Genomic DNA, 143,592 nt, shown 5'->3' on the forward strand with positions numbered 1-143,592 from the left:
TGAAGGGCATGTACCTTGGTTGCGGGCACATCCCCAGTAGGAGGCATGCAGGAGGCAACTGATTGATGTTTCTCTCTCATCAATGTTTCTAACTCTCTATCCCTCTCCCTTCCTCTCTGTAAAAAAACAATAAAATATATTTTTTTTAAAAAAGAAAGAAACATCAATGATGAGAGAGAATCATTGATTGGCTGCCTCCTACACACCCTGTACTGGGGATCAAGCCCACAACCTGGGCATGTGGCCTGACCTAGAATCAAACTGTGACTTCCTGGTTCATAGGTTGATGCTAAACCACTGAGTCATACTGGCCGGGCTCAATTCTAATTTATAAATTCATTCCGAGGACATATACAGCTTTAAAAGCTTTGGAAGTAGTTTCAAAAAAACTAGCTTTTAAGTAACAAGAAAACAGTTATAGAAGAAAGTTTAAATTAAAAGAAAAAATTGTTTTGATTTATTCAAGAGTGGGAACATCCTCCATGAAAATGTGTACCTTGACTGTGGATGGCCGGGTGGCCTTATCACACCTTAGGAATTCAAATGCTTTTTACAATGAAAAGAAAGAGAGTTTCATATCATTTCTCTCCCAGGGTAGATGTCTGTCAATAGAAGATGGACATCAATAAAAGGAGGGGCCTGCACAATCAATCCAGAAAGTCAGCAATCTATGAGTAATCCAGAACCGAGTATTTATTTCCTCTGCCTCACACCCTCCCTCCCAGCCAGTGAGCAAGATAATTACTCTCAAGTCAAGCTAAGTGCCCCCCAGTCACAGTGGCCCAATGCCAACATACAAAGCATACAAATAATTCCTACTCTGGCATAAAAGTGACAACTTCTCTTGGAAGAAAAGCAGATACTGTAAATTTCTCAAAGTCTTCCTGAAACATTTTTTAAAGTAATTTTTACTTCTTTAGAAAAAATGCCATGGGAAACCATCTGTAATAAAATGCCCATTCTATAAAATAATTCATCTATACTAATAAAAGGGTAATACGCTAATTAGACTGGGAGACCTTCTAGGTGCTCTTTTGGACAAAGCCCTGGTGGCAGGGCCGAGGTAGAGGCAGTTAGAGGCCAAGAGGGGAGGGCTGTTGTGGGTGATCAGGCTGGTGGGGGGTGAGGCCGTTGGGGGTAAGCATACCAGCAGGGGGGCCAGTTGGGGGCAAGCAGGCCATCAGTGGGGGTCAGTTGGAGGTGATCAGGACAGCCGGGGGGGGGGGCAGTTTGGAGTGAGCAGGCCAGCAGGGGGACATTTGGGGATGAGCAAGCCAGTGGGGAGGACAGGTAGGGGCGAACAGGCCAGCAGGGGGGGCAGTTTGGGGTGATCGTGCTGGCGGGGAGGCATTTGGGAGCAAGCAGACAGGCAGGCAGAGTGGTTAGAGGCAATCAGGCAGGCAGGCAGGCAGGTGAGTGGTTAGGAGCCAGCAGTCCTGGATTGCGAGAGGGATGTCCGACTGCTGGTTTAGACCTGATCCCTGTAAACTGGCAGTAGGACATCCTTTGAGGGGTCCCAAATTGGAGAGGGTGCCGGCCAGGCTGAGGAACATACCCTCCCCTGTGCACGAATTTCGTGCACCGGGCCACTGGTAGTTAAATAAAACCTCAAAAAAAGTTGGTTGAATATATCAGTACTTAATGTGTTATCAATTTATTGCCTCTCAGCCTTGAATGCCACCTTTAATATATTTGCTGTGATTAACAGAATTCCTTTAAGCCCTGTGTGCCCCAGAGGGAGGGTCTGCACACCTAGGTTCCTGTCAGCCAGGCCAGATGACCTTTTTGCAGGTGCTGCTCATCTGCCTGCACTCTCCCAAGTGGACTGTTGCTCATCCAGCAACTCCAGACCAGTTCCAACTTGAACAAACCAGCACATGTCTCTGCCATCTGTGGGCTGAGCCACACCTGCCCCAACAGTTCTGAACCCTCTGCCCTTCCATGTGTACTGTCCTTCAGCCCAAGGGAACCTGATAGAGGTGCCTTGTATCTTATAATCATTTTTTTTCATAGCTAATAATTCTTTATATTAAACTTCTGTTTAACCTATTGTGTGCTTCCTGTCTCCTGATTAGACCTAGATTGCTACATATCATGATGTGAATAAGGCTTTATGATAGACAACCCAGATGGTTAAGAGCTTCCATGAATTAGTGTGCTTCATATTTTACACAGCAAAATAAAATTTTTCTAACTCTGTCTTTCTGAAGATAGCTGGGTTCATATCCCCAGATACAATCTGGGGAACTTATTCACCACTTACAATTTTTTAAATCATAGATATGATCATAGAGCTTCATTTTCTTCTACTATTTTTATTTTTCTTCCAAAATAATTTTTTTCTAACAAGACAATTTATGAAGAAAATGCTCATTACATTTAATACTTTTTATACATTCTTGAGAATTTATCCTCAAAAAGTACTTTTAAAATTACCAAGTTAGCCCTAACCGGTTTGGCTCAGTGAATAGGCAGGGGTGGGCAAACTTTTTGACTCGAGGGCCACAATGGGTTCTTAAACTGGACCCGAGGGCCGGAACAAAAGCATGGATGGAGTGTTTGTGTGAACTAATATAAATTTAAAGTAAACATCATTACATAAAAGGGTATGGTCTTTTTTTTTTCAGTTTTATTCATTTCAAACAGGCCGGATCCGGCCCGCGGGCCGTAGTTTGCCCACGGCTGGAGTAGAGCATCTGCCTGCAGACTGAAGGGTCCCAGGTTCGATTCCGGTCAAGGGCATGTACCTTGGTTGCGGGCACATCCCCAGCGGGGGGTGTGCAGGAGACAGCTGATCGGTGTTTCTCTCTCATTGATGTTTCTAACTCTCTATTCCTCTCCCTTCCTCTCCGTAAAAAATCAATAAAAATATATTTTTAAAAAATTACCAAGTTATATATTATTTTTAAATGAAGGAAAAAAATCCCAAATATGGGTTGATTAAGCAAATTAATTTATTTCACTTGATGTAACAGCATAAACCTAGTAGAAAAAAAGTAAGTGTGGTGTTATGCACAATTTATGAAACCTGATCATGAAAACCCTTGCATGTAAGAAATAGTAATTGCCAACAACTCAGCAGATGCTAAAGTTTTACCCTATTTACAAGCTATCAAGCAGGCCCGTTAGATCCTGTTTCGGGGATGCTGGTAGAAGGCAGAGACTTCTGATCAGAGACACCAAAGAGTATGATGCACTCTAGCTACTGTGGAAGCTAGAGTGCATCATACTCTTTTGTGTTGGTTCCTCAAGGCCCCCGGGTTCCATGAAGGCAATGTGAAGGCAATGCAAAGCACAGGATGGATACCCTCACATAGAGGGTTACAGAAGAGGAACTTCGAGCTTGGGGACTCGCTGCTTTTACAGACAGCAGAGGCAAGCCTGCTCTCTGCTGGGGAGACATGTTAACGCATCCCTTGAGGTTGACCACTTCAAGCCCTGAGAAGTAGCCCAGGTAGTGAGCACTCAAACATCCTTGGCATGCTGAGTAAGAAACTACAGCGAACTCAGTGGCCATAGTGGATGCCTTTCCCAACAAGGTAAAAACTAGGCATCAAGCCCTAGCTGGTTTGGCTCAGTGGATAGAGCATTGGCCTGCGGACTAAAGGGTCCCAAGTTCGATTCTGGTCAAGGGCACATGCCAGGGTTGCAGGCTCGATCCCCAGTAGGGGGCATGCAGAAGAAATAAAACCTTCTTCTCCAATCAATAACATTGTGGTCCTAAGGGGTTGGAACAAAACCCTGCTGCTTTCTGCCCTCCCTTCTCTTGGCTCCAGATGTGAGTGCACTTGTAAAAGCACGTGACAGAGCGGGGCAGTTAAAGCCCAGCTTTCTGTCTGGAGCCTGGAAATAGAAATCCCATCGAAGCAGGAAGTGCTGGGGAGATTATACAAAGGGAGAAAGAAAAGTGCAGGAAACCTGCATTATAACGTTAGGTGTGACTCCTGGACCACAGACATGTAGATCTGGGCCCAGTCAGCCTACCAAACACTCTGAGAACTGAGCTAAAAGATAAACTTTTGCTCAGGTCACAGACGGGCCATTGTTGTCATACACGGAGGACAGGTCCAAGCAGCACTGCAAAGTCTTTGAGAACTGAACTGACATGGAAACTACCACTCACTGAAAATGTGTTAGAATTTATGACCTGATCTTAATTAACAAGGGGATTCCTTCATAAAACAGAAATAACAACATTTTCCGTGGAATTTAAATAAGACCCAGAGTTTCATAACATAATATTCAAACTAGCCAGAAAACAATCCAAAATTACCTGGTATTCAAGAACCAAATCTCAACTTGCATGGGGGGAAAAAGAGGTTGCTAACACCAAAAGATGCTAACACCAAGATGACATAGACGTTGGAATGAATTGACAAGGACAAATTCTGTAATAACCAATCACAAATACTCTAGAAACCAATGGAAAAGCAAAAAAAAATCTCAGTAAATAAATGGAAGATATTAAAAAGAAACAAATGGCCGAAACCGGTTTGGCTCAGTGGATAGAGCGTCGGCCTGCGGACTGAAGGGTCCCGGGTTCGATTCCGGTCAAGGGCATGTACCTGGGTTGCGGGCACATCCCCAGTAGGAGATGTGCAGGAGGCAGCTGATCGATGTTTCTCTCTCATCGATGTTTCCAACTCTCTATCTCTCTCCCTTCCTCTCTGTAAAAAATCAATAAAATATATATAAAAAAAAAAACTTTAAAAAAAATAAAAAGAAACAAATGAAAAATTTAGGACTGCAAATACAATAACCAAAATATGATCTCAGTAACAGAATGAAGAACACAGGTCGCTGCCAACTGCCCTCCCCTGCTGACCCTAACCCTGACCCAGCCCGTAATGCAGACGGGGGATGTCCATCCTGTGCAAATGCCCTTTGCTGTGCTTGACAGACTTGGCCATCAGGCTCCAGGTGTCAAATGTGTCCACTGAGGCTGCCAGGAATGGTCGACCGCCGGTGGCCATGAGACTGGGAATACTGCAGGGCGCTGCTCCGCCCTCGGTCGCTGAACACCGACAGCTCCCAGTATGGCCTCGGGAGGTCTCCAGGAGGTCGTGGGTGTGGTGAGCTGGAAGAGGAAGCGGTTGCAGCTCAGGATGAGGACGAAGGACCACCTGCCCGCCTGGCTGCCCTCCGTCTCACGGGACACCGAGCACACACATCTTCACCCTCATCACTATGGAAGGCGATGCTGGCCCTGTTCCTGCTGTTCGCCGCTGGATCTCGAGGTTTGAGTCCCCGAAGGTGAGAGGCCGTCACAGGGGAACACCGACAGGGCCACACGGGTCCTGCGACACCTGCCCGCCCCCCACACCACCACCACCACTGTCATCTTAGATCCAGCTCCAGGCCCCAGCACCGCCCCAAGAATTATTAATATGATTACTAAAGAGGGAATGTCATAACAGACCCACGGACATTCAGAAACTAGTAAGACTTTACAGAGTATTCCCCCTGATATTTCTAGTACCCACATGGCACCATACATGGTTATTACAGTATTAATGACTATATTCCCTATGCTGTACTTTACATCCTCTGGCTATTTTGTAACTGTCAATTTGTACTTCTCTATCCCTTCACCCTTTTCACTCACTCTCCCAACCTCTCCCTTCTGACAACCATCAGTCTGTTCTCTGTATCTATGAGTCTGTTTCTGTTTTGTTTTTTCTATTTATAATGTTCTTTTGATTCCACATATCAGTGAAATTATATGGCAATTGTCTTTCTCTGAATGATTTATTTCACTTAGCATAATACCTTCTAGGTCCATCCATGCTATTGCAAGTGGTAAGATATTGTGTGTGTGTGTGTGTGGGGGGGGGTTATAGCGGAGTAATATTCCACAACTTTTTTATCCACTCCTCTATTGGTGGACACTTGGGTTGTTTCCATAGTTTTGCTATTGTAAATAATGCTGTAGTGAGCATAGGGGTATATTCTTTCAAATTAATGTTTTAGATTTCTTCAGCTATATATCCAGAAGTGAAATTGCTAGGTCACAAGTCAGAATTATTTTTAATTTTTTTGAGGCACTTCCATACTGTTTTCCACAGTGGCTGCACCAATTTGCATTCCCACCAACAGTTCACAAGAGTTCCCCTTTTTCCACATCCTAGCCAACACAACTCTATCGATCCCAAATCTATTTGTTTTAGTTAAATTTCGTGAGCATGGATTAAAATATCTGCCTCAAAAAAAAAAAAAAACACAAACAAACAAAAACAACAACAGAAAAACCCACAAATAAGACAATAAAACAATACTATAAACAACTCTATACACACCAACTTTAAATGAAATCAACCAACTCCTTGAAAACTGCAAACTACTAAAATGTGCCAGGTTGCAATAGATAATTTGAATAGTCCTGTGACTATTGAAGAAATTGAATTTATATTTAAAAGCCTTTCAAACAAGAAATCTCTAGGCCTATATGGTTTTATTGGTAAGTTCTACCAACTATTTAAATGAGAAAACAATCTCTTCCAGAAAATAAAAGAGGGAACTCATTTTATGAGGCTCACAGTATCATGATAGCAAAAACAAAGACAGTGAAAAAACGAAATTTTAGACCATTATACTTATAGAACACTATAGCTATACCTTTTTTTGGGGGGGGGGGGGGAGAGACAGAGAGAAACATTGATATGAGAGAAATACATCAATTGGTTGCCTCCCACACTGCAACCCAGGTATGTGCCCTTGACTGGAATCGAACCCTGTACCCTTCAGCCTGAGCCAAACCAGCTAGGGCTTACCTCTATACTTTTTAACATAAATGTAGAAATACTCAACAAAAAAATTAGCAAACAGATCCAGCAATGTATAAACAGAATGACAAAGTGGGGTTTATCCCAGGCAAGCAAGTCTGGTACAATATTTGAACATTAATCAATGTAATCAATAATATGTTAAGGAAGAAAAGCTACATGATTATAGTCATTGATGCAAAAGAAAACATTTGACAAAATATCTGTACTAGTATAAACAATAAAAATATACTTAAGAAATATTCAAAGTGATGAATAGCAAGAACCTACAACCAAGATTACTTTATCCAGCAAAGCTATCATTCAGAATTGAAGGTCAGATAAAGAGATTCACAGATAAGGAAAAGCTAAAGGAGTTCATCACCACCAAACCAGTATTATATGAAATGCTGAAGGTATCCTTTAAGAAGAGGAAGAAGAAAAAGGTAAAGATAAAAATTATGAACAGCAAATACATATCTATCAACAAGTGAATCTAAAAATCAAGTGAATAAAAAATCTGATGAACAGAGTAAACTGGTGAATATAATAGAACCAGAGGCATAGAAAAGGAGAGGACTGACAATTCTTGGGGGGAAAGGGGTGTGGGGGTGCAGGAAGAGACTGGACAAAAATCGTACACCTATGGAGGAGGACAGTGGGAGGGGTAAGGGCAGTGGGTGGGGTGGGAACTGGGTGGAGGAGAGCTATGGGGGGAAAAAAGAGGAACAACTCTAATAATCTGAACAATAAAGATTTAATTAAAAAAAAAAAAAGATGAGAGGTGGGGACCTAAAAAACTTACAAGGGTTCTGTACTGAATGCTTCACTGAACTCTGATTTCTCCCTCTTCAGGGAAACTGGAAATTGTAGAGGATGTATTACGGGTGAACGTTATGCAAGAAAAATAGCATAGAACTCGCCAGCCAAAAAGGTCCTGTTGGCCCTAAATCAAAAGTTCGGTGGCTCTGAAAATATTGTTCACAGCAAATGATTGTGGGCTTGGACGTGAGGGAAGTCACAATAAAAGTCATAATGCCCAAAAAATAAAAAATATATATATATACTTAAAAAAACTTTAAAGCTGTAAGGAGCTTTGAATATTCTCTTAAAGTTTTTAATTTCTAGGAATACAGCAGAAGTAACATTGTTATTTGTAAGACTATGAGGAGTTTCACTGAATTGTGAAATATAGTGTAATTAAGATGGATTAAAGAGGCAGAAACCAAAGTCATATGGTTTTGTTTTTCAACATAATGATATCAGCTGAACAAAATAAGTTATTGAGAGCTTTATTGTATACATTTTTACCAAGCTCTCATTTGGTACATTATAAAATAGCATATTCCAAAATCATTATATGCAGAGAGCATTCCTTTCCTAATCCTTTATGTCCACATATTCCCACTGCTTTGAGCTCAGTCAAGGTATGGCATGATTTTAATGTGAATCCTCTATTGTCCTGTAAGGTCATAACATAACTGATTTTATGTAGACTAGATAGTTCTTGTTTCTAGTTGCTTGGCTCTTTTTCTTCCATTTTGAGTACAGTATCCACAGTTATTCCTATGTCCTGAAATGACTGGCCACCCTACACTTCCATAGGCCTCTAGGAAAGGAAGTAGAAAGGCTTTATAGGGATGTGTGGTACCCAATTTTCATCATCCAGTCAAATAGAACCTGTGAACTTGAGGATTTTAAAAACCTCCTCCTTGCCTGGACGACATCGCTCAGTGATTGTGCAGCGACCTATGAACCAGAAGGTCATGGTTCAATTCCCAGTCAGGGCACATGCCTGGGTTGTGGGGTCATTCCCCACTGTGGGGTGTGTAGGAGGCAGCCAATCAATGATTCTCTCTCATTATTGATGTTTCTATCTTTCTCTCCCTCTCCCTTCCTCTCTGAAATAAATAAATAAATAAATAAATAAATAAATAAATAAATAAATAAATAATAGCTATAAACCGCCTCCCCAGGACATTCCCACCTGGACACCGGACAGCAGCAGTAACTACTTCTTGAGCTGCTTCAGGAGGCTCTTCAGGTAAATCTGGGACCTCTCTGTGTGGCCTGTTCAGCAGGTGGTAAAACTTTGGTTGAAGGCTTAGGCAAGTTCCATCTCTTTGCTGCTTTTCTATTTTATGCTTCACAAGATGTCTAACTCTCATTTTCAAGCACCAAATCTTCATCACCCTAGGTCTGAGATCTCACGCCAGATGTCCAGACAAGAGAGGGAGCACGGAAGGGAGAAAAATGCCAATGACCCCAGGGATGCCATGGTGGCAGAAGCTTGAGGACATTTCTTGATATTCTTAGTTTCTGAATGTTTTCACCATGAATTAGTGCTGAATTTTGTCAAATGTTTTTTCTGTGCCTATTGAGATCATTATGTGATGCGTTTTTCTCCCTTTATTTTATTAATGTGGTGTGTTCCATTGATTGTTTTAGACATATTGAACTACCCTTTTATTCCTGGGTGAGTACCACTTGATTCTGACATACAATCCTTTAGATATCCTGTTTGATTAGGTTTGCAAATTTTTGGTTAAGGATTTTTGCATCAATATGCACAATGATATTGGTATGTAGTTTTCTTGTGATGTCTTTATCTGGCTTTGGTATCAGGGTACTGATGGCTTCATAGAATGAATTAGAAAATGTTCTGTTTTCTGGAATTATTAAATGTTTGGCAAAATTCGCCCTTACAGCCTACAACTGACAGATATATAGAGAACACTCCACTCAACAACAAAAGAATGTACACCTCTCAAGTGCATGTTGAACATTCTTCACAAAAAACCCTTTTTAGAGCAAACAACTCTCAATAAATGAAAGAAAATTGAAGTAATACACAGTATCTTTTCAGATTACAGTGGAATGAAACTTCTAATCAATGATAATTGATGTAAACAATAATAGAAATAAAACTGAAAAACTCAGATATAAATGGAAATTAAACAATACACTATTAAAAAATAAACAGGCCAAAGAAGAAATTATAAGAGAAATTAGAAAATACTTAGAAATGAATGAAAATTAAAACAAAGCATACCAAAACTGTGGGATTCAGTGAAGACAGTGCTCAAAAGGAAAATTATAGATTTAAATGCCTACATTAAATAAGAAGAAAGATCTCAGGTTTATAATATAACTTTGTACCTTTAGGAACTAGAACAAAAAGAGTAAACTAAGCTGAAAGCTAGCAGGAGGAAAATAATAAATGTTAGAGCAGATGTAAATAAAATGAAAAATAGAAAATAAAGAATCAATGAAACCAAAAGTTGATTCTTTGAAAAGATCAACAAAAGTCTTCTATTTTCTTACTAATCTTCTGCCTAGCTCTATCCAGTATTGAAAGTGGAATATGAAAGTGTTCAACTATTAACGTAAAACACACTATTTCCTTTTAATTGTGTTAATATTTGCTTTATATATTGTGGGGATTTGTTGTTTTGTGCATATATGTTCATAATTAAATCATAAGGAATTGACTCTTTTATTAACATATAATGTTCTTTTTGTCTCTTTTAACAATTTTGGTGTTAAAGTCTGATATTACTATAGCCACCGTAATTTTATTTTGGTTACCATTTAAATGGAAATCTTTTTCTATCACTTCACTTTCAGTCTATTAGTTTTTTTTAAATCTAAAGTAAGTCTCTTGTAGATAGCATATACTTTGATTATATATCTTTTCAAAAAATATTTTTAATTATTGACTTCAGAGAGGAAGGGAGAGGGAGAGAAAGATAGAAACATCAATGATAAGAGAGAATCATTGATAGGCTGCCTCCTCCTGCAACCCGGGCATGTGCCCTGACCAGGAATTGAACCTGTGACCTCCTGGTTCATAGATCAATGCTCAACCACTGAGCCACGCTGGTTGGGCACTCATATATCTTTTTTAATCCTCACCTGAGGATATGCTTTTCATTGATTTCAGAGAGAGAAGAAGAGGGATGGAGGGAGACATAGAGAAACATCAATGTGAGAGAGGATCATTGATTGGCTGCCCCAGACACGTACCTGACCAGAGATCAACCCACAACCTGGGCATGTGGCCTGATGGGGAATTGAACCCATGGCTTTTCAGTGCATAGAACAACACTCTAACCACTGAGAATACCAGACAGGGCTAGGTCATTTTTAATTTAAATTCTTTATTGTTTAAAGTATTACATATGTCTCCTTTTCCCCCCATTGACATCTTCCCAGCCACTCCCACCCCCCAGCACATGTCCTCATCCCCCTACTGTCTGTGTCCATTGGTTTTGTTTATATGCATGCATACAAGTATTTTGGTTTATCTCTTACACCACCACCCCCACCCTCCTCTGCCTTCCCTCTGAGGTGTGACAGTCTGCTCGATGCTTCTATGTCTCTGGATCTATTTTCGTTCATTATATTCCACAAATGAGTGAGATCGTGTGATATTTCTCTGACTGGCTTATTTCGCTTAGCATAATGCTCTCCAGGTCCATCCATGCTGTTGCAAATTGTAAGAGTTCTTTCTTTTTCACAGCAGCGTAGTATTCCATTGTGTAGATGTACCACAGTTTTCTAATCTACTCATCTGCAGATGGGCACTTAGGCTGTTTCCAAATCCTAGCTATTGTAAATTGTGATGCTATGAACATAGGGGTGCATATATCCTTTCTGATTGGTGTTTCTGATTTCTTGAGATATATTCCTAGAAATGATGTTACTGGGTCAAATGGGAGTTCCATCCTTAATTTTTTGAGGAAACTCCATACTGTTTTCCACAGTGGCTAGCCCAGTCTGCATTCCCACAGGCAGAGCACAAGGGTTCCTTTTTCTCCACATCCTCACCAGCACTTGTTATTTGTTGATTTGTTGGTGATAGCCATTCTGACAGGTGTGAGATGGTACCACTAGGTCATATTTTTAATCCATTCTGCCAACCTTTTCTATTAAAGTTTAATCTATTTACATTTAAAGTAATTTAGGAGAGGCTTATTTCTGCCATCTAGCTATTTGTTTTCTGTATGTCTCATGGCTTTTCATGTTCCTCATTTTCTCCATTATTGGTTCTGTTAGGTTTAGTCATATTTTTTTAGTGAATCATTTTAATTCCCTTTTCGTTTCCTTTTTTGTATAGTCTTTCAGGTATGTTTTGTGATTACCATGGGGGATTATATTTAACGTATTAAATTTAAATTAAGCTATCTTGAATTGATGTATACTTCACTTAAAAGAATATAAAAACCTGCTCCTATATATCTCCATTCTCTCTCATTTATGTTGTCACAAATTATGTCTTTATACATCATGTGCCCAATAACTTAGATTTTAAATTGATTTTATGCATTCATCTTTTTAATCATGTAAGAAGTAAAAAGTGGGATTACAAATCAAAAATACAATAACACTTGCTTTATATTTGCCTATGTATATGGCTTTATTAGAGAACTTTATTTCTTATACTACTTTGAGTTACTGTTGGTTGTCCTTTATTTTAACCTGAAAAACTCCCTTTAATATTTCTTGAAGTTCTGGTCAAATGGTAAAGAGTTCAGATTTTGTTTATCTGATAGTCTTAACTTCTTCATCACGTTTGAAGGACAGCTTTTCCAGACATAAAATTATCAGTTGACATGTTTTTCTTTCAGTACTTTAAATATGTCATCCTGCTTTTTTCTTTCTTTCTTTTTCTTATTTTTTTTTAACCTCCATGGCTTCTGATGAAATATCAACTGTTAATCTTATTGAGGATCCCCTGTATATGATCCCTTCTCTCATTGCTTTAAAGATCTTCTTTGTATTTGTCTTCCAATAGTTGAATTATAATGTGAGTCTCTTTGAGGTTATCCTACTTGGAGTTATTGAGCTTCTTGGATTTTTAGATTCATGAGTTTCATAAAATTTGGTCAGTATTGAGCAATTCTTTTTTCAAATATTCTTTCTACCTCTTTCAATCTTTCTTAATCTGTGAGTCCCATAATGTGTATGTTGATACAATTCATGGTGTCCCACAAGTTCCTTAGGGTCTGTTCACATTTTTCTCTTTTTTTCTTTCTGTTCCTCAGGCTTGATTATTTCAATTGTCTTATCTTCAAGTTCATTGATTCTCCTTCCTGCTTAAATCTGATGTTTAACTAGTCTAGTACATTTTTATATCAGTTATTGTACTTTTGGCTCCAAAGTATCTGTTAGGTTCCTTTTTATAATTTCTCTCTCTTTATTAATATTCTCATTTTGTCCATACATAATTTCTCTGATTTCCTTTGGTCATTGTCCATATTTTTCTCTGTCTTTCTGAATATATATTTTTTAACATATTCTTTTATTGATTTCAGAGAGAAAGGGAGAGGGAGAAAAACATCAATGATGAGAATCATTGATCGGCTGCCTCCTGCATGTCCCCACTGGGGATAGAGCCCACAATCTGGGCATGTGCCCTGACTGGGAATCGAACCATGACCTCCTGGTTCATAGATTGATGCTCAACAACAAAGCCATGCTGGCTGGGCTAAGACAGTTATTTTTAAGTCTTTGATAGTAAGTTCTATACCTCAACTTACTAAGGGATAGTTTGTGTTAATTCATTTTGTTCCTCTGTTTGATCCACACTTTTCTGTGTCTGCTTATGCATTGTGGGGGGTTTTGTTGTTGTTGTCGTTGTTGCTGAAAGCTGATCATTTGACTATTATAATGTAGTAACTCTAGAAATTAGATTCTTCTCTGGGTGCCCATCAATAGATGAATGGATAAAAAAGCTGTCATGTATATGTATATGTATATGTATATGTATATGTATATGTATATGTATATGTATATTACTTGGCCATAAAAAAAGAATGAAATCTTACTGTTTGTAAAGCATGGATGACCTAGAGCAGCGGTTCTCAACCTGTGGGTCGCGACCCTTTGGCGGTTGAACGACCCTTTCACAGGGGTCGCCTAAGACCATCCTGCATATCAGATATTTACATTATGATTCATAACAGTAGCAACATTACAGTTATGAAGTAGCAACAAAAATAATGTTATGGTTGGGTCACAACATGAGGAACTGTATTTAAAGGGCCAGAAGGTTGAGAACCACTGACCTAGAGATTATGCTGAGTGAAATGTCAAACAGAGGAAAACAAATGCCATATGATTTTACTTATGTGTTGAATCTAAAGAGCAAAATAAGCAAACAAAATAAATACAGACTCATAGGTACAGAAATCAGATTGATGGCTGTCAGAGAAAGGGGGATCAGGGGCTGGGTGAAGAATGTAAAGGGATTAAGAAGTATAAATTGGTAGTCATAAAAAAGTCATGGTATGTAAAATACAGCATAGGAACATAGTCAATAATGTTGTAATAATTATGTATGGTGCCAGGTAGGTACTTGAAATACTGAGGACTACTTTGTAAAGTGTATGGTTATCTAACCACTATGCTGTATACCTAAACTAATACAAAATATTGAGTGTAAACCGTAATTGAAAAATTAAAAAGAAACTTCTAGAAGAAAATATAGGAATAAACTTCATGACCTGGGCTGACACAAAGAGTTTTTAGACATGGCATCAAAAGCACTAGCCAAAAAAGAAAAAGAAAAAACTGATTTGAGGAGAATTAACATTGAGTCTTCCAATCTAGAGAGAAATCCCTTTATTTATTTAGGTGTTTTGTCATGTCTCTTGGTAATATTCTATAGTTTTTTCTTAGTGGTCCTACATATTTTTTACTGTGTGAGTCCCAATGTTACTGCTGTTGTAAATGCTGTGGCTCTTGTATCTTTATCTTTTATTTGCTTTTTGCTAGATACAGAAATAGAAATGCTTTTTAATATTTGTTTTGAATCCAATGATCTTAACTAAAGTCACTTATTAATTTTGTTTTAGATCCTTTTGAATAGTCTACATACATAATCATGTCATCTGAAATAATAACTTTATTTCTTCTGCTTTACTATTTTATGTTTTTGTTTGTTTAATATATTTTTATTGATTTCAGAGAGGAAGGGAGAGGGAGAGAGAGATAGAAACATTAATGATGAGAGAGAATCATTGATCGGCTGCCTCCTGCATGACCCCTACTGGGAATTACAATCGGGCAAGTGCCCTGACTGGGAATCAAACCATGACCTCCTGGTTCATAGGTTGACGCTCAACCACTGAGCCACATCAGCCATGCTGTTTTTATGTTTTAACTCTCTTTCCCTTCCTTATTGCACTGGTGATAGACTCCAGCACAATTATGAAGAGAAGTGATGATAGTAGGCCTTCTTGTCTTGCTCCTGATTGCAAAAGAAATTCTTTAATATTTCATGATTAAGTATGATGTTATCTGTACATTGGTGTAAATATCCTTTATCCAATTAGGAAAATTCTCTTTTATTCTTATTTTTTGAAAGTTTTTATTATAAATAAGTCTTGAATTTTTATCCATCCTTCTTTAGCATCTTTTGAGTAGATCATATGATATTTTTCTTCTGTAATGTGGTGAATTGCTTTGATTTTTTAATGTTAAACTAATATTTCATTTATGGAATAAAACCTAGTTGGTCATGATGTGTTATTCTGTAGACATGTCACTAAATTCAATTTGACAATATCTAACTTAGAATTGTTTGCATTTATGTTAATGAGATATATTGGGCTGTAATTTTCTTTTCTGGTGCTGTTTTTGTCAAGTTTAGCTGCCAAGGTTGAGTTAGTCTTATTAAAATGTTTGGAAAGAGTCCTCTTTTCCTATTTGCTAGAAAAGTTTATGTATAATTTTTATTATCTCATCTTTAAATGGTTCAGAAAAAATTACCAATGAAGTCATTTGGGTGTGGACTTTTGTTTGATTTTATTTTATTTTTTTAATATATTTTTATTGATTTTTTACAGAGAGGAAGGGGAAGGGATAGAGCAGGGGTCCTCAAACTTTTTAAACAGGGGGCCAGTTCACTGTCCCTCAGACCGTTGGAGGGTCGGACTATAGTTTTAAAAAAAAACTATGAACAAATTCCTATGCACACTGCACATATCTTATTTTGAAGTAAAAAAAACAAAACGGGAACAAATACAATATTTGTATTTGCATGTGGCCCACAGGCCGTAGTTTGAGGACCCCTGGGATAGAGAGTCAGAAACATTGATGAGAGAGAAACATCGATCAGCTGCCTCCTGCACACCCCCTACTGGGGATGTGCCCACAACCAAGGTACATGCCCTTGACTGGAATCGAACCTGGGACCTTTCAGTCCGCAGGCCAACGCTCTATCCAATGAGCCAAACCGGTTAGGGCTTTTGTTTGATTTAAATGATTTATTCAATATCTTCAAAAGACACAGGAATATTCCAATATTCTATTTCTTCTTGGGTCAGTTTTGGCAAGTTATGTTTTTCAAGAAACTTCTCTATTTCATCTACATTATTATATTAATAACATAAAAATGTTAATAATAATCATCTCTTATTTTTAATCCTTTTAAATTTTGTATTGATGTCCTGTTTTTCATTCCTGATATCATTGGGCCTTTTCTTTTTATTATATTTTAAAATATATTTTTATTGATTTCAGAAAGGGAGAGAGAAACATCAATGATGAAAGAGAATCATTGATTGGATGCCTCCTGCATGCCCACACTGGGAATTGAACCTGGAACCCAGTCATGTGACCTCCTGATTCATAGGTTGACACTCAACCACTGAGCCACGCCAGCTGGGTAGGCTCTCTCTTTTTAAACAGGGCCACTGCTATCCTACCTGTCTTTGTTCCTTTATTTTCTCTTCGTTGCATGATTTTGGATTATTAAAATGCTTTATATTATTATATTTCCCTGTATAAGCTTTTTATGTATACATTTTATATTAATCTTATAGAAATTATACCATTTATTTTGAGATAGGTAGTCCACAAATTAATATTTTTACCATTTCACAAACAATGCTAGAAACTAAAGATAGTTTAATTTCATTTGCTTACATCTTGCACAATTACCATAAATTTCATTTGTACAATTATCATATATTTCATTTCTATATGTTTTAAAGCTCACAAGGCATCATCATGATTATTGTTTTAAACATTCAACATTTCTTTATGTTACTAGAGGTCCAGTGCACAAAATTCGTGCACTTGGCGGGGGGGGGGGGAGTCCCTTAGCCCAGATTGTGAGAGGGCGCAGGCCAGGCCAAGGGACCCCACCAGTGCATGATTGGGGCTGTGGAAGGATGTGGGAGGTTGGCCAGCTGGGAGGGACTGCAGGAGGGCTCCAGGGCATGTCCGGCCCACTCAATCCTGATCAGCTGGACCCCAGCAGCAAGCTAACCTACCAATCAGAGCTTCTGCCCCCTGGTGGTCAGTGCACATCATAGCAAGTGGTTGAGCAGCCTTAACATATCATTAGCATATTACACTTTGATTGGTTGAACGGATGACTAGATGACCAAACACTTAGCATATTAGACTTTTATTATATAGGATTCCACATTTCTCCCTTTTTCAGTATGTTTTTTATTTTCCTTCCTGTCATTCTGTGTTCTCTCTGAGATTATTTGCCTTCAGCCAATAGAACTCTCTAGTATTTTTTTGTAATGCAGCTCTTCTGGCAATAAATCCTTGAAGCTTTTGTTTGGGGAGGGTGGCAGGGAGTTTATTTTGCTTTCATTTTTTGAAGGATATTTTATCTAGTTATAAAACTTTAGGTTGGAAGATATAGATATATATTTCCCCTATCAACACATTAAAGGTGACGATTTGTTTTCAACTTCTGTTAAAAAAAAGGTCAGCCATCCGTATTGCTGTTACCATCTTGAAGATAGTAGGTCTTTTCTCTCCAGTTGTTTTTAAGATTTTCTTTTTGCTTTTTTTTTCAGCTGACTATTCTGTGTCTAGGTGTAATTTTCTTTGTATTTATCCTGTATGGGTTTGTAAAGTTTCTTTAACGTGTTGTTTAATTATTCCATTAAATTTTAAAAAACTTTGGCCAGTAATTTTTCATATGTCTCCTTTCCAATTCTCTCCCTCTGGTATTTCAGCACAAGTATTTGACCTTTTCATTATGTTCCATGTGATTCTTGCCCTCTTTTTTCCTTTCTATTTCCATCTGTTTTTCTCTCTGTTCTTCACTCTGGCTATTTTTTACTAGTCTATCTTTCAGTTCACTAATCCTGTTAGTAAAATCTGCTTTTTAAACCCATCCACTTGCTTTCTTAACTTTAAATATATTTCAGGTTCTAGAATCTCTATTTGACTTTCTTTAAACAGCTTCCAGATTTCTAGTGAGACTTTTTTATTTCATCTATTTTGTTAAAAAATGTTATCAATTATTTTAAGTCCCTGTCTGATTAATATCTGTATTTTCATTGGTACTATTTCGCTTGTCTTTTCTTGTTTTTAAAAAAGCAATTTCTGCTATATTTAGCCTGTTTCATTCTTGTTTTACTGGATGCCAGACACTATGAGAAAATGTAGAGGTACAGATGATGTTGCCTTTGTTCAAAAGGGGTTGTTTCCTCTGGCAAGCAGAAAGTGTACTAGCAAATTACTGTGGTCCTGTTTGAGATGGGTTAGAGCCAGGCTTTGTTAGAGCTGTGCTACTTTGCCCGTATTCTTGAGTCACATTCTTACTTTGAGGACATTGCCATGGGCTAAATTGTGCCCCCCACCCCAAATTCTTATTTTTATGCCTTAACACTCCAGTGTGCTGACATTTATAGACGGGCTCTTTAGCAGGTAATTAGGTTTACATGAGGTCATGAGGATGGAACCCTCACATGGGACATGTGCTCTTATTAAAAGACACACCATAGAACTTTCTCTCCACACATGCACAGAGAAAAGGTCATGTGAGCTGGTGGCCACCTACAAGCCAGGAAGAGAGGCCTAACTGGAAACTGAGCATGCCGGCGTCCTGACCTCAGACATCCAGCCACAGGTTGAGAGGTCGCGACCCTTTGGCGATTGAACGACCCTTTCACAGGGGTCACCTAAGACGGTCCCGCATATCAGATATTTACATTACAATTCATAACAGTAGCAACATTACAGTTATGAAGTAGCAACGAAAATAATGTTATGGTGGGGTCACAACATGAGGAACTGTATTTAAAGGGCCAGAAGGTTGAGAACCACTGCTCTAGAACAATGAGAAAATAAATGTGAGTTGTTTCAGCTACCCAGTCTATAGTATTTTGTTATGGCAGCCTGGGCAGATTAAAACAAGCATGGTCTTGATACGGCCTGCCCCTTCTCTGATATGTTGATAGAAAGATTAGAGTCTTCCTCAGAGCCTCTCCAGCTTAGCAGGGCTTGAACTCCAACGTCTAGGTTGCTAGTACTATGGAGCTCCTGAAAACAGGGCTCAGGTTTCTAGCCTTGGATTTGCTCGTGCCTGCTTGGTTTCCTGGAGTCTGTCCCTACAAATGTGCATTTAGTTATCAGCCAATCATCGCAGTATAATTTCAATGGACAATTTTGGAGTCGTTTCTCTTTAGTACCCTCCTAAGATTTTGCTGCTTAGGTTCCAGATTCTGACCTACTCAACCAGTGGGATGGCTACTTTCTGCTTGGGCTCTACTACCCTTTACACAGAATTAGAAATGCCCTGAGAGAAAATGCTGTGTGAATGAATATGGAGCTCACTTCATATGCTTTCTTTCTCAAGGACAGTAGCCTCTTTAGTCCTCCCTGTGTTAGCTGCTCTCCAATGCCTTCAAGCAGTCATTTTAAATGTTTTGTCCATGTTGCATTATTGTGTTTTTTTGGGGGTTTTTTTTGCATTATTGTTTTCAATGGAAGGATTCATTCTGTATGTTCTATCAAGACCAGAATACTCATATTTGTGAAGTCTTTCCTGATTTTCTTCCTCTTGAGAATTATTATCCTGATAAGTAGAACCTTTTCCTGTTGTCATAACACCTGGCACATACCTTTACCATTCCCCTTATTAAATAACATTTGTATGGGAAAAAAAATGTCTCTCCAAAAGACTGTGAAGTGTTTTAGAATAAATATGAGATCTTAATAAATTTTTTTACACCATTTTCACCTCTATTGTACTATTCATCTCATTCCCTTTTCTGAAAAATTCCACTTTAAGACCTAAGTATACTCAGTCTCTCTCCCCATGTCCTCAAACATTTTCTTGAATCTACTCCCACCATACTACTAAAACTTCCATTATTGTGGTCTTTGACAATTTCCATGTTATCAAATGCAATGGTAAATTCTCAGTCCATCTTTCCTGACATATTAGCAGCATTTGGCACAACTAATAATTCTCTTAAGGATCACACACACACACCTAGTTTCCTCCTATTCTGGTGGCTGCTCTTCCATCTCATCAATTCATAAATATTGTAGGACCTCAGGCCTCATTCCTCAGATCTCTTTTCTATCTACATTCTTTCCCTTGGTATCTTGACTCACAGCTTTAGATGCCATCTATGTGTTCATGGCATTCTGATTTACATTTTCAACCTGGACCCTTCCTTGAGCTCCATATTCAGATACCCACCTGCCTACTTGACATCTCCACCTGGATGTTTAATAGACATCTCAAATTAACATGTTCAAACAGAGATCTATTTTCACAAACTTGCTGTTTGCACTGTTCAACTCTGTCCTTCAAGTTATGCTCAGGGGAAAAAACTTTCCAGTTATTTTATTTCCCACAGTTTCTGATCGCTAAGCTAATCCTGTCACTTCCACATTCATATTTTATCCAGAATCTGACAATTTCTTGTTACTTCTATTGCTATCACTCTCATTCAAGCCATCCTCACCCGTCTGCATTACTGCAATAACCTCCTGCCTTGCTCTTGTTCTTTTGCAGTCTATTTTCAACTGAGCAGCCAGAGCAATCCTATCTAATAAAAGAGAAACATGGTAATTAGCGTACGACTGCTACCCTTCCCATTGGCTAATCAGGGCAATATGGAAATTAACTGCCAGCCAAGATGGTGGCCGGCAGCCAGGCAGCTTCAAGCGAAAATGGGGCTTGCTTGCTTCAGTGACGGAGGACTCCAACGTTCCCTGCCTGCCTTGCCGGCCTCTGAGCTTGCAGTTTGAAACATTGTAACAAATATAGAAGCTAAACAAAACCCCAGAAACCTGCTTTCAGCCCGCAGGGATCTCAGAGCTGGAGTTATACATTGTTTCGATTATAGAACCCAAACAAACCAGATACCTGCTTTCAGCAGCAGAGGCCTCAGAGCTGGAGCCAGAGCTAAAGCTGGCCCAGAATAAAAAGAAAAAAGAAAAAAAGGAGCAGTTGGGAACTTCAGTCACCCGCCAACCTGAAAACAGCCCTCAGCCCCTCACCCAGACTGGCCAGGCACCCCAGTGGGGATGCCCACCCTGAAGGGTGTGTGACCAGCTGCAAACAGCCATCATCCCCTCACCCAGGCTGGCCAGGCACCCCAGTGGGGATCCCCACCCTGATCCAGGACACCCTTCAGGGCAAACCAGCCAGCCCCACCCATGCACCAGGTCTCTATCCTATATAGTAAAAGGGTAATATGCCTCCCGGCACCGGGATCAGCGTGACAGGGGGCAGCGCCCAAACCCCCTGATCGCCCTGCGGCTCTGTGTGTGACAGGGGGCGGGTCCACAACGTCCCTATCCGCCTGCTCTGTTCATGAAAGGGGAAGGCGCCCCAACCCCCTGATCGCACTGCGGCTCTGTGTGTGACAGGGTGCGGCGCCCCAACCCCCGCCCCCCGTCCCCCGCCCCACAGGCCCTGCTCTATGTGTGACAGGGTAGAGCCATAATCTTCCCATCGGCCCTGCCCTGAGTGTGACAGTGGCGGCGCCACAACCCCCTGATTGGCCCTGCTCTGTGGGTGATAGAGGGCAGCACCCCAACTCCCTGACCCGCCCTGCTCTGTGTGTGACATGGGGCGGTGCCCCAACTCCCTTATCGGCCCTACTCTGTGAGTGACAGGGGGGAGCTCCTCAACCCCCTGATGGACCCTGCTCTGTGCGTGACAGGGGGGCGCTCCCCAACCCCCTGATCGACCCTGCTCTGTGCGTGACAGGGTACGGAGCCCCAAGCAGCAACCTCCCCATCGACCCTGCCTTGAGTGTGACAGCGGGCGGTGCCCCAACCCCCCAATTGGCCCTACCCTGAGCGTGACTGAGGGTGGCATCACAACCCCCCCGATCCGCCCTGCTCTGTGCATGACAGGGGGCGGTGCCCCAACTCCCCAATCTGCCCTGCTCTGAGCCCGACCAGGGGCTGCATGCACCTAGGGATTGGGTCTGCCCTCTGTCACCCGGGAGCAGGCCTAAGCCAGCAGGTCGTTATCTCCCGAGGGGTCCCAGACTGCGAGAGGGCACAGGCCGGGCTGAGGGACCCCACTCCCTCCGAGTGCACAAATTTTTGTGCACCGGGCCTCTAGTCCTATTATAATTTTGAGTATGCTGCTTCTCTGCACAAAACCCTCCAATGACTCTACTCATTCAGAATAAGAAGCAATCTTCTTAAAATCTCCCATAAGCCCTAGCTGGTTTGGTTCAGTGGCTAGAGCAGCCATGGGCAAACTACGGCCTGCGGGCCGGATCCAGCCTGTTTGAAATGAATAAAACTAAAAAAAGAAAAGACCGTACCCTTTTACGTAATGATGTTTACTTTGAATTTATATTAGTTCACACAAACACTCCATCCATGCTTTTGTTCCGGCTCTCCGGTCCAGTTTAAGAATCCATTGTGGCCCTCGAGTCAAAAAGTTTGCCCAACCCTGGGCTAGAGTGTCAGCTTGCAGACTGAAGGGTCTCAGGTTCGATTCAGGTCAAGGGCACATGCCCAGGTTGCGGGCTTGATCCCCAATAGGGGACATGCAGGAGGCAGCCAATCAAAGATTCTCCTCATCATTGATGTTTCTCTTTCCTCTCCCTTCCTCTCTGAAATTGATATATGTTTTTGGGGTTTTTTTTTAAATCATCCATTAAGTCCTCAGTTTTCCCTGTTAATTGACCTTATCCTCTATTGTTACGTTCTGTCTTGTTTATTTCACATGTGCCTCCTCCCTCTGCTCCCATCTCTGAGTCTCTGCCCTTGGTCTCTTTCTCTGCTCTGTATGCTTATCCCCAAGATATCCTCATGGCTTCCTCCCTGACTTCCTTGAGTTGTTTACTCAAACATCACCTTTACAGTGAGATTTTCCTTGGCCACGCCATCTAAAATTGTGATATACTACCCACACGTATATGAACATCTATCCAACTTTGGTGCTTTTTCTCTCTTAATACTTCCTAACAACATACTACATAGTTTATTCGTTCATTCATCTTCCCCATTAGAATGTAAGCTCCATTAAGGGTAGAGATATTTCATTTATTAACAACCAAGTCTTTAGTGCCTACAACAGGTAATCTGAATGAATGCCTTTTTATATCATTTGTATCTACCATCAGATATTCTTGTATCTAGTACATATTTGTTATACACTATTTAGAAATGTTTGTTAAATGAATAGGTAACCCTTTCATCATATATGTAGCTTTTCTTTTTACAGCTTTTTTTTTTTTTTTTTTTTTTACACAATTTTAGTTTCACAGCAAAAGTGAGTGATCATGTAGTGTGGGTGGACCACAGGTGGTTTTTGTTGTTGTTGTTTTTTGCACATTCACCTATTGAAGGACAATCTTGGTTGCCTTTAAGTTTTGGCAATTAATATAGGTGCTATAAACATTTATGTGCAGGCTTTTGTATAGACATACGCTTTCATATCATTTGGGTTAATACCAAGCCAGGTGGTTGCTGAGTCATTCCCACATTTTCTACCCCCACACACAGTCCCCCAAAACACAAAGCCTCTCCCATCATCTTGCAGTGTGGTACATTCATTATTGAGTAAAGTCCAACAATTAACCAACACTGACACATCATTATTAAGAAAAGTCCATACTTTACATTTGGTTTCACTGTTGTACATTTTGGGTTTTGACAAATGTATAATGTACCCACCAATGTAGTATCATACATAATTTCATGGCCCTAAGATCCTGTGCTCCACCTATTGACCCATCCTTCCACACAAACCTGACAACCATGGATTTTTTTTGTCTCCACAATTTTGCCTTCTCCAGAATGTTATAGTTGGAATCACATATTATGAACTTTTTCAAATTGTCTTCTTTCACTTAGAAATAAACATTTAAGGTTCAGCCATGTCTTTTGGGGTCTTGATAGCACATTTCTTTTTTGGAGCTGAGTAATATTCAATTCATTTGGGTTAATACCAAGACATGTGGTTGCTGAGTCATATGGTAAGGCAGTTTTTGCTTTAAAAAAAAAAAAACAACACACACACAAAAAAAAAAACTGTCAAATTTTCTTCCAAAGTGGCTTTACCAATTTGATTCACACAAACAATGAATGAAAATTCCTGTTGTTCCACATCCTCACCAACATTTGGTATTGTCAGTATTCTGGATTTTAGTCATTCTAGTACATATGTAAGAGTGGTATCCCGGTGTTTATTCAAATTTGCAATTCCCTATAATGGTGAGCATCTTTTCACATTCTTACTTGCCATCTGTATCTTCAGATGTTTATTCAGGTATTTTGTCTATTTCCTAATTAGGTTACTCCTTTTCTTAATTGTTGAGTGTTTTTAGTTGACCCTTAAACAAGAGGTGGGGTGTTGGGGAACCCACCACCCAAGCTGTCGTAAATGTGGGTATAACTTAAGCTGCCCTCCAACATAGAAATACACTTGACCCTTTAACAAGGTGGGTTTGAACTGCGTGGGTCCACTTAAAAACAGCTTTTTAAATCCCATATTAGTAGTCCCACAAAGTACAAAGCCAAGTTAAGGGTCAAATGTATTTTGGATAACAGTTATTAGACATATCTTTTTCAAATATTTTCTTTCAGTTTGTAGCTTCTCATTCACGTGACTATCTTTTTACAATATGTGATCATGCAGTATGTATAATTGACTTTTTAATACAGCACTATAGCAAGCATTTTCCATTTTGCTTGAGACTTCCCCATCACCATTTTAAAAGGCTACAAAATAAATAATTACATTTCTCCCTCCACAGCCCGAGATTTTATTAGTCTCAACTTACAAGTGAAGAAAGAAGAGGGTAATTTGCCTGAGGGTCTAGGTCTGCTATACGAAGAGCTCAGAATCCTACCCTCTGGTTAACCCATCCCCTAGCCTAGGACCTCAGTTAACCCACCCCCTGGGGTACCCCCCCCCCGTAACCCACCCCCCGGGTAACCCCTCCCCCCCCGATTAACCCCCCGGCGCTGTCCACTCCGCCGAGCGGCCTCTCCCGGCGGCAGAGGTTTCCAGGACCAGGTAACATTTCCTTTTTCCTGGCCTCCCAGTCCGCTTCAGAGTGAGGCTGGGATGCTAACACATCTCGGGGAACGGAGCGCCACAGCGCAGGGCGGGCGCTCGCCCCGTCTTCCTCCACCAGGGGGTGGAGGCAGAGCGAGCAGTCCACGCCCCGCCGCCCGCCCGGAGTTTCGCTCACTTGAGGCGCGGGCAGCGCGGACACCGGACCCGGACCCCTGGGCGGCTCCGCAGCGCGGACACCGGACCCGGACCCCTGGGCGGCTCCACAGCGCGGCGGTCCCGGCCCACACCGCCAGGTGCCGAGCGAGCTGCCCACTGGGCGAGGGAGCGCGGCCCACCGAGCCGGGTGCGGTGAGCGCGGAGCGGCCGGCCGCTGCGGGCCAGTCTCCCCGAGCCTGCCGAGCTGTCCCTGCGGACTCCGTCAGGCTCCGGCGTCCTTCCCGGGTGCGACCCTGCGAGGCGGCGCGAAAACAGAGTAACCGGATTCCATCACTGTTTTCTTCGGCCTCGAGCTTGGAGAGATTTGCCGCGAAAACGAAAGTACATAACTATCTGGTACGTCTGCGCGGAGGCAACAGCGGCAACGGGCAAGTTCCGCGAACTGGGATGCGGGAATGGGTGGGGCCTGAGATGGGCGGGGCTCCAGGTGAGCTGGGGGCGGGGCCCCGAAGTCGAGCGGCGAATGGCCCATCGGGTGGTGGGTGGGACCCGCGACGTTCCCGGAAGTCGTTGTGAGTGAGCCGGGATTCCCGGAAGTCGGTCGAGTTCCCCTTCCCCGCTCTTTCCTGCCCCGGAGGATTAGGTCGGCGGGCTCCCCGAGATCTTCCGGCCAAAGGATCCCAGCTTGACTCTTCAAGCGAGTTGGGCGGACACAGGAAAGGAAATGTTACCTAGGCCTAGAAACAGACGCCCGCGCTCCCGGAATTCGGGCGCAAGGCCGACTGTCCAAGGCTCAGCCGCTTGCTCCTCGGAGCTTTTGGCGAAAAGCCGTACGAGGGCGGAGACCTCCCCTCTGGCCACGAAAGCTGTGTGACGTTGGACAGGACCTTGGGTTTTATTATTTTGGTGGGAATGATGAGCTTTCATTGCGGTTTCAGTAAGTTACAGTCGCCTTTGCTGTTTCCATAATAGGGTTAGTAGGCGTGTCTGCCTGTGACTTCTTACCGACCTTTGAAAGGACCTTTTTGTTGCACTTGGGGACACAGCGGGTTGCAAGCACAATCAAAAGCATTTCCGCATAATTTTAGACGTGAACTAGCAAATGGGAAAGAAGAGTCAACATCCCCATTGCCCACAGCGGCTGATGTCATAACCCTAGGAGACCTCTTCGGTGGTCAGTGCCATTTGCTTTTATGAAGAAGATTAGTTCCATCCTCAAAAGCATTGGACAAAAACCCGCAGGGAGTGTTTGTGTGTGTCGGGGTGAGTAGGGGGTGACGCTCCACTTTGTGTCCTGCTGATGGTTTGTCTCTTCCTTGCTCAGAACTTTTATTTCTGATAAAGCCTGAGGCTGTTATAATCAACCAGCTTTGCAGAAGTCCCTTTCTTCCCTGGTTTACACTTGAAGAAATCAAGGCTCTGAGTCAACTTTGGAATGTAGAGTGACTGTACTTGATTTGCAGTTTGTAACCACCTGGTTAGTGCTAGGTTAAGGAAGAAATGGCAGTCAATTAGAAATGTGGAAAACCGAAGCTCTTCTAAACACAAAAAGTGGAGACTATGCCTGTTCAAAATTTAGGGTGTATTGTCATCGTTATTATTACTAATAAAATAGCAATGACAATTATTTAATTTTCATTTTCCTCAATCTGCCCTATATTGACCACTAGAGATACATTCCACTTTCAGGATTGTGAATATTATTAATAAAAGCTAATAAAAGTCTTAAAATACCAATTTCCAAAATGGCAAACTATTATTTGGTGCTTATTAATCCATAACATGTTAATACCATTAATATGATCTGGGAATTTGAAAAATATACCTTCGTATGCTTTGGTTGGATATTATACTCTGGCAAAAGTGATTGTATTAACCTGTAGAATATTTATTTTGAACCATATATTTTCACGTTTTTAAAATTTAGTCTATATTCCTCATATTTGTGATTTTAGGATACTGATCTAGTTTAGGTGAGCAGGATTACAAGATTGGGTACTTGCATCTGATTTTTAACAAGGACAGATTATAGTTTGCTGTCTAGATGAAGTAGCATGTTGTTAGTGAATTAACAGTGGAAGTTTGAGTGAAGAGTCAAAGGCTCTGCCACTTCAGGTGACTCATTCAACTCCAAATTTTAGTTTCTTTGTTTATAAATTGGATTAATGAGACTAAAACTTATTTCACGGTGTCACAGTGTGCTAATGGACATGGTAATGCGGTTAAACTTCTTCAGTCTTGTCTCTTGTTCATCATTTGGCTCTTCCTTGCTCAGAGTTCTCATTCATCTGGGGAAAGCATCAAGCTATATAATCATAAAACTTTAGAGAAGTCCAAGTTAGATACATGAGTAAAGTCAGAGTCCTATTAGCAGGGAAAGGGCAGTGGGTGGGTGGGGGCAATAATAGGTAAGCAACCAACATTTTTTTGTCAGACTCATTATGGTCATTGAATTGAAAAACTCATCCTCTACCCCTGAAAGGTTAAATATGTTTTCTAAAGTCTTTAAAAAACTTTTATTTATTTTTTGTTAATCCTCTCCTGAGGATATTTTTTCATTGATTTTTAGAGTGGAAGGGAAGGGGAAAGACCAAGAGAGAAACATCGTTGTGAAAGACACATCGATTGGTTGCCTCCACATGTGCCCCAACTGGGGCGGGTATCAAGCCTGTAATTGAGGTATGTGCCCTTGACCAGAATTGAACTTGGCCCTTCAACCACTGAGCCAAACTGGCCAGGACTAAAAAACTTCTTTATTGATGTATAACATGTAAGGAAAGATGTACAAATCATAATTGTACAGCTGTATGTAGAATCACAAAGTGAACATTACTCAAATTAAGAAAATAGAGCATTGCTATCCCTCCTGAAACCCCCCTATACCTCCTCTCATTCACTATCTCCTGTCTCCCACCTGTTAATACCATAAATTCTGCCTGTTTTGGGGGTATTAATTATTTTTCATTTATATTTTTCCCTGGTTTTATTGAGATATAATTGACAAACATTAATTGAATATAGGTCTGAATAATTTAATATACAGACTCAACTGCCTTATAGATAGATACTTCATGAAATTTCTTGGAATTTTTAATCAGTATCAGTGGAAAACTTTTGCTTCTCTGAGTCCCTGAATCAATATCCATTTATCCCACTACAGTGGACACAATTAGTTGTCATAACATGAGATAACAGGCCAGTGTGCTTTCCTTAATTGCTGTGTAACGTGGCTTTATAAGGTGGTTTATACCTGCCTACAGGCAGTGTTTCTGTGACTCATGGGTATGTAAACCACTGACAGGGCCTTCCTAAGATATTCAGTGCTTATAAAGTCGAATTGTTAATGGAAGAAAAGGGAGTAAGGAGTAAAAATTAGAAATCATTGGAAACAATGGAAAAGTTAATAGATTAAGAAAGATCAGACTAAACCAGCAAACTGCCAGACTTATAAGGAGAATTGACTTGGGATGGGAACCAACCTCACAGAGTGCAGTGGACTCACCTGGAGGCCTTCACGAGAGCACCATGCTCACAGGAGACACTTCAAGTCTTAGTTGTCTTGGCAGATTTGGGGAGGTAAGACCTGAGCTGAAGGAGAGATCCAAATAGAACTCAGAAAACTGAAGTTTTATACCCCAATAGGTGTATTTCAGGACATGTTTCCTTAATCTGAGTTTTTCTTAAATGTTTTTAAATATTCACATATAAAATCATTTCTGAAGCCTGCTAGATGTATTTCAGAGTGTGAATGGGCCATAACTTATTCTTTCCTCTGTATATGTAAATTGTTCTATATGTTTTTTTTTCTCTGTAAGGTTACTGGGAACATCCTTGTATGTACATAATTTTTATCAGCATCTCTGATTTGATTCCTCAGAATAAAGAACTTTTGAGTTCCTTTAAAAATTGTCATTATTAAAGTAATTTGTGTTTATTATAGAAAATTTGTGAAATCTAATAAAAGTGTAAAGAAGAAAATAAAAACCATCCTGCCATCCAAATATATGCCTTGCTAACATTTCAGTATCTTTCATTACATATGTATATCTAACTTACAGCTTACAATTTTGAATGGCTAAATAATATTCCATTTTATGAATGTGCCATAATTATACTGTTTATTTTGGAACAATTAAAGAATTCTTTAAAAAAATAATTGTCCATTCAATGATCAACTGCCACATATCAGGTTCTGTGCTAGGCACTGGAGACAGTAACTGTGTCCTACCTTCTGTGAGGTTTGTTTTTTTTTAATTTCTTTATTGATTAAGGTATCACATATGTGTCTTTATCCCCCCACTACCTCCCCATTATCCCCCCAAACCCCAGCACTAATGCCCTCACCTCTGTGAGGTTTCTTAGAAATCTCAAATTACAGCTGTCTTAACTCTTTCAAGGGAGAAATATAGGGTTCTGTGGAAATGTCTAATGGGAAGACTCAGGCTGGCTTCCCTGAGGTATGATAAAGTCTGAGACCTGAAGGATGAGTAGCATGTAGCTAGGAAAAGACTGTACCTAAAGGGGTTGTAATGGAAGAGTGGGGTAAAATACCCTCCTAAGATGGTTTCTGTGTGCTGCAGAGGATCTATAGAAATGGAAAAGGAGGCCTAAAACAAATGCTGAAATATGTTTTATTTCTTACACCAATTCACAAGGATTGGTCAGTGGAGAACTGCTGAGCAAAGTGATGTCAGCTGCCTGTTGCCATTTGCAAAGCCTAGAAAATGGGATGAATGTGGATGAATGTGGGCAGCTGGGCCAACCAGAGCCAGAGCCATAAAACAGGCGACAAATGTGTTTTCAAATGTTTGTTCTTATATAATCCTTATTGGTCCTGTGACGCCGTCATTATTTCCTTTTGAAAATGAAAAAAGTGAGGCTTATGTGAAGTACCCAAGGCACAGAGCTAATAAATTGCAGAACTAGATTTCAATCAAGAGAAAGGAAGGCCTGTGCTTTTCCCCCCATCATGATGGCCTCCATTCCCTCACCTTCAATGCCTGCTTGACCCTGTGTCCTCTCAGTCTTCATGAGTGAACAGCCTCCCTCCTTCCCCACCTCTGACCCACAGATGGGCTACTTTTTCAAGGGTGCTTCCTCTTGTTTGGTGATGACTCATATTACAGGTGATGACTCACATTACAGGAAGGTGCCATGGTGTCCTCTACTGTTCTGATATGTGCACGTGGTTGGGTGGCAGGGCCCACCCACAGCCTTTGTACAAGGTGTAGAGGCTGGTGACCTGAGCCCAACTGCAGCTGGCCACCGCACAAGACCACTGTCAGCCCAGGCATTTTCAGAAACCCTTTCAGGTACTTTTATTTTTTAAAATTTCCCCACTCCTCAACATCTACACAAATAAAAGAGAAAGATGAAAATTGACCGTACCTTCACGCCCACCAGCCAATCAGGGGAGAGTATGCAAATTAGCCCAACAAAGATGGTGGGTTAATTTGCATATGCAGGTGCTGAGTGCCAAGAGCGGGGTGGGACGCTTGCATTCTGCACCTCCCCAGCCGCTCTTGGCCTCTGGGCAGCGTGGGAAGGCGGAAAGGCGGCTCTGGGCGGAACGAAGGCAGAAAGGCTGCTCCAGGCCAGAGCGAAGGTGGTGCCAGCAGCCAGGGGAAAGAAGGCTCATTCTTGCACGAATCTTCATGCATCGGGCCTCTAGTTTTATTATAAAAACTTCAAAGTTAAAAAGTTTTTACAGTGAACTCACACATATCCACCATTAACATAATTTTACTCTGCTTGCTTTAGTGCATAGGCATCCATCACTTTTCCCTTTCTCTATCCACCAGTCTGTCTGCAAAGTAAGTCAGAGATATCAGTATACTTCCCCCTAAGTATTTCAGCATGCACACCACTTGCCAGAGTTCAATATGTTTACACATTTTTCTTTTGATGTAAAGTGTACCTGCAGTTCCCAAGAGTATTACCTGCTGATTATTGGCCAATGCTTATGCCTGTATAACCCTAACTCCCCACTGAGATGCTAAAACATTACCTTCACCCCAGAAAGTCTCCCATGCCTCATCCTACTCAATCCTTACTCTGGCCCCGGCAACCAGTGTTTCTTTAACAACACAGATTAATTTGACTGTTCTAGAACTTTATATAAATGGAATTATGTAGTATACATTCTTGTGTAAAAGGCTTTACTCAGCACAATGTATTTGTGATTCACTCACATTGTTGTGTGTATTGGTAGTTTGTTTCTTTTTATTGCTGGCTAGTATTCCATTGTATGAATATACCACAGGGGCTTTTTGCCCATTCTCTTATTGATAAATAGCTGTTTCCAGTTTGGGGCTATTACCAATAAAGCTGCTATGAACACTGCACAAATCTTTTGGGACATATATTTTCATTTCTCTTGGCTTGGAATTGCTGGGTCATAGTGTAGGTATATGTTTAGTTTTTTAAGAAACTGCCAGACCTTTTCCCAAAGTGATTGTACAATTTTATACTCCTACCAACACAATGGGAATTCCAGTTGCTTCATATTTTCGCCATTATTTGAATATTCTGGTGAGTGTGAGTAGTGTCTTGTCCTGCCCCATGGATTTTTATTCTTCATTTCAATTTAGGGAAACTGAATGAATACAGTGAATGGAAGAAGAGTAGAAGGATGAAGCAGATAGTTGTTCTTTGAAATTGTATGCATTGTATACTTCATAGCATTGATGTACAGATTCTCCAAATCCTCATTTTTTTCACATCTTCCTGTTCTTTTTAGATAGTGCATCGTTCTTTTGATACTCTTCAAATTCCTTCTTATGTTCATAATTATCTTAGAGCTATTCAGCAATTTAATTACCTATAATGCCTAATATTCAGCTGAGTCTGGTTCATGATGAACTTTTTCTTTGTGTTTTATAATTTTGGAAAGGGAGCCTACATTAACTTAGTTCTTTATTTCTGGGAATCTTGTCTGGCCTGGCTGGATTGTGTTGTGTTTGCTTTAGGATTATAATCCAGGGATGCCATCAGTGTGTGACTACTTTCTATGTAAAAGTTCTTGGTTTGGGGAGTCATGGCTATAAGAATCCTGGCTACATTCAAAGCTCAAGTCTATTTGAGGACAGCCCCCAAGGTAATGAATTCACAGACATTTTTTATACCCCAGGCCCAGTGTAAGATGAGTTCCTTTGCTAATGGGCTGCTTTTTTTCTAGTCCATCCTTTCATGGAAGAGTAGGGGAGCACACCGAGGAGTGCCGCGTTAAGGGAGATCTTTCTTTCAACCCTCTTCTTGCATTTCCTGACCTCAGCTCTTGTCCCATCTGGGTTTTGGTCCCTGGCTTATGGATAGCGAGTTAGTTGTGCCCAGGGGGCCACTGTCTTCGTCATTTCGCTGCTAGGACAGATTTCAGACTGGGTGTCTTAAACAGAGGACATTTATTTTTCACAGTCCTAGGGCCTGAGAAGTCCACCATCAAGGTGCCAGCAGACCTGTGTGTGGCGAGGGCTCCCTTACTGGCCATCTTCTCGTGCCCTCACGTGGTGGAGAGAGAGAGAAGGAAACTAATCTCCACCTTCCTGACCGAATTACCTTCCAAAGGCCCCACCTTCTAATACTACTTATTGGACTTCAATGTGTGAATTTGGGGGTGTCCCGAATATTCAGTCCACAGCAGCTACTGTGTGGGCCACGGCTTGTGGCCAGTGCCCTGTGTGTGTTCAGTCCCTGGGGTTTCCTTCCTGCTGACCTAGCTGTGCATGGGAGTGCGTGTTTGTATTGTGTTACCCGACATATATGGGTCCTTTGTAGCAGGAGGGTTTTCAAACTTTTCTAGTCCTGTGTGTTGCCAGAAATGAAAATCTAAGGAATCAAAATTGTGGTCTTCTGTGATTCTTAGAAATATGGGGAAACGTTCATTATAAGTCTATCCTCAAAAAATCGTCCACCAACACATGGTTTTAGCATAATGAGTTTTCAGCACTGAGGTGGTTTCTTGTTTTCTTTACAGGGCACAGCTCTGAGGTGAAGAAAAGGTGGTGTGTTTTTGAGCATTCTGAGCATCGGAAGGAAACCAGACATGTCCTTGGATGACATTAAGATGAAATCCAGTGACTTCCTGGAGAAGGAGCACCTAGACAGCGGGGGCTTCGGGAAAGTGTCTTTGTGTTTCCACAGGTCCCACGGGCTCGTCATACTGAAGAAGGTGTACACGGGACCTAAGCGGACAGAGTGAGCGGGGAGCTGGGCGGGCGACCCTGCCATGGGCTGGCCCCAGGGGTGGGGGCTGTGGAGGTGCAGGGCTGCGGTGGGGAAGGCTGGCACTGGCTTTAGAATGAGACAGCCCATGGTGTAAGTGTCAGTATACGGGCTCATGTCCAACAGCTCTACAAGGTGGTTACTGTCCCTGTATAGCTGACAAGGATTTTGAGGCTGGTTGATGAAAAGGTTACAGCTGGTAAATAATGGACAAGAAATGAAGGGAAGAAAGTAGACAAAGCCCAGGATGGTGTGGCTCAGTGGTTCAGCATCGACCTATGAACCAGGAGATCACAGTTCAGTTCCCAGTCAGGTCACGTGCTTGGGTTATGGGTTCGATCCCCAGTGTGGGGCGTGCAGGAGGCAGCTGATCAACGATTCTCTCTCATCATTGATGTTTCTCTCTCTCTCTCTCTCTCTCTCTCTCTCTCTCTCTCTCTCTCCCTCTCCCTCTCCCTCTCCCTCTCTCTCCCTTCATTTCTCAAATCAATAATATATATGTATATATATATATACATATATATATACACATATATATATATTTTTTAAAGTAGAGAAAGGGAAGGAGATCAGGGTGATGAGGAAGGTGGTGAAAAGGAAATGGGAGAGATCAGTGAAAATAGACTTGCTCCACATGTTTGGTGAGGACTAGCCCTAAGTTTGGAAAAGAAAAGAAAGTGCTTCATTAACTAGCGGTTCCAGGAACCCTCTCTTTAAAACAGTTGGTAGTGCTGTTTCACTTCCCCTTCTTGCCACAGTGGCTATGAGCGAGGCTGCGTTTTCCTTACACTGTCCAGCACAGTCCTTTTCTCGGACCATGTGTTGCTGCTGCTCCTTACGTTACTGTTCTCTCATTCGCTCAGCAGGGTGGCATTTCTTAAGGGCTCCCTGCCAGCCGCTGGGAAGGAGAAACCACTCTGCCTTCTACAGCTTGTAGTCAGTGCCTGGCGGAGACCAGTACAACAAATAGTGACAAAAGCACGTGCGCCGGGATGCCCGGGAGACGTGGGCTGCACTGGCGGGCGCACGAAGGGAAGAGGGGCTAACTGCCCATCCTCACAGCACCCTTCCCTCCCACAGGTACAACGCGTCCCTCCTGGAGGAGGGCAAGATGATGCACAGGCTGAGACACGAGCGGGTGGTGAAGCTGCTGGGCATCATCATAGAGGAGGGGAACTACTCCCTGGTGATGGAGTACATGGAGAGGGGCAACCTGATGCACGTGCTGAAGGCCGAGGTATGCTCCCCCCAGAGCGCATGGCGACTCCGTGCCCTTGTCTGAGATGGTTGTGCTTCGTGTTCTTCTGTAGATGTTGGCGAAAAATAATCCTTTCGCAAATTGTTAGATATTTTGGATTTTCTGGTCAGTCCTTCATTAAATCCTCCATGACTCTCCCTGCTCAGAGAGGGGCTGGGCCCTTCTCTCCTCCCTGCAGACAGTCTCCTCCCTGCTGTCAGCCACTCTGAGATCCACAGTTCAGAGACAGACCCTGTCTGCATGAAGCACAGGGTCTGATGAGGGGTATATGCACAATGGATATCAATCACATATTAATTGATTGATTAAAGAGTGTATTCTATCAAGGCCTGTATGAGAAGGAGTATTAATGATTGCACACTGATACCATTTAAGAAACTTACAGCTTAAATGTATAGCATTAGAGGCAACAACACTGGAGAAGTAAGACTTAAAACAGGAAAATAACAAGTTTACCAAAACCAAATAAGTCTAAAGCACTTCTAAAAGTTTAGATATCTGTTAAGAGGAAGGCCTTGTGCTAATTGCTCAGGAAGCAGTAGCAAATAAGACATAGACAAGTAAAGGGGGCAAATAGTGTGTGATGTTTTGATAGACCACTTCATTGAGTGCTATGGGAACACGGAGGAGAGAACACGCTCTAGCATGGGGCAGGTAGGAAAGGATTCCAGAAGGAGGATGCTTGAGCCAAAATCTGAAGGAAAAGTAGAGGGTTTGAAGCAGAGAATTAGGGGTAAGTGTTGCAGGCAGAGAGAATGGCATGTGCCAAGGAACAAGAGTATGCCAAATTTGGGAAACTGCAAATAGTTTGGCAAAGCATAGATTGCCTGTGGGGGTGGTGGGATATGATTGTCTCTATGGCAAATATCCTCCACTTTTCCATTTTCTTCCCTGGCCTCACAGCTCCCGAAGCTATGCCAATTCTTCTAAGTCACAGACATCTCTCACGAATACCATGGGAAGATACAAGATACAAGATAATCACTTGTACACATTGTATTATCGCTTGATCAGATTGTTCTTCTCTCCAAAACTAGTTAAGATCAGGTGCATGAAGGAAGCAGGCAAAGATAAGGTGCACTAATAGGCTCAACAAGAAAATCAGGAGGACGGAGGGAGAGAAACAGAAAGAAGGATGTGAAGGGGATCTACAGTGCTTGTCAGAATTTTTTCCTAACTGCAAAGGTACACCGTGGAAGAAGGGAGGATCTCTGGCCATTTTGGTATGGTGGTGATGAGGCTATAAATACTGTAGTTCAGCTGCGGAATGACACAGATATGGTTTGGGGGCTTCACTTGGGAGTCTAACTTCCAGCATTTGAATGTGCCAATAGGCACATACATTTTTAGGAAGCAGCCTGTTTGTAAACTAGGGACTGTGCACTCGCACACAGAGTTTGTTTCACGATGTTAAGCAAATATAATGTTTAACTACTATAAGTAAAAACTGGAATTCTCTATATTAACATAGATGTTCATGTAACTAGAATATAATTATAAGAATGACCTGAGAGTCTACAAAACCTGAAGTGCCTGATAAAGTCATAAAATAGATATTACATTCATTTCAGCATTAAGGACCTTATATTATTTCATTGATTAATCTTTCCATGTTTCTAATCAGTATGAGCCCATTCCCTTGTATTTTTTCTTTTAACATTATTTCATGCACACATTTCCATGACATTTTTCATATATTTAATACATAGTAGAACATCATATTAGTATACCATAGAGAATGTTTTGTTTTGTTTTTTTGTCTATTTACCCATTCATTCACCAAACATTACAGGATGCTAGGTAGTAAGCATGTATCCTAAACAATAATAATCCTATATAATAAAGAGGTAATATGCAAATTGACCCTCATGCCCTTACAAGATGGCCGCCTATGACTAGGCCGGCAGGGGGGTTAGTGAGGGACGACCAAATGACTGAACAGCAGGTTGCGTGGGGTGACCAGGCTGGCGGGGGTGGGGGGGGCAATTGGGGGCGACCAGGCTGGCAGAGGGGGGCAGTTGGAGGCGACCAGGCAGGCAGGGGGGGTAGTAAGAGGCGACCAGGCCAGCGGGGGGTGGGCAGTTAGGGGTGAACAGGCTTGGTGGGAGGGTTCAGTTGGTGGTGACTAGGCTGGCGGGGGGGGGGGGGCAGTTGGGGGCGACCAGGCCAGCAGAGGGGGGCAGTTGGAGGCGACCAGGCAGGCAGGGGGGGTAGTATGAGGCAACCAGGCCAGTGGGGGGTGGGCAGTTAGGGGTGAACAGGCTTGGTGGGAGGGTTCAGTTGGTGGTGACTAGGCTGGCAGGGGGGGCAGATGGGGGCAATTAGGCTGGCAGGGGTGGCAGTGAGGGTCAACTAGGCTGGTGGGGGGACAGTGAGGGATGATCAGGCCGGCAGAGCAGGGCAGTTTGGGTTGATCAGGCCGGCAGACAGGTGAGCAATTAGGAGCCAGCGGTCCAGGATTGTGAGAGGGATGTCCGACTGCCGGTTTAGGCCCAATCCCTGGGATCGAGCCTAAACCAGCAGTCGGACATCCCCCAAGGGGTCCTGGATTGAAAAGGGTACACGCTGAGCTGAGGGGACCCCCTCTCTCCCCCTGTGCATGAATTTTGTGCACTGGGCCTCTAGTAGTAATCCTATCTAATAAAAGAGAAACATGGTAATTGGCGTACGACCGCTACCCTTCCCATTGGCTAATCAGGGTGATATGCAAATTAACTGCCAGCCAAGATGGCGGCCGGCAGCCAGGCAGCTTAAACTGAACATGAGGCTTGCTTGCTTCAGTGACGGAGGACAGCAACGTTCCCTGCCTTCCTTGCTGGCCTCTGAGCTTGCAGTTTAAAAAACATTGTAACAAATATAGAAGCTAAACAAAACCCCAGAAACCAGCTTTCAGAGAGCTGGGATCTCAGAGCTGGAGTTGATACAGAGTTTCGATTATAGAACCCAAACAAACCAGATACCTGCTTTCAGCAGCAGAGGCCTCAGAGCTGGAGCCAAGCCTCGGAGCTAAAGCTGGCCCAGAATTAAAAAAAAGAAAACAGAAAAGGAGCAGTTGGGAGCTTCAGTCCCAGCCTGAAAACAGCCCTCAGCCCCTCACCCAGACTGGCCAGGCACCCCAGTGGGGACCCCCACCCTGAAGGGTGTGTGACCAGCTGCAAACAGCCATCATCCCCTCACCCAGGCTGGCCAGACACCCCAGTGGGGACCCCCACCCTGAAGGGTGTGTGACCAGCTGCAAACAGCCATCATCCCCTCATCCAGGCTGGCCAGGCACCCCAGTGGTGACCCCCACCCTGAAGGGTGTGTGACCAGCTGCAAACAGCCATCATCCCCTCACCCAGGCTGGCCAGGCACCCCAGTGGGGATCCCCACCCTGATCCAGGACACCCTTCAGGGCAAACCAGCCAACCCCACCCATGCACCAGGCCTCTACCCTATATAGTAAAAGGGTAATATGCGTCCCAGCACCGGAATCAGCGGAGCCGAGAGGCCTCCTGGCACCGGGATCAGCGTGACAGGGGGCAGCGCCCAAACCCCCTGATCGCCCTGTGGCTCTGTGTGTGACAGGGGGCGGGGCCACAACCTCCCTATCCGAACTGCTCTGTTTGTGACAGGGGAAGGTGCCCCAACCCCCTGATCGGCCCTGCTCTGTGTGTGATGGGGTAGAGCCATAACCTCCCCATCTGCCCTACCCTGAGTGTGAGAGTGGCGGCGCCCCAACCCCCTGATCCGCCCTGCCCTGAGTGTGACAGGGGGCGGTGCCCCAACTCCCCTATCGGCCCTACTCTGTGAGTGACAGGGAGGAGCTCCTCAACCCCCTGATCGGCCCTGCTCTGTGCATGACGGGGGGGAGCTCCCCAACCCCCTGATTGACCCTGCTCTGTGCATGACAGGGTACGGAGCCCCAACCCCCCTGATGGGCCCTGCTCTGTGTGTGACAGGGGGCAGCACCCTAACCCCCTGATTGGCCCTGCTCTGTGCATGACAGGGTACGGAGCCCCAACCCCCCTGATGGGCCCTGCTCTGTGCGTGACGGGGTGGCGTCACAACCTCCCCATCGACCCTGCCTTGAGTGTGACAGGGGGCGGTGCCCCAACCCCCCAATCGGCCCTGCTCTGAGCCCGACCAAGGGCTGCACCTAGGGATTGGGCCTGCCCTCTGCCACCCGGGAGCAGGCCTAAGCCAGCAGGTCGTTATCTCCCGAGGGGTCCCAGACTGCGAGAGGGCACAGACCAGGCTGAGGGACCCCCCTCCCCCCCGAGTGCACAAATTTTTTGCACCGGGCCTCTAGTAATAATAATAATAATGATAATCTACTTATATACAAACCATGGGTGGTGTTCGTCACATACAGACGAACATCAGCCGAGCAGAAGGAAGTCAGTCCTATGGGGGTTGTCCTGGCATCAGCTGCGCCCTCCCCTAAGCTCTTTCCTGGTGCTGTTTCCTGTAAGGGCGGAGTTTGAGGCAGGAACCCGCCCTGGGAGCGTGGAGGCAGATCTTTCTAAAGTGTGCCGCACCAGCATGGGGTGAACCTGAGTGGGGCGGCTGAAAGGCTTAGAATAGACAGACAAGAAAATGAAAGCCTGGTCTCGGAGGGATGCTGCTTCTCTGAGAGACAGCGACCATGCCCACAGCCATGCCTTTATTTTATAGCAGATGCTACGAGGCAAAGTAAGGGCGTGACCAGGATGTTTACAAACATTCTCCTGGGTTTCAATCCTACTCAACTACATGCACCTGAACTCTATCAAGCCCAGATCACTCAGGCACGTGGGGCCACGTGTTCCGACCATAGGTTCAAGCTTACAACTACAGCTGTTGGCTATAATTGTGCTGGGAGGGCCCTGCCCTCCAAGCTGGGACTTGCACGTGGCAATGAGAGGACTGTGCCCTCTCATCAGTCCAAGGCTTGAACCTTTCCAAAACACTGTAGCGGCTTCCCACAATAAAGTTTTAATTCTGTTTCTTTGTTACTAATGTTGTGGCCCCACCCGATAACAAGGAAACAAAGGAAAATTTCCCCATCGAATTTCTGAATAGTATTACTCCTTCGGGAATGCCGTGTCATAAATTAAAATTGAAAGTGGGTGCAATCATCATGCTATTGAGAAATCTCAATAGTAAATGGGGTCTTTGTAATGGTACCAGGTTTATTATCAAAAGATTACGACCTAACATTATCAAAGCTAAAGTATTAACAGGATCTGCAGAGGGAGAGGCTGTTCTGATTCCAAGAATTAATTTGTCCCCATCTGACACTGGCCTCCGATTTAAATTGATTCGATGACAGTTTCCCGTGATGCCAGCATTTGCGATGACTATTAATAAATCACAAGGACAAACTTTAGACAGAGTAGGCATATTCCTACCTGAACCCGTTTTTGCACATGGTCAGTTATATGTTGCTTTCTCTCGAGTTTGAAGAACATGTGATGTTACCGTTAAAGTTCTAAGTACTTCATCACAAGGGAAGTTAGTCAAGCACTCTGAAAGTGTTCTCACTCTTAATGTGGTGTGCAGGGAGATATTAGAATAAGTTTAATCACTTTATCAGTCATTGTTTGCATCACTGTTGTTTTTAATATCATGTTTTTGTTGTTTTCATATCATGTTTTTGTTGTTTTTATATCATGCCTCTGTTGTTGTTATATCAATTTGTTACTGTTTATTTATTAATAAATTTATATATTATTTTCATATACATTTTACTAATTTCCTTTCATCTCTCACATTTCTATTATAGAGAAAGGGCAAATAGCAATGTTAAAATATCTCTGCTAATTCATTCCCTTTTAAAAATATATATATTTTATTAAATTTTTACAGAGAGGAAGGGAGAGGGATAGAGAGTTAGAAACATCGATCAGTTGCCTCCTGCACACACCCCACTGGGGATATGCCCGCAACCAAGGTACAAGCCCTTGACCGGAATCCAACCCAGGACCCTTGAGTCCGCAGGCCAATGCTCTATCCACTGAGCCAAACCAGTTAGGGCAATTAATTCCCTTCTAATGTGCACGAATTTCATGCACCGGGCTACTAGTAATAATAATAATAATAATGTTTTATTCTCAAGGAGCTTAATTGGATATCATTTTTATATATTAGCATATTGTCATGGAAGTTTTAGTTTTATACTGAAAAGCACGCCATTAATACCCTCAGCACCTATGACGAACTCTTTCTTCAAAAGGGGGCCTGTTTTGCAATGTCCACAGCGCTACAGAGCGGAGAGGAGTCAGGTAACTGCATCCTCAGGTGCAGCCCCCACTACTCCTGAGTGAAACAGTTGCTTTGGCGTGTTTGATTGCCTTTCCATTTCATACACTTAATGTTATTTGTTTTAGATCAGCATCCCTCTTTCTGTAAAAGGAAGGATAATTATGGAGATCATTGAAGGAATGTGCTATTTACATGGAAAAGGTGTAATACACAAGGACCTAAAGCCTGAAAATATCCTCGTTGATGACAACTTTCACATTAAGGTAAGCCGTAATCCAAAGGCTGTAGAAGCTTGGGTGATTTTAGTTGTAACTCTTCACTGTGAATCCATGTTTGTACATGGTGACTCTAAAGGAAGACCTGCCTCGGTTTCTCATGGTGACGGTGGTGCCAAGGACTGAAAAGAAAGACACAGACTTGATGGAGTTTATATTTTTTATGGATTTATGTACTTTCATCTGCATTTTTTATGTTTCCTTTTGAAAACTCCAACTCTTTTCATCGCAGGAAAGGAAACGAGAAAGGGATTTTGTTGTCGTTCACTTTATATTTAAGTAGGTGGGGTCAGCATAGCTAATTGGCTCTGGCAGCAGGGATCCAAGTGCAAAAATCTGAAAAGGGAAGAGGCCTAGGGGCAAGGACTGTGGGACTGCTTTCACAGACGTTCCTCTTTGCTAGAGGGTTCTTCTAACACTTCATCCTCGTCTTTGATGGGTTTTTATTCCTGTCTTAAGAGGAAAGTTCCTTCTTTACATTACTAACATATCTATTATGTTAGAATCTGTGGGTTTTACATAACCACATGCCAGAATTCATCTGCAGATGCTGGATTCCTAGAGGCAGAAGTGAAACTGACACCTTTGATTTCTCAGTCACTGTCTTGTTCTGTCGTTTTGCCCCGCCACTTCTCTCTGTTTTTGTGTCTGATGTTGGTGTTTTTCTCTCTGCTTTTTGTCAGTTTTTCTCCTCCTTCCCCTCCCATCTTCTCTTAGGTTCAGTTGAGGCTACCAACTCAAAGCCAGTAGCAGCACAGCCCTCAGTGTCTTTGGGACCCTTGGAGACTAGCATCCATGGGCTTTCGGACACCATTTTGGAAAATGGAAGGTGCTATACCTCATCACTGTCTGCTAAGTAAGCATGCTCAGAAGAAATTATTGTTTTTCCTCCAGAAATAGTTGGAAAACAATTGCACAGTCAATGAAAAATTAGGACAAATGTGTTTTGTTGTTCATGTCAGAAATGTCTTCTGTTTCACCACCTTTCCTCCCCTCCCACCAACTGCTCCAGTAGATTTCCTGTTTTTTCCAGTTACATAAGAATTGAGATACCAGAACTTCTCATGGACATTTCTTAAGGAAGCTTTTCTAAATGACTGAGAAAATACAAAGTTTCTGAGTCTGTTCAGAAGTAGCTATTTTAACACTATCCTCTGCAACCATTTCTGGAAAGTTCACTGTACTTCCAGTCCATTGGGTGAGTCCTGAATTTCAAGACAAATCTGATCTGCTTGCCATCTTCATAGAACAATCCCGTTGGTTTGATTACTTGCAGATAGCTGACCTTGGCGTTGCGTCCTTTAAGACGTGGAGTAAGCTGACTAAAGAGGAACACAATGAGCAGAGGAAAGCGGACAGTCTCTCTAAGAAAAACGGTGGCACCCTCTACTACATGGCGCCCGAGCACCTGAATGACGTCAACGCCAGGCCCTCGGAGAAGTCGGACGTGTACAGCTTTGCCATAGTACTGTGGGCAATATTTGCGAACAAGGAGCCATATGAAAGTAAGACATTTATACAGGAGTGGGATTTGGGTATTCATCAAAATCATTAAATGAGATAATGGCCTTCAATGAAGTGAATTAAAATTTATAATGGTTTGCTCATTTAATGTCTGTCTTACCCACTAGACTTTAAGGTCTGCAAGGGCTGGGACCACATCTGATTTATTCTCTTCCATTTCCCAAGTATCTGCACACACAGTGCCAGAAACATAGTAGGTGCTCAGTAAATTATTATTGACTGAATGAATAATCTCAGTTTAGGAATCAGGGGCCACAGGACAAACAGGAGCCGTGATAATGCAAATAAGCTCAGGAGGTGCTATGAAATTCCAGGACTCTTCCTGGACAAGAAAGCTTGCTGGCTTCTGCATGTGAGGACTTACCCTTTTGTCCTATAAGGCATGCATGTCAGATGACTTGCATCCATTCCTCCTTCATTCAAGAGTTATTTCATTTCAGAACCTCTGTGGGCATTTTAACCAGAATTGAGAATGTAAAGATGAGATAGACATGGTTCATGTAGAATAGATACATAAGTAGTCATTCTTCAGTATGTTAAGTGCCTAAACTAACAGACATTTTTCTACCCATTCTTCTTTGGGTGATTATGAGGACCCCTGGTTCAATGATCACCTCTTTGCCCATGCCTCTCAAATCTCTTATCTCTAGCCCTGGCCTAGATATCCACTTGTCTGTTAGAACTATTCCATGTACCAGAGGAACCACAAAGCAACATTCCCCCATGCAAATTCATCTACCTGCTCTCCTGTAGCCCACTCAGCTTTGCAGCTCTTGTTATGTTCAGCGATGGCATCACCATCCATCTGCTGAGTCGCCCAACCAGAAACCTTAGTCATTCAGCCTTGTTCCTCATCTCCCACATACAATCAGACATCCAAACTTACGAAGTCAAAGTATATATATGATTCAAGATACACCTTCAGTCCAACCACTTCTTTCTATCACCACTGAACTCTATTTAGTCAAACCCTTCATATTTCTGCAGTAGGCTCCTCATAGGCCTCCATCACTCACACTGCAGCCCAACTGGTCATCCCAAAAGAAAATATGATCGTCTCACTGATCTGTTTAAAAAAAAATCTTACAAGAGACTCTGGGGCCTTAAAGATAAAGTTCAAATTCCTCAGTATGCAATACTAGGCCCTTTCTGATTTGGCTTTTGCTTCTTTCTCTAGCTTTACTCCTCTTTCCTTAGGCAATATGCTCAGTCATACTGAACTACTCATGATTCTGGGATACATAATTTATGGAACCTCCAATCTATTTATATCCTACTTCCCTAGCCCATAGTCATCCTCTCTGAATCCTCCTTCCCCATTCCTTACCTAGATAACTCCTATTTTTCTGTACTCTACAAAGCTTTCTCTGGTCATCTGGTGAAGGTTGTGTTCTCAGAACCTTGTACTTCCTGAGTAGCAATTATCACTCTACATTTTAAGTCACTCATTAATATTCCACCTGTTCTACCAGGAGGCAGCTTTCTTGTGAATTCTGTCTTTCATCTGCAGAAATTAAAATGTTGTGTGGCTCCTAGCCACAGGGCTCTTCTGCCCCTGTTGGAGGAGCAGCTTTACTAAAAGTATGTCCCAGGCAGAGAGAGATTAGTGGCTGGTCCAAGTTCTGTCACCTCTCTGCCCAAGAAGAGCAGGACCTAAAAGAAAGTCTAACTGAGGCTCCTCTTTGCTTTACAGATGCTATCAATGAGCAGCAGCTGCTCATATGTATTAAATCCGGGAATAGGCCAAATGTGAATGAAATCATTGAGTACTGCCCAAAGGAGATTATCAGCCTCATGAAGCAGTGCTGGGATGCGGACCCAGCAGTGCGGCCAACATTTCCTGGTAAGGGCATCTTTTAGGACTGTGTACACTCACCGATGTGGTGGTTTTCCTAGTAAGATGTTGTCAGGAAGTTGCTTTGAGTCTTCAAAAAACTGAGTTCCACTTGTGATTTCAAACTGATTTTCTAGATTTCAAACATTTTTTCTTCAATGAAAAGATGCTATCCCTCCCAAAATTTAATTTTTTTATAATTAACTTTTTATAAATTGTGTTAAAATATATATATCACATTAGTTAGCATTTTAACCATTTTTAAATGTATAGTTCAGTGGCATTAAGTACATTCACAATGTTGTGCAACCATCACTACCTCCATCCACAGAACTTTTCCATCTTCCCAAATTGAAACTCTGTCCCCATTAAACACTAATTCTCCTATCCCAGCCCTTGACAATTACCATTTTACTTTCTGTCTCTATGAATTTGACTACTCTGGGTTCCTCATTATAAGAGGAATCCTACAGTATTTCTCCTTTTGTGATTGGCTTATTTCACTGAGAATAATGTCCTCAAGGTTCATCCATGTTGTGGCAGATGTCAGAATTTTCTTTTTATTGTTGAGTGGTATTCACTGTATGCATATGCCACATTTTGTTTATCCATTCATCTGTTGATGGACACAACTTGGGTTGCTTGCACAGCCTTTCTTGTTTCTTAGCTTCTTTTATTTCTTTCCTTTCCCTTGTGTAGCTGGCATCTTTGGAGATGTATTTTGTCATTTCGATCAGGCCTATAGTGGAGGGAGAAGGAAAAGGCATGGGTATGTCCCATTCCTCTGTGTTACTTATGATCTCGCTAAGATCCTAGAGGCAGAGGAAAGAAGAAAATTGGGTGAAGAAAAAATAAATAGTAGGAAATCACGTAGGAGCCTTTAAAGCATTTGCCCTCCTGTGTCTGCTCTGAGAAAACAGAAATGATCCCCACCTACCACTTACCACCAGATGATTAGAAGGGTCCTTTGATTTAGTGCCTATTTTCTTATTTGCTCAGTCAGCCTAAATCTTCTCCTGGCTTGATTTCTTTCCTCTCATGCCTTTTTCACTTTTTAAAAACTGAAGTTCTTATTTTGAAATAATTGTAGATTTATATGTAGCAGCTGAGACAGAGAGATAGCCCATGTTCCTTTTACCTAGCTTCCCCCAATGAAACATCTGGCCAAACTATAGTACAGTGTTACAACTGGGATATTGAGAATGATACAGTCAGATACAGAGCATTTCCATCACAAGAGTCCCTCAGGTTGTCCTTTTATAGCTGCACCCACCTCCCTCCCTTATCCCACTCCTTCCCCACTCTGGAAACCATTAAACTGTTCTCCATTTCTATAATTTTGTTATTTCATGAATGTTACATAAATGGAATCATAAAATACCTTTTGGTAATCTGTGGGATTGGCTTTTTGCCACTCAACATCATTCTTTAGAGATTCATCCAGGTGTGTGCATCAGTGATACATTGCTTTTTATTGTTGAGTACTATTCCATGGTATGGATGTACCACAGCTGGTTTATTTACTCCTTGAAGAATATCTGGTTTGTTCCCAGTTTTGGGCTATTAGGACTGAAGCTGCTGTAAATATTCATGTTACTGGGTTTTCTGTGAATAGAAGTCTTCATTTCTCTGGAATAAATACCCAGCAGTGAAATAGCTAGGTTATGTGGTAGTTTTATGTTTGTTTGTTTGTTTTTAAGAAACTGCCAAACTGTTTTCTAGAGTAGTTCTACTATTTTATATATTCCCATCAGCAATGTGTGAGTGATCTAGTTTCTCTCCATCCTTGTCCACATTTATTGTCGTATTTTTATTTTAGTCATTCTCGTAGATGTGATGTAATATCTCATTGTGGTTTAAATTTGCATTTCTCTAATGGCCAATGATGTTGAATATCTTTTCATGTACTTATTTTCCATCTGTTTATTTTCTTTGGTGAAATACTGCTGTTAGGTCTGATAGAATAATTGAATCGATGCTCCCTCCCCTGGGAACTGATCTTTAGGCCACTTCACAATGGACATTCTGTCGAGTAAGACTCCCTCCACGTCCCGCGTGGAGTAGGGTTCGGTATCTGAAAGAGGAGCCACACAACAAATGAGAGAAAAAGACACGAGATAATTTTGCAATATTGGGGGACCAGGCGGCAAGTCCCGAAATACTTCCTCTGTGCTCAGGCCGCTCCAATCTTTTATTGATCTGGAGTAGCCCTTAGGGTAAGGAGGTTTCAATGACACACAGATCAGCAGACAATTTCCAGGAATAGACAAAGTATCTGATTAACTCATCAATAGATTTCCGGGAGTATCTGATTAACAATAATCAACAAGGATCTACATATAAGTATCTAAGGAATTAAGGGAACTAAGGTGGGGATGCTTCAACTATTATTACCTAAATTAACTGAGTGGTTCCTAGATTAACTGGGTGGTGCACAGCCCTGACCTTTGCTAGGACTTTCAAGCCCTGACCTTTACTAGGACTTTCAAGGAATACCAGCTTTTAGGGGGTCTCTGTCTAAACTCAGCTAGTGAAGACAATGAATGGACTCCGGCATCTCCCCCTTATTTTTTCTTTAAAAAATAATCAAGTCCCAATTTCAGTGTCCAAAAGTTCTGAGTCCATGTTTCAATGTCCAAAAGTTCATGTGTACATGCCAGCAATGAAATGCTGGTTCTGGATGGTGGACAAATGCAGGACCGGTCCTCTCTGGTTTGGTCCTGGGCACCCTGCAGCACCGCACAGCTGCTGACTGCTAGCATGGCAAGGCGTCTTCACCATCTCCATCTCTGAACTGTCCCTCCTGTCTTTGTGGCTGGAGCAGTCTGGTCAGTTTCTCTCCGGGATCCCTTGTTGCAGGAATCCACATGGTCTTGGAGTTGTTCTCTGAAAGTATACAAACATATTCTTGACCAAGGGTTAAAGGAAAAAACCTTACTTGGGGTCTTTTCTTTAAAATGATCTTCCCTGGCTTACCCTGGCATAATGTGTGTTTTTTCTGGGTGTCTCGCTAATGAAAAAATTTTAATTTAGTTATAAGATCTATTTTCTTACATGGCATTTTTCCACTATATTTTTCCACTATCCCCCCTTTTTTTTTATTTAATTAGAAGGCTTCTTAGAAATTTTATAATGCAGTCTAGATAGCTATAAATATTAATTTTTTGCACAAAAATATGACTGCTTTAGGTTCATAGCATGATAAGCAATTTTACCACGAAATGAAAATTTTTGTTAATACTTTTTGAACAATTACTTATTTCAAATTAGCCAAATTTAATTAATTTGAAAACTTGACTTTAATTAATTTGAAAACTATTTTGCTGTCAAATTTAATATTTTAACAATAATCTTAATTTACACTGTAAATATTAATGAAAAGGATCACTTTACATCCTTGTGAAGGCTCTGAGCATTCCTGTTGTTAGGCTAGATTTAGACATAGGGTCTGTTGGCCAAGCCTCCGTTTATCTGGGTACTGATTTCAGCTGGACCAAATCTCTTTTGTTATTTGGTTCCTGATCTGGGCTGGGCATGGGAAGCAAGAAGCAGCCATGGGGACAGGAGACCTTCCTCAGAAGGGGCGAGTGTTCAAGCCCGTGCACCATTGGGGGGGGCGTCTGTGCCCCACCTTTGTTGCACCCCAAGTTTTCTCCTACTGGCCCCCAGCTGTGCCTGTCTTAGGTCACCCCACCCTGTGGGGTCTTACCCGTCGTTGACTACCAGCTATCTCTGGGCCAAGTAGGATGATGTGAGGTTCAGTTTTGTCTCCTTGATAACCTATGTCCCTCTGGCCTCCATGCCCAGCAACTGCCTTTGGATCCTCTCGCCTGCTGGCGGGGCCCCAGCATTGATCATAGGGAACCCAGGTTTCTTCTCCAGAGAGGGCCCAGCTTACGCCATTGGGCAAGAGACAGATCCATGGTACCAGCTTTTCATGATCCCAGTTTGAACGGAGAGCCTAGATAACAGCTGTAGACAATTGGAATCCTTTTGGCAAAAAAAAAAAAATGTCAAGAGAGGTCAATACAGAATGCTTAAGTGCCTTCCCCAGGAGGCCCTCCACACAGTGGAAAGGAATAAATCCCTTCATGTAAAACATTCAAATTCATTTGTAAATTTTTTTGAGATAAATGCACAATATACTGTTGTAAAGCATCAAAAATTATTAATGAAACTTGTAGAATAATACCATGTAAGAATATTCTTTGTTCTAGGTCATGACAACTTAAATTTTAAACTCAAGGTTTGGAATGAGGAACCTAGTTTAAAAAAAGAAGAAGAAATTTACAGAAGCAGAGACAGTATGCTATCTAAATTACAGTTCTGGGTCTCCAGAGCACTGAGTTGACAAGTTATCTGGAGCCCTCTGACTTTGGGATAGCTATGCTGTCCTTCCCAGGTAAAGGAAAAATGTGCCTTCTAAGACCAGTATGAAACTATAGTTTTTACCTGAAAGGATTGTTACCATACTTCACTTTACCATGCCCCAGGTGGTCTCTGGGCTGTTGGTTGTCTGGTTTGTCTTCTTCCTGTTGGATTATACTTACAGAATTTTAACTTAAACATTTATGGTGACTGTACTTATTTTCAGATTTGGTATTTTAACAGCAAATCATTAGATTATCCTGTAAATATTAGTGGAAGATATTTCAAAACATTAAAATTTCTCCTTTTTATTAAATTTTAAATAATATTTTTAAACAGCATTCCCTTTCGGCTTATTTGCATATACAGAGGGATCATGGGAAGCCTTCAGTAACTTTTTAGAAGAATTTTACTTTACTAGGATTCAATTGCTTACAAAGATTAGTAAATTTAGTAACGTTTTATGTCTGATACACGAGGTGCAAACGCTGCTTCACCTCCAGCCTAATTTAAAATGCAGTGGCATGGTGCTTTTGTTAGTTTAAATACAGACATTGCTATTAATAAATCAAATTTTTCTTTTATTTGGCAGAAATTCCTTATGCAACCAAGCATATTATATTTTAAAATATTGCACTCGGGAAAAATTTTCAAATACATATCTAATTAAAAAAAATTTTAACACTTAAAAACAGTTCTCAACATAATAGGATCTAGTCTTGACCATGGAATCAATTACTCTTAATTTGTTTATGATATATGTATAATCGTGGTTCTACTGAGAATTTAAGATTTCTTTTTAAAAATGTCTCTATCTACAAGCCTTTTAAGAAATACGAGCTCTGTTGTCGGCCCTTATAAAGCCAACTACTTAAAACATTGGTCTATCATACCACTGAAATTATATTAAGACCATGATTGCTAATTTATTAAGCATTAAAAATATCTTCTTAAAAATAGTATTAAATAAATCTGCGAGGCAAGCACACTTTTTGCCCTAGCTGCATTTCCCTAGTAAACTCTGTCTTAAAACTCCACCCCTGAAATTCTATCCTCCTTTAGTAAGCAGACATTCCTTTTGTGATTGGCTAAGTCAGAGGGCGGGGCCTTTGCTGTTTCAAGATGGCGGCCCCCAGGGGAGCGGCAGGCCATGCGGCCAACACGGCGGCTGCCAAGTCACGCAGTCCAACATTGTGGCTGTCTACACTGTTCTCTGACAGAAAAGATGATTTCCTTATTCTCACAATAAACAAGGGAAGAGCAAACCAAAATCCCTAAAAGATAGATGGCCAACATTATATTGTAGACAAACAGAAATCTCATTAGCTGTTTATACCCTTTATAATTATCTTAATATCAATTACATTTAAACTGGTTTTTGTATTAAAAATTTTCAGTTGAGATCTTAAAAATTAATCCTCTTTTTAAAATCAGACCAAGAAGTAACATATTTTGAATTCCTAATCATTTAAGAGAAAACACATTTTATTTTTTCAAAAACAAGTTATACATTAGATATTTAATTTTCTCCCGATTCAGTTTGCACCTTAAACTTTCAGAGCTTTAAATCTTAGGTAGCAAATTAAATACTTAGCATTTTTTTTTTTTTTTGCATTTTTCAAATCAATACTTTTGCATTTAAGGATACATTTCAAGTAAAATATAAGGCATTTTCAATTAATAGATTAACTTCTATTTTCTAGACTTCATACTAGGCATACTCAGATCAACATTTCAGTATTGTAAATCTCAATACTTTAGGATGATTTGAACTTAAAAGTTTTAAGTTTCCAGCCAATAAGCCTGGTATAGCTGCTTAATTTCAAAATGGTCACAATTTTCCTGCTGGGGAAGTCAAGAAGCAAAACCATAGCTATTCACATGTAAACTTGACTATCAACTTCCTGGTGGTACTTGCCTCAGGGTGGGAAATTTCAAAAGAGCTACTTTAAATCGCCTTGGGAAACCTGTCTGCATTTCTTTCTCAGGTTCATCTTCACCATTTTTAAGGCCAAAACAGTCTCGGGTTTTTATTCTGTACACAGCAAAAGGTCAAGTTCAGCTCAAAACTATGCGCACTCGTTTTTAAACTGGCCTTTTCCCTTTACATGTGCACAGAAATCCTGGATGCATTTATAAATTTGTAAAAGCTTTTCAATTACTAGAAGGACTTTAATTTTAGAATACTTGGGGAGGGGGCGTCCACACTGGATCGCCACGTGCTCCTTCTTCCCTTTCCCCACATCCTGCTTTTGGGGGAAGTTTCAGCAAATGACTCAGATGGCGTATTTTTCCCAAAGTCATGCTTAATTGAAAAAGACATTTTAAGTTTTTCCCTATTTCGCTTTCTAAAGTCATGGCTAGCACCCAAGGTTATCTTAGCCAAAGTTTGGTTGTCATAAGATGTTCTCCGGTAATTTTTAAACAAAACATTAAGTAATCTCATTGTGGGAGAGCTTATAGCTCTGCCCTTTCCTGCCACCTTTGAATCTCTCCACACCAGAGGCGAACTCGGCAGCAGGGTTTCATTTCTTATTACAGATTTTAGATTCCAAATACAAATTAAGATTTTAATTTGGATAAGAAACCACATTAAGATGACCATGGCTCTCTTTTTTCAGCCTGATTTTAAGGAGTACCTTTTAATATTCCAATTTCTTTATAAGTTGGCCTTTTTGCACAGGTGATTCTATTCATGGAGAATTAAACATTTAAGGATTAGGACATGGAGGTGGAGGGAGCCATGAAGGCCATTCCTCCCATTTTTTTTCTTTCTGCTCCTCTTAAGGAGCGGAGGGTGCAAGGGGAGGAGATTTATCCTCCTTGACCTCTCCTAAAGCCTCTAGGAAATGAAATGCCGTGTTCCACGAGGGGAAACAATTTTTGGCAAGTTCTGATTAACTTTTTGGCAAACTTTTAAGATCTAATGTACCTTTTTTCAAGAAACCAAGGGTTATGTTCTATTATAACATGCAAAAACTAAAAGATTACCTTCTAAAATTTTAACACTTTAAACATGCAAATCAAAAGCACATAATACAGTTTCTTAGTTTTTAAAAGCCAAATATGCCTTTTTAAAGCTGAATCTACTTTCTTAAAGCCAAATCCTGCCCCGTTTGTTAGCCTGGTTAAGAAAATGTTCCCAGTGTACTCACAGACCCGGGCTTCTGTAGTTGATCCTGGGCATTGCATGTGGTAGACTTCCCCTCACCTTTTTTCGGTGAGTTTTCCACACCTTTTCGGTGAAAACTTCCTTTTCTCGCTCCAGCGAGATCTGCACTTCCATATTACCCATCGGGCGCCAGATGTCGAGTAAGACTCCCTCCACGTTCTGCGTGGAGTAGTGGTCGGTATCTGAAAGAGGAGCCGCACAACAAATGAGAGAAAAAGACACGAGATAATTTTGCAATATTGGGGGACCAGGCGGCAAGTCCCGAAATACTTCCTCTGTGCTCAGGCCGCTCCAATCTTTTATTGATCTGGAGTAGCCCTTAGGGTAAGGAGGTTTCAATGACACACAGATCAGCAGACAATTTCCAGGAATAGACAAAGTATCTGATTAACTCATCAATAGATTTCCGGGAGTATCTGATTAACAATAATCAACAAGGATCTACATATAAGTATCTAAGGAATTAAGGGAACTAAGGTGGGGATGCTTCAACTATTATTACCTAAATTAACTGAGTGGTTCCTAGATTAACTGGGTGGTGCACAGCCCTGACCTTTGCTAGGACTTTCAAGCCCTGACCTTTACTAGGACTTTCAAGGAATACCAGCTTTGGGGGGGTCTCTGTCTAAACTCAGCTAGTGAAGACAATGAATGGACTCCGGCAACATTCCACTTGCTTAGACCACATTCCACCTGCTATTATCTCTCCCCTCAGAGTTTCCCAGAATCCCGAACTGCACAGAGAATTCTCCTCCCAGAAAAAGCCCACCTAGACTCCTTTAAAAACCTCTGACTCCCAAGTCCCTGGGGGTCTAGTAAGATATATGGAGCCATTTGGGGGCTGAGCCCATCTGGTATCCAGAAAAATCTAATAAATTCATAATTCTTCACCCCTTTTGGCCTCATGGATTGCTTATTTTTTTACTATTGAATTGTGAGTGTTCTTTATATATTTTGTATAGTATTCTTTTGTTGGATATGTGGTTTGTACATATTTTCTCCCAATCTACAGCTTGTTTTTTCATTCTCTTAGCAGGGTCTTTCAGAGTAAAAGTTTTTTTTTTATTTCAATGAAGTCTAATTTATGAATTTTTTTGTTTACGGATTGCACTTTTAATGTCAAGTCTAAGAACTGTCAGGGTTAGGTCCCAAAGATTTTCTTCTATGTTTTGTTCTAAAATTCTTACAATTTTACATTTAGGTCTGTGTTGTTAATTTTTTTCCTATGATTGTCAAGAAAAATTCTTCATTGCTAAGAACAAGAGCACAGAACTAAATATTTGATTGTCTTTCTTGCCAGTTACTCCTTTTATATCTTACTAGAGGCCCAGTGCATAAAATTTATACACGGGGGAGTGGGGGGGTCTCTCAGCCCAGCCTGCACCCTTTCGCAATTCTGGACCCTTCAGGGGATGTCCAACTGCCAGTTTAGGCCCGATTGCCCCTAACCACTCTGCCTGCCTGCCTGATCACCCCTAACTGCTCACCTGCCTGCCTGATCGCCCCTAACTGCCTCTGCCTCTGCCCCCGCCATGGTGGCTTCATCCGGAAGGATGTCCAGAATGACGTCCGGAAGGTTGTTCAGCTGTCCAGTCTAATTAGCATATTATGCTTTTATTATTATAGATTGGAAAACATGATCCATTTGGAGTTAATTTTTGTGTGTCTCTGTTGTTTGGTGCATATCTATTTAGGATTGCTATGTCTTGATGGATTGATCCTTTATCATTATATAAATGTCCCTTTCAGTCTGTAGTAATTACTTTTGCTCTGAAGTTTACTTTATTAGGTATTAATATAGTACCCTAATTTCTATGATATATCTTTTCTCATTTTCTTAGGTTAAGCTGCCTATAATCATATATGAAGTGAGTTTCTTATGAGAGCATATAGTTGGGTTATGATTTTTTAAAAAATATTCTGTCAATCTCTGTCTTTCATTTGGTGTTTTTGGACTATTTACAGTTAATGTAATTACTGGTATGTTAGGGTTCACATCTGCCTTTTTGAGTTTTTTTTCTTTCTTTTTTCCTGCCTTCCTATGGGTTCTTAAATATTTTTTAGAATTCTATTTTGACTTATCTATAATATCTTTAAATATAGTGTTTCTCTTGGATGCTATAGGTATTACATAATCTATACATAATTGATCAGAGTCTACTAATATTATTTTACCAGTTTAAGAGAAGTATAAAAACTTTACTTCTCTTTACCTTCCCCTTTATATAATTGCCTTAAATATTTCCTCTATGTGCATTTTGAACACATGACAGTGTTACAGTTATGCCTCAACTGCCAAATATAGTTTAGAAAATGCAAGAGGAGAAAGAAAGTCTGTTGTATTTACCCATATTTTTTATTGCTGTGTTGTGTCTTTTTCGTTTAAAAATATTTTTATTGGTTTTTAGAGAGGAAGAGTGAGAGAGAGAAACATCGATGTGAGAGTGAAACATGGGTCAGCTGCTTGCTGCACAGCCCCCCATCAGGGATTGAGCCCACAACCTGGCCTGTGCCCTGACTGGGAATCGAACTGGCAACCTTTTGGTGTATGGGATGATGCCCAACCTACTGAGCCACACTGGCCAGGATGTGGTGCCCTTTTTCTAATACTGCTTCTGGCACCAAATGTTTCACTGTGTGTCCTAGACTTCAACTAAATTCTAACACTATCTACCCAAAATTATTGTCAGACTCCATAGGTTTAAGGGGTTAGTCCGGCTGCAAAATTATCTCCATTTCAAAGATCAAATACAAATAGGCAACCCACACTTTTTCCCAGCTGGAATACAAATTCGGGAGTCCTCATAACACTCCCTCGATATGATAATTCTCTAGGACAGTGGTCGGCAAACTCATTAGTTAACAGAGCCAAATATCAACAGTACAACGATTGAAATTTCTTTTGAGAGCCAAATTTTTTAAACTTAAACTATATAGGTAGGTAGGTACATTGTTACTAACTTAATTAGGGTACTCCTAAGCTGGCCTTTGCTAAAAACGTCCTCAATCTGAGGGGTCGACCTCAGCGATGTACCCCCACTTCTTCTAATGCCACTTCTTCAAAATAGACTTACCCAGGCCAAAAACCGACTGCTGCACGTGGGCCACGAAGTTTCAATCTCACTGTATGTGCACTCCCGCACGTGGTATTTTGTGGAAGAGCCACACTCACGGGGCCAAAGAGCCGAATGTGGCTCGTGAGCCACAGTTTGCCGACCACTGCACTAGGACAACTCAAAGAACTCAGAAAAACATTTTACTTACATTTACTGGCTTATTATAAAGGATACAACTCAGGAACAGCCAATGGAAGGCATAAAGCGAGGCATCTGGGGAGTGGAGAGGGAGTGGAGGTACCACAGAGCTCCCATGCCCCCTCTGGACATGCCACTTTCAGAAACTCAATGAAGTCACTGACCTGAAAGCTCTCTAAACTCCATTGTTTAGAGATTTACATGGAGGCTTCACTAGGTAGGCATGATTGATTAAATCATTAGTGATTGGACTCCATGGAGGTGTGGTAATGAAAGTTTCTTTTCAAAATTTTTTTATTTAATATATTTTTATTGATTTCAGAGAGGAAGGAAAAGGGAGAGAGATATAGAAACATCAATTGGCTGCCCCCTGCACGCCCCACAGTAGGGATCGAGACTGGAACCTGGGCATGTGCCCTGACTGGGAATCGAACCGTGACCTCCTTGTTCATAAGTCAACGCTCAATCACTAAGCCATGCCAGCTGGGTGGTACTCAAAGTTTCAACCCTATAATCATGGCAAGGCATTTCTGATGACCAGCTCCCAACCTGAAGCTATGGAATAACCCCCCAACCCCACTTCTACAGCCTGGAGCCATTTCGTTAGCATATAAAAGACCTTATCATTTAAGAGATTCCAGAGATTTGGAGAGCTCAATGCCCAGAGCCAACCAAACTTGGGAAAAAAACCAAATATATATATATTTTTAAATAATATCACACATTTTCTTTCTTCCTCCTTTCCTAGGTAGCTTCTTTTATCATTTTCTTTTTGTTTGGAGAACTTCCTTTACTCAGTCTTTTATGGCAGCGGTTCTCAACCTGTGCATCGCGACCCCTTTGGCGGTCGAACGACCCTTTCACAGGGGTCGCCTAAGACCGTTGGAAAACACATATATAATTACATACTGTTTTTGTGATTAATCACTATGCTTTAATTATGTTCAAATTGCAACAATGAAAATACATCCTGCATATCAGATATTTACATTACGATTCATAACAGTAGCAAAATTACAGTTATGAAGTAGCAACAAAAATAATTTTATGGTTGGGGGTCACCACAACATGAGGAACTGTATTAAAGGATCTTGGCTTTAGGAAGGTTGAGAACCACTGTTCTATGGTGTATCTGCTGGGGACAAATTCTCTTAGGCAAATACCTACCCCCCTGAGGATTCTGGGTTGATAGTTCTTTTTTCAGAACTTAAAAAAGTATTGTGCCATATCCTGTGGTCTCCATGGTTTCAGTTGAGAAATCCTCTGTCATTCCAATTGGGGTTTTTTTCTTATAGGTATTAGTTTTCTCTGACTGCTTTCAAGATATTTTTCTTTGCCTTTATTTTTCAGAGGTTTAATTATTATTTGTCCTGTTATGGATTTCTTTGGGTTTATTCTGTTTGAGTTTTGCTCAGATTTTTAAGCCTGTAGGTTTTTGTCCCTTGCCAAATTTGGAAAACTTTCAATCATTATTTCTTAGGGTACTTTTTGAGCCCTACTCTCTTTTTGCCTTTCCTTCTAAGATTCTGATGACAGAAATACTAGATCTTTTGTTACAGTCCATATGTCCCTGAAACCCTGTACATCTTTTTCTAAGTTTATCTCTCTCTTGATCAAGATTGGGTCATTTTTTTATACTCCATCTTCCAATTCACAGACTTTTCTTTGTTCCCCCTTTCTGCTTTTGAGCTCATCCACTGAGCTTTTAATTTTGGTCTATTGTATTTTTCAGTTCTAAAATTTCATTGAAATTTTTTTTAAATCTTCTACTTGTTTATTGAGACCTTCTATTATTATTATTATTTTTCTTTTTTTAGTTGTTTCAGTCTTGTTTGTATTTGATTATTGAAGCATTTTATTGTGGCTGTTTAAAAATCTTTGATAGGTAGATGGAAACCATCTCCAGACTGGTAGAAAGGGTGATGTTGCTAAAGACACTGGCGGAACTTTCAGGAGCTACAGGGCAAGAATGAGGAAGGTTACCCCAGAGAGGAGAGAGGCCGGGTCCCCAGGCAAGGCACCCAGCTGAGACAGCTAGAGCCCACAACAGCCAGTGGTAGACCTTGTCACAGCCAGAGCTGAGCTGCCTCACAACAGCCACAAAGGGCTGGCACACAGTATTTTCATTCCCAGACACTCACCATAGATTTCAGTGGAAGAAGAGCAGTGTGAACTGGAGTCACATGAGGAGAGACAGCGATAGAGGCAGCTGGGAGGACAGCTGTCAGGATACCTGTGCTGCGTTCTCACCACCCCTAATATTGCAGCAGCCATATCTCCTGAGAGACACAAGCCCCTCCCCGTGGCTAAAGCCTGGTAAAAGGCAAATACCCGGCCCCTAGGATAAAGCTTGCCCTACTTTAAGTAATCTCACTTCCTCCACCCTCTATAAACCAGTTTGCTCCACCCTGTACCAAAAACCCAGCTGAGGAGGCAGCAGCCTCAGGGAGCAGCTGTCTCAGGAATGTCAGTGGCTGGCTGTGGGGAGGAGACATCCCCCCACATTCCTGAGAACATGGCTGGTGCTTTCTTCTCAGGTCAGAGCTGATAGAAATTCCTGGCTTCAAGCAGACCTAGCTAGCCTGCACAAAAGGGACTCTACCCAGCCAAGGACAGGGAAATACTCCAGATGCACACCCTCCACCTGCTTTAGGGCCCCTTGCTGCTAAAAAGTCGATTTAGGCCCTAGCTGGTTTGGCTCAGTGGATAGAGCATGGCCTGTGCACTAAAGGGTCCCAGGTTCGATTTTAGCCAAGGACACATGCCTGGGTTTTGGGCTCAAGCCCCCCCCCCCCCCCCAGCCGTAGGGAGTGGGCAGGAGGCTGCCAATAAATGATTCTCCCTCATCATTGATGTTTTTATCTCACTATCCCTCTCCCTTTCTCTCTCAAATCAATAAAAAATTTTTTTTTTTAAAAAAGTCAACTTAGTTGCTTAATTTGGCCCCTCCTGTGGGCAGACAAGCCAGGTGAAAGCAGCCACAAGCTGTGGATCACTTAAAGCTTCAAACAAGATGTGGAGAACCAAACTTGGATAGCTTCTGACATTAGCTGGCACAAAACTACCTTCCCTGAGGCCAAAATCAGCATACAAAACACCCTGCGACAACCTAACAGCAGGATCCGAAGGGAAATCCTATTAGGCACTAAAATAGGCTGATACTAACTTTGCTTGGTGGGTGTGTGTGTTTTGTTGGGGGGGGGGTAGGGGGGTTTCAATATTTTTTCTTTTTTTATTGCTTTGGTTTTATTATTGTTATTTTTTCTCTTTCCCCCCTTTTTTTCATATCTCTTATTTGCCTTCTTCCTTTTCTTACTCTATTTTTATTCTTTCTATTCCTTTCACTTTATCTTTCTTTTTTTCACCTTTTCATAATTTTTTTCTTTCTCTTCTCTTTTACTGTTTTCCTTTTCCTATTCTTTTTTTTTTTTTCAAAGAAGGGCGGCAGGAGCAGAACCCATCAAGGGTGGAGCCTGCCTAAGGAGAGGAGGCTAAAGTGTGTTACAGCAGTTATTTCAGAAGAAACATGATAAGGGAAGAAGGTGCGAGAGGGGGAAAGGCCTGAGGAAGGAGGCGGGACGCTGAGACTCATCAGGGCGGCGCGTGCGGGTAGGAAGCGGGCACAAAGCTCCAGCCTCCACTTCCACCCGGGAAGGCGGGCCGTCCCGGTTATTGCCAGCCCCCAGCTGTGCCCCGGCAGCTCGGGCGCAGACCTTCCCACGGGATAAACGCCCACCTGCACCCCCTCACCGCCCCGCAAAACAGGGCTATCCCCCTGCTCTTCCCCGGAATCCGAAAGACAGCAGGCGCAGCGCCGAGCCGGTGCCGGGAGCGCTGTCGGAGCCGGCGGCTTCAACCGGGCACTGTGCCCCGATCGGCGCTGCCGTACGTGGCCTCCGGTGGCGGCGTCCAGTGCCACTAACAGCGCGGGGAAGGCAGCCTCTTCGGGAACCCCGGCCCCTTCTCCTCTGCACACTCAAGGGGCTAAAGAGCCGCATGTGGCTCGCGAGCCGCAGTTTGCCAGCCACTGACCTATGGCAAGAGAAACAAAGGAAAAAATAAACAAATGAGACCACATCAAAATAAAAAGTTTCTGCACAGCAAAAGAAACCATCCTCAAAATGAAGAGAGCCCACTGTATGGGAGAACATATCTGCCAATGAGACATCTGATAAGGGGTTAAATTCTAAAACATATAAAGAACTCATACAGTTTGACAAAATGAAATCAAACAGTCCAATTTAAAAATGGGCAAAAGACCTGACTAGACACGTCTCCAAAGAGGACATAGAGATGGCTGAGACATATGAAAAAATATTCAATGTTACTAATCATCAGTGAGATTCAAATTAAAACTACAATGAGGTATCACTTTACACCTGCCAGAATGGCTACCATTAATAAATCAACAAATATCAAGTGCAGTGCGATTGAAATTTCGTGGCCCATGCGCAGAAGTCAGTATTTTGTGGAAGAGCCACACTCAAGGGGCCAAAGAGCCGCATGTGGCTTGCGAGCCGAAGTTTACCGACCACTGCCCTAGGTGATGTATCTGCGAAAATTCTGCTAAGTGAGACATCAGAGATTTTACTGCCTGTGGTTTCTTCTAGGATTTTTATGGTTTTATGACTTAAATTTAAGGCTTTTATCCATTTCGAGTTTATTCTTGTGTATGGCATAAGTTGGCGATCTAGTTTCTTTTTTTTGCATGTACTAGTATCTGCTCAATGTTCCCAAAACCATTTACTCCATTGTATGTTCTTGTCTCCTTTGTCAAATATTAATTGAGTATAATGGCTTGGGTTGATTTCTGAGGTCTCTGTTCTGTTCCATTGATCTATGTGTCTGTTCTTGCACCAGTACTAGGCTGTTTTGATTACAATAGCTTTGTAGTATAACTTGAAATCAGCAGCGCTAGTACACTGCTGGTAAGAATGCAGACTGGTGCAACCATTGTGAAACAGTATTGAAATAATTAAAAATGGGCCCCAGCCCATGTTGCTCAGTGGTTAGATTGTCAGTCCATGCACCAAATTGTCATGGATTTGATTCCCAGTCAAGGGCACATATCTGGGTGGCAGGTTTGATCATTGGCCCCAGTCAATTGATTGCATCTCACCTCTCTCCCTCCTTCCCTCCCTCTCTCTCCCCCTCTGTTCCTTCCTTCATCCCTCCCTACCCCTTCCCCACTTCCATGCTTTCTAAAAATCAATGGAAGGCCAGCTGGTGTAGCTCAGTGGTTGAGCATCCACCTATGACCCACATGGTTTGATTTCCAGTCTGAGCACATGCCTGGGTTGCAGGCTCTGTTCCCAGTGGGGAGCATGCAGGAGGCTGCCAATCAATTACTCTCTCATCATTGATGTTTCTGTCTCTCTTTTTTCCTCTCTAAAATTATATATATATATATATATATATATATATATATATATATATATATATCCTATCTAATAAAGCAGAAATATGCTAATTGACCCTCACACCATCGCAAAAGATGGCGGCGCCCACAGCCAATAAGGAGGAAATATGCTAATTGACTGCCACACCCTAAAAGATGGCAGCTCCCACAGCCACAAGATGGCAGCATCCAGTCCCCTCAGCCCCATCAGGCCTGCCTTGCAGCACACCTGCCTCTGGAATCCCCCAACTGCCCAGGGCTGGCCCGAGGCACAGGCAAGCCTCGGATGGTGGTTTCCCAGCTGCCCAGCTGCCCAAGGCCACCTGAGGCTCAGGTAACCAAGGCCGGCCAAGGCTTGCGCTGCCAGCAGTGGCAGCAGCAGAGGTGTGATGAGGCGTTTGCTTCTCCTGATCACCGGTTTGCCTCTCGCTCCTGAGGGCTCCTGGAATGTGAGAGGGGGCAGGCCGGGCTGAGGGTTTCCCCCCCAACTCCAGTGCATGAATTTTCATGCACCGGCCTCTAGTATTTAATAAAATAAAAACCAATGGAAAAAATATCCACTGGTAAGGATTAACCTGCACATAAAAAATAAAAATGAACTGTTTCATCCAGCAATCCCACTTCTGGGACTATATCCTAACAATCCTGAAACATCAATCAGAAAGAATATATGCACTCCTATGTTCATAGCAGTGTTATTTATAATAGTCAAGATCTGGAAACAGTCCAAGTGCCTATTAGTAGATGAGTGGTAAAAAATGCTGTGGTACATTTACACAGTGGAATACTATGCAGCTGTAGAAAAAAAGAAGGATCTCTTACTCTTAGAAACAGCATGGAGGGATCTGGAGATTATTATGCTAACTAAATAATAGAAGTCAGTCAGAGAAAGACAGATATCACATGATCTCAATTATATGTGGAATCTAATGAACAGAATAAACTAACGAACAAAATAGGTCCAGAGACATGGAAGCATGGAACAGACTGACAGATCTTACAGGGAATGGTGGGGTGGTGCGGGGGAGTGGGGGGAGGAGAACTTACATGCATATATGCATAGCCCATGGGCACAGATAACAGTGTAGTGAAGGCCTGGGATAGGACAGGAGCCAGGAGGAGTGGGGCAAAGGGGTCAGGCAGGGAATGGGATGCATCTGTAATACCCTCAACAATGAAAATAAAGTTTAAAAAATCTTTGAGAGGTAATTCTAATATCTGTCATCTCACTGTTGGCATCTATTGATTATTGATTGTCTCTTTTTTATTCAGCTTGAGATCGTCCTGGTTCTCAGTATGAGAGTGATTTTCCCAATAAAACTTACGTTGGGCTTTTTTTTCTTAATGTGTTAGGAGATCTGGGTCTTCTTTAAGCTTTCAGTTATAGGTGGCTTTCTCTGGCATGGTGTTGTCTGTGGGATGGTTTTGCCACCTTGTTAGTACCAGGTTGAGGGGAGTCCAGATTCCCCACTTAGCCCTGCTGACATGTGAAGTAGAGGGGGCTCCTTCTTTACTGGTCAGGGGTGGAAGTTCCTGCAGCATCCACATGGTCTCCATGGACACTGCATTGGAAGTGACAGTTCTAACTCCCCAATTTGCTTCCTTCTATACTTCCCCATCGGGACAGAGGAAGGGCATTTTGTTACTTCAAGGTGAAGTTGCAAGTCCAGTCTGCCTTTTAGTCTACTGACCCTACAGGGTGGAGGGGCTCCTTACCATCCGGCAGAAGGGAAAGTCTCGGCCTCCTATGTGGACCTCTCTGACATCATCTTTGTTGGAGTGTTGAGCACCCTGTTACTGTCTCATGAGGTTGGATGTATCCATTCACACTCAGCCTTTGCTGGTAGGGATGGAGATGGAGCTACAGTTTTTCTGTGTAATTTGGTCCCAGTGTGGAAATTGACTGAAGGTTTTCTGTCCTTCTAGGTTGCCCCTTAGCAATTTTATGCAGATAACAACTTGGCATTCTAGACCATTCCTCCTTCAAGACTAATGAAATAAGAGAAACTATACACATGTAAGATGGTTTCATGTAATATGAAAAGAGCAGCACAATTTCCTCTGGAATAGAATAGGAAGTATTTTATTGGTTGGGGTTTGTTTGGGCTTTTGTTGTTGGGTTGCTAGCTTTTTCGGATGCAAGTTTGGAATCTGTGAGGCAAAAGGAAAACCCAGTGAACTCATTGTCATGTCTTTTCTCAGATCCCAGAGTCCCTATCTGGTCTGCCTTTGTCTCTCCTCCGCTCAGAGTCTTCTTATATTTGTTCTGTATATAATGTCTAGGGGTCCCCATTGTGCTTAGCAGGAGAAATAAGGAAAAGTACATCTACTGCCTCGTCCAGAGTGTGGCAGTTGCTTTTTTCTTTCAAGGCCAGCAGTTGTAACTCTTTATACCAAATCCTCATTCTGAGTATTGCATCCTATGTAAATCTGATGCCACAGGGGCAGAAACAGTGCACCCATCCTGGCTCACTTGGAGGTTAGCTCACAGTGGATAGGGCTCTGTGCCGTATAGCCAGAGAAACCACATGCTGTTAGGCAGGAGCTCTTGGTCTCCAGTGTTACACTGTCCCTTATTCTGTCTCCCTAGTTATTAATCTTGTTAGTCTTTTCCTGAAAGTCAGTGACTTGGTATTTACATTTTTATTTTACTGTTTTCCCACAGATAAGGTTAGTAATTCAAAGATAATAGATTACTAACATTTCAATTTTATTGTACAAAATACTAAAGAAATTTAAAGTACTGTTTTCCTTATCTAGGCATTGAAGAACAATTTAGGCTTTTTTATTTACATAATTTAGAAGAAGATATAGAAGAGGACGTGCAGAGTTTAAAGGTAAGTAATAGAGCAGATGCTAAAAATGTTAATATATCAGAGCATATATATTTTTAGTCATGAAAACCAAAGCAATATAATGTGTTACTGAGATTGGAGGTAAGCTAGCTTGGTAGCCACATAAAAGAAAATTATCAATTTTATGACGATACCAACTTGGCATTCGCATTCTGGACCCATTCCCTCTTCGAGACTAATGAAATAAGAGAAACTGTACACAGCAATGTGAAAACAGAAGCACAATTTCTCTTGAATAGAATAGGAATTTCCCTAGGTGCATCAGTCAATTGGAAGAGGTCTTGAAAAATAGAAAGCCAACAGAATTACATTTGCTGAAATATGTAACAGAAAAGGCAAAGCTAACCCAGAACACAATGCTGAAGAAGTACCAGAGGAACAAGTCTTGAGTCAATATAGAGAAGAAACAGCGTGGCACCTAAGACATTGGCAAGGAGATTACTTGGGGTCCACAGTTGTATCAGTCATACAAGTTGGCTCCTCCCCCTAATTGCCTTGTGCTGAGCAACAAATGGAAGCAGCAGCTGCTTTGGGCTGAAGCGGTAAGTCTGAAGCCTGGAGTCAGAGAGGTGTGTCAAAGACAGTACCAACTAACCAACACGGGAGCAGAGACCTGCTCTTCCTACACACTCGGGAAAGGAGCTACTGTCATTAGTCTTCCAGCAATATACTGCTGGAATCATGAAAAGGAGACTACAGTGAATAAAACGGGCAGGCAAATAGCAATTTTAAAATACAAAAAAGGAAAAACATTTCGACAGTTAAGAATTGCCAGACTTTCACACTTTAAAAGAGAGCCATCTACTGCAAGCCAAGAAAGCCATCAAAGGGGGATCATGAAAGATAGGCACTAAGGCAGAAAAGCATTAGCACAGTAATCAGTAATAGTTCATATGATAAAAGGTTCGATTCACGAGGTTGATAATAATAGCTTTAAATGTGTACATGCTCATGAAAACATGGCCTCAAATTATGGAAAGCAAAAATTGGCAGAACTCAAAGAAGAAATAGACAAATCCACAATCATAGTTGGAGATTTTAATACAAATTTCCTTCTAATTAGTAGAACAAACAAACAAAATTTGTCAGTAAGGATATAGAAACTTTGAAGAACATAATTAACACATTTGACCTAATGGAAATATCTAAAACAGTGTGTCTGATAACTGCAGAATACTTATCTTTAAAAGCTTTTCTGAACATACAGAACATTTTCACAAATTGACCTTGTACTGGAATATAAAACGAGTCTCAATCAGTTTGAAGAATTGTGATCACATAAAGAGTGATTGCATTCTCTGGCTGCATTTCAGTTATGCTAGAAATTAATGAGAAGATAATTAGAAAATTCCATTGGTTAGAAGTTAACAAATATACTTTTAAATACCCTTTGGGTAAAAAGAAATAATAATGGAATTTAGAAAATATTTGGAGCTAACAAGATGCTACATATTAAAATGTACATAATTTGCAAAGGAGTACTTAATAGTAAAATATAGTCATTGATTTATATATATATCAAAGTCTGAAAATGAATTAGCCAAACATTCATCTAGAGAAGATAGCAAAATAAATCTAGAGAAAATAGAAAGCAAGAAGAAGAGAAGAGCATAAATTAGTGACAAAAAAAGCAGCTAATAGAGGATCAAAAAATTTAAATGTTGGTTCTTTGAAAAGGCTAATAAAATCAACTAGTTAAGACCAGGGAAAATAGAAAACTGAAATAATGAGTTAAAGAGGCATCACTATAGCTCCTGTAGACATCAATGTGGTATTAAGAGGATATTGTGAACAGCTGTTTGCTAATTAATTTTAGAACTTAGATAAAATGGGCAAATATCTAGAAATAAAGTATAACTTAGCAAAACTGACTCAAATAGAGTTAAAAACCTGCTATTCCTGTAACCACTAAAAAAGATAGAATCAGTGATGGAAAATTCTTCCCATTAAGAAAATTCCACAGCCAGGTAGCTTCATCAATGATTTCTACCAAATATTCAATGAATACATTATTTCAATCTTATAAATTTGTCCAGATAATAGAGCAGAGAACTCTCCCAGACTCATTTTATGAGACTAGCATATCCTTTTTCCCCAGACTTGAAAAAGGAGATACAAGAAAGGAAAATTACAGGCCAATCCCACTTAATATAGAAAGATGGTCCTGAATAAAATATGGCCAAATGAGTCCATCAATGGACAATAGAAAAGATATGTGGTCTCATTAATAGAGAAAAACAGAATGAATTGATTATAATTTTTCATCACTAAGATCAACATTTTTATTTTTATTTTTTTACAGAGAGGAAGGGAGAGGGATAGTTAGAAACATCTATGAGAGAGAAACATTGATCAGCTGCCTCCTGTGCACCCTCTACTGGGGATGTGCCCGCAACCAAGGTACATGCCTTTGACCGGAATCAAACCTGGGACCCTTCAGTCAGCAGGCCGATGCTCTATCCACTGAGCCAAACTGGCTAGGGCAAGATCAACATTTTTAAAAGATTGGTAATACCAACTGTTGGTGAAAATGCAGAGTAAGAAGCACTTCCATGCACTATTTGTTAAGAGTGTGAATTGGTTGCCCTAGCCAGTTTGGCTCAGTGGTTGGAGTGGCCACAGGTTCGATTCCGGTCAAGGGCATGTACCATTGCAGGCTAAATCCCCAGCTCCAGTCAGGGCATGTGTGAGAGGCAACCAGTGAATGTGCCTCTCTCACGTCAATGTATTTCTCTCTCTCTCTCTCTCTCTCTCTCTCTCTCTCTCTCTCTCTCTCTCTCTCTCTCTCTCTTTCTCTCTCTCTCTGTCTCTCCCCATCCCTTCCACTTTTTCTAAAAAAATCCATGGAAAAAATATCCTTGAGTAAGGATGAACAACGACAACAAATGGAGTGTGAATTGGTGAAGTTTATTGAAAATGAAGCATCTATGAAACTTTTAAAAGCATATAATTATTGTAGCAATTCTACTCTTAATAATCTACTCACATGTATGCTCAAAGACTTAGGTCTAGGAGTTCCTTGCACCTTAGTTTTTTAGAGTAAAAAATTGGAAACAACCCAAATAATTTATAAGTAAATATATTAGATTATGATTCATTGAAACTACAGAATATATACCATTTAAAAGAGATAGAACTGACATATAATGATACAGAAAGATCTTGAAGACTTGTTGTTAGTGAAAAAATGTCAAAATATACTTAAAGTATGATCCTTTTAAATATATGTGTGTGTATATGTACATATGTACATATTTCCAAATACATATGCAAATACCTAGAGAGAGTAAAAGGATGAACAACCTACTCTGAGTAAGGATTACCTCTAAGGACTGGAAAAGAGTGTGGGTTGAAAGAAACAACATTCAGGTGTTGCTCTGTGTGATTATGCACAATTTGAGTCTTTTAAAAGGAATTTGTACTTATATATTTTGTGTAATAAAACATAAGTATCAAGACAAAACAATCCTATATAATAGAACCCTAATATGCAAATTGACCGAACAGTGGAATGACCAGAACGACTGATCACTATGACGTGCACTGACCACCAGGGGGCAGATGCTCAATGCAGGAGCTGCCCCCTGGTGGTTAGTATGCTCCCACAGGGGATGTGCTGCTCAGCCAGAAGCTGGGCTTATGGCTGGCGAGTGCAGCGGCAGTGGCAGGAGCCTCTCCTGCATCCACTGCAGGAGGCCGGTAAGGAGCGAGGGGTTCCAGACTGCAAGAGCCCGGGACTGTGAGAGGGATGTCTGCCTGCTGGCTTAGGCCTGATCCCCCTGGGTCCTGGACTGCAAGAGGGCACAGGCCAGGCTGAGGAGGTCCCACACCCCCAGTGCACGAATTTCATGCACCGGGCCTCTAGTTACTTTAATAAATTAAAATAACATAAAAATGCTTATCAGGTTAAATAAAAAGCAATTTATAAAATGCTACAAACTTTGCACATAATTAATATCCTCTAACAGTCTCCCCCAAATCACTCATGGTTTGTTCAGTGAATATTTTTAACCACCTACCTATGTAGCTTGCAGTCTATTAGGAGCAAAATTCAAATATGACTAAGAAAAAAGACTTGAAGAAATGCCATAATGTTAATTTTTTTCTTTGAGTGCAGGCACATGTGTTACTTTCTTTTTAAATATAAATCCCTACATTTTCTATAATGAGTATTATTATTTTGTAGAAAAAATTTTTATTATGGTAAGATACATAAAATTTGCCATCATAATAACCATTTTTAAGTGTACAGTTCAGTGGCATAAGTACATTCACAATGTTGTGCAACCATCAGCAGTTTCCATTTCCACATTTTAAAATCCCAAACAGAAACTTTGTACCCATTAAACTCCACATTTTTTTCTCTTCCCAGCTACTGGTAACCTCTATTTTACTTTCTGTCTCTATGAATTGGCCTATTTTAAGTACCTCACTGATGTGTGATCACACAATATTCATGTTTTTGTGTCTAGCATATTCACTTAGCACAGCGATTATCAACCTGTGTGCTGCAAGAATTTTTAAAACATGCAATACCTGACTGGTTAGTCAGGGACACTGACCTCTTTTTCCTTATATTGTGAAATAAAAAATGACAACAGCCAGTACAACAGTAGTTGTCTGGCATGAATGAATCAAAATACCTTTTTAAAAAATCAGATCAGCAAAAAATGTAATATATTTTTGGGTGTGCCACAGAACTTAGTACTTATTTTATGTGTGCCATGAGATGAAAAAGGTTGGAAACCACTGGTCTGTATGTCCTTAGGCTATACCACATTGTTTTAATTACTCTAGCTTTGTAGAGATTTTTGAAATCAGAAAGTGTGAACCCTCCAGCTTTGTTCTCTTTTTTAAAAATTGTTTTTACTATTTGGGAGAAACATTTATTCTTTTAAATATTTACTGCTTATAAGAGCTATGTAAAATTTCTACCTTCTGAAAAGATTCATTATTCTTAAAATAATTTTCTAGAACAATTTTTGCTGTTTACTAAATATGTATTTTGCTCTGTATTATAGAAAGAGTATCCTAGCCCAAATGAAGTTGTGAAGAGAATGCAGTCTCTCCAAATAGACTGTGTAGCAATACCTCCAAGCAGGTCAAATTCAGGTAACTTAGACTATGGTTGAAAATCTGTTTATCCACTTATTTTTTTGCTCATACATGCACTCTACTCTCTAAAATATTATTCACAACCGCATGAAAAACAGAAGAAGCTATACAATTTACCACCTGTCATAAAGGAATTTATAATGTATTCGTAGCCAAGATACATATATTTGAAATGTTAAGTAACATTGAGTTCACCAAAATCATAAACTCTCCTGAACATGAGTCCTAAAATATCTGATAGGGAGAAAATGATGGCTCAGGAAAAAGACATTTCCCAAGTCCTTGAGAAAGCCAGAGATGACTGGACCCGGAATACAAGCAGAGAGGTTGGTCTCAGAGTCAAGCAGGGATACTTTTTCCTTACAACAAAAGGGAAGGCAGACTACAGGAGTTTGAAGCCATTTATTAGCTATCTATTCTGGGGCAAATCACTTAACCTCTTAAACCTCATCCATCAAATCATGATAATTACTCCTACTCTTATAGGGCTTTTAAAGAATGAAAGAATCCATGGAAAATGGTTAGCACAGAGCTGCTGCTCTTTTTTGTTGTTGTTAATCCTCACCCAAGGATATTTTTTCCATTGATTTTTAACCAGTTAACTGCCATGTGCCAAAACATAATTCCCACACGCCACAATATTTTAAATTTAATTTAAAAAACCAATTTACAATGAATATTATAAATATATTACTCACAATTCGGATGTTCTTGAATATTTTCAGCTGAAAATTCTCACGAAAAATGATTTTAAAGTTTGTCAGGGCTGCCACTTAGGGAAATCTTTTTTTTTATAGATGCATGTGGCGTGTGGGGAAGGTCCACTGCTTGTGTCTACAGACGTTTATGGCGTACAATGGGTTAAAGAGAGTAGAAGGGAGGGGAGGAGGGGGAGAGAGAGACAGGGAACATGGATGTGAGAGAGACATTGATTAGTTGTCTCCTGTATGTGCCCCAACCAGGGCTTTGGATCAAACCTGCAACCAGGTATGTGCTCTTGACCAGGACTAGAACCCACGACCCTTAGGTACATGGGCCAATACTCTAACCTCTTAGCAAAGCCGGCCAGAGCCAGAGCTGTTGCTCTTATTTTCCAACCCTGGATCACACCAAGGAGACAGCCACCTCACTGGGGCAACACAAGTCCCTTTCTTCCTTGGTCATTCCTGTGATACCCACCTTATTGCTTGTTATAACTTCCCTAGTGCTCTCTCACTGTCAGGCAGGGGCTCCTACTCATCCTATCTAATAAAGAGGTAATATGCAAATTGACCATCACTCCAACACACAAGATGGCTGCCTCCATGTGGTCAAAGATGGCCACCACAAGATGGCCTGCAGGGGAGGGCAGTTGGGGGCGATCAGGCCAGCAGGGGAGCAGTTAGGCATCAATCAGGCAGGCAGGTGAGCGGTTGGGAGCCAGTAGTCCTGGATTGTGAGAGGGATGTCCCAGATTGAAGAGGGTGCAGGCTGGGCTGAGGGACACCCCCCCATGCATGAATTTTGTGCACCGGGCCTCTAGTTCCATATAAAAGAAGAGGGCCAGCCATAGCTGGTTTGGTCAGTGGATAGAGCATCGACCTGTGGACTGAAGGGTCCAGGGTTCGATTCCAATAAGGGCATATACCTCAGTTGCAGGCTTGATCCCTGGCCCCGGTCGGGGTGCATGCAGGAGGCAACCAATTGATGTATCTCTCTCTGTCTCCCCTCCCTTCCACTCTCTCTATAGAAAAATATCCTTTGGTGAGGATTAACCAAAAAAAACACAACAAATAAAAGAAGAGGGCCACCTAGTATATGCTTTTTACTTATTCTCGGTGTTTTCATAATGGATCTCAGGACAGAGTCATTATGGGGCTCGGGTTTCATTTTACTGTTTAATGTTTCATGAAACTCCAATGTTGAACATTTCTTCTCAGCCACAGAACAGCCCCGTTCACTGCACAGCTCACAAAGTCTCAGGATGGGTCCTGTGGAGGAGTCCTGGTTTGCTCCCTCCCCAGACTACCAGCAGGAGGAGAGTGAGCGCAGCCTGCAGAATAAACTCCAGGAGGAAGCCAACTACCATCTTTATGGCAGCCGCATGGACAAGCAAACAAAACAGCAACCCACACAGGGTGTGGCTTACAACAGAGAGGAGGAAAGGAGACGAAGGGTCTCCCATGACCCTTTTGCACAGCCAAGACTTTATGAGACAGTTCAAAACCCAGGGATGAAAGGCCTTGCTTCTTCTAACACAGCCAGTCCTGGGAATGCAGTACACCAACCGGCTGGACTGACCTGCCAATCCCAAGGACTCCACTGGACTCCATATAATCCGTATGATTTTAGAGCAAGACCATTGGGTACAGGAACAATAGATTCCAGATTTTGGTCTGGGCCAAATGCAAGCCAGATACCAAGCCTGCATAAAACTCCAGTGCCTGAGACCAACCTGCTGGGAAACACTCCCACCATTCCATTCATCTCCCTGACATCAAGAGGTAAACAGGCCTTTCAGTCCAATCTTGTCTTTTTTTTTTTTTTTTTCTTAAAATAAAATAGCTGTTATCTCTGTTGTAGACTATAAAGTAACAAAGGGGCAGATTGTTCAGTCTTCAGCTGCCAGATGCAGCTTACACCATGAAGTCTCTCTCCATCCAGCCATGTGGCCTGGTAGTTCAGTTTGGGTAGGACTCAGTGCAGCTGCCTACACGTGTTGGTTTATAGGCTTTGTAACTGGTCGACATCTTCCACTCTAACCTGAATCACATGGTCCCATTATACCCAATCTCTGGTGCAAGCCAAGGTATCTGCTTATATTCTTTTACTTGCTTGCTGTTTTCTGAAGATAAGAAATAAGTCTTGGATATTTTTATTTCTAATCTCATATAGGCCAAAGGCTAACATTTGTGATGAAAACCACATTGTCACCATCATCCATTTCCAGAACTCTTTTCATCTTCCTGAACTGAGACTCTACTCATCACACAACAAATCCCCATTCTCCTTTCTCCTCCCAGCCCCTGGCAACCAGCCTTCTACTTTCTATGTCTATGAATTTAATTACTGTAGGTACCTCACATAACTGGAATCAATCATACAGTATTTATCCTTACTTCAGTTAGTATAATGTTCTAAAGGTTCATTCATGTTGTCATGTGTGTCAGAATTTCCTTCCTTTTTAAGGCCAAATAATATCCCATTGTATGTATATACCACATTTTGTGTATCCATTCATCTACTAGTATTGATGGACACTTGAGTGGCTTTCACTTTTTGGCTATTGTGAATGCTGCTGCATAGGGATGTAAATACCTGTTTGAGACTCTGCTTTCAATTCTCTCGAGTATATACTCAGAAAAGGAATTGTTGGAACATAGGGTAATTCTATTTTTAATTTTTGGAAGAACTGCCATACTGTTACCACAGCGGCTGTACCATTTTGTATTCCCACCATTAGCATGCAAGAGTTCCAGTTTCTCTACATCCTTGTCAACACTTGTTATTTTCTGTTTTTGATAGTAGTCATCCTAATGGATGTGGTTCAGCCACATTTTAAGAAGGAAAATTTTACAAGGTGGCATAGAATAAAGAGTTTAACTTAAACATTTGAGTGAAGCCCTGCCCTTTACAGTGTTGCATTTTTCACCTTACTTTCAATTTAGGTGTGTTTACCTGTGTGCTTCTCTCTATTCAGATGAGACTGCAAAATATGCCATATACAACAGTGCTGGCGTTCAGATTGGAGACAATAATCGTATGGAGGTTGGAGTGAGCTTGCCATTACTGGACAGCACATACGTGAACTGGAACGAGCCAGCTTCTAAGTACCAAGATACCTTTGGTAAGATGCCCTTTAAGGGCCCATTGTCTAGAAACCTTGTAGTTTCTTCCTTGTTGAGAGGGATGTAGTGGAATCCTGAAGTGTATCTGATTATTCTCCCTGAAAGTTGTTCCCTGTTTCCTCTGTAAAATATCTGTGTAATTTCCATATAATGTCTTTGTAATTTACTTATGTTTAGTATGGGAAAGCTAATTCATGGATTGCTGTGAAAAGTAAATGAGTGAAGATGTATAAAGAGCTTAGAGCACTGCCTGGCACATAGTAAGATCTACAAAAGGATTAGATCATCATCAACATCATTATCCAGACCTAGGATAGAGCTCCTTCTGGTCCTCATCAGAAGGAATTGTGTAAACGATAGGAGACTGTGCCCTTAACAGCACCTCTGTAATGAAAATGAGGACTTTCTCGTATAGGGTCCCACTATGCAGGCTTATAACATTAGTCCCAAAACACCACCTGGAGAAAGCAGTCATCAGGCCAAAACAATGTGATTTAAGAACCTAGCTTTCTGAGTAACCCTAGGGTTGGCAAATTTTTTTCTATTAAGGTTTAGATAGTAAATGTTTTAGGCTTCACTGGCCTTGAAGTCTCTCTTGCAACTACTTACACAGGAGTGTAGTAGCAGCCACAGACCATATGTGTGTGGATGGCTAGGTTCCAGTAAAACAGTGTTTACAGAAGTAGGCCACAGGCCAGCGTTGGGCCACAGACCTGATCTAGCCCACTTGAAGGATAGTTTTTAAAATACCTAGAGCAAAGGTTCCTAAATTTGGGAGAGACAGGGGTATCTTTAAGAATCTGGTGAAACCTAGGGTAGTAATGAGACTTGTCAAATATCTCAGGAGGTTTGGGGATTGCTGACATCCAGTGGTGATGGTAACAGCTGCATTACGGGGAGCTGAGGAAAGAGTGGGAGTTAAGGGGCAAAACTGAGATGTCTTTTTCCTTATATTCAGCTTTCTGAGGTAGAATGAGGATCGAGGAGTATGGTTTGTTTGTGGTGATTATTTTCTATCTCTGTTTCTTTTTGTCATTTTTGTGAAGGCCTAAAGGCAGGAACCAGTAGAAAGAGGGAGGTTATGACTATTGGAGAAGAGAGGACAACAGTTGGGGCAGGGAGGGATGGGTCCAGAAATAGACCTTGAAGAGTATACGTGCCTCATCCCTTAAAAGACAGGGGAGACATTGTCATTGAGTAGGTAGTTTTGCACGTGATGGTCTCAGTTCCTTGATTAAGAGGAAAGAGAACTGTTGGGGGAAGGGCTCAGGAGTTGAGTGACCTTAACTCTGGCTATATATAAGTGAAAAATGCCCGAAAGGAAAGAAATGGTGATTCCCCTTTATAGCAGGAAGATCTAGTATAAACAGGACCGCTGGCTAAGGTTGTCTAAAACAGCCTAACAGTCAGGCAAGGGTTTTAATCCCAAAGCCATCAGCTGCAGCTCAGAGATGCATTTGCTAGGAGGAAGAGGTTCCTTATTTTAATTCACAAAAATTCCCCTAATGTAAAGTACCCCCCAATGAGTCAATAGCCTTATAATGAAGAAGTTATCTTTCCACTGGACTCCAGGTGCTCTTCACTTTATACAGGTTTTTGAAGCTAGAATGTTCAAATGGGTTTCAGCTTGACGTCTTCTCCTTTCTTTTTGGCAGATAATACCACTAGTCTGACGGATAAACACCTGGACCCAGTCAGGGAAAATCTGGGAAGGACCTGGAAAAATTGTGCCCGTAAACTGGGCTTCACCGAATCTCAGATTGATGAAATTGACCATGACTATGAGAGAGATGGATTAAAAGAGAAGGTTTACCAGATGCTCCAGAAGTGGCTGATGAGGGAAGGCAGCAAGGGGGCCACTGTGGGAAAGCTGGCTCGGGCGCTCTACCAGTGCTCACGCATAGACCTTCTGAACTCTTTGGTGTTTATCAGCACGAACTAACTAGAAGCAGCTTCGGCAGCATGAAGTCATCTCCTCACTTAGTGGGTGAGCCACTGAGAACGGGCTGCCTCAGACCACCCGTGAAGTCAACCCCCACTTAGTGAGTGAGCCACTGAGAGTGGGCTGCCGCACTGACCTGGGTTCTCTGTCTACTCAAAAATCATTCCCTGCATTTCATAACTGGAAATGGGAAAGAAACCTTCAGCAAACAACCCGCTAAACTCAATGCCTGAGGCTTGATGAAAAAGAGCCTTGCCCTAGCTGGTTTGGCTCAGTGGATAGAGCTTCGGCCTGCAGACTGAAGGGTCCCAGTTTGATTCCAGTCAAGGGGCACATACCTCAGTTGCAGGATCCTCCCCAGCCCGGGCCCTGGTCAGGGCGCATGCAGGAGGCAACCATTTGTTGATTTAAGAAAGCTAGGTTCTTGCCCTAACCGGTTTGGCTCACTGGATAGAGCATCGGCCTGGGGACTGAAGAGTCCCAGGTTCGATTCCGGTCAAGGGCATGTACCTTGGTTGCAAGCACATCCCCAGTGGGGGGTGTGCAGGAGGCAGCTGATCGATGTTTCTAACTCTCTATCCTTCTCCCTTCCTCTCTATAAAAAAATCAATAAAATATATTTAAAAAAAAAAAAAAAGAAAGAAAAGAAAGCTAGGTTCTTAAATCACATTGTTTTGGCCTAATGACTGCTTTCTCCATTTGTTTCTCTCACATCGATATTTCTCTCAGTCTTTCCTTCTCTCTTCCACTCTTAAAAAAATCAATGGAAAAATATCTTCAGATGAAGATTTAAAAAAAAAGAAAAGAAAAAAGAAGCCTGATGAGCTTTGAAAGGGAAAGCAGAAATATTTACGGGAGATCATTTTCTTTTACTTTATTCCGTAACCTCCAATTATGCTAAAAAATTCGGAAAATGTAAACTAAACCAACTTTCTTATTTTGTGCTCTTTTCTCCACATAGGCTCCTATTATAAACAAAGTATAGAAAAAAACCTAAGTTTTCTTTTTTTTTTAAATATATTTTATTGATTTTTTTTACAGAGAGGAAGAAAAAGGGATAGAGAGTTAGAAACATCGAAGAGAGAGAAACACCTATCAGCTGCCTCCTGCACACTCCCCGCTGGGGATGTGCCCGCAACCAAGGTACATGCCCTTGACCGGAATCGAACCTGGGACCCTTCAGTCTGCAGGCGGACGCTCTATCCACTGAGCCAAACTGGCTAGGGCTAAGTTTTCTTCAAATATATTTTTTGGTATCACTACCACAGTTCATTCCAGTTACAGGGTCTGTTAACATCAGTATGAAATGCTGTATCAGTCACTACAAGCTTCAAGAATTGCATGCAATATCCACACCACAAATTAACTGAAGGGATTTTAAGGTGTACTAAGAAGGGGAAAAATATATAACAAAAACATCACAATTTCCCAGGTAGTTGCTGCAAGAAATTGCTACTAATTATGACAACTACAAAAATTCTTGATTAACTTTTTAAGTTCTTTTTTTTTAACATCCTGGCACTTTAGGCACTTTCCCAACCTGTATGCCCTGAGGAGTCAGCAGGCTATGACCAGAGTCTCAGGGCTGATCACTGTTGAATAGCTCCCCAGTTTACCACCACCACGCCCCCCCTCCCCCGCAGTGTGGTCAGTCTGGCTGTTGGACAGATCCTAGTGTTTGGTGAGGGCTGATAACTGTATTGTTGGTTCTGATTCTAAATCTCCCCCAGCAGTTACACACACACACACACACACACACACACACACACACACACACACAACAGAAATGGGACTGTAGAGCAGAATTTCTCCATCCCAGCACCACTGGCATCTTGGGCCGGATCGCTCTTTGCTGTAGGGCACTGTCCTGTGCATTGTATGATGTTTAGGAACAACCTTGGCCTCCACCCAATAGATGCCAATAGGCCTGTTCTCCCCCTCCACCCCTCCTCAGTTGTGACACAGATGTCTCTAGTCTAGACAGTGCCAGATGTTCCCTGGAAGGGCAAAATCACTCCCGTTGAGAAGAGCCTGTGATAAAGTTGGTGAACCTCAGTTTTCTCACCACACATTTGCAGGCTCACTACTTAGTTGCCGCACAGTATTGATCACAAAGACCAAAAGGAAAATGAGGGGAATGGGTCCCAGGCTTTGCTAGTGGGGGCTGGGTGAGTTCTTTTCTAAATGTATCCCTGTACCTCTGTCTTAACAGTGTTGTAAAATCTTTATCTTCCAAGGTGATTGAATGATTATTGATAAGAGGCAAAAGTGGCAAGTGTTTTTATTGACTTTTTAAGAATAAAATTTTGTACATTAAATGTAAGCCATTGAAATGATGTGTGTTTGTATACATGATACAGTTTAGGGTTCTCCACTGGGACTTTACCACTTAGGTTGGCTGTTCCGATACAAAATCCTCTTTTCACTACCTGCTATTGGCAGCAGAGAGAAAGCTGATGGTAAAAAGAGCATTTTGTCTCAGGATGAAAGCTAGCACTGCCATCCCTCAGACACAGCTCAGAGGCTGTTCCTTTCGCCGCCGCTCTCAAACCCGGGCTGAAAAGTGTCTAATTGGTTTCGGAGGAGTTTTAGTACAAGGCACAAGCACCACAAAAACACTAGTCTTTGGTAGAAACCAAGTGAGATGACACAAAATGAGAAAGAAGAGTATCCGTGATTGGTTCCAAAAAGATATTTAGACCCCAAGGACCAATGGCAAATAAGACCCACTTCCAGCTCAGGCTTGCTTAGCAGATTGCCCACTTGTTGCTATGGTCATAATCTTTGCTTTGAGTCCAGAATATGAAGTTAGGTCTTCAAAAATAAGAAAAGTTCTTTCTTACAAAATGTTTTAAATAGTATTTTGCTGAATACTTTAATGTGTGTTATTTATAGAGAACAGTTTTTCTAGTTATACTAATATAAATAAAAATAGGTGTTTAGTCCTGGCTGCTAAGTGGTTAGAGCATCAGCCTGTGGACTGAAGGGTTGTGGGTTCGATTCCCAGTCATGGGCACATACCTGGGTTGCCGGTTTGATTCCCAGCCCCAGTAGGGCGCATGTGGGAGACAACCAATTGATGTGTCTCTCTCATGTCGATGTTTGTCTCTCTGTCTCCCCCTCTTCCCTCCCTTCCACTCTCTCTAGAAATCATTGGAAAAAATATCCTTGGGTGAGGATTTATAAAATAAAAAGGTGTTTATAGGATGATTGCAGAGCCTTCTGATCACAAAATTGATCAGAATGGTGATGCTACTGCAGTGAATTCTATAATATGCAATAATTCACATGCAGGATTCTAAAATTGAGCAGACAAATCCCGCTCTGCCACTGTTTAGTTAAATATCTGGGGCCTGCTTCCTAATTCTCTTAGCCTCAGTTTCCTCATCTATAAATAGAGAGGGCAAAGTGTATAAGATTGGTGTGAAGAATAAAATAAGATAATGCATCTAAGGGGCCTGGCAGAGAAATATAGTTATTTTAAAACTACACTATAATGTTAAACTACACTATAAAGGACTAGTTCTCAAATGTGTACTTTATTTATTTATTTATTTATTTTTTTGGCGTTTGCTCTAGTTTATTAAGTCTCTTGAGATAGCAAGTGCCGGGGTCCAACCCCAGCGGGTCCAGGGGTCCCCAAAGGTGTAGACGGAGTCGGCGAAGAAGGAATGATATGGAGACAGCGTTCAGTTGATCAGCAGCCTAGCCAGGATCTCTAGCCTGGATCTCCAGCCAAGTTCTGGTCTGGATCTCCAGAGAGGTTCTGCTTAGGCTCTCCAGAGAGGTTCTGTCCAGGTACTCCAGTCAGGTTCTCCTGCCAATCTCTGTAGTCAGGTTCAGTCCAGGATCCCTTGCCATGTTCTCCCGCTAGGCTCTGTCTCTAGGCTCCGAGTAGATTCTGTCTTCTTGATTCTGTTCTAAGTTCTGAGTGTTTCTGTCTTGTTACAACTGTATTTATACCAGTTGATTCAATCCTATCAATCTCTATTACAAAGGTTAGGGCGTTTCTTATCTCCATTCCAGGGAGAAAAGATTATGTAGTTTAAGCATGATTGTTCGTAGTTAAAGGGATTAATTACCCGCCTGGCACTTAGTTGAGGGGTTTTATTCCCTCCCTAACTTCAGGGGAAAATCCCTACCTGGGGATTCAACCTTTCTCGGAGAGGTGACCTTGGTTAAAACACAGTGCCAAAAAGGTGAGCAAACATATTAAGAACCGTATGCCATATATGCCAGGTCCCTTGAAACAGCAAGGATGGACCGGCTCCTGGCAAATTCCCCCTTTTTTATTTTTTAAAAGCAAGCATTAAAAAGAAAAACCTCAAATGCTCTCTTATATCCATTTTAAGAGTAGGATTGGCGCTTTCTGCTATTACCTGAGTCCTGATCTATCACCCCAGGGAGAGCTTGCCAATCCTGCACTTTCCCGGGGTGGAAAGGCTGCAGTGGGGTTAAGGATAAGGCTCCTTGGGCCTACCTTCTCCCATGCCATTACATTTACCTTTCCTTCCTCAGAAAAGCATGGACATACTTCTTGTATAAAACGTTCTGTCTGACTGGGAGTAACCTTAATTCCTCTGCTAGCAAGCATATATGTTAAAAGATCAATACAGAGTCTTTTTTCTTTAGACTCAGTATGGCACATCTTCTTAATCTAAAGATCAATACAGAGTCTTCTTTCTTTGGACTCAGTATGGCACATCTTCTCAATCTAAGGATCAATACAGAGTCTTCTTTCTTTAGACTCAGTATGGCACATCTTCTTAATCTAAAGATCAATACAGAGTCTTCTTTCTTTGGACTCAGTATGGCACATCTTCTCAATCTAAGAATCAATACAGAGTCTTCTTTCTTTAGACTCAGTATGGCACATCTTCTTAATCTAAAGATCAATACAGAGTCTTCTTTCTTTGGACTCAGTATGGCACATCTTTTCAATCTAAGAATCAATACAGAGTCTTCTTTCTTTGGACTCAGTAAGGCACATCTTCTCAATCTAAGTTCTGTACTATCCACCTTCTTACCCTACTTATCCTCTATAGGGGGGTCTGTAGCACCCTGGTGGAGTCCTATCCGTCCCGAGTGTGGGGGTTCTCAATGGGGGGGGGGGGCTTACCTAAGGGAATCCTGTTCCAGGGGTTCCCAAAGGTGTGGACGGAGTCGGCGAAGACTATCCACCCTCTTCCTACGGTGGAGTCCGATCCGTCCCGAGTGCGGGGCGCTTACCTAGGGGTCCCTGTTCAGGCCCCAGATGCCGGGGTCCAGTCCCAGCAGGTCCAGGGGTCCCCAAAGGTGTGGACGGAGTCGGCGAAGAAGGAATGATATGGAGACAGCGTTCAGTTGATCAGCAGCCTAGCCAGGATCTCTAGCCCGGATCTCCAGCCAAGTTCTGGTCTGGATCTCCAGAGAGGTTCTGCTTAGGCTCTCCAGAGAGGTTCTGTCCAGGTACTCCAGTCAGGTTCTCCTGCCAATCTCTGTAGTCAGGTTCAGTCCAGGATCCCTTGCCATGTTCTCCCGCTAGGCTCTGTCTCTAGGCTCCGAGTAGATTCTGTCTTCTTGATTCTGTTCTAAGTTCTGAGTCTCAAATGTGTACTTTAAATTGTAACCCCAATAATCTAAAATGTCACGGTGCTGCCATTTTGCTTACCAGTAGGATAACTGGTGTTAAAATTATAGACAATTATTTTTAATCCTCATCATCTCTGACAAGAAACCCCAATCAACATTTCAGGAAAAAATAAAATGTTGGCTCTACCAAAGATTTGTGAAATTCAAATGACAGCAGCCAGTTGAAATATATATATATTCTTTCTATTCAGGAAATTTAATGGGGTAGATTTATGTTGAAAGTAGAATATAAATATTTTTGCATATTCCATATTAAGCCAAACCTGCCTTTACTGATCAAGAAATTATAATGGGCTAGTGAGGACCCCACAGGTAACAGAATTTTCCATGGCTATAACACTTAGAAGCACAAGGGTCTCTTGGAGGAGAAATAATATATGCAAGGAAGCTGTAGTCATCTTGAATAATTCAAGCCAAGACTAAACAGCCACGAATCTGCCAGTCATTTCCAGTTAAGGTAAAGCAATATGGTAGAATAAAAGGGGTGTTGTTTTTCTCCACTGAATCTCCAGATGTTAATAACCTTTATAAAGCTTGAATTATATGGTCATGAAGAAAAAAGTTCTAATTTGTTAAAATACACATGACATAAATATACCATCTTAACCATTTTCAAGTGTACAGCTCAGTGGCGTTAAGTACATCGACATTGTGCTAACATCACCACCATCCTTCTCCACGACCTTTCCATTTTGCAAAACTGAACATCTGTCCCTATTAAACTACCTACCCCCTGCCCCAGTCCCTGACAACCACCATTCTACTCTCTAAAGAATTTGTCTGCTTTGGGGACCTATATATAAGTGGAATCATCCAGTATTTGTCCTTTTTTTGACTGGCTTATTCCACTGAGCATGATGGCCTCAAGGTTCATCCATGTTGTAGCAGGTGTCAGAATTTCCTTTTTAAGACAAAACAATATTCCATTATAGTCGTACACATTGTATTTATACCTTCATTCATTGATAGACAGTTGGGTTGCTTCCACTTTTTGGCTATTGTGAATAATGCCGCTATGAACTAGAGGTATGAATATTAGTTTGAGACCCTGCTTGTGATTCTTTGGGGGTATATACCCAGAAGTGGAATTGCCGGATCATGGTAGTGTTACACCAGTGAGACCACAAGACCTCGGTTCTTGTCTTCTTGAAGAAAACATTTCAATTAAGAGACAAAGTGCAGCAAAATTTATTGGCTGCAGCAAAAACACACTTAGGACAGTGAGACAAGGAAGAGCATAAAAGAAGCAACAGGAGAGCCTAGGCCAGTGATGGAGAACCTATGACACGTGTGTCAGAGGTGACACGCGAACTCATTTTTTGGTTGATTTTTCTTTGTTAAATGGCATTTAAATATCCTATCTAATAAAAGAGAAACATGGTAATTGGCGTACGACTGCTACCCTTCCCATTGGCTAATCAGGGCAATATGCAAATTAACTGCCAGCCAAGATGACAGCCAGGCAGCTTGAAACTAACATGAGGCTTGCTTGCTTCAGTGATGGAGGACTCCAAAGTTCCCCGCTTGCCACTGCAGGCCTCTGAGCTGCAACTCTAAGCAACTATGTTACAAATATAGAAGCTAAACAAAACCCCAGAAACCTGCTTTAGTCCGCCAGGCTTCAGCCAGCAGGATTGCAACATTGTAAGCAAAGGCCAGAAACCTACTTTCAGCAGCGGAGGCCTAAGAGATGGAGCCAAGCCTCAAAGCTAAAGCTGGCCCAGAATAAAAAAAGAAAAAAGAAAAAAAGGAGTGGTTGGGAACTTCAGTCACCCCCAGCCTGAAAACAGCCCTCAGCCCCTCACCCAGACTGGCCAGGCACCCCAGTGGGGACCCCCACCCTGAAGGGTGTGTGACCAGCTGCAAACAGCCATCATCCCTTCACCCAGGCTGGCCAGGCACCCCAGTGGGGACCCCCACCCTGATCCAGGACACCCTTCAGGGCAAACCAGCCGGCACCCACCCATGCACCAGGCCTATACCCTATATAGTAAAAGGGTAATATGCCTCCCGGCACCAGGATCAGCGTGACAGGGGGCAGCGCCCAAACCCCCTGATGGCCCTGCGGCTCTGTGTGTGACAGGGGGCGAGGCCAAAACCTCCCTATCCGCCCTGGTCTGTTCGTGACAGGGGAAGGCGCCCCAACCCCCTGATCAGCCCTGCTCTGTGCCTGACAGGGCGGAGCTCCCCAACCCCCTGATTGCCCTGCAGCTCTGTGTGTGACAGGGTGCGGCACCCCAACCCACCCCCATGGGCCCTGCTGTGTGTGTGATGGGGTAGAGCCATAACCTCCCCATCGGCCCTGCCCTGAGTGTGACAGTGGCAGCGCCCCAACCCCCTGATGGGCCCTGCTCTGTGAGTGACAGGGCAGCGCCCCAACCCCCTGATTGGCCCTGCTCTGTGCGTGACAGGGTACAGAGCCCCAACCCCCCTGATGGGCCCTGCTCTGTGAGTGACAGAGGGCAGTGCCCCAACCTCCTGATGGGCCCTGCTCTGTGCGTGACAGGGGGTGGCGCCACAACCTCCCCATCGACCCTGCCTTGAGTGTGACAGGGGACGGTGCCCCAACCCCCCAATTGGCCCTACCCTGAGCGTGACTGAGGGTGGCATCACAACCTCCTGATCGCCCTGCTCTATGCATGACAGGGGGCGTTGCCCCAACTCCCCAATCGGCCCTGCTCTGAGCCCGACCAGGGGCTGCACCTAGGGATTGGGCCTGCCCTCTGCCACCCGGGAGCAGGCCTAAGTCAGCAGGTCGTTATCTCCTGAGGGGTCCCAGACTGCGAGAGGGCACAGGCAGGGCTGAGGGACCCCCCTCCCCCACGAGTGCACAAATTTTTGTGCACCAGGCCTCTAGTATAAAATAAATATCAAAAATATGTCTTTGTTTTACTATGGTTGCAAATATCAAAAAATTTCTATATGTGACACGGCACCAGAGTTAAGTTAGGTTTTTTCAAAATGCTGATACGCCAAGCTCAAAAGGTTCTCTATCACTGGCCTAGGCTGTCTGCTTTGTCTCACTGAGCAGTCAGAGAAAGGGGGGCCTTGGAGGCAGGTCCAGGGGGTTAGCCTGGCGAACTGCCACTGCCCATTGCTCCCCTGGTTGCGAGGTTTGTGGGTCCCTTAAGAGGGAAGAGGGAGAGAGGGAATGGCTCAGGTGTGCTCACCTGGGGAAGAGCCAGCACTGGGTCCTTTGTGTTGAGGGTATTTATTTCTCTCTTGTAGGTGGGACTCTTAGGGGAGGTCTCAGGAGAAGGTCTCAATAGAATATTCCTCAAGTTTCCAGGAGTGCTCTTTCAGGGTCATCATCTCCTCTGATTGGTCAGCACCAGGGCAGGGGGTCATTAGTCAATGCAGCTGGTCCTGAGGCAGCCAGGATGTCACTTGCCTGGTTTTGATGTTATCTCTCTAGACACAGCGGTTCTCAACCTGTGGGTCGCGACCCCTTTGGCGGTCAAATGACCCTTTCACGGGGGTCGCCTAAGACCATCCTGCATATCAGATATTTACATTACGATTCATAACAGTAGCAACACTACAGTTATGAAGTAGCAACGAAAATAATTTTATGGTTGGGTCACAACATGAGGAACTGTATTTAAAGGGCCAGAAGGTTGAGAACCACTGCTCGAGGGAAGGTGTGTGTGGCGGGAAGGGAGGGGGTTGGGAGGGTGGGAGGGGGGAGCAGTTTGGGGTATTGTCTAAACCACCTGACCAGCCAGATGAAAGAGCAGGGGTCCATACCGCATGACCAGGGATATGCTTCTGAGGAAAGGTTACCCTGGGGACCCGGTTCTTGTTTTCCCAGTTTTGTCTCTTGTTAGGCCCCAGGAACTTTGCTCCCTGGTAATCTTCTGTACCTGGTCCATGGTCCTTGCTCTGCTCATGTCTATCTAACTGCCTATAACAATGGTACTATTTCCCATAGCCACTGCACCACTGTACAGTGGGGCCTTGACTTACGAGTGTCCCGACTAACGAGTTTTTCTAGAGCTGTCTCTCGGCTGATTTTTTGCTTTGAGTTGCGAGCTAAAATTCGGGTTACCAGTGGCGCAGTGAACGTCACAGTGAACGCCACAACATCAGCTCAGCATCACGTGTCTCACTCGTTCACTTTTTGATTTGACATACAAGTAATTTGAGTTACGAGCTCCGTCACGGAACGAATTAAACTCATAAGTCAAGGCCCCACTGTATATTCCCAACAATGCACAGGATTTCTCCACATCCTCCAACACATTAATTTCTGTGTTGTTTTAAAATAATAGCTATTCGAATGAGTGTGAGGGAGTATGAAGAACAAAGATGTTTTAATCACATCATTTCTAGAAGCAAATACACTTCACCCGCCTTGACAGCCAAACTCCTCGCCTACCCCCTCCTCGCCTCTAGGTGAGCGGGACAGGGGCTGCTCGCCCACCGGCACCGCCAGGTTACCCGGCCGAGCGCGGGCGGGCAGACCCAACGGGGACGTGCCCTCCGGAGCTGGAGCTGGCATCCCAAGTGAAGGCGATCCGTGCCCGGGTGCCCGCAGGACGGCGAGTGCCGGTTCGATCACGGATCAGCGAGCATCCACCTTGCTCTCCAGCGTCCTGCCGCGCTAGGCGTCCCGCGCGGCTGGGGGTGGGGGCTGGGAGGGGTGGGGGGTATGTGAGGGGGTGGGGGGTGGGGGTGGGGGAGGGGGGGAGGGGCTGAGGCCCAGAGCCTGGGTCGCGCATGCGCTCTCCTGGCACCGGCGCGACCTGGGACCATGGCGGCGGCGCTAGGCGGCCGGGGGGCGCTGCGCCTGCGGCTCCTCCTCTCGGCTCTGAAGTCGGGGCCCCACGTCCCCCTGGCCCGGCCCGCCGCCGCGATCGGGTAATGGCCCCCTCCCCTGCGCGAGCTCCCGCGACGTGTTCGCGCCCCGGGGGTGGGTGGGGCGGGAGAGGCGCGCGGCTCGGCCTCTGCTCGGGGCCCTGGAGCCGGCGGAGGGCGGCGAGCGCGGCGGGTCCCGGAGCCCCGAAGGGCCGGGAGGAAGCGTGAGGATCAGTCCCAGGCTCGCGCGGCAGGTGACAGCCTCGAACCCCGTGCTCGTAGTCGGTTGCTCTGTCCAGTCTCGTAAGACCTTCAGGGCAATAATCTCTCCTGTTGGGTTGATCGGAAGCCGGCCTGAGGGCGCCTGGACTCCGAGCGCTCAGAGCCGAGCCCCGAGCCCGCCTGACTCCCACCGCGCTGGGGGTCTGCGGAGACCCGAGAGCCTGCCTTTCTCCGCCCCCAGCCGCTCCCAAACACACACACACACACACACACACACACACACACACACACACACACATTTTGAGATAAACCACCACCAACAACAAAACCGATTAATCTCTGACCCGCTGACTTAAAAATGGGTGCCTTGGGTCCTAAGAGATACTAGGCGGACAGTGTGGATAGAGCAGCAAGAATTCCCTGTAGACCTACCTCCCTACACACACACACACACACACACACACACACACACACACACACACAATGCATGTATGCAGTTAACTGGTTTGAAATATTTTTTAAAATATATTTTTATTGATTTCAGAGAGGAAGGGAGAGGGAGAGAGAGAAATATCAGTGATGAGAGAGAATCATTGATGGGCTGCCTCCTGCCTGCCCCCAACTAGGGCGTGGAACCGTGACCTCTGGTCCATGCTCACCACTGAGCACACCAGGTGGGCGCAGTTAACTGTGGATGGGCAAGTTCCATTCGTGATTAGGAAGACAAGTCAAATGCTAGAGAGATTATTGGGAACTTCACTTTATCTAAGGTGGAAACTTCTCATTTGACAACTTAATTTGAAAGGAGAAAGGAAGAAAATGTGACCAGCTTTACATTTTTATATTGTGATTGACTAGGAGTTTCATATTTGGTTTAGGTTCTTTTTTTATTATAGGTCTTTTAGAATAATTTCAAGATTGTTTTGATGCAAATGGAAATATATGTCAATGGCCACAGTTGCAAACCACCACTGTAAAATGGCGATTTATCCATTTTCCTTTTTGCAGAACAGGATTGAAATAAAATTGCTGATTTTAACAATATCAAAGTTAGGTAGGTTATTTAATGGTTGCAGGAGGCTGATTCATTAGCCTTCAAATCATTCTCCCTAATACTTGTCAAAAACAGGTTTCTCTGGAATTTGAACTGCCATTTTATAGCTGTGGTTGCAAATTGATGTGACACAATCAGGGAAAATAAGCGGTGGCATTGGTCAATCCTGAAACAAGGCTGCAGCCCAGATTAAGTAAATAAAAGCGCCCTCTCACAGCTAGTGCCCGACTACAATTGAGTTGTGTTCCGAAAACTTGTTTGTAAGTCTGTTATTTGGAATGCTGACTTCTCTTATTTCTAATCTGGAAGTTATGTTACATACAATTGCAATATTAATAATTTACAGAACCTAACTAACTGCCTGACAAATAAAATTTTTGGAATTGAACCTTGGAATGTTCTTTGGGAGAACCAGAGAGCTTCCTTCCCCTGGCACCTGCCACCACCTTCTGTCAGGCAGTCAGGGTGAGTGGCCCTGGTGCTGGAGCCCTATTGGGGACACTCTTCAGCCATGAGGTTACAGAAGAAGCATGGCCTTTGGTGTTCAAATGGTTACATTGCCACTTCTGGCTACATTAACCTGAGCAGGTTACTTAACCTCTCTGAGCTGCATGCCTTGCAGAATTGTGCATAGAATTTGAGACAGTGAATGTTAAAGGCCTTGGAAGTAAAAATTAAGTAATTAGTGGGTAAAGTTAGCAATGATACATATATGAATGTCTAAATAACAAAGCAGGGTATAAAAGATGTAAAAGTGTGTCATCAAAATTCATGTAAATCCATGCTCTGCAAGGTAGCTTTATTGTAGCCAATGGTTACTTTGGAAAAAAATATACAAAAGAAATTGTTCAACATACAAGATATAGAGACTATGTAGGACTTTCAAAGTGAGGATGTATCCTATTAATAGTCCCTGTTTTTATTTCTGAGCAAAGTGTAAAAAGTGCTACAGGCTCTGGTATCAGACAGTCAGGTGCTCATCTTGACTTTGCAGCTTCCCAGCAGGCTGACCGGGCAATTTCCTAACCCTCCTAACCATCAGCTTCCTCAGTGGTAAAGTGTGGTTACTTGTAATTAATGTGCCTTACATCACAAAATGAAGGAGATGAGATAAGCTCTGAGCAGTCCATGATTTAGTTTAATAGTGACACTAAATGTTCGTGTTAGTTTAGTTATTTGCCCCAAACTCTTACATTCTGACCTCCCCCCACAGTAGGCTCTTCCCCTTTGAGGGGAGCGGCTCAGCCCCTCAATCAGGAACTGATTGCCATTGCATTGTTCCTGACCTTCCCTTTCACAAAATTGTCCAGCCTCCCAGAAAAAAGAAGTCAAGGACAAATACAAGGAAGACATAGGCTCTTGTAGATGAGCATGCCTTTCTACAGGCTGCTTTTAAAAGGGAGACAGGACTTTTTTTTCTCCTCCAAGAAATTAACTCAGTATGGTAGTTCTTTACCTGGACTACCTATTTGAATCTCTTGGAGATTTAAAAAATGCGAATGCCTGCATCCCACCCCAGAGATGTTGATTTAGTGTGGCCTGGGCATCCAGAGATTTAAATTCGCCAGAAAAGAAAAGAAAAAAACCTTTAGAATGCAGTTATAATAATTAAAATGTATTAGGCGCTTCAAGTTTTGCCACATGATTCAAATCTAAGTTTGAGCCCCACTGATAAAGTGGGAGGCTGGAAACACTCTCAGAAAGGAGCTGAGTGGGCAGCCATGTAGATGATAGTGAGGGCATGGGGAACTCGAAGCCTGCCACCTTCAACCCCAGCGTCTCCTGCATCCCCGCTACTCTTCTGTCATAATACTTGGCGAACTTCATAGTGCCTGCTGGTTGCAGGATTCATTATCTGTCTTCCCTGCCACTCCAAGCCACACGGAGTGCCCAAAGTAGGTGTTCAGGAAATATATGAATGAATGGATGGATGAATGAATGAATAGCATAATAGGGTGTAGGCATTTTACAGAGCACATGCCAGGGTCCTACCCCAGTTACTGACTGGTGGTCTCCCAGGATTGTCCTGGGCAGGTATATTTTTCCTCTTCACAGGAAATTCTAGAGAACACACCTGCTTAAGAACACCTTGGTTAGAGAAGCAATTATTAGGAGGGAGAAAGTAGTGGAAACAACAAATGAACTGCCCGAGGAAAGGGATTTACTTTTGTTCTTTAAATTTTCTGAACTTTTCTATCTTTTTCGTAGCTGAGAGTTGGGAAAGTTGGTACTTTGAATGTAGTTCAAGTAATACGCACATGTCAGCGCCCTTCCAGGCCTGCTCCCTGCAGGTGACTTTTCGCAGTGTCACAGTGCTTACCTGAGGCCTGCCTGCCATCTAAGGACCCCTTTATAAGCTGGAGGAAAAGGCTGTACCCATTTAAATTTTTATGTGAAAATTAATCACTCAATAACTATTATTTTTTGAAATAAAACTTTTTTTGCCTATGTTTGAAATTGATTTTCATTTAATTTACTTTTGTTTATAAGCAGTCCTCTGTCCTGTTTCCCGAGACTGGAGATTGGTATATGTTGATGGCAGTGCACTAGGCCATTTCTTTCCCCTGAACTGCAAACCTGTCACTGTTCAGCCTCAAAGTATGCTCCCTTTTCCCCCCACACTCCTGCCAGGCTGACCACTGCCCTGTCCCCACATGTGTCCTTCCTCCTGTGCCTTCTATCACACCATTTCCTCTGTTAGAATCACCCTCCCACTCTATTCTTGGAAGTTCATTTCAAATGCTACTTTCTTCCTCTTTTTCAAATATCTCTGATGAAATCTCTCTGCCTCTTCTTTAAAATATATTTTTTATTTCAGAGAGGAAGGGGGAGAGAGATAGAAACATCAATGATGAAAGAGAATCATTGATTGACTGCCTCCTGCATGTCCCCTACTGGGGATGGAGCCTGCAACCTGGGCATGTGTCCTTGACGGGGCATCAAACCATGACCTCCTGGTTCATAGGTTGATGCTCAACCACTGAGCCACACTGGCCAGGCTCTCTCTCCTTTAAAGCTGCCTCTGCCCTAGTATTCTGACATCAAGTGCCATCATGCCCCATTTTAGACTACCTGATTTTATTTCTGTATTACTAGGCAACCAAAAGAATATGGGATAGGGATAATAATAAAGAAAAGAAATTTGGAATGGGGAATCAAAACATAGAGCAAAGTGCAGAAGGAAAGTAGAGGGTTTTTTAATAACAGAGATGAGCACTGAAGGGAAGGGAAGCCTGTTTGAGACAGTGCCCTAGGGCTGGCTCCTGGGTTCCTGGAGAGGGGCAGACAGCAGCACCCAGTCATGAAAACGCACTGGCTTGGACATTGACAGAGTTGGGTGGGGGAGGGGGGTCCTCTGATGGTGCATAACATCCTCAGTGTACAAAATTACTTCTACAAGCAAGGAAGGGAGCCCCTTTAAAATCTTTAGGGCACAAGGAGTAAGAAAGGTACCATTATCACTGTCGTGAGCTGTGCAAATGCCAGTCATCTTGTCTGGGGAGCTTCCGCATTCCTGGGTGGTGAACACAGGAAATGCATAAACCTTTGCTCCAACTGTGTACCTCAAGTTCTTCCCTCAGTCATGACCTATCCCTCCCTGAGGGTTTGCTGGTGAATCTCTGTGTCTTCATCTTTTCTCCTAATAGACTGTGAGCAAAGCAAATGTGTCAGTAAACAAACATATGAAATAAATATTAGTACAACATTATTTGCTTTTATCTTGATCCTAGAGTCATCTTGACAATAACAATAAATTAGAGGAATAGGACATCAATAATAAGTAACTTGGCAATGTTGGTATGATACTGCCACTGCTTAGTGCCTTTATTATTGCTCTCCCATAATATTTCTGTAGATAATGAGCTCATAGTCATGTCAGGCCTTATTACCAATCATATTTTTCCAGAAATTATGTGTTGTTGAAGAGTTGATGTACCTGTGTTCAGCACATTTGTTCCAGCATCTGTCCTGGCATGCCATAATGTCCCTTCCTCAAGTCACCCAGCCTATGGGAAATTGGGGGAGGCTGCTAGAACCTGATGCGGGGGCCTATATCCCAGCATAGGTGTCCCAGAACTTCTGGACGAACAGCAGAGGAGAGGAATCAGAACAGAACACCGGGTACGGCACACGCCGTACAGTCAGAGCAGACCCTGGCAGTAGCCCTGGCCCGAGACCCTCTCCGCGCCCAGCATGTGCAGTGAGATGCTGCATCATGGGAGGTCTTGGGCCAAGGAGGGTCGGCGGCAGGGGGAGTGCTCTTGAGATGAGAGCTTATGGACCCAGCTATTTAACTATCAACACAGAAGTATTTCAACATCTTAAAAACTAGTTTGGCCATATCAGTGCAGACAAGCATTCTTAACTAGAACCCTTCTGTAGATGGCTAAAGAATGTGAGATGTCGTATGCCTAAGGACAGCCTTGAGATCCAGGCCTTCCCCGTGGGCCCTGGAGGTCAGTCTCATCCTTGGGAATGCTGCCAGGGCAGCTGCAGGTCCAGGTCGCTCCTCTGGACCCACTAAGGTTCAGAAGGTGGTCTGTGCTGCGCAGATGCTCATCATGTTCCAGTGTGGAGCTCCCCGATCAGCCTGCACGTTGGCACTACTGGCTTCCAGCTCCCCGGATTTGTGCCCATGGGCCTGTCTGGTCACTGATTTGAGCAAGCCTCTCAGTACTTTTGTAGGGTAAGCCCCAAGCTGGATTTTCAAACATGAAGACCCAGCCCAGATCTGCAGGCTAGTGAGGAAGATACAAACTCATGTCGTTTTTCATGTGTGGAAAACAGAAGCACAAATCAGAGAGCTCAGGGGCCTGGAAAGGGCACTGGAGCTGACTCGTGTATGAAAGGGCAGTTTTGTCATATTACATTGGCTCTGCCAACTAATACTCTTCCTTTCGGGATGGGGGTTTTTCTATTCTAGCACCTCAGTAACCTCCACCAAAGTGGCTGTGAACGGTGTCCACCTGCATTACCAGCGGACCGGAGAGGGCGAGCATGCCGTCCTGCTGCTTCCTGGAATGTTGGGTCTGCAAGGTTTTCATGGACCTCTCTAGCATGCGGTGTGACCCACGAGGCCTCCCAAGAGTAGTGGCCAAAAGCTGATTACTAATTTTAGTGCTTTGCAGAAATGCTTTAAGTAATATTTACTACAATAAATGTTAGGTGATTTAGAAAGATAACTTTCTGCTATATGTATTTTTTATTCCTTTATATACCTGTTTTTTCCCACGCAAGTACACTGTGTAGTTGGTTGCCTACACTTTGGGGGGATGGCAGGGTCAAGGAAAGGGATATGGGAAGAAGGGCTAGACAAAGAAAGCAGATGAGTGAGTGACCAGCCATCCCAGATTGCCTGGAATTCTGGGTTTTCCATTTGGGAGACTTTCCGTGCTGAAAGATGGATGGATGGCCCTTTGTGGTTGACTATGTGTTCAGTTACAATAAGAGCTAAGAACAAAACAGAGCTTACAGACATTTTGAAAATCAAAATTAGATCAATATGATTGGACTATTGTAAAACCAGCTGAATCTCAATCTCATTTTACAGATAAGTGGTTTCAGTGTAGCAAGTTCAGGGGGAGATTTTCTAGTGATCGCAGGACATCTAAAATTTAGTTTTAAGTGTCTTAATATTGGGTTGTTTGTTTCATTAAATAATCCCAATTTATGCTTTTTTTTTTTTTTTTTTTTTTTTTTTTTTTTTTTTTTTATAATTTGCTTCTTTCTCCTAAAGCTGTGGTTGGCAAACCGCGGCTCACGAGCTACATGCGGCTCTTTGGACCCTTGAGTGTGGATCTTCCACAAAATACCACGTGCGCATGCGCACGTACAGTGCGATTGAAACTTCGTGGCGCATGTTCAGAAGTCAGTATTTTGTGGAAGAGCCGGTATTTTGTGGAAGATCCACACTCAAGGGGCCAAAGAGCCGCATGTGGCTCGCGAGCCGCGGTTTGCCGAGCCGCAATTTGCCTACCACTGTCCTAAAGTATTTCAGTTGATGGTTCCATCTGACTGAACTTGAGCTGAATGTGCTACTGTAGCTATGGAGGCATCCTTGTCAGGATTGCATTTAGTATATGTTTTTCCTTAAGCTACTGTAATGAAGAAGGACATTTACTCCAATGGCTGATGTCAAGCCAAAGCAATCTGTAAAAGCAATAAATAATTTATCAGCTTAGATTTTCATTATTTCAATATCGCAATCATTATCCAGTTATAAAAACTTTGTTTATTTAAAACATTAACCTAATTCAAAAATCAGACAAATAGTGAGATTTTTATCTCCAAATCCCCTGTCCCCAGCACCCAGTTCCCTCTCCACAGGCAGCCAGGCTGTTTTGTAATTTTTTAATGAAATAAACTAAATTGAGTTGTTTCTTCCACACCCCGCCCTTCCCCATCATTTCTGTGTTTAATTTCTGATTTCTAGTTATAACCCAAAAATATCTACAGAGCTATTCACATTTGCTTAGTAAAACAACATCTGGGATTTTAGAATTCTACTTTAAAATAACTTGGATCAAATCTCATAAATTTGTCTACAGATATTATAATCTCTCTCACTTGTAATAGTCATTTTAAAAAAAAGACTATTTTTAAGAAAAGAAAAAATAACCCAGAAGCATATCATATCAGTAATTCTATTTCTGTGCAGTTTCATGATTTATTTTTTAAAGGAAGATTAAGCTGAAAAGGTATCAAAAGTGCAGGACATCAATAACACAGGACCAAAGAATCAGGGCCTCTGTCTTTCTCAAAGTAGCCACCAGGAGGAGATAAGAGGCAGCTCTGAGCTCCGTAGGGAAAGGAAGCCAACCTCCCAGTAAATGGATTCTCATTTCAAGTAAGGCTCCTTGGCTGATTATATTCTGATGTCTAACTTTGAGTAGAAATTAGTTACTTTGATTTAGGATTGTAATTATTTATTTTTTTACAATAATGTGTTTGAAACAGTAAAAGCATTCATCTGAATTAACCAAGTGGCTATTTTTAGGAAGTGGAGAGACTGATTTTGGACCTCAGATTAAAAACCTAAATAAGAAGCTCTTCACAGTGGTCGCTTGGGATCCTCGAGGATATGGACATTCCAGACCCCCAGATCGAGATTTCCCAGGGGACTTTTTTGAAAGGGATGCAAAAGACGCTGTTGATTTGATGAAGGTGGGTCTCTTAGGGAAGAGCCTAGGGGAGGGAGAATGGCTGGACCTGTCATTTATTTTGTTTTTGTTTTTGATTTCTATAAGGTTAATACTGTGTGGTTCCTATAGAAAAATTTTAAATGTTCAAATAGGTATAAAGAAGAAAGTAGACATATCCCACAATCCAACTATGTAGAGCTACCACTACTAAGCCTTTGAGGCTCTGCCTTTTTGGCTAATCTTATCTGTATATATAAAAGCCTAAGCGACCGGCTGACCAGCCAGTAGCTATGATGCGCACTGGCCACCAGGAAGCAGATGCTCACACAGGAGCGGAAACCACAGGCATGGAAACATGGAACAGACTGATGAATCTCCGAGGGAAGAGGGGAGGTTGGGGGAGTGGGACGAGATAAACCAAAGATCTTATATGCATATCCCTCAGCCTGGCCTGCGGGGATTGGGCTGAAACTGGCTCTCAGACATCCCCTGAGGGTTCCCGGATTGCAAGAGGGTGCAGGCCAGGCCAAGGGATCCCACTGGTGCATGAATCCGTGCACTGGGCCTCTAGTTACATATATAAATACACTGTCTTATATTGATGGCATTTTACTGTACCTACTGTTTCTCCAACTTGTCAAGGAGATACTTCCACGTCAATAAATATAAGTTTACATCTGCATTTTCTTTCTGCATTTAAAAAAAAAAAATCCTCACCTGAGGACATGCTGGCGGGGAAGGGAGAGAGAGAAAGAAACATCGATGTGAAAGAGAAACATTGACAGGTTGCTTTCTGTATGCTTCCCGACTGGCAATCAAACCCACAACTCAGGTATGTGTCCTGACTAGGAATAGAACCAGCAACCTTTTGGTACTCGGGACCACACTCAACCAACTGAGCCACTCCAGTATTATAACAGGTGCATAGTGTTTCATTGTATGGGTGTACTATTTCTTACCACATCTTTTCTAATGGTAGATAAAATAACTTCATTTTTAACTTGCCCTTTTCTTTGGTGATTATAAACAGCAGTACAGAGATCATTCTGTTGTCTGTTGTCATTTTAGTTCTGGTTTGTTTGTTTGTTTTCTATTATAACTGCTGCTGTGGATATCCTAGACCTATTTCCTGGTACATATGCGTAAGAGTTCCACACCCATTTAGGAGATGGCTGGCTGGGTACAGAAAATGCATGTGTTCATTTCACAAGATAGTGCCAAGTTGTTATCCATAGTAGTTATCCCAGTTTATCTGGAACTATCTTGGACTGGTATTTGTTAACTCCTTAATTTTCCCAATTCAAGTTTTACTTCTAGACAGCATCTTTGTTCTAGACAGCATTTCTGTCTGACAGCATCTCTGTTCATTTTCCCTGTGAAACACATTTTCAGAGCCCCGTTGCTTCACTCTGGGACTAACATAACCTCCCCATGATACCATACTCTTCCAAACTTCCTCCAGCCACTTCTTCAGAATGTTGCAATTAGGGACTTTACCAGATGCAATGACTTCATTTCATCCAATGTCCCTTTCTAATCTGCACAGCTGTTCTCAAAGTCTTTGCTCAAGTGTGCATGTTATTGGTCATGTCCAAGTTCAACTGATCTCCATTGTTTCCAGTTCCTTGAGATTTTATCCAAACAGAAGTAGTTCATTCAAAATTCAAAACAATACTTATGACAATTATCTTTATACCAAACTAACTGAGAGAAAGCATTTATGTCATCAAGTGGTAGACTCAAAGATTTTTTCATCAATTACCAATTGATATTTCAAACCCACAGCTATATTGATTCTGTTAATTATTGATTATTGGGTTCTTTTGACAGAGAAAAGCAATAATCTGTGCTGTGCTTTTTGTTGTGTTTACTGCAGATGCTGAAGTTTAAGAAGATCTCTTTGCTGGGGTGGAGCGATGGTGGTATAACAGCCCTCATTGCAGCTGCAAAATACCCATCTTACATCCATAAGATAGTGATCTGGGGGGCCAACGCCTATGTGACTGAGGAAGATGAGATGATTTATCAGGGTAGGTTCCACAGACGTCATGATAAGTAGCATCCTCCTCTCCCCTCTCCCCTTCAATTCTTATTTTGATATGTCCTGGCAAGCCATATCTCATCCTCTTCTAGTTCTCATTTCTAAGGTAGGAATAATAATTTCTCAGAAAAGTAATGCAATTTAGCCAGTCTTTGATTTAAAGCTTTCTCTTTCCAGAAGTGGCACATTTATGATTCAGGAAAGGGCAAAACTAGTATTTACATTTTCTCCTACTTGTAGTGAACTTATTCATAACCTCATTTAAAATAATGTGAGTGCAAAGGAAATATTGTAATCAAATATGAAACCTGATTTTTGATAAAGAATGTCTGCGCTATTCACAATTTTTATTTTATTTTTTTAATATTTTATTAAATGTATTCGGGTGACATTGGTCATCATATAGGTTTCAGGTGTGGATTTCTATATTATAAGATCAGGATATTGCGCCATGTACTCACCACTCCAAGTCAAATCTTCTCCTGGCATCATATATTAGGACCCCCTTCTCCCTCATCCCTCTTGCCTCTGGTAACCACCACACTGCTGTTTGTTTTCATGAATTTCAGTTTTATATCCCACATATTACTGAAATCATATGGTTCTTAGCTTTTTCTGACTGACTTATTTCACTTAGCATAATATTCTCAAGGTCCATCCATGTTGTTGCAAATGCCTCAATTTCATCTTTTATTATAGCCAAGTAGTATTCCATTGTGTATATGTACCACATCTTCTTTGTCCAGTTCCCTGTTAGAGGGCATTTTGGTTGTTTCCATGGCTTGGTCACCATGAATAATGTGGCAGTGAATATAGGGATTCATATATCTTTGTGAATACACGATTTCAAGGTTTTCGGGGATATACCCAAGAGAGAGATTGTTGGATCATATGGTAGCTCTACTCTCAAATTTTTGAGGAATTGCCTGACTGCTTTCCATAGTGGTTGTACCAGTCTACATTCCCACCAGCAATGGATGAGGGTTCCCTTTTTTCCACAACCTCTCCAACACTTGTTATTGCTTGTCTTGTTGATAATGGCCATTCTAACTGGTATAAGGTGGTATCGCATTGTAGTTTTGATTTGCATTTCCCTAATTGCTAGTGAGATTGAACCTCTTCATATATCTTTTGGCTGCTCATTTATCTTCTTGGGAGAGGTGTATTGTTAGGTCCTCTTCCCATTTTTTGATTGGGTTGTTTGTTTGGTGTTGAGTTTTATGAGTTCTTTATATATTTTAAAGAAAATTAAATCTTTGTCAGAGCAACTATTTTCAAATATCATCTCCCATCGGGTTGGCTGCCTCTTTGTTTTGTTGTCAGTGTCTTGCTGCTTTTATTTCCCTTGCCTTTAGAGTTAAGTTCATAAAATGCTCTCTATGACCAAAGTCCATAAGTTTGGTACCTGTATTTTCTTCTATATAACTTATTGTTTCAGATCTTATATTTATGTCTTTGATCCATTTTGAATTAATTTTTGTACATGGGGACAAACTATAATCCAATTTCATTCTTTTGCCTGTGGTTTCCAGTTTTCCAACCATTTATTAAAGAGATCATCTTTACTGCATTGTGTGTTTCTGGCTCCTTTGTCAAAAATTATCTATCCGTATACATGTGGTTTTATAGCTGAGCTCTCTATTCTGTTTCATTGATCTCTGTGTCTGTTTCTCTGCCAATACCATGCTGTTTTGATTATTATAGCTCTGTAGTATAATTTGAAGTCTGGTAGCATGATACCTCAAGCTTCATTCTTTTTTATCAGGATTGCCTTGGCTATTTGGGGTCTTTTGTGGTTCCACACAAGTCTGATGATTTCTTGTTCTATTTCTTTAAAAAATTACATTCAGAGGCAGAAGCAATTGCCCCACATTGTTGGAAAACCTCTCGCCCATCCCGTGGACAATTGCCTGAGGCTACTCGAGACTGAATACAATCAGTCTTCAAGCAGAGGCTGGTCTCTGGAGGCTTTGAGTCTTTGCCTGATGTAATTAGTCAGAAAAAGCATTTGACACTGTCCTGCACTAGATATTGGGAGGCATAGCAGATCTAGTTAATACATCGTCACAAACCCAAATAGGCAGGCAAAACAGGGACACAAAAAACAACAATCTACAAATCAAAGAACAAGAGAATTTTCCAGAAGAAGATGTAACTGAAATGGAGATAAGAAATTTATCAGACATAGAATTCAGAATAAAGATGGCAAAGATGCTCAACAGCATGAGAAAATGTATAGTAACTATGAAGAATGGCACAGCACTAATAAAGAACACAGTGGAAGGAATACATAGCAGATTAGGGGAAACCGAAGGTCAGATCAGTGAATTCGAAGACAGGGTAGAAAAAAATCACTCAATCAAAGAACCAAAAAGAAAAAAAAACAATTTAAAAACAGGAGGGCACTTTAAGGGAGCTGTGGGACAACATAAAATGTAACAATCCTATCTAATAAAGAGGGAATGTGCAAATTGACCATCACTCCGTCACAAATGGTGGCGCCCATAGCCACAAGATGGCAGTGCCCAGTCCCCTCAGCCCTGCTGGAGTTCCCCAGTCCTTTCAGCCTCACTGGGGTGGTGGGGGGCAGGGATGTGGTGCAGCCAGACCGCCCTTAGGCAGGTCTGGCCGCTCCTTGCACCTGCTACCGGAGTCCCACAGTCCTTTCAGCCCAGCTTTGGGGGGTGGGGGTGGTGGCAGGCCCATGGTGCAGCCGGACTCACCTTCAGCCCCCCAGCTGCCCAGGCCAGCCCAAGGCACAGGAAAGCCTCAGATGGCGGCTGCCCAGCTGCCTAGGGCCAGCCAAGGCTTGCACTGCTGGCAGTGGCAGCAGCAGAGGTGTGATGGGGGCATCGCCTTCCCCTGATCACTGGGTTGCCTCCCACCCCTGAGGTCTCCCAGACTGTGAGAAGGGGCAGGCCAGCCTGAGGGACCCCCCTCTCCAGTGCATGAATTTTCATGCACTGGGCCTCTAGTATTCGCATAATAGGTGTCCCAGAAGGACAAGAAAGTGAGCAAGGAATGGAGAATGTGTTTGAATAAAGGCAGAAAACTTCCCTAACCTGATGAAGGAAAAAGACACACAAGTACAAGAAGCACAAAAAGCCCCAAGCAAGAACCCACACAGGCCCACCCCCAGACACATCATAATTTAAATGCCAAAAATTAAAGACAAAGAGAGAATCTTAAAGGCAGCAAGAGAAAAGTAATTTGATACCTACAAAGGAGCTCCAGCAAGACTGTGTGTTAGTACAACAGATACAAACTTGATGACCTCCATGGGGTCCCACTCTAAGCAACCCTCCTGGGGATCAGTCACAGAGGGAAACAGTGGTTCTACTCCAATAGCTCTTGGTTTACAGATAATATGCTCTTTGACACAATTCCAAGGGCAATGGGAAGTGAGTTTTGGGATTCCAAGCAGCAGGGCTCTGTGATTCCATTTCTTTGTCTGAAACACCACTGCCAACCAGACAGTGGAGAGCCACACGGCAGAACCCAATGCTCTGATGTCTGTTCTCTCTCTTGCCTCTCACCCTGCTGGTCTACCCTCCCTCCCCCACAGCTCTCTGTTCCTCCTGGCTGGGTGTGAGCTCCCAGTTGCTGGCTGCGTCTTCAGGTCATCTGTGCTTTCCCTCTTCTTGTCTCCCTGTTTATTCCTGGTTGCCCACCTTTAGATGTTTTAATGCATGGGTCTCTCAGGCATGCATCTGTGTTGAGCAAGGATGTATTTGTTGAATTATAGTTGGTTAACTTGTTGAAATTTCACGGGGAGACGACAAGGGGTTTTTCACACCACCATTCCTCTCTGTTGACGTTTTAAGACAGTACAGCTGCATTGTTTGGAGGCGGGATTGCCCTACAGGCTTATCTTTGATGTCTGTAGAGACATGAGAACATTTCCAGTTCACCATCTGTTTTTGTAAGACTCGGGCACCAATGGGGAGGCTATTGCAGTGAGTCTTAAAGGCGAATATGGGGTGTTCCCCTTCATCCCCATTTCCTCCTCCACTTCCAGTATAGCTACCAGGACCTGGATTGGTGGCCATGTACACCTTGGCGACTGTTGGTATAACAAGGCACCCAGTCATGGAATGTCAGTTGGCAATTCAGGAGTTGCTTAGCCAGCAGGCTGCCCAAATTGAGACCGCCCGACCCTGAGGAGGAGAGAAGGGTGCATCAGTATCTGGGGGTCCCTGGAGCACAAAGTGAAACTGACCTGGGCTACCCTCCCCCCACCACATGTTGGCCTGGCGCACCAAGACCCTTCTCTTCAGGCCAGGAGCTTTTTGTCCTGAGTGTGTTTCTGTAGGTTCCCAGATGGCCTACCCCAGACAGGGCCAGGAAGATCAGAAGTTTCTCTCTTTTATCTACATGTGTTTGGTTTTGCCTCTTGGCCTACAAAGCCTAAAATATTTACTCTCTGGTCCTTTACAGAAATAACTTGCAGACCCATGTGCTAGAATATTACAAGTCTAGTCTTTTTCAGCTGTTCTGCAATTCACATGACTTAAGTAAGCTCTTTAATGGCAATGTTTTATTATAGAATCTTAGTTCTTTTTTGTTGTTGTTAATCATCACCCAAGGATATTTTTCCATTGATCTTTAGAGACAGTAGAAGAAAGAGGGAATGACAGAGAGAGAGAGAGAGAGAGACATCGATTGGTTGCCTCCTGTAGGTGCCCTGACCTGGGCCAGGGATTGAGTCTGAAATCCTTGACCGGAATCGAACCCAGAACCCTTCAGGCCAACACCCTATCCACTGAGCCAAACTGGCTATGGCCGTAGAACCTTAGCTCTTGACAGTCTTTCTGTTGGATAAAGAACTATGAAATTCTTAAACGATAAGTCTGATTTTGTTTCCAATCCCAGTTGGAATTCCTGCCTGTCCTTAGTGTATTGCCCCCTGGTTCCAAGGAGAGTGGCTCTTGTGTAAAGCCATTCCACTCTGTTGCTAGTCCTTTCCCTCCTGCTGCCTCTAGGACATGGTGCCTTTGGTTCTCCCTCCCTCTCCTGTATTATTGTATTGGACCTTTCCTCTCAGCCTATAAAGGTGGGCATGGTTCCTCCTCCAAAAGATTGCCCTTCTTACCTATAGTTACTACCTTACCATTCCTTGTCCTTTCTTATGGAAAAAGTTGTCTGCACTCTGCTTCTACACATTCTCTTCGCATTCCTTCTTCAGTCTCTTCTGGCCCATCTCCCATTCTGGCCCATACTGAAACTGTTCTCACTGAGATAAGTATAATCTCCTTGTTGTCAAAGCCAGTGGATTCTTTTAGCGTTCTTTGTAGTATTCCCTTATTACTTTTTAAAAGTTTGTGATATCCCCTCTTTATTCCCTGAAACTGGTAATTTGTATCATCTCTCTTTTTATCCTGACCCAGATTAACTGGAAGATTATCAATTTCCTTTTTCCCCCCAAAGATTTTCTGAACTTAATGTTCAGAAAAAATACTTTGTATGATTTCAATTCTTTTACATTTGTTTTATGTCCCAGAATATAGTCTGTCTAGTAAATATTCTATGTGCATTTGAAAATAATATGTGTTATGCTGCTGTTGGGTGGAGTGTTCTATAAATGTCAATTAGGTGAAGTTGGCTGATAGTGTTGTTCAGCCCTTATATATTTTTTCTGATTTTTCTCTACTTGTCCTGTCAGTAATGGAGAGATAAATGTTGCAGTCTCCAGATATAATTGTGGATTTCTCTCTTTATTCTTTTTTCATTTTTTGCTTTGTGTATTTTGGAGCACCAAATTTGGGAAATTTGTAGTCATTATTCTATCTGATATTTTTTCTTTGTCAACACCTTTCTCTTCTTCTGGAACTCTAATGGCACACGTGTTATAATGTCTGCCCAGTTTCTCCTTTACTTGTGTGAAGATGGCTTCCCGCCCACCAGTTCAGAGAAAACAGTGCCTTTGTGCTACCACACCCACAGGACACCTACTGCCCGCTGGTTCCTTGATCATTCTGCAGCATTTGAAAATATACACATTATATCTGTCTTGAAGTTCTTGCCACCAAGTTCTCTCAACTTCTCCCTCCTATCTCTGGTTTTCTCTGGCTTTGACACTTGCCCACTCTCCTCTGCTGAGCCCTATAACATTAGGGTCTCCCAAATGCCATCCTGGCACTCCGCTCCTCTTCTCACTCTTACACCTAGGAGCTTCAGTCAGTCTCTTGGCTTCACTGAACTCCCAAATCCAAGGTAGTCAATGTTTTAGTCAATTTTCATGTCTGGTTGTCCCACATGTATCTTATACTATTCAGTATGTCTAAAATTGAACTCAGTCTTTCCTCTACAAACCTGTTCTTCCTGCTAATTTTTTTTATCTTGATTAATGATTCCCAATGGAATATTTAGAAATAAGTAGTAATTAAAATATTTATTGAATGCCTGCTGTGAACTAACATTTTTACCCCATGTGCAATGTCCTGTAAATTAGCTATTACTCAGCCTGTTTCTTAAATGATAAAAGTAATGAAAAAACCTGCAACAGTGGCACAGCTGGGAGATGGCACTTCATGTCTGACTCTGAGGCGAAGCGTTTACCCTCTGCAACATAGTCATCTAGCCCTCTGCATCTTCCTGCATTCTTCCTTTGCTCTGTCTGCAATCCATCCTCCCTTCCATCCCTCCTGCCAGGCTCCAGGTTCAGACCTGAGTCAGTCTCCACTTGGATTGATTCAACACCTTTCTAACCAGTCCCCATTTTTACCTCCTTTCAATCTTCTTTCCACACTGCTCTGATAGGAATCTGGTAGGATGTAAATCTCACGATATCTTACTTAAAAATCCTTTAAGGTCTCCCATGGCTTTCTGGATAAGACTGTCCAAATTTCTCAGGTTTGCTCACAGAGTTTGAGTGACCCAGCACCCTCTGTCTTTCTAGGTCCATTTCCCACTATTTTTCTCTTCCCCACCCCCACACACCCATCATTTCCTTCAGCACCCGAGAACCCCTGAAGTTCTGGCAGTAGGTGGCATGGTTCTCTGCCTCTGTGCTGCTGCACATGCTATTCCTGCGCCCATATTTGCATGCTGACTTCTGCTCTCACTGAATTGAATATAGCAGTGTATCCTCTAGGCAGCTCCATCCTGCCACTCCCTTCCCACTGCCCATTTGAGCTCAATGTCCCTCTTCTGTCCTCCCCCATCCTCTCCCATGACACTTAGGACCCTCTAATCCCATGGTTGTTCGCAAGTTCCTGACTGAAGAGCAGAGATGCTATCTTGTTCAAGTTTGTATCTGTTGTGACTAACACACAGCAGACTTCCAATAACGTTTACTGGATTAACTCACTAATTAATGATGAATGAGTGTTTTCTTCATTAAGTATCCAGTGCTTATCACAAATTATATGCTCAGAAAGAAATATATCAGTTTCTTTTTGGATATAAATTAGTTGTTTTGGATCAACAAACAGTTTGATTCAAATGGTTACTTTAGGAACTTAACTATGAAACGTAATTACTACTTATTTTTGGTGGAAATTATACTTTGGTGTAAAACTGGCTTCCTCTTTTAAAAAATTACAGAAGTAAATATATAAATACATGAACTATTTTTGAGTGCTTGTTATAGGCCAAGCACTGTTGTTAGCACATTTCATCTCTAACTTATTTGCTTTTATCCCATAATGTTATTATAATTCTCATTTCTTAGGTAGGGAAACTATATCACAGAGAAGTTAAGGAACTTATTTGCTCAGGGTCGCAGAGCCAGTGAGTGCAAGAACTGGGATTCAGAAGTAGGCAGTGTGACTTCTAAGCCTGTGTTCTAACCACAGCACTTGGAGTGAACAACTGGCCTGCCCAGCTTCAGCTGGATTTCCCTGCCCTTGAGATTTAGGTAGTATTTCCTGTGGGAGGCCAAGGTCTTAGCCCAGATTTCACATCCCCGTAGGTACCTCTTGCTCCAGATGCCTGACTTTACTAAGTTAACTCATTTGAAGGATCGCCTGCTGTCACAGTGTTGCAGTGACCCAGGGACCTCTGTCTTTCTAGGTCCATCTCCCACTTTTCTCTTTCCTACCCCAGAACCCATCCTTTCCTTCAGCACCTCGTTAATCCAGTAAACATTATTGGAAGTCTGCTGTGTGTTAGTCACAACAGACACAAACTTGAATGAGATAGCATCTCTGCTCTTCAGTCAGGAACTTGTGAACAAAGGGGATTAGGCAGAGCTCCTCAAACTTTTTAAACAGGGGGCCAGTTCACTGTCCCTCAGACTGTTGGAGGGCCGAACTATAGTTTAAAAAAAAACTATGAACAAATTCCTATGCACACTGCGGTGGCAAAAACACCCGACGGGCCGGATAAATGTTTTCGGCGGGCCGCATGTGGCCCGCGGGCCACAGTTTGAGGACGGCTGGATTAGAGGGTCCTAAATGTCATGGGAGGGATTTACATTTTAGCAAGAAAAATATCTTCATTTTGAGCATTAGCCAATTTAGTTCTTAAAAGGTCTTGGCCTTTCCACCATGGGGGACTTACTTTATTTTGTAAAAATGTATATAAATTTATAAAATATATGTTTAAAATATTATATATAATATATTAATATTATATATTAATGTTATAAGAATGTATAATAATGTTAGATATATGTCATAAATTAAACGTATATTTATATTTTATTATATGCTATAATATATGTTTTATTATTTGTTTTGTTTTTGAACTATACTGAGTGATCTCACACTGTAGCTCATCTTTTGTGATACTTCAGGGAGCATTATATTTCTAGAATTCATTCATGGTGTTGTTGTATCATATTCCACTGAGCAAGCATGCTGCGTTCTACATTCCCTTTCTTTTATCAGTGGACAATTGGTCTTTTTCCAGTGTTGTTACGAACATTCTTGTACTTGTCCTGTGGGGCATGTGAGCCACAGTGTCTCTCTAGGGCAGCCGTGGGCAAACTACGGCCCGCGGGCCGGATTCGGCCCGTTTGAAATGAATAAAACTAAAAAAAAAAAAAAAAAGACCGTACCCTTTTACGTAATGATGTTTACTTTGAATTTATATTAGTTCACACAAACACTCCATCCATGCTTTTGTTCCGGCCCTCCGGTCCAGTTTAAGAACCCACTGTGGCCCTCGAGTCAAACAGTTTGCCCGCCCCTGCTAGGGTGTAGGAAATTGCTGAGTTTTGTGGAATACAGATGTACCCCATTGCCAGTGACATATTGTTCTGCAACTAAATAAATTTACACTTCTGCCAGCAGCGCATGAGGTACCTTAACTTAGATCCTCATCAAAGCTTGGAACCATCAGCCCTGGCCAGTTTTACGCAGTGGATAGAGCGTTGCCCACAGACTGAAGGGTCCCTGGTTCGATTCCAGTCAAGAGCATGTATCTCAGTTGCAGGCTCTATCCCAGAGGCAACCAATTGATGTGTCTCTCTCACATTGATGTTTCTCTTTCTCTGTCTCTCCCTCTCCCTTCCACTTTCTCTAAAAATCAATGGAAAAATATCCTCTAGTGAGAATCATCAGACTTCTTAATTCCAGCCAGTCAAATGTGTGTAAAATGGTATCTTATTGGGGGCCCTAAATTTGCAATAGGGGTGAGAATATTTTTATGTGTTTATGCACCACTGGGTTTTTTCTTCTGTACTATACTTATTCATGTCTTTTTTGGGGGGGAAGGGGGGGATGGGAGTGGAAGGGAGGGGGAGAGACAGAGAAACATCGATGTAAGAGAGAAGCATCGATTGGTTGCCTCCCATATAAGCCCCAACCAGGGTCAGGGATCGAGCCTGCAACCGAGGTATGTGCCCTTGACCAGAATTGAACCTGGGACCCTTCAGTCCACAGGCCGACGCTCTAACCACTGAGCGACAGGCTAGGGCCATGTCATTTCTTTCTCTTGATTTTTAAGTTTTTGTCATGTAATAATTACACATATAACACAATATGTTCAACAGGTATACTTTATTAGTTGTAACAACAGACTAGATCACTTCCAATATTATTTCAGTGTTACTGGTTTGCAGCAGGGGTGGGGTTTTTTGTTTTTTGATAATGTGATTGCTATCCCCTTGCTGGTTAATAATTGTGTTAGTAGTTATGTTGTACAACTTGTGGCTTGTCTTTTGCTTTCTTTATGGGCAGAATTATTTAATTCAATGTAAGGAAATGTTACAGTGTTTTATTTTCTCATTAACTTGGTGAGGTTTTTTTTGTTTTTACATTTACCAAATTGTTAGTTTCTTTGCTCACCTGTCCTTCTTTCATCTCAGACATTCCTTCCAAGACCCTTTCTCTCTTTCCTGAAGTTATTCTTTAGAAGTTCTTTAAGGATAGATCTGTGAACAGTACACACGGTTTTTACCTAAGAATGTCTTTTATGTTACCCTCATTCTTTAAAGATTGGCTAAGAATAGAAATATAAGTGGAAAATTATTTTCTCCAACATTACTGTCTGCTGCTTTCTTTAATTGCTGTTGGGAAGTTTTGTCAGTTTAATTTCCTTGCTGTGGAGTGATAAGTCTGATCTCTGCCTGTTTTTCAGATTTTCTCTTTTTCTTTGATATGTTGCTGATTTACTATTCTGTGTCTAAGTGTGGCTTCTTTTTATTTCTCTGATTTGGATTACATTTTATTTTTGTCTGTGGACTCTCCTCTTTTATCAGTTCTAAAAAACAGTCTTGCCTGTTTCTTTCAAGTCTTGCATGTCTGCATTCTCCTTCTCTCCTACTTTTCTGGGACTGGTTGGACTTTGTAGGCCTTGTCTTTTCATCTTCCCTACCTCTTGTTCATCTTCCTATCTCTCGGTGTGGTGTTCTGCATAATTTTTTAAACTTTCTCTTTTAAGTTTATTCTTTAACTTCGTAAAGATTCTGATTGTTTTGTGATCTCAATTAGGAGTGAGTATTTGCTTATTCTTACTCTGGGAACCACAGGAAAGACCAGTGAGCGTCATTGAGAATGCTTCCTCCACAGAGCATGTGCATTCGCTACTCCTGGGAACCACAGGGTGGGACCAGGTGGGCCAGTTTCATTTCAGTCAACCCAGGAGTCTCAGGTTCAGCTCCACCCTCCCAACCCCAGCTAATAGTCACATTTCCCCAAAAGCAGCCCTTTGAGTAGTCTTACCACTCTTTGTTCTACTTTCAGGGTTCACTTTCTCTTACACATACACATATATACTCATATACATTCATACTCTAGTTCATTAATTACTACAACTCCAACAATGCAACAAAAACGAACATTTTAAAGATCTAGTTGTTTCACTGTAAGAGGACCTTTCAGAGGGTATGGTCTGCTGTATAGCCAAAAAAAAAAAAAAAAAAAAAAAAAAAAAAAAAAAATCTACAGGGAATATTTTTTAAATTTCTTTTTAAAGCCTTCCCCACCCCCCTTTTCTTCTGGTAATTACCATACTGTTGTATGTGTCTATGAGTGGTTTTGTTTTTTATTACTTAATCCCTTCACCTTTTTCACCCAGCCCCGCAACCCCCCACTCCTCTGACAGCTGACAGTCTGTTCTCTGTATCTATGAGTCTGTTCCTATTTTATTAGTTTATTTTGTTCATTAGATTCCACATATGAGTGAAATCATATGGTACTTGTCTTTCTTGGCTTGCTTATTCCACTTAGCATAATACTTTCCAGGTCCATCCATGCTATTGCAAAGGGTAAGATTTCCTTCTTTTTTATGGCTGAGTAGATCCCATGTACAGGGAATTTTTTTTTCTTTATTGATCAGATTATTACAGATGTTCCTCTTTTTCCCCCCCCTTAGCTCCCCTCCACCCGGTTCCCACCCCACTCCAGGCCTTTCCCCCCCCCCCCCACTGACCTCGTCCATAGGTATAAGCTCTTTGTCCAATCTTTTCCCGCACCCCCACAACCCCTTCCCCCTGAGAATTGTCAGTCTGCTCCTTTCCATGTCCCTGATTCTATTACATTCACCAGTTTCTTCTGTTCATCAGGTTTTTTATTCATTTGATTGTTAGGTTCACTTGTTGATAGATATGTATTTGTTGTCACTTTGTTGTTCTTAATTTTTTATCTTTACCCTTTTCTTCTTCTTCCTCCTCTTCTTAGAGAATACCCTTGAGCATTTCATGTAATACTGGTTTGGTGGTGATGAACTCCTTTAGCTTTTTTGTGTCTGTGAAACTCTTTATCTGACCTTCAATTCTAAATGATAGCTTTGCTGGATAAAGTAATCTTGGTTGTAGGTTCTTGCTATTCATCACTTTGTATATTTCTTGCCACTCCCTTCTGGCCTGCATAGTTTCTGTTGAGAAATCAGCTGGCAGTCTTATGGGTACTCCCTTGTAAGTAACTAACTGTTTCTCTTGCTGCTTTTAAGATTCTCTCTTTGTCTTTTGCCCTGGCATTTTAATTATGGTGTGTCTTGGTGTGGTCCTCTTTGGATTTCTCTTGTTTGGGGTTCTCTGTGCTTCCTGGACTTGTAAGTCTATTTCTTTCACCAGGTAGGGGAAGTTTTCTGTCATTATTTCTTCAAATAGATTTTCAATATCTTGCTCTCTCTCTTCTTCTGGCACCCCCATAATTCAGATGTTGGTATGCTTGAAGTTGTCCCAGAGGCTCCTTACACTATCTTCATATTTTTGGATTCTTTTTTCTTTTTGCTTTTCAGGTTGGGTATTTTTTGCTTCTTTGTATTTCAAATCTTTGCCTTGATTCTTGGGATCCTCTAGTCTGCTGTTGGATCTCTGTATATTATTCTTTATTTCAGTCAGTGTATGCTTAATTTCTGATTGGTGCCTTTTCATATCCTTGAGGGTCTCACTAAATTTCTCGGAGGTTTCTAGAAGATTCTTGAGTAACCTTATAACTGTGGTTTTGAACTCTATATCCAGTATTTTGCTGTCATCCCTTTCTTTCATTTGTGACTTGTTTCTTTGTCTCTGCATTTTGGCTGCTTCCCTGTGTTTGTTTCTATGTACTGGGTAGCTGCTAAGTCTCCTTGAGTTGATAGAGTGGCTTTGTGTGGTAGGTGTCCTATAGGGCCCAGTGGCTCAGCCTCCCCAGTCACCTGAGGTGGATGCTCTTGATGCACACCTTTGTGGGCTGTTTGCACAGCCTTGTTGTAGTTAACCCTTGATTGCTGTTGGTATCACTGGGAGGAATTGACCTCCAGGCCAATTGACTGTGATGACCAGCAGTGTCTACACTGGAAGATCTGTTGCACAGGAGACACCCCTATGGAGCAGGACTTGCTTCAGTGGGGCTTTGGTGCTCACTGAGTCTGCCCCTTAAGTGTGTCTCTTATGGATGTGAAGAGTTGTAATCTGGTATGGTCTCACTCTGACCACTGGCTCTTGGATCTCCAAGGAGGTGCAAGGTCAGCCACTGTCTGGGACCGCCTAGCACAGTGGTCGGCAAACTTATTAGTCAACAGAGCCAAATATCAACAGTACAACGATTGAAATTTCTTTTGAGAGCCAAATTTTTTAAACTTAAACTATATAGGTAGGTGCATTGTTATTAACTTAATTAGGGTATTCCTAAGGCTTAGGAAGAGCCACACTCAAGGGGCCAAAGAGCCGCATGTGGCTCGCGAGCCGCAGTTTGCCGACCATGGGCCTAGCAGGAGCTACAGAGACATCTGCAGATTCCTCCTCTTTTTATGGGGTTTGGAAATGCCCAAACAAGGTCCAGCTGTGAAGCAAGGCAGGCTGCTGCTGCCAGCCTTGGGTCTTCTTTTGGAAGCTCTGGGGCTCTCTGACCCAGCTGCAGTTTCACAGGTTTTATGCGGAGGGAGCACGGGCCATTCATATGCAAAAGCCAATGCACAGCTTGGGTGGGGTTGTAAACTGGGTGGGGCAGGGTCTCTAGGAATCACCAGGGCGGAGCAAACAGCAACGGCTGCTAGTCAGCCCTGCACCTGAGAGGTCCCTGGGTCTCAGCGCCCCACGCTGCCTCTGCACAGGAACAGTGATCGCTGTGACCACCTCTGAGAGAAAGCTGTCCTCGCGTTCCTGTCCCAATGCCAGACAGTCCAGTTTCTCCTCGTATGTGTCTGGGTCCCCCAGAGTCTCGACCGTAACTGGAGTTCAGAGCAAGCGGAAGCTTGTATCTCCCACCTGGTTAAAAGAGCAGCACATGCAGGTGCCAGCTCTTTCCACGCTCCGCACCCCTTACCAGTCTCAGTGCGCTTTCTTCACCTCTCTACTTGTGGAACTTCCACTCAGCCAGCTTTCCCACGGTTCTGGGTGGTAGTTGTTCTGCCTTTTAGTTGTTATTTTGATGTGGTTGTGAGAGGCAGCAAGTATAGGTGTTCACCTATGCCGCCATCGTGGTTCTCTCTGTACAGGGAATTTTTACCTGGCCATCTTCACATGATCTTGCTAGCACCTCTTTCCATCCACTTCCCCCTCCCCTCCCCCCCTTTCAACTTTCCTTTTTCTTCTTCCCAAATCTCCTCCCACCTCTTAGTTTTTAGGTTCCTCTCTACAGCCATCTCTGGAGTCTTTTCACTTTTGCACAGAGAATTTCTGCCTCCAGATTTAAACCAATCAGCAGAACAAAGGCAGGCTCTAGAACAGGACCTTCCCTTCTTAGAAGGCAGTTATAGCTGTAAGTAGCAGTCCCCCCCCCCCCCCCATTTCATTACTTCCACTCACTGAGTATATATTGGGTGTCTGCCAGGTCTGAGAGCTAAGATCTTGTTCAATATGAATTCTCATTATTAGTGTTGGCTTGTCTTCAAGGTGCATCTTGTAGCAGGAGTGCTATATTAAAAGCTCTAGATGAGCAATATTTGATATGCTCAGGAGGATTAGAATCTGTATCTCAGTGTATTTAAAGAATTATGGAAAAGATTAGGCTACGTAATTAAATGTGTTTATTTATTTTAAAGGTGGTTTTTAACCATTATTTCCTTTTCTAATAGTGAATCATCTGCAGTATAGTTTGAAGTTAGTATTTAGCCTTTTACACCCATATTTCTTCAGTAGCAGGAATTAGAATAAAAAATGTATGTGCATTTCTTAGTGTACATAAACAAAATTCAGAAAAACACCCTCTTTTGTAAATAACATCACCCTTACTCAGATGACCCTAATTAGAGGAATATCTTTCAATTGTATACCTTTAACAGAAAGCATTAACTGCAGATCTGATTTCACTCACTTGGTAAGAATTTACTGTTGCTTATTTTGACCAAGCACTGGTCCAGGCCCTGGGGGTATAGTGGGGGACAAAACAAAGCAGTGCGCCTTACACTGGGGCTTACATCCTAGTTGGGAGACAGACACTCAGCCATGGACACCGAAAAACTCAAGGAAGTGGTAAGTCCTAAGTGGAGTAGGTGGAGGGAGGGTGGTTGGAAGGGAAGGCCTCGCTGACCCAGATGGAGTGAGGAGTGAGCCCTACAGGAACCTGGGGAAGCGTTCTTGGCAACAGAGAGCAGACAGTGGCTCTGAGCTGGACTGTGCTTGGAATATTTACAGATAAACTTTAGTATGACACTAAACCTATCCTTCCTTGTTCACATTACTATTTTTCAGGTATCCGAGATGTTTCTAAGTGGAGTGAGAAAGCAAAAAAGCCTCTAGAAACCCTATATGGGTATGACTACTTTGCAAAAACCTGTGAAAAGTGGGTGGATGGCATAAAACAGTTTAAACATCTTCCGGATGGTAGGTTACATGAACTATTTAATGGTTCCTTTGCTGATTAAGGAGGTGGCCTGAGTTCCTCCCTGATGTTCCAGAATCCCTCAGGGATGAATGCATTCGCCCATGATCCTCACACACTGACGTAGGAACAGAGGGTACTAGTGACTGTGTACATGCAAGTTCTTAGGTATTAAATCCATTTCAACTAGACAGAGTGTCTATAGTAAAAAGGTCTTTAATAGCAGACTGTTCTTTCTTCCTCAAAATAATTATCCAGAAGCCTCCAAGAATCTTTACTTCTAACTTCAGAATGAGGGATTGGAAAACAAACAAGCTGCAGCATATACCATGTTTTTTTCTCTTTGCCCATTTAGATGAGTTACCCCAGGACAAGGAAAGAGGGACTTTCAGTCGTGACTGGCAGCCTCTGCAGAATTAGCATGAGGAAGAGTGTTCAGTTCTTCTCCCATCTTCAGAACTAAGTTATATGACTTTAGCCCTAATCGATGTCTTCCTGTCTTTATCTGAAAAATTAATGATTTCCAATTACAGTAAGAACTGACATCTTTAAGTGAAATTCTGAATTAAAGTGTTTTGTACAGGTATTTACATTTGTAATCTCTCATTTTTCTTTTTCTTTAATTGCTGAAAGATTAGGAATAGCTAAGGTCTAATCTTGGGGCACATTCAGTATAAAATCATTATGATTGAAGGGCCAATTTAATCTCTTAACTAATAATTTCCAGAATGAGTCATCTGTCAAAACTTTCACAATGAAAAGGACATTTGGAAATGTTATTTCTTGGCTTAAGTTCAAAACAGCCAGTATCTCCTGTTCGAAAGCAGTATCCACTCATAGAAGCAGGTCCTTGAAATCCGTTTCCCCTCGCTCTGATAGCAAACAAAAAAACGCTGTACAACAATGTCTGAGACAGTTCTCCACTAACGAAGGCGACTGTGACATGCAGACTTCTATGCTTTCTTGAAGAGAGTAGTAAAAAGGTAGAATTTCTCAAAGGTAGAAGCAGAATTAAATGAGCAGTTCAAAAATATGTCCTGTACATGTTAAAATTAAAAACTGCTGCTCTGCAAAAGGTATTGTCAGAAAAATGGAAGAACAAGCCACAGACTGGGAGGAAATATGTGCAAAAGACCCATGTGCAAAAGAACTGTACCCAAAATGTACAAAGAACTCTTAAAAGTGAACAATAAGAAGCCAATCCAATTAAAAGCTGGGCCAAACAACAATGTGATCCCCTCTTCACCTATTGAACAGCCACCAGAGGGATGCTGGGACAGTGCAAATGCTCTGTGTGCTACCATACTGGACATGTCATTATGCATTTGTCCACACCCATCGTTTAATCAACACCACCCATGAGCCCTAAGGAAAACTGTGGACTTTGGGTGAAAATGATTTGTCAGTGGAGGCTCATTCACTGTAAAAATGTAGCACTCAAGGATGTTGATATGGGGGAGGCCATGTGTGAAGGCAGGGGAGTTGTGGGGAATCTCTGTCCCTTTCCCTCAGTTTTGCTGTAAACCTAAAACTCTAAACAGTAAAATCTATCTTTAAAAAAGAAAAAGGGAGTGAAAAAAATCTCATAAGATGGAGCATCTAGCAGTGTATATCAACTATGTTACGGCAAGATTGTTAATAAACTACTCATCCCCTTTCTGTACTAATTTGACAAGAGCCCTTTTTCATGGTTGTACAATCAAGTTTATGGGCGCTCAGACTAGCATAGGGATTAATTGCACAGATGTGGAGTTAGGCAGGCCTGAGTGTGAATTCTGGTTTTGCCGCTTGGCTTGCTGTTAGAATGGATGCCGGCACATCATTTTGCTTCTCTAAGCGGCAGCTTCCTGTCTGAGAACTGGAGATACTAATAACTACCTCATACAGTTGTTTTGAGGATTGAATGAGTTATATATGTTCAGCATTGGCCTGCTTCCAAGTACAGAGGAAGTGCTTAATAAAAGTACTTGATTTACTTACTAAATGAGTTAAGACGTAACTACCATGTGTTTTGTGGGTATTAAATAATTTGAACAGTTCCTAACAGACAATGAGCACTCAGTAATAGCACTTTAATTATCTGAGTATACAGTTGGCAGGTGCGTGTCATCCCAGGGGCAGGCGAGGGAAGCGTCAGTGACCTAGTCCACCCCGACTGAGAGGAGGGGAGAGGCAGGTGCCCAGACAGCACCCCGGGCTGCCCCCCAGCTTCTTGGAGCTGCAGAGCTTTCTGCTTGGCACAGGCTGAGGAAGGGAAGAGGGAGGTGCTGGCTTTGTGGAGCCACTGCTGGTGCCAGAAACCTGAGCTCTGGCTTCTCTTCCTGGCCTCTTGGCCACCCAGGGACCTGGGGTTAATCCTGTTTGACCAGAGGAGAAGGCTGAAGCTCAAAGTGGCTGAGGAGCCACTGAGACTGCAGGGGGGGAAGTGGGGAAGGCAGGGGCTGGAGCCCAGGCTGTGCCATATTTGCCTCAGAAATATTGTTAAAAGTGGGAGTGAGGAGCTTATCATCTCTCAAAAGTCTGTCAGTCAGAAAGTCAAAGGCAGGAGGGATGAGAGAAGCTGTGTAAATTGTAAGTTCACTGTCAAGTATATAGGCTTTGAGGGCTAACTGGGACCCCAAGGACCACCTAAGCCACTGTATCACAGCAGGTGCTTCTCAGACGCCAAGCACCTACCATGGTTTTGCAAACTGGGAACTGCCTCTATGTAATATAAAGAGTTGTGGGCTTTTGTTTGTTTGTTTTTCTTACTGTTTTACATGGATGATGCGTTTAAATCAGGCAAAACTGTTCGCTACTAGAGCTTTAAAAGAAGAGAAAAAACAAAACACCCAGCAGAGAAACAGAAAAGGAAACCCAAAGAAAGTTAGAGCTGGAAGGCACCTCAGACCACATCTGATTTAAACCACTGATTTTACAGACGGGACCCTGGGTCCTAAGACGGGCCTGACGCCCAGCTCTCGCTTCGCCTACGCTTGTGGGGTGGTCGCATTAAAGCCCACGCTCGTGCGTTTGTGTTTCAGGTAATATCTGTCGGCACCTGCTGCCCCTGGTTCAGTGCCCCACCTTAATCGTGCATGGTGAGAAGGACCCCCTAGTCCCGCGTTTTCATGCTGATTTCATCCACCAGCACGTGAGAGGGTCACGGTAAGTCCAGTCTCCGCGTCAGCATCCGGTGCCTCAGGGCTGCGGTACGGAGAGACAGGAAGGCTCTCCCCCCAATGTTACCAATGTCCATAAATAGGACCAATGTCTACGGGGCACCCGGGAAACGGGAGCAGGAGCCCTGGTGTGGGCAACCGGTAATCGCCAGGAAGGGACTCTCAGGTACAAGTCTTGTTGCTATGAAGGCAGCTATGCTGAAGCATACCAAGTTCTGTACCACAGGTGATACGTTAGGTTTAGAGCAATCATTGTGAACTAAAGCAATTTTATACAATTTGGGAATTTTCAGGCTAGTGTATCATTATCATTACCCAATAAAGAAAATCAGTAAAATCAGAAGGAAACAAATCGCCTTTTGCTTGCCACCCAATTCTTTCACATTAGCATTTTTGTGTTTCTCCTTTTTTTTTTTCCCGCATCAAAATAATCACATTCTATATTCAACTCTGATGCTGCTTTTTGCCCACTTAAAATTATGTTGTAAACTGTTCATGTTTTTTCAGCCTTAAATATGTACATACCAGACATAAACCTGTTATTCAGAATTAATAATACCAACACATGCCCAACCATGCTGGTGGCGTACTTGGTTAGACAGCAGATAGGTGTTACTTGTCCTTTGCATTCTGGTTTCTGCCAACCGGCTTTGGGATTCAGGAACGTTGTAAGCTATGTCAGCAAAAATTATGTTCTTCAGTTCCCTACATTTTTGTATGGAGTGAATAGAAATTTATCTTTTATTTATTTATTTTTACCTGGCGACCGTTATGCTAACTGAAATAAGCCAGTCAGAGAAAGACAAGTATCATATGATTTCACTTACATGTGAAATGAACAAACCGAACTACCAAGCAAAATAGAGACAGACTCATGGATAGAGAGTAGGCAGACAGCTCTGGTAGAGGGTAGGAGATGAGGGGAGAGGATTGAGCAAAAAAAAAAAGAGAGAGAGAGAGAGAGAGAACTCATGGACACGGACAACAGTGTGGTGATTGTGGGAGGCAGTGGGTTGAGGAGGAGAAGAGGGTAGGTGAGGGCATAGAGGGGATAAATGGTGATGGGAAAATTAAATTTTAAAAAAATGTATTTGATTTGAAAAAAAGATAAATTTATATTTTAAATATTTTGGCTGGCACAGGAGCCAGCTTTTGCCAGCCAAAATCCACAGCCCACTCTGTCAAGATGAAAGTTCAAAGTGGAATAAACTCAGTATTTCCCTTACATGCAATGGATGCATATCCGGAAGGAGAAAATGAAGTGTGACTAGAAGATAGTGACCTAATTTTTTTTTTTAAGCAAACATAGTGGAAAATAAACATCCAATGAGCCTCCACCTTCACAGACTATATGTCAGCATCAATGGTACTGTGATTACTCAGGGCACCTTTGGGACTCTGGAATTTTTTGAAACTGGTTTTTGTTAGCAGCCTAAGAAAATCCTTCCCTGCTCATTTGCTCTCTCCTTTTGTCCTTTCCTTCCTCCCACTTTGTTCCTTCCTCTCATTCTCCCTCTCTCCCTCTCTCCTTTCCCTCCATGAGCCAACTTCTGATGCCTGCTGTGGGCCAGCGCTGCCCTGGGAGCTCCCACAGTTCAGCAGGGAAAGTGATTCAGAAACCATTCTACTGCTTCCTATCACACTATTCCACGCTATATTTTAACAAACAAATTTCTAAGAGAACTTTTTTTGTTTGTTTGGGGGTTCTTTTGTTTTTGTTTTTTGTTTGTTTTGAATCATATATGATTGTTTATTCCGGCAGTATGGGAGAGCAGCGGGTCATCCTCAAAAATCTGCTCTGCAGCCCCCCATAAGCCAGCTGCTTATATAGGTAGGACAAGGGTTGCATGGGGAAGTAGGAGGCTGGGGTGGGACTCCATTGTTTGGGCAATAAGATTGTTAATCTTTCCATGATAATAGGCAGTTGTTATTTTTTTTTAATATATTTTTTATTGATTTTTTACAGAGAGGAAGGGAGAGAGATAGAGAGTTAGAAACATCGATGAGAGAGAAACATCGATCAGCTGCCTCCTGCACATCTCCCACTGGGGATGTGCCCGCAACGCGGGTACATGCCCTTGACCGGAATCGAACCTGGGACCTTTCAGTCCGCGGGCCGACGCTCTATCCACTGAGCCAAACCGGTTTCAGCGATAATAGGCAGTTCTTGAATGAGAATGGTTCCAAGGTTGACTCCCAGGTCCCAGGGGCATACAACTCCCAGCCAGGTCAGAATGTCCTTTCTTTAACCAACACAAGGCAATCATGGTTAATAGAGCATGATTAATATTTCCCATAACCATAGCTAGTCCCCAATATTCTATGTTTGCCCCTAACGTTTCCCCACTGCTGTTCCTATCATCTCATATCTATTAGGTTAGTTGTAGATGAAAAGTCTCATCCTGCTGGACTGCATCTGCTTCTGCCTTGAAAGCAGTTCCCAGGGATGGATCTCAGAGAACTTTTAAATGTGGGGGCATGCTTCTTATTCCACAATAAATAATTACCATAAGCCTGTATAATGTCTATATTTATATAGCATTTTATATTTTAAAAGGCATTTTATATACAAACTCTAATTATACTTTACAACTAACTTATGGAAAAGAAATATTGTTCCCATTTTACAAATAAGAATATCAAGGCTGAGATGCTAAGTAATTGTCTAAGGTTGCATAGCCAATTAAAGACAAATTCTAGATAGTTTTCCTCCTAATATAGTGCTTTTCCCCCACAGCACAGCTGTCTCTCATGAACAGTCTCTTATTTTAATATGATGGTGAGATGCCTGGATTATATACTTGCTGCTCTGGTTAATTGTTTTCTACCTTCAGAAATGACAGGTTTTTGTATGCTGACTCTCATAGTAAATGCATGTGTTCCCTTGGACAGCCAGGTTCAATAAAGGTCAGTCTGCAAGGAAGTTTAGTGTAGGAATTCTATTCCAGACCCGTGTCCTAACAGGATACATCAATATGAGAGAAAAATATTCCCTTACTGTTCTGGTGTTGTTTCAGCAGACTATTTTATGGAAGATCATTTTTCTTAAAGCAACATTCTTTGGAACAAATCCGTTGAAGGTAAAGTGCTATTAGCAGCGATTATCTAAAGCTAGCTTACAGTTTACACCTACTCCCTTCCTCTGCTGAAACAGCCCTTGATGTTGGACATGAATTTGCCTAGGATGGATGTGGTTTTTTTTGAACCCCATAAAAGGAAGGTGGATTCCTTGAGCACCAAAGTCATACTGTGGTCCTGTACACTATGCCACTTGACAACAGGTGTAGCAACCAAGAGTGTAGCAAGCTCCAGGGAACTTGGTGTTTTATTACCTTGTCAGGTACTTAAAGACACAGTCCTTCAAAGATGTTACCAACAAATAAATATCAAATATGAAACCAATCCCTTTTTCTCTTCAGAAAGAGGTTAATGAAGGGTGGGGTTGTTCAGGAGGCCTGCGTCTCAGGCTAATGTCTCTCTCTTTGCTCTCTTTGTGGGAGAACAGTGATAGAATCTCTTGGAAGCAAAGAGGCTTTAGAGATCATTCAAGTTCACCAGTTTTAACATTCGTTTTTAGGCAGTTGAACCCTTTCTCCCAACAAATCTTATGCATAAGTCCAAGATATAAACATAAAATAGGAGCTGGTCTGACCACAATAGTGGTTGCGAGCAGACCTGCCCCTTTGGTCTCCTGTCCTGCCCCAGTCCCTGTGCATCCCTGCTTGTCTGGCCCTCCCTCCGAGACAGGAAAGCACTGACACCACTCACCACCTGTCTAGCTAGTCAGCCTCTGCTTGGGCGTCACCTGTTCCCAGACAGGCATCACCCATGAGGCCAGCCCCAGCTCGTTTTCAAAGTATTTGCATTGAGGAGAGGCTGGCATCAGACTCTTTGGAGTTGGGGTGATGGGCCCCAGGAGGCAGTGGGGTTCAGACCTCTCAGAAGAGGTGATGACTCCACAGCTTTTGAACTGTGTCTGCTCATTATGTGTATTAGTCTGCCAGGGCTGCCAAAACAAATGCCAGAGACTGGGAGGCTTAGATAATAGAAGTTTATTTCCTCACAGTTCTGGAGGCTGAAAGTCTGAGATCAAAGTGTCAGTAGGGTTGGTTTCCTCTGAGGCCTCTCTGCATGGCTTGTAGACTGTCGTCTTCTCCCTGTGTCCTCGCATGGTCTTCCCTCTGTGCCTGTCTGTGTCCTGATCTCCTTTTCTTATAAGGACACCAGCCATATTAGTGTGAGCCCTAATGACCTCATTTTAACCTAATTACCTCTTTAAAGACGTATATCCAAATAAGGTCACACTGTGCTGGTGGTTAGGACTTCAACATACAATTTTGGGAGGATGCAGTTCAGTCCATACTAGTCTGTTTCTGAGGAGGTGCTCAGATCTCAGGAACTGGAGGCCAGCAGAGGTCAGGATCTGAAACCTGGATTTGAGACGTAGTTGCAAGTAACCTGCGGTTTGCCTGGTCCTGCTCTAGCCCTCACCCCTTCACTGCCTGGCCAAGTGTATTCATCCTTCAGTCTTCTCCTCCTCCTCTATCTCCAATTACTCATCTGCCTGAGGCCATACAGCTCCTTATTTATACCTTCATACAGCGGTGAACATGTGAATTTCGTTTTCCTCCTGTTGAGCATGTCAACACCTATCCGAGGATGCAGTCTAGTACATGTTGAAAGAAAGAGAATGTGGGAGCAGCAGAGCCATATAGGGCCAAGCCTCTGTGGATGACCAGTGGTCACCGACTGGTGACTCAGGGCCAAAAAGCATGGTATGGATTCCAACTTCATGCTCTGGGCTGAGGCCAGAGAGCCAGACCAGATGGGAAAGAATGAGGAGGAACCTCCATGTGCGCAGAGTGGCGCCTGGGGCCAGTGTCAGCCAAAGGGGAGCAGTGGGGAACAGAGTCCAGCCAGGAGAGCAGACTGGGTATCTGGGATCCAGAGAAACACTCATAGCGGTGTTGGTGAGGAGCAGGAATGGGGCGAGGGAGGGAGTGCCGGCTCAGTCACTTACTTAGGCAGTGTACATGGATTTCTGTGCCTGTTTCCTTATAAGTAAAATGAGGATGATATCTATCATTCAAAATATTTTTTGAGGAATGAGTGATCATTTTACAACACACAGTGGCTGCCACTTTTGAGGGTGGGAGGCTGGTGTGGGTGCAGGTGATCAGGGGCCCCTGGAGACACCAGGGAATAGCTCGATAGCAGGTGAGAGGCAGGTTGTCCTCTGTCCCATGTTCAGCACCATTATTAGTCTAGGTGTGTGGGTGTGTTAGTTGGCTCACACAGCGGGGAGGCCGAGAAGTCCAAGATCTTCTGTCAGCAAGCTGGAGTGAGTTAGGAAGGCGGGGGCCCGGGAGAGAAGAGGCGTGACCCCAGTCTGACTCTGAAGGCCCGAGAAGCAGAAGAGCTGATGTTTCAGTCTGACTCTGAAGCCGTGAACAGCCGATAGCCCAGTTCAAAGGCAGTTGGACAGGAGCCTACCTTGGTTTTCCATGAAAACAAAAATACTCAGACTTACTGGAAACTCTGTGGGTTCATAAATAATTTAGAATTTTATCATATCAACGTGGAAAAGAATGCTATAGAACATTATTTACAGTCTTGTTCATATCTGTAGCTCTCAGAGCTTAATTTGAAAGCTGTAGAAGGTTGGACTGAGGAAAGGATGGTAGATGCGCAGCATCTCTTCTCCTTGCTACCTGGATATAAAGAGTGAGATCCTGGAAGGACTGTATCAGGCAGAAGTAAACTGACCACTGGATTTATACTATGAAGTTAGACATTTTAGTTTCTCAAAAGATCTAGAATTGCATTTTTCTAAAAGTGCCAAATGCAACGAGGAACCTGTCCTGGCAGAGAGGAACTCCTGTGTACCGTCTCAGGGGTCCTTCAACTCCAGCTGAACCATGTGTGAGGTGGGGGGATTTCCTCCTGACTTCCCTGAGGGATGTGATCGTTGGAAACACTCTCCATGGAGCATGTGATTGAATCCTTTTGTTATTTGGGTGAGAACCGAGGCTGGCAGTGGAGTTGCTGCGTTGCCTGGACAGCTCTAGCTACTGCCTGGCAGGGTGCTATTCCCAAAGACAAGCATACAGAGGCCTCAGGTCCAGGGACTTGGTGTCAGACCTATAAAGGAGGCGTATTAAAGAATTTGAAATGACCCCCAGAAGGTCTCAAGGAGAACAGTTTTTTTTTACAGCCTCATCTGTCTGTCTATCCATCCATAATTCAGTGCAGTTCTGAATGTAGGTGCCTCAGATCTCCCATATTCTTAATGGAGGAGACTTGTTTTTATTTCCCTGAGACCTAGAGATTACTATAGGAAGAATGCAGACATCAATGAGGTGAAAAAGAAGAGTCACTGCTGGTGTCTCTCCTTCCTCATTAGGGGTGCTGAGTGAATGAATCACAGAAATGGGGAAGAGCACATGATAACCAGCATGGCTATCCACAAAGGAGGACTTGCAAGTTGGGCAGATTGGGGTCTTTGCTTCTGAATCCAACTCAGTACACATTAGAGGATGCAGTTTAGCCTAGACGTGTCCTTCATGACCTTTCAGCATCCTTAGCAGCTGGTTCCGTCTCCTAAAAACAGAGGCCTTGAGCATCCCTACGAGCCCTTCCTTGTATGGGACACCTGGGATCCTATCTTTGGGTTGGTGCAGTTTAACTGAACAGAATTATAACTGAATTTTGAATGTCCTAGTTACTGTAAATTGTCTTAACGTTCCTAAGAGCCTCAAAAAGATGCCAACAATGTATCCTTCCTTTCTAGTAAACGGCCTTAATCATCTTGGTACCCCCACCCCCATGTGGTTGAGCTGCAAGGACAGCTCTATTTCGCAGGACCTTTTCACAAGTTCTCCCAGGGATCACTGAGTCCCGAGAGCTCTCAGACCTCAGGTGCTGACAGACCAGAGAATTAGGCAATTTGGGAACTGGTGTTTTGTCCCTGTATAGTCCTATTAATGCCCAATTGTCATTGTGGGCAGAACAACTCAATTGTGTGCTTATATCCTAGAAGCTTTCGTTTGTTTAAAACTTTTATTTCTGTGCTTTTATAGCCAAGAAACAAAATGTAGAACTCAGAGAAGGCTTCCTTTATTAAAGAAATTGCCAGCCAGCCACATTTGACCACAACCTTATTGAAAGGAAGGAGCCATACTAGGACAGGGAGGTTTGCCACAAAAGACAGTGACAACTGCAGAACAGGGTTCCATGCAGGCTGCCACCACCCTCACAACCCTAAGGAACACTACTCACCCTCCGTCCAGAGGCTTGTGTTTAGGGCTACTCAGTTCTCCAAAAATGGCCAGGTGATTTGGAACCTTGAACGACTCTGGCGGTGGCTGAATTGACTTGGGTTTTCCCACTACATAGATGCCCCAAGCAGCTCACCTGTCCTCATTCAGCGGCTCCTGGACACTATATTTTATCATCTTTCTAACCTCGTTAAAATCAACCATATTTCTAGTAATTTATTTTTTTTTTTAGATAAACAAATCCTATGCCCCTCTCAGTCAGGTTCAGTTAAACCATCTGTTATGGGATATAATTCCAAATACAGTGTGTGTGCTCTGTTACTGGGAGTCAGCCTCAGGGGCAGTCAAACAATCCAGAAGGCTTTCACTCTAAGTCTATACTCAGGAAAGTGTGTACTGTGTACCTTACATCGTCTCCCCAATAGTAGTCAGGAAAAAATGCAGCAGGTTTTACTATAGATTTTCAGGTAATGTTGGGGCTGGTGAGAGGGTTTAAATGCTGTGCCATTAAACATGGGCTTTTTATCTTTAGGTTGCATCTGATGCCAGAAGGCAAACACAACCTCCACTTACGTTTTGCAAATGAATTCAACAAGTTAGTAGAAGACTTCTTACAATGAAAGTGTCCCCAAGAATCTGTGAGCTGGGCTGCCTGGACTTCAGCTGCTGCTGCCTCTGCAACCCACCCCATGGCACACCTCCCTGCACCTGCCCTCCAGCTTCCAGCTCCTCCTTCCACTACTTCTTAACATTAGGTTGTGAATTTCTGCCATTGTCTTAAAATAAATTCTTGTCATGATTTACTTTTATTTGCGAATAAATCTTAGATGAGCATTTGTAGTGCTCCTGACTGCTATTTTAGGGCACCTTGAACTCATGCTGTACTTTTTATCTGAGAGGTACAAGGGGTCACTAGTCCTTTTAGTTGTATTATCACTTTGTGTAAAGGAAGTACATAGAAGAAAGTCCTTGCCAAAGGTCCTGGGTCGCTCTAACTCCAACAAAGGGAAGAAAGTCTGCTTTATCCTCAAATCCCCATTCACTCCCTTACCTTTGCTGGATTCCTTTACTTTAATATTTTTTTTATTTCTTTATTAAATATTTTTGTATCTCTTTATTAAAAGAACTATTACTTAAAACATCAAATACAAATTCTATTTTGTTAAAATTACTAAACCCCAAAACAGTCAAGAATGTAGTGAAAAAAGTAAAAATAAAGAAACCACAAGATTTTGGACACATGCGTTTTAATTAGTATAGTATATACCTTAATTTTTAGAGGAGTGCCACATTAGTATATCAACAGTGCGAATTTCTGACAGAGGCAAAACTGAGCACCATAGATACAAATAAAAAGACCATGCTTCATTGAGGACAACAGAAATTCACTGACGTGGCACAGTGTCTCTGACAAGTTCTTAAGCCTCTTCCTCGACCTCCTCCTCCTCGAACTCGCCCTGCTCATCAGCCGTGGCGTCCTGGTACTGCTGGTACTCGGACACCAGGTCGTTCATGTTGCTCTCGGCCTCGGTGAACTCCATCTCGTCCATGCCCTCGCCCGTGTACCAGTGCAGGAAGGCCTTGCGCCGGAACATGGCCGTGAACTGCTCCGAGATGCGCTTGAACAGCTCCTGGATGGCCGTGCTGTTGCCGATGAAGGTGGCCGACATCTTGAGGCCCCGCGGCGGGATGTCGCACACCGCCGTCTTCACGTTGTTGGGGATCCACTCCACGAAGTAGCTGCTGTTCTTGTTCTGCACGTTGAGCATCTGCTCGTCCACCTCCTTCATGGACATGCGGCCCCGGAAGATCGCGGCCACCGTCAGGTAGCGGCCGTGGCGCGGGTCGCACGCGGCCATCATGTTCTTGGAGTCGAACATCTGCTGGGTGAGCTCGGGCACCGTCAGGGCGCGGTACTGCTGGCTGCCCCGGCTGGTCAGCGGCGCGAAGCCGGGCATGAAGAAGTGCAGGCGGGGGAAGGGCACCATGTTCACGGCCAGCTTGCGCAGGTCCGCGTTCAGCTGGCCGGGGAAGCGCAGGCAGGTGGTGACCCCGCTCATGGTGGCGGACACCAGGTGGTTGAGGTCCCCGTACGTGGGCGTGGTCAGTTTCAGGGTGCGGAAGCAGATGTCGTACAGGGCCTCGTTGTCGATGCAGTAGGTCTCATCTGTGTTCTCCACCAGCTGGTGCACGGACAGCGTGGCGTTGTAGGGCTCCACCACCGTGTCCGACACCTTGGGCGAGGGCATCACGCTGAAGGTGTTCATGATGCGGTCTGGGTACTCCTCCCGGATCTTGCTGATGAGCAGCGTGCCCATCCCCGACCCGGTGCCACCCCCCAGCGAGTGGGTCAGCTGGAAGCCCTGCAGACAGTCACAGCTTTCTGACTCCTTCCTCACCACGTCCAGGACTGAGTCTACCAGTTCGGCGCCCTCCGTGTAGTGGCCCTTTGCCCAGTTGTTCCCGGCCCCGCTCTGGCCTGCCAGAGAGAAAGGAGAGTATTAGACAGGGAACCATAAGGAATTCAGAGTTCTGCCATTTTGACTCTGCACTGGATGCCTTTTCTTATCTACGAAAATTTCTCTATATCAGTGACCTTGAAAAACACTGGAGGTCATAATAAAATGAGTTTAGTTCAAACAAGGTTATTAGTTGAACAAAACTATTTCTTAAGGACAGAGAATTTAAGAATGACAACATGATATGAAACTTAAATTAAGGCTCAGTTGGTTGGAACTTTGTCCCTTATACCCTGTCAGGGCACACACCTAGGTTTTGGGTTCAATCCCTTGTTGGGGGCGCATATGGGATGCAATGGATTGGTGTTTCTCACATCGATGTTTCTCTCTCAAATCAATAAAAACATTATCCTCAGATGAGGATTAAAAAAACCAAAAAACTTAGCCAGACTAAGGTGGTTCAGTGGTTGAGCATCAACCTATGAGCCAGAAGGTCATGGTTCAATTCTGGGTCAGGGCACATGCCCAGGTTTAGGGCTCGATCCCCAGTGTGGGGCATGCAAGAGGCAGCCAATCAATGATTCTCTCTCATCATTTATGTTTCTCTCTCGCTCGCTCTCTTCCTCCCTGAAGTCAATAAAAATATATTTAAAATCAAAATACTTAAAGCCCCGGGTATCTAACAGTGGACAATCAATTGTAGGGTGGGGCGTGGCCCCCAGGGTGACTTTTCCACTAGCATAACTCTGGTCTTGAGGTTTGGACACCCTGACTTTTCCTCCCTGAAAATAACATCTGGGCCTCAGTTGTAGTTAAGCTCCAGGACCAGATAAGCAACCAATGCAGCCACAGCTGACCTCAGGCCCAGCTGCACTGAATAATGACCCCCTGCCCTGGTGCCCACCAGTCAGTGGAAACCACAACCCTGAAAGGACACACCTGGAAAGCTGCTGAATATTCTATTGAGATCTACTCCTGGGACTTCTCCTAAAATCCCCACCCTTAAAACCCTTAGGATGAAGGACCCAGTGTGCAGTCCCTCAGGGGAACACCCCCTGCACTGTCTTTCTCTTTCCTTCCCCCTCCCGCCTCCAGGCACTTTACCATTAGCTTCCTCACTTCCAAGCTCTAAGGGCCTTTCCTTTATCTGAATAACTTGTTTCCTAAACCAATTCCTTCTGGGAATTACTTTTAATACCTCTGTAATTTACCTAATAAATGTTCTCTTACTCCCCCCCCCCCCAAAAAAAAAATAAAATAAAAACAACACTTAAGTTAGGCCCCATTACCAGGCAAGAGCAAAGGCACAATGAGATCAGAGGAGAACACGGGCTCTAAGCAGGTGCTCACTCCTGTGCCTTTGCTTCTTGGAGTGGCCACCTACTGTGACGGGCCCTCTGAATTTACCATTAGCCTAGTAACTCCCGCTGGAAGCTTGTTCATCGCCTTCATTCCTTACCCTTCACAGGCTGCTCTGTGGTTCAGGGACTACCTACCACAGCCCCTGTAGGCTGTCTGGACAGTCACGGCCCGTGGACTGGGTGGAATGAGGCCACGACTCAGGGCTCTGTGGACACACAGCGTCCACCTTGGCACTCAACACGAAAAACTCTGATTTCCACAGTGTTTAGGAAGAAGAAGATTAACTGAGCCAGTTCCCCTTGATCACAACAACATACCAAACACGAAGTTGTCGGGCCTGAAGATCTGGCCGAATGGTCCAGACCTGACTGAGTCCATCGTGCCCGGCTCCAGGTCCACCAGGATGGCCCGAGGTACGTACTTGTTACCTGCGGGGAGGAAGAGCTGGACTTAGATCTGCGGTGGCAAAGGAATCAGACAAGCTGGTGCTCTCTGCGCCTTTCACAGCAGAGTTCACTAGAGCTCATTCCAGCATGTGACACAAAAGGACAAGAATAGGGGAGAGTTGCTGCTTCATAAAGGAGCTAATGAGCAAGCTTGGCCATGGCAAACATGCAGGGTCTTAAGGCACTATAGTGTGTTTTTTAGCAGCTGACATTTTAAATGAATGCAAGAAGCATTTCTCTGTCATTTGTATGTTCCTAGTACATTGCATTTGCCCCTGTATGGAAAGCAAGGTTGGAAGAAAAGCAAAAAACATTCAGATAATCACCAGCAGCTTCATTGTAGTACACATTGATTCTCTCCAGCTGCAGCTCGCTGTCTCCATGGTAACTGCCAGTGGGGTCGATCCCATGCTCATCACTGATGACCTCCCAAAACTGGAAATTTAAATTTAAAAAAATCACATGATGGCCTGGCGTCCTAAACATCAGTAAGGATGGCCCTTTTCTTCTCTGATGTCCTTGGGGCAGCGGCCATGGTGGTCAGATGGTCAAGGAGTCCCTGACAGACCAGGTAGCTGAGCACCCCTGTCCCTCCAGCAGAGGCTGCTGAGGGGCTTGGAAACCGGCAGAGCATGGGCCCTGTGATGGGGATAGAAAGAGCTGGGAGGGGCCTGAGGAGGAGGGTGGGCACAGCAGGTCTCCTGGAGGAGCTGTGGGTGCTGGGGAGGCTGGCACCCCCAGGCAGGGCTGAGGTCCCAGCATCCAGGCTGATGGATGGGTCTTGGCAAGACCCAGACCCAATTGGATCCCACCCTGTGGCTGCTTTGGGAATCAATGTCTCCTGGCACAAGCCCCACCCAGCCCCCCAAGTGTGCAGTTTTGTGGCCCTGGCATCCATACTGGCCTCTGGCCACTGAGCTCATGGGGGATGGGTGGAGAGGGAAAGGGAGGAGTCTGGAGACAGGACTGGGGCATGAGTGGAGCTGATCCCTGGTGAAGGCGCAGATTCCATTGTGAACTGGCAGCAGGAAGGGCGGCACCGCGGATGGGGGAGCAGGTGGCTGGCTGGGTCGGAGGCCCTTGGTGCTGGGTCTGGGCTCCCTCCGCGGACCAGGCAGATCCGTGGGTGCGACTGACCAGGGAAGGCCAGCCGGCGCGCAGGGTCCTGGCACCGGGAAGCTGGGTGGGAACATGGCGGTTCCGACAGAGACCTGTCCTCCCTCAGATGCCAACCACACCCCTGCACCACGCCGCTCCGGCCTCGCCCACTGGGGTAAGGCAGCTCCAGTACCGTCACCTGCCGCCTGGGAGCCAGGAAGCCAGACTGGCATATATTACCATGCAGATGGTGCTCGGATTGGGGAAATGACCTAACATTCCGTCTCTGTATCCCAACAAGTAGTCTGCATAACATCTGTCACCTCAATGACACTGCAATTTTTTCATTCAAACTATAGACAAAAATATCCCAATTAAATTCCACATGAGGCCTCTGGATTGGTACGGCTGCGGCCTCTATCCAAATTTCAGAGACTAATACACCCAGAGAAATGCCAACTACACGCAACTGAAGGTCGGTTACGAGGAAACTTCAAAGGGCCTCGATTAAAGGCACTTGCAGCTGCGTCACGGCTGATCGCAGCAGGTGATTCGGCTTCCGGAGCCCGCGGGCGGCCGCCCCGAAAATGCGCCCCTGGCCCTGCGGGTACTCCGGAGACCCGCTGCCACCCCGGCCCGCACCCTCGGGGCCCGCTGCCACCCCCGGCCCGGTCCGCTCCCTCGCGACCCGCTGCCACCCACGGGGTCCGCCGCCCCCTCCAGGCCCCCTCCAGGCCCCCTCATCGGGGACGCGCCCACCTTGGCGCCGATCTGGTTGCCGCACTGGCCCGCCTGGATGTGCACGATCTCGCGCATGGTGCCGGCTGCGGAGAGGGTGGAGGCGCTGGACCTCGGGACTGGGAGCGCGGCGGGACGGGAGCTGGAGCCCTGAAACCTGCGGGTGCGCCTGGGCTCCACCTTTTATGCCGACGGACCCGCCCGGCCTGCGCTGACGTAATGGGGGGCGGACCTGCGGGGGGCGGCGCGCCCGAGACTGCGGCACCGCGAGGGGGAGCCGGGGCGCGGTGCGAGGTGCCGGGGCCCGGCTGGTCGTCGCGCCCACCGGGTCCACGGAAGGAACCCAGACCCGGCACCCCAGGGCCTCCGACCCAGCCAGCCGCCCTCTCCCCGACCCCAGTGTCGCCATACCCTGCACTGTGTTATTCAGAAAAGCCGAATCCCCACCCCACCCCACCCCGTCCCTCCGGGTCCCTGAGGGGCGTTGGACACCTGGGTCCTGGGACCCGGAGGAGTGGCTGCCTCCAAACAGTGTCCTTGCCTCCCGGGCGGGGGAGGGCGAGAGGCACCCAGCACCCTTGTGGAGTGGGGAGCCCAGAATTTACAGTGGAGTCGACAGCGGCTCGCTGAGGTTTCCTGCGTCCTGAGCCTCGTTCTCTTTCGATTCCGGTGGTGGTGGGGGGAGTGGGGGATAGAGGGGGGTTCGCGGCGATTATGAACCCAGGGGGCCTGCAAGTGGGGAGGAGTGGGTGTTCCCGGTGAGAACGATGGGCGGGCAGCTGGCTTCAAGGAAAACAAGGAGGGAGGGTGGGCTGCTCTCCCTTCTGCGTGTCAGGAAGATGGTCTGTTTGGGAGGGGCTAGGAAAAGGGACGCGGTGCCGGATTTGTCTGCTTTGGGTCTTGGGTCCTTGTAAAGGCCACTTACCTGTGGAAAATTATGTGAGCGTGTGTGGCAGAGAGAAGGGGAAGGGGATGGCTTCAGCCAAAGTACGAGTGCCTTACATACACAGTGTCACCTCATCCAGCAAAATCTTACAGGTCTGGGCAGTCCAGGCCCGGCGCCACCAGCCACTTGTGAATATAGAACACGTGAAACGTGGGTAGTCTGAACTGATATGTGCTTTCAGTGTGAAATACCCAGAGGATCCCATGGATTCCATAAGTTAAAAGAATGTAAAACGTTCCATTACTGATTTTGTATATTAATTACATATCAAAATATTTTGGATATATTTTGAAATTAATTTCACTTGTTTCTGTTAACTTTTTAAGTAACTTCTAGACTGGCAGTGGCTACTAGAACATTTTAAATGACCTGTGTGGTTCACGTTGTATTCCTATTGAACAACACTATTCTGGAGCAAACTATCCCGATGTCAGAGCTCAGGAAGGGGCTGACAGAGCTGAGTAGCCACAAAGCCAGTAAATGAAGGCACCTAGACTCCTACAAAGAGAAGGCCCCCGGTGAGTGTTCAAGGTTTGGTTAGGGTGAGGTATGGCCCAACCTAATTCTTCTCGAAGATGATCTTAACAGTGGGCCAGGTGAGCAGGGACCTGGGACTGCTTTTGTTTCTCAGCACATCCTGCTTTTCCTCTCTGGGGCCGGTTTCTCCAACTATAAAATGTTGATAATTATAGGAGCCCTGAAGCCAGCTTTGTGAGCAGGAAATGAGCAGCTTTATATGAAAGCGGGTCGAGTTTCTGGAGCAAAAATACCCCATAAAACCCAAGGTGATGCAGTCATAAATACTAAGCCTATTTGTCATGTTACTAGTGAGCATATATCTGAGGTGCGTGGGCAAAATCATGGCTTTATCACCCTGCTTTAGGAAGCTGGTCTTTCAGGGTGCCCCCACAACACAGCCAGGCACCTGGGGCCTCCTCTCAGGGTGGGAGGGGTTTCCTAGACTCTCCTCCTCTTTCCCCTCCGCACATGGCTGGGGCCCCAGTAGAGCCCATCCCACAAGTGCTGTTCCCAGGTTCCTAAGGTAGGGCCTCCACCTGCTCTCCACCTTTATTGCCAACTCACAGGTCTTGGGCTCTTCACGGCCAGCTGGAGGCTTCCAGAGCCTCTCCAGAGAATGGCCTGCTCCAGTAACTTCACTGGTTACACAGTTCCACAAAGCCTTTCTGGAGGTAATTGCCTCTTGGCCTTTGTTGTTTCAACCAGGGTATGCCGAAGAAGAGAGATGATAAGACCAGGAAGGGATGCTATTGGGGATGTGAGGACTCTAACAGGTGGGCATCTCTTTGCCTGTGGAAGTGTAGATCACCCTGTGGAGTGTGCCCACTTGGCTGCATCCTGATTGGGTTGTTAAGCAAGTCACCTAACCTCTCAGAGCCTCTCTTACTGGTCTGAAATTTGGAAATCAGTTGTATTATGTTGTGAAGATGAGAGACAGTGTCTGTGAACTGGACCTTTAGTGTACATGCAGTCAATAAGTAAGTAGTCAATAAGTGAGTGACATTTCTTACAGCAGGGCCTCTGTGGGTTACCGGCAGCCAATGTTCTTCCCAAGGCTGCCTTCTCCTGCCCCAACCTTCTTACTTGTTTGCCCATGCCTCCTCCAACACCTGCCCCTGATGTCAGAGAACTGTGGGAGGCAGTTAGACAGACCTGAGCAGAGCAAGGATGATGGGCCAGGTACAGAAGGTCACCAAGGCAGAAAGCTCTGGGTGCCTAGCAACAGGCAAATTTGGGAGAACAAGGACCTCACCCCCAAGGTAACCTTTCCTCCCCTAGTGTATCATGTAACCTCTCTGTGTTCCAAGCGCCTCATCTGTCATGTGGTTTGGACCCCCTGACCTTTCATATCGCTGGTCATGAGGTTCGGACCCTCCCCTGACCTTCCCTCCCCTGGCATGTCATTAGTCATGTGGCAGTCCCCTTCAGAGGAGGAACAAGGGCCGAAGGGTGGCCTCATTCAACTCCCATGTAGGCCCTTGCTGGACCCCTCCCTTCAGCATTAACCCCTAGGCCTCAGTTGTGTTTCAGCTCCAGGCCCAGAAAAGTAGCAAAACAAGACAAGTGATGCGGTAGCTGAGATCAGGACCAGCTGCATTGACTAATGACCCCTGAAAGGACACACCTGGAAAGCTGATGAATATTCTATTGGGATCCATCCCTGAGACCTCCAGGTACGTACCCTCAAGACGGATGGCCCAGTGCCCCCTCCCTCCCTGGCGCACAACTTCCCCCACATCTTCTCCCCATGCTTTGCCTTTACCTTTCTCTTTCCTAAGCTCCAAGGGCTCATCGTTGGCCTCTGTAATTTGTTTCCTGAGCTCACACCCAGCTAGCTCACTTCCTACTTCTGTAACTTTCTAAATAAACTTCCTCTTACCATTTGAGTCTTGTATCTGAATTATTTCTTAGCCAGAACTCAAGAACTGAGATCTCTGAACTCAGGTCCAGTCACCGGTGACATTCTGGTGCTGTTTCACCACCAACAGAAGCACACAAGCAGGTTTTTAAATAATGCCTGCCCACCCTAAGCTGGCTCATCCGAGGGCTGGGAGCACCTGCTCCCTTCCACCTGTGGGCAGGCCAACCACTAGGCCATGCCACCGCAATGCTATTCTGCACAGCGCATACAGAGAATAGCAGGAAATTGGGCCGACCTCTGCCCTGACCAGAATCAAACCATGGCCTCCTGGTTCATAGGTCGATATTCAACCACTGAGCCACACAGGCCGGCTGTTCCTTTTTAATATAAGTTCAATTATTTTTGCCTTCAACATTAAGAATGTAAAAATACTATATTTTATTATGCCATGATTTAAATCAGACATGATTTTACAAACTCTCAGAAATATGTAATCTTCTCTGAACTGCTGCTATTTTCCTGTAATCTGTAGTGTCTGGGCCATATCAAATTCTCAGGGCATACTGTCCCTGTTTCACTGGCCAAGGCTGTTCACATTACTGGACTAAACCCCGCTCCCCCCACCCCCATTCAGCCCACTCCACATTCCCTCAGGCCCTGGACAGAGTTGGTGCCAATCTTGCTTATGCCACTTCCTAGCTATGTGACCCAGGCAAGTTACTTAACCTCTCTGTGCTCCAATGGCCTCATCTGTAATGTGGGAATAACAATAGTAACTGCCTCCTGGGGCTGTTACAAGGATGGAATGGATATTTGAAAGAAAGCACCTGAGCCATGGTGTTACATAAATTTTAGCTGTTACAATTGGTTTTTCTATTTCCTTGCTTCCTTCCTGCTCTCCCTTCTCCCCAGCCCTTCCCCAGTCTTTCCCTCCCGCCCCCACTTCAGGAGCTCTTCCCCTTGAAGCAGGGCTCAGCTCTAAAGTCATTTCCTCTGTGATACTCCCTCCTCTGTGCCCATCACATTGTGTACACAGCTCGGTGTTGTGATTCTGGCCCCTGGTCCATGAGGTTGTCCACAGCAAGGAGGCGAACCAGCAGCACAACTCGCAATGCTCTTTCTCTCACCCAAACCCCAAGGGTGTGCAAGTCAATAGGGGTCCCCGCCATGAGGATGGTTCTGATCTTGAGGCCCCCCAAGACTGGTTACAGGATTGGACTAGTATCTGGAGGAGTCTATCCCTTTCACTTTCCAGAGTCCTGATCCCCTCCCATCTATGTTCTGAATACAGGCCTCTTTCCGCTGAAATGGAAGCTGCCAAAGCATTTGGGTAGGGCCCCCACCCACACTTCACGGGGCCAAGCTGCAGGCAGAAAGGGTGCTGGTCATTCTCACCGAGGCTCCAGAGCTCAAGGTTTGTTCTTTCACTTTCAAGGCAAATAACACGGTTGACGTCAGCCTTTTCCTCGGCACGCTGCCAGCTAGGCGTGCAGAACCCAGTCAGTCTGTCTTCTACTGAAAGTGTGCTGGGAGGGGCTCACAGTAGGCAGGTGGAGGTGGGGCGGGAGGTGGGGGTGGGAGTGGGGGAGAGAAGGGGTGGAGCAGCTGCTCCTGGCATCCTGGCCCAGCGGTTCAGTCTTCCCCCCTCCATCTCTTCTGCTTTCTCTAAAAATCAATGGAAAAAATATCCTCAGGTGAGGATTAACAACAACAACAAAAACCTAAAGAAGATGTTTGAGGTAGGGGGAGAGGTGGGGCGGGTGGTGACAACTCCAAAATATGAAAAGAAAACTGCAATAGTAAAATTAATAAATGTTTAATTACAGGTCTGCAGATCATCATATCACATCAATTAATCCAATGCAACTTAATTTTTAGATCATAACATATAAATTATAATTAATGTAAACGTTTTACAGAATAGAAATGTAAATATTTACGTATGATATGGGGTGGTGCCTAAAAAGCTCTTAAACTAGCTTCATCCATTACTCATGATTAATATCATTTTCTGGATACAAGGAAGTAATATAGATTTTTTAATATATATATATTTTTATTGATTTCAGGAAGGAAGGGAGAGGGAGAGAGATAGAAACATCAATGATGAGAGGGAATCATTGATTGGCTGCCTCCTGCCCGCCCCCTACTGGGGATCAAGCCTGCAACCTGGGCATGTGCCCTTGACGGGAATCGAACCTGGGACCCTTCAGTCCACAGTCCACAGTTTGGCTCTATCCACTGAGCCAAACTGGCTAGGGCATAATTAGATTTTTTGATAACTAGAAGAAGGAGATTAAAGAACATGGAGATAAATTGTAGGAAAGGCATCATCTGAAAGAGGACAGGGAGGAGCCAGTTGTAAGCAGTTGCCTTGGAGAAAAAATCAAAGTGAGGTCTTGGATCAGTCATTTCCCCCTCACTGGCCAGCAGGGGGCAGCTGGCCAAGGACAGCTTGATTGCTGTATGTTTGTTGGGGGGAAAGAGGAAAGGTTGGCCTTTGGGTGACTTACAGAATAGAGAAGCAATGAACAAGCAGAAATTTCTATGGACTGGGTGTTTCAAAGTCAAATTTTGTTAAATCATAGAATACTGTGTGCTGTGGTGATTCACAGATGGCTTTTAAGGTTGGATAATGTTGTAATTAATGAAGTATATGGATCTAGATGACATGCTAATTTTGACATTGGAGAAAGGAAGCTGAAAATAGGCCAGCAGCTCAGGTGGTCCATAGTGGGGAGGCCATAGGCTGGGTGTGGGATGAGTGAGGGAAGACAGAGGCCCAGCAAGATCTGGAGCTGCTTCAACCAATGAGCTGTCGGGGCCGGCCAGAGGTTAATGCCAGGATCAGAACCTGCTGTCCAGTCTTAGATCTGAGCTAAAAGAAAGTGCTGAGAAAGCACAAGGAAACCAGGAAGCACAGGTGAGAGGTAAGTTAGAACAGGACCTCTGCCCTGCAGGTCTGCCTCAGGAAATCTCACACCGTTGAAGCAGCCCAGCCTAAAACAGAAGTTCCCATTGTCGCCACCTGCAGTTGCAGATTTAACTCCCTGAACTGGAAGTGGTCCTAGGGGAGATTATAAGGGTGGTTAAGTTTCCTTTTTGATTCTTTTCCCCACCTCTTGCTACACTTCCCCCAACTTGAGCACACGGGCTTCACCCGCTTATGAAAGTCTGTACCAAGGAAATACTTTAATTCCAGCCAATTAAGGCCTGATTCTGATAAGTACAGTGACTCTTCCAAGAATATTCACATAGAGCCTAGATCAGCCATGGGCAAACTATGGCCCGCGGGCTGGATCCGGCCCGTTTGAAATGAATAAAACTAAAAAAAAAAAAAAAAGACCGTACCCTTTTATGTAATGATGTTTACTTTGAATTTATATTAGTTCACACAAACACTCCATCCATGCTTTTGTTCCGGCCCTCCGGTCCAGTTTAAGAACCCATTGTGGCCCTCGAGTCAAAAAGTTTGCCCACCCCTGGTAGACTGCTGTGGTCAAAAGGGACCTGAAAATCATAAATTCTACTAAAATTAAAAGATATACCAAAAGTACTCCATCTTGGTCGCCCCTGCGGAGTTCCTGGCGAGAGTCCCATGTCTACCCTGAAGGCCGTCCTTAATAAGATGCTCACTGCAGCAGCAACGGCTGCCCATCACGACAAGTAGTTTACATAGGTTATTTTATTTAACCCTCACAATAACCCTCTGATGTAAGTATGATTATCACCATTTTCTGGAAACAGAACTAATTCTCAGAGGCATTAAGTCACTTGCATAAGGCCATACAACTAGCAAGTAGAAAATTCACTTCTCTATGAACACAGGTTAAGATGTTGGAACAAGATCTTCCTAAGACCCTGTTCTTTCCGCTTCCCAAGCGGTCTGTTGGTGGTGGGCAGAATATGATTATGGCCCCAAGGCTCACCCAGCCCCGGGGTACACACACCCTTTTCCAGCTGCTGTGAAGATATTTCACTGAACTAATTAAGGTCCCACATTAGTTGACCCTGAAATAGAGAAAATCTGGTGTGCCTTCCCCTTTAAAGCAGGACACTTCTCCAGCTGGTGGCATAAGAGAACATCTGCGGGTCAAAGCAGTGGAGATACTCTCCCGCTGGCCTTAAAGGGGCAGCTACATGTCATGGTGAGGCCTGTGGCAAGGAATGGCAGAAAGCCACTGGCCAGCCGCCAACAAGCAAGCAGGGGCTACAGACCCACTACTGTGGGGAACTGCATTGTGCAACTGCCTGAGGAGCATGGAAGAGGGCCCTGCACCCAGATGGAGCAGCTTGGGGTGGTCAGCCTTGTGAGGCCCACACCATACCCTTGACCATGAAAACCGTGGGGTAATTCCAATGTTTGAAGCCCCTGAGTTTGTGGTAACTTGTTACACAGCAATAGGAACCTACTATGCCATCTCCTCCTTGGTGAGCGTCTTAGGTTCGTTCCCAAAGCAGATCTGAGACAAGGATTGAGTGGGAGTTTTTAGGGAGCTGATCCCAGGAAGCAGCAGGAGGGGAGTGGGGAACTGAGTTGGGGGAGGGGCGGGAGGAGCCTGCAGGCTGCATTCAGAGAGGATGGCTGCTGTGGGCACAGCTCCGCACTGGTGCCCCTGTAAGAGCCGTGAGAGTCAGGAAGCCTGTGCTTGAATGGACCCTCCTCTCAAAGGGCAGGGATTCTGGAAAGAAAGAGTGTCAAAGGAACATGCGCAGCTACCAATAGTGTCGGCTACAATTCCGTTTTTTAGAAAGTTCCTCCACATCTGCTGACACGTGCCTTTTAGACATTGGCCCTGATTTGGCTCCTTAGCTGATGCTGTCTGTCCTTTCCATACTTTGTAGATACCTGCCCAGCTAAACATTCCAGTCCCTTCCTGCTCGCACCCCCCCTTCCCGCCCCCCAATGAAACAGAATTTGGAATTAGCTATAATCTCAGGAGGCACTGGATTCAGAACTAGTCGGGTTATACTTTGTTTTCCTTTTTCTCTCTTTAAAAATTTTTTTCAATTATACTTGACATACAACATTATATTAGTTTGGGGTATACGATATAGTGATTAGATATTTATTTATCTTACGAAGTGATCACCCAGCTAAACCTAGACCCATCTGACACCATACCTAGTTATTACAATATTATTGACTATATTCCCTATGCTCTATTTTACATCCCTGTGACTATTTTGTAAGGATCACTTTGTACTTCTGAATCCCTTCACCTTCTTCGCCCATAGCTGGGTTGTTCTGGATGGAGAGCCGTGTGGAATGCAGGTCTGACCACAGGTGTCTGAGCAGCCTCATCACACTGCGACTCAGATGGAGCTGTGCTGTGTCTTTGTGGAGCTGCTAGCAGCCATCTCACCCTTCCAGGCCTGCTGCTGCCAGCGTTTGGATTGTAGAGAAGGACATGACATCCACTGGGTGAGCTCAGACACTGTCAGGGCCCCATCCGGGGGAAGGACACGTGCTAATGACCAGTTGGCACAGGTGTGTCTCAGTCTTTATACACTTAAGGTAGGCCCCATTACCAGGCAAGAGCAAAGGCACAATGAGATCAGAGGAGAACACGGGCTCTAAGCAGGTGCTCACTCCTGTGCCTTTGCTTCTTGGAGTGGCCACCTACTGTGACGGGCCCTCTGAATTTACCATTAGCCTAGTAACTCCCGCTGGAAGCTTGTTCATCGCCTTCATTCCTTACCCTTCACAGGCTGCTCTGTGGTTCAGGGACTACCTACCACAGCCCCTGCAGGCTAACAGTGCTTGTAGAGCAGTGGTTCTCAACCTTCTGGCCCTTTAAATACAGTTCCTCATGTCATGACCCAACCATAAAATTATTTTCGTTGCTACTTCATAACTGTAATGTTGCTACTGTTATGAATTGTAATGTAAATATCTGATATGCCGGATGGTCTTAGGCGACCCCTATGAAAGGGTCATTGGACCGCCAATGGGGTCGCGACCCACAGGTTGAGAACCGCTGTCTTAGAGCCATCTGGACAGTCACAGCCCGTGGACTGGGTGGAATGAGGCCACGACTCAGGGCTCTGTGGACACACAGCGTCCACCTTGGCACTCAACACGAAAAACTCTGATTTCCAGTGTTTAGGAAGAAGACTCCCTGAGCCAGTTCCCCTTGATCACGACAACATACCAAACATGAAGTTGTCTGGCCTGAAGATCTGGCCGAATGGTCCAGACCTGACTGAGTCCATCGTGCCCGGCTCCAGGTCCACCAGGATGGCCCGAGGTACGTACTTGTTACCTGCGGGGAGGAAGAGCTGGACTTAGATCTGCGGTGGCAAAGGAATCAGACAAGCTGGTGCTCTCTGCGCCTTTCACAGCAGAGTTCACTAGAGCTCATTCCAGCATGTGACATAAAAGGACAAGAATAGGGGAGAGTTGCTGCTTCATAAAGGAGCTAATGAGCAAGCTTGGCCATGGCGAACATGCAGGGTCTTAAGGCACTGTAGTGTGTTTTTTAGCCCCTGACATTTTAAACGAACGCAAGAAGCATTTCTCTGTCATTTGTATGTTCCTAATGCAGTGATGGCGAACCTATGACACACGTGTCAGAGGTGACACGCGAACTCATTTTTCTGGTTGATTTTTCTTTGTTAAATGGCACTTAAATATATAAAATAAATATCAAAAATACAAGTCTTTGTTTCACTATGGTTGCAAATATCAAAAAATTTCTATATGTGACACGGCACCAGAGTTAAGTTAGGGTTTTTCAAAATGCTGACACGCCGAGCTCAAAAGGTTCACCATCACTATCCTAGTGCATGGCATCTGCCCCTGTATGGAAAGCAAGATTGAAAGAAAAGCAAAAAACATTCAGATAATCACCAGCAGCTTCATTGTAGTACACATTGATTCTCTCCAGCTGCAGCTCGCTGTCTCCATGGTAACTGCCAGTGGGGTCGATCCCATGCTCATCACTGATGACCTCCCAAAACTGGAAATTTAAATTTAAAAAAATCACATGATGGCCTGGCGTCCTAAACATCAGTAAGGATGGCCCTTTTCTTCTCTGATGTCCTTGGGGCAGCGGCCATGGTGGTCAGATGGTCAAGGAGTCCCAGACAGACCAGGTAGCTGAGCACCCCTGTCCCTCCAGCAGAGGCTGCTGAGGGGCTTGGAAACCGGCAGAGCATGGGCCCTGTGATGGGGATAGACTGAAGAGCTGGGAGGGGCCTGAGGAAGAGGGTGGGCACAGCAGGTCCAGGCTGATGGATGGGTCCTGGCAAGACCCAGACCCAATTGGATCCCACCCTGTGGCTGCTTTGGGAATCAATGTCTCCTGGCACAAGCCCCACCCAGCCCCCCAAGTGTGCAGTTTCATGCCCCTGGCATCCGTACTGGCCTCTGGCTCCTGAGCTCAAGAGGGGGTTGCGGGGAGAAGGCAGGAGCCTGGAAGCAGGATCGGGGCAGTGAGTGGAACTGGCCCTAGTGAGGGCACAACCTCCATTGTGAACTGGCAGCAGGAATAGGGGGCAGGGAGGCTGGGTAGGCAATGTGGCGGTTCTGACAGAGACCTGTCCTTGTCCACACCCATACACCATGCTTGGGAGCCAGGAAGCCAGACTGGCATATGTCACCATGTCTAGATAGTGCTCACATTGGGCAAATGATCTAATACCTCATCTATGGGACTCTGATGCCAAATAGAAACATATCTAGACTTCGGTAAGGAGCAACTTTAATCAAAGGCTAATGCACTAGGCAGAATGCTCTCATCTCAAACACCAGCAAGCGTCTAAAATCATACAGAATAGGCTTTTCTTTCTGGGGAGGTTTGAGCAGGACCATGGAGCTTCGTGGGTGAGGAGGGAACAAGAGTAGGAAACAGGCACAAAATCGGGTTGCTGCCACAGGAATATTTTTATCTGTTGTCAACAGATTCTCAGTGTGAACTGTTAAGGGGCATAGTGTTCACCTGTTCGCTTGCTTAAACTTGGGGATAACCCCAAATTCCTGGTTTGTGGGTGGGGGAAGCCTGACTAAAGTTGGGTGAAGCAGGGTAGAGGGTGGAAAGGGGCAGGGTGAGCATGTGTCAGCACCACTGTTGTTTCACACAGGCAGTCTGTGGTTAGCACTGCTAGGAACGGAAGAGAGCCATGGTGAGGTTGACTTTGGTCCAATCAGTTGTCAGGGGTGGGCTGGCTTCCACATTCCTGCTGGCCCTGAAGGACTAGCTGTTATCTTCTGCTGTGCAAGTTCCTAGACTGGCAGGTGAAGAGGGTCTTAGAGATCAGAGATTTCACAAGAGGCAAACTTAGGAATATGATGAAAAAGAATTATTATTAAAGTTAAACGAGGCAGTCGACCCACAATTTGAGTTTTGAAGGGAGCAAGTTGAGAAGGCTCAGAGATGTGGGGCCGGAGCACACTTAGGTGGCAGGGTTAGGATGACAGTGGCAATTTGCTGAGCTTCCAGGTTGCAGTGAATAGTTCTGGAGGTGGCATAGACATTTACGGGAACGCACACACAGCGGTTCCTTCTGACTACTGCACAGGTGTTCCCTGGGGCAGCCAGGATCAGGTCCAATGCAGACTATCTGCTGTGCTTCCTGTCGTTCTGTGGTGATGATGCTGGTGTTGTGGTAGGATTGCCTACCCTTCTGTCATTGTCAGAAGCAGGGCGTGGAAAATGGGGGATCTGGCAAACCTTCTGAGTGGCCCAGCCGGCAGCAGCTCCGGACACAGATTGTCCACACATGGTCTGCTGAGCGGCCCAGCCTTAGAGTCTTCCAGCCTCTCAGCTTCTTGTTCAAAAGCTTTTTGAGAACCTGGCAAGGACGGAAGTCAAACCTCTTTCTGTGTCTGGGATTCTGCACCTCGCCTTGCAGATGAAATGTGCTTTTGTGCACCTTTTGGATCATCTAGGACCTGGTGAGCTGAAGTCAGAGGTGATAGTATAGTTATGGCGATAAAGGAAGGCAGTCTGGTTAAAGATTTGATAAGGGTTAATGAGATTTGCTAAATAACAGGATCTGTTTCAACTGCAGGCATGCTTTTCCCCTTTTTGTCTGTGCCCCTCTCCAGGGGCGACATTTGTAAAACCAAAAGGTCATATGTACCCAAAGGTTGCACCCCTCCAAGCCCACTTCTAGTGCACGTATAACCCACCATCTCTGAGTAACCCAAAGGGCAGGCCATGCCTGTGTATACCCGTAGGGCTCAGGGAGACTGCAGTGGAGAGGGAGGTGACGGAGTTTAGATGGGTGGGCTGGGCCATCCACAAACATGTGCCCAAAGCACAGTAAAAACTCTGAACACTGAGCTCAGGTGCACTTCCCTGGTTGGCAACACTCCATGCATATTGTCAAAAATCTACCCAGGTAAAGTAACATGTCCTGACTCCATGGAGGACAACAGAAACTGTGTGTTTGGTATTCCTCTGGACTTCACCCTATGTGCTCTTGGCTGATTTGAATTTGTATCCTTTCTCCATAAAGGAAGGAAGGAAGGAAGGAAGGAAGGAAGGAAGGAAGGAAGGAAGGAAGGAAGGAAGAAGGAAGGAAGGAAGGAAGCTGTGAGTATAGTATCTTTCAGTAAGTTCTGTTAGTCCTCCTAGTGAATTATCAGATCCAAGGGTGACGTTAGGGCTCCCTGACCTTGCAGTTGTTATCAGAAATAAGAATGATCTTGGAGGCTGTTCCCTCTAACTTGGCAGTTGGCCCAAATACTTCACAGTTGCTGTCAGAAGTGGGATTCACTAGCCTGACTGAAACATATGGTTCAAGAAAAGGAAGAATGAAAGGGTGGAGGCTGATGGGCCTTTGATTTTGGGGTAGCCACAGGTCACCTGTGGTATGGAACTACAGCTGTGCTATAATTAGTTATTGGAGGTAAAAGTTACCAAAGGAATTTAGAAATGAAAACTCCAACTCCTGAGAAGTTGGCTCACTGGATGCTTAAGAAAACCAAGTAACAAGAAATAAGCTAGTATCCAGCCTGTTGTTGTTATCCGTAATAACTCAAATGAAAGGTTGAGTGTTGGACTGGATCTTGAGGCTGAACCAGCTTGGATTCAGACTGTTCTGAGGTACCTCAGGGCTGCCACCAAAGGGAATAGTTGGCTGCAGCCAGTGGAAACTAAGATTTACAAGACAATGAGGGGAAAGACAATGGGGTGAGTGCAGAGACCCATCCACTAGGATAGAAATCTTTAAACAGTTACTATCTATATATATAAAAGCCTAAGCAACCATCACGACCGAATGACTGGAACGACCAGTCACTATGACGCACACTGACCATGAGGGGGAAGACGCTCAATGCAGGAGCTACCCCCTGGTGGTCAGTGTGCTCCCACAGCTAACCTTCCATGGCTCCTCCCCCTGCCTGGCCGCGCCCCCCAGCCCCCATCGGCCCTGATTGGGGGGAGCTGGCTGGCCAACCCTCCAGGGTACCGCCCCCTGGCCAGCTGGCTCCCGATAGGCCTCGATCATTAGCCAGGCTGATGGACCCCGCCCGGGCCTCTAGTTGGATAAATAAAGTGGGTGTTGATGGGATAAAGATAAAGGTTGTGCCTCTATCTCATCTGGCAAAATTGGGGTTAACAAGTGAATGGAGCTATATTTCCTAGTAGTCAAAACAGCCCACTAGTTCTGCACCTATTAGCCCCACACTGTGTAAATGGAAGTGGACTGAGGGGAGGCACTTCTAGACCAGCAGTGGCCAAACCCAAATCCTTTCTAAAAAGTGCAAAAGTTTGATAAAGATAAAATGATAAATGTGGAGAAAGAGGAATGGTAGTGAAGGATAAAGGAATGAATACATGATTTATACAATGAGGATAGTAAAATATTTATATTGGTCCCTCAAGAAAGACTTAGCCCAATTATACCAGGTGCCTGAAGGGCAGAGCCACATGCTGCTGAGACCACTCTTGTTTTTGGAACCTGACTGGGTGAGTGGAAACCTGCAGAACTGAGCAGTGTCACTCAGACAACATCCCAGGACATGACAATGGACTGGACGGAGTGCTCGTGGTTCACTGGGCTCTGGTGATGTGGCAGCACCTGTGACTCTCGCTTCTCAGGTCACCATACTGTGATGCAGTGTAGCACTGGCCTTGTTGGTTAGATTCAACCACCTTGAGTAAACAGTCTTCTAAGATTGATATTGACAATCAAATATTTTGAGAAATTGAGTTAAAATCTCCTCAAGATGTAACAAAATGACTGGTGTGGGGAAGAACTGGACTTACCTAACCATCAGCTCATTTTTAGGTTTAATAGTTATGTGTAAGTTTATCATGATACAATAACAGCAAATTAAGAATGGGGAAGAGTCAACCTCATACAAAAGTATGAAAATACATATATGTAATGACTTTATAGGATGAATCGCTTATTGTTTCCTGTTGCTCTAATAGATGCTACATGAAATAGAGATGCCCGGACAAAGATGATTTGCTTTCAGAGTCTTGGCTAAAGGCCAGGGGTGACCTGTGTTGTGTAGAATTAATTTCCCAAAGGTCTGGCCCTTGCAGTGGTTCCTGGGAGGTGATCTTTAGGACCCTGGGATGCCCTGCCTAATAGGAGTGTCTTTGTTTGCCTGGGGCTTTCTTCACCAACCCATGTATCACTGTGATTGATGATGGGGACTCTGAGTCACATGATGCCAATTCAGATCTCCTAGGAATGAGAGACTAAAGTAGCAGCTCAACCTCCAGAGGGGTTAGAGTCTGCAGGTTGGCTATGCAGGCAGTATGAGGTCTAACCCCAGTAACACTCTGGACACCAGCAGCGCAGGTGAACCTCCTTGGTTGGCAGGCCTCTGTGCTTGTTGTCACACGTTGATGCCAGGAGTTAGCATGGTCTGTTACTCCGCAGAGAGAGGGTGACTGGAACCTCTATATTTGGGCCCCTCAGGACTCCTCCCCATGTGTTTCCTCCCCTGGCTGATTTTAATCTATACTCTTTCACCATGATAAACTATAACCAGAAGTGTAACAGCTCAGTGAGTTCTGTGAATCCTTCTGAAAATCATTGAAAGTGAGGGTGGGTTGAGAACCCCCTCAGACTTGCACGTGTCAGAATTGAGGGCAGTCTTCTATGTGGAGACTTTGTTCCCTCTGCAGCTTCATAGTTGGCCTAGCGTATTCAGAGGATTGCATAAATATTACATGCTAAATGCTGAAACCTCCAGGCTTCTACTCAGCTCTCAGAATGCTGACATAGGAAGCAGGAATATTCTGGGGTATATGACCATTTCAAGAAGAAAGATGTAGTAATAATGATTATATCTGCTATCTTTTGCAACCTAACAAATTAACCCAAGATTTAGTGCATCGAGGTAAAACATTGCTTTTTAAAAAAATATGTTTTTATTGAATTTTAGAGAGGGGAAAGAGAGAGCGATAGAGAAATAGAAACACTGATGAGAGTATTGATTGGCTGCCTCCTGCACACCCCCTACTGAAGATTGAGCCCACAACCCAGGTATGTGACCTGAGTGGGAATTGAACCAGTGACCTCCTGGTTCCTGGGTCAGTGCTCAACTGCTGAGCCACACTGGCCAAGCGGAAACATTTCTTATCAATCACACATTTGAGGGCTGGCTGAGTAGTGTTCGTTATGGGCCAGTTCATGTGGGGCTTGATGTTCTAGGGCAGCTTTACTCACGTGTCTGTAGTCAGCAGGCTTGTTGGTCTAGTGAGACGCATTGTTATGTCCGGCAGTTGGCTTGGTGTCAACTGGAGCAACAACCATGTGTCTTTTGTCGTCCATCAGGTTA

The 143,592-nt window shown here is 43.6% G+C and overlaps 3 protein-coding genes and 2 long non-coding RNA genes across 10 annotated transcripts; 4 read left to right on the forward strand and 1 right to left on the reverse strand.

The window, feature by feature from the left end:
• Positions 1–8,730: 8,730 nt before the first annotated feature.
• On the forward strand, positions 8,731–9,265 carry LOC132230663 (uncharacterized). The gene is made up of 2 exons (XR_009451904.1): positions 8,731–8,805; positions 8,959–9,265. It is a non-coding gene; the product is annotated as an uncharacterized LOC132230663 (long non-coding RNA).
• A 15,877-nt stretch (positions 9,266–25,142) lies between these two features.
• Positions 25,143–76,775, forward strand: RIPK1 (receptor interacting serine/threonine kinase 1). Of its 2 annotated transcripts, none has more exons than XM_059688451.1 (12): positions 25,143–26,122; positions 33,158–33,378; positions 34,486–34,642; positions 41,014–41,151; positions 42,440–42,668; positions 44,381–44,530; positions 63,474–63,550; positions 68,590–68,680; positions 70,603–71,166; positions 72,363–72,509; positions 74,166–74,872; positions 75,108–76,775. In XM_059688451.1, the coding sequence occupies exons 2-11, from the start codon at positions 33,227–33,229 to the stop codon at positions 74,450–74,452; spliced, it is 1,992 nt and encodes a 663-aa protein (XP_059544434.1). In that variant the 5' UTR covers positions 25,143–26,122; positions 33,158–33,226; the 3' UTR covers positions 74,453–74,872; positions 75,108–76,775. The 2 variants fall into 2 exon arrangements, with proteins under 2 accessions (XP_059544434.1, XP_059544433.1); XM_059688450.1 differs by having other exon boundaries at positions 25,144–25,581.
• Positions 76,776–84,793: 8,018 nt separating this feature from the next.
• Positions 84,794–122,243, forward strand: BPHL (biphenyl hydrolase like). Of its 3 annotated transcripts, none has more exons than XM_059688477.1 (7): positions 84,794–84,943; positions 91,081–91,193; positions 93,154–93,320; positions 95,175–95,328; positions 110,842–110,973; positions 113,995–114,118; positions 121,942–122,243. In XM_059688477.1, exons 1-7 carry the CDS (start codon positions 84,837–84,839, stop codon positions 122,027–122,029), a joined length of 885 nt encoding a protein of 294 aa, XP_059544460.1. In that variant the 5' UTR covers positions 84,794–84,836; the 3' UTR covers positions 122,030–122,243. The 3 variants fall into 3 exon arrangements, with proteins under 3 accessions (XP_059544460.1, XP_059544461.1, XP_059544462.1); XM_059688478.1 differs by having other exon boundaries at positions 91,081–91,184; XM_059688479.1 differs by lacking the exons at positions 113,995–114,118; positions 121,942–122,243 and adding an exon at positions 111,327–113,095.
• A 396-nt stretch (positions 122,244–122,639) lies between these two features.
• LOC132230668 (tubulin beta-2B chain-like) lies at positions 122,640–127,692 on the reverse strand. 3 transcript variants are annotated; one of them, XM_059688473.1, is made up of 5 exons: positions 127,534–127,674; positions 127,015–127,127; positions 126,003–126,111; positions 125,548–125,658; positions 122,640–123,888 (listed from the first exon to the last, which is right to left on the reverse strand). In XM_059688473.1, exons 2-5 carry the CDS (start codon positions 127,051–127,053, stop codon positions 122,828–122,830), a joined length of 1,320 nt encoding a protein of 439 aa, XP_059544456.1. In that variant the 5' UTR covers positions 127,054–127,127; positions 127,534–127,674; the 3' UTR covers positions 122,640–122,827. The 3 variants fall into 3 exon arrangements, with proteins under 3 accessions (XP_059544456.1, XP_059544455.1, XP_059544458.1); XM_059688472.1 differs by lacking the exon at positions 127,015–127,127 and having other exon boundaries at positions 127,534–127,692; XM_059688475.1 differs by lacking the exons at positions 125,548–125,658; positions 127,015–127,127 and having other exon boundaries at positions 127,534–127,692.
• A 4,168-nt stretch (positions 127,693–131,860) lies between these two features.
• LOC132230671 (uncharacterized) lies at positions 131,861–137,672 on the forward strand. Its single transcript, XR_009451907.1, has 3 exons — positions 131,861–132,252; positions 136,077–136,263; positions 136,942–137,672. It is a non-coding gene; the product is annotated as an uncharacterized LOC132230671 (long non-coding RNA).
• The last annotated feature ends 5,920 nt before the right edge of the window (positions 137,673–143,592 follow it).

This window comes from Myotis daubentonii, chromosome 3, assembly GCF_963259705.1.
Source record: "Myotis daubentonii chromosome 3, mMyoDau2.1, whole genome shotgun sequence".
NCBI lineage: Eukaryota > Metazoa > Chordata > Mammalia > Chiroptera > Vespertilionidae > Myotis > Myotis daubentonii.

What these genes read in the sequence shown, in the direction of transcription:
- LOC132230668 (XM_059688472.1), bottom strand. Translation starts at nt 127,590, where the DNA reads ATGCGCGAGATCGTGCACATCCAGGCGGGCCAGTGCGGCAACCAGATC. An exon ending in GCAACCAGATCGGCGCCAAG is followed by an intron (nt 126,112 to 127,533) that starts GTGGGCGCGTCC and finishes TTAAATTTCCAG; the next exon opens with TTTTGGGAGGTCATCAGTGA. An exon ending in GTACTACAATGAAGCTGCTG is followed by an intron (nt 125,659 to 126,002) that starts GTGATTATCTGA and finishes TCCTCCCCGCAG; the next exon opens with GTAACAAGTACGTACCTCGG.
- BPHL (XM_059688477.1), top strand. Translation starts at nt 84,837, where the DNA reads ATGGCGGCGGCGCTAGGCGGCCGGGGGGCGCTGCGCCTGCGGCTCCTC. An exon ending in CGGCCCGCCGCCGCGATCGG is followed by an intron (nt 84,944 to 91,080) that starts GTAATGGCCCCC and finishes TTTCTATTCTAG; the next exon opens with CACCTCAGTAACCTCCACCA. An exon ending in ACGCTGTTGATTTGATGAAG is followed by an intron (nt 93,321 to 95,174) that starts GTGGGTCTCTTA and finishes TGTTTACTGCAG; the next exon opens with ATGCTGAAGTTTAAGAAGAT.
- RIPK1 (XM_059688451.1), top strand. Translation starts at nt 33,227, where the DNA reads ATGTCCTTGGATGACATTAAGATGAAATCCAGTGACTTCCTGGAGAAG. An exon ending in CATCTCCCTGACATCAAGAG is followed by an intron (nt 71,167 to 72,362) that starts GTAAACAGGCCT and finishes CTCTCTATTCAG; the next exon opens with ATGAGACTGCAAAATATGCC. An exon ending in TAAGTACCAAGATACCTTTG is followed by an intron (nt 72,510 to 74,165) that starts GTAAGATGCCCT and finishes TCTTTTTGGCAG; the next exon opens with ATAATACCACTAGTCTGACG.